The sequence below is a fragment of the Myotis myotis genome, unplaced genomic scaffold (assembly GCF_014108235.1).
Source record: "Myotis myotis isolate mMyoMyo1 unplaced genomic scaffold, mMyoMyo1.p scaffold_m19_p_4, whole genome shotgun sequence".
NCBI lineage: Eukaryota > Metazoa > Chordata > Mammalia > Chiroptera > Vespertilionidae > Myotis > Myotis myotis.
In genome coordinates, this window is record NW_023416346.1 from 47,755,403 (window position 1) to 47,899,581 (window position 144,179).

The following is a 144,179-nucleotide window of genomic DNA, read 5'->3' on the forward strand; positions in this document are numbered from 1 at the left end:
GTGCACTGGGGCACTAGTAATCAAATAAAAGAATGTGCAATTATGTAAATGAAATAAATCAGTACAATCAATATTAATATCAAAGCAGAATTCAAGGAAAAGAAGACACACTTGATCATTTTTTAAATTAAAATGTATAATTTACAATGAGGATATAACAGTAATGAATCATTACCAAATAAGTGTCTCCACCACTGAATGTACATATAAGCAAAATCCATTAGAAATTCAAGGGGAAATTGAGACAAACATAATTGCAGTGAGAGGTTGATGTATCATATCACTTAATCTTTGATAGAGGAAAGTAGAAAAAGCATAATATTAGAGAAAAATTGAAAATGGAATTCATGCATTTGAATTAGTAAGAATATGTCCAATAAAATATACTATATATATATTTTTTTCCAAAGCTCATGTGCATCTCCAAAAATTGATCTAGACCATAGGCTCTAACAAACTTTTTCTCTAAGGGGCCAGAGAGTAAATATTTTAGGCTGCATGAGTCTTATTGTCTCTTTCTCAAGTATGCAAATCTGCCATCATAATGTGAAAGCAAACATGAAAACAAATAAGTAGGCATAGTTCTATTCCAATGTAACTGTATTTACAAAAATAAGTGGTGGGCCAGATTTGACCCTCTGGATGTAGTTTGTTGACCCCTGATCCAAATTAATCAGAGGAACTGGAAGCTCTGAAGATTGCTTCAGTAGGAGGCTTTAAGATAGGTCAAATAACATAAATGACTCTTAAATCAGGTACAAATTCAAATATTTTCAAGTGTTTTTTAAAAAGATATTTTTGTTGATTTTAGAGAGGAAGGAAGAGAAAGATAGAAACATCAATAATGAGAGAGAATTATGGGTTGGCTGCCTCCTGCATACCCCACGTTGGGGATTGAGCTCACAACCAGGGCATGTGCCCTGACTGGAAATCAAATTGTGACCTCCTGGTTCATAGGTTGGTGTTCAACCATTGCGCCACACAGGCCCAGCTATTCTCAGGTGTTTTGACAGGCAGAATACAGCAGCCTTATATAAGAAGAGGCAAGGGTATTTGGATATTGATCATGAAGAAAGCAGAGAAGTCATGGCATTTTTAGGAAAATTATGTTACATCTGACTCTCAAGCTAAGAGATTCAGTGTGAGTTGAAAAATGTATTCTACTAGTTCCTAGGCAAAATTAAAGCTAAATTCAGCAATATTTACTAGTCCTTAAGATTCACTAAAGTAACTAATTGTGTTTATATTGATTCAGACTGGTTTTGATAGAAAGACACTGGACTAAGAATGGATTTCACTGGAGTTTCTGTCACTAATTAGCTGCATGTCTTTAGATTTGCCACTTAATCTCTTTTGGTCTCAGTTTCTTCAACAAGTAAGAAGGAACTTGTAGTAAATAACCACTTAAATGCCTTCTAGTTGAAAAATTCTATGATTTATTTACATTTTAGTCTGTTATCATTTTAAAATTTATTAGTAACACTTGTCAGTGTTTAATTGTGTACATAGCTATTTTTATGAATTACTTATCATCTTTAAAAATAATTATCTGAAAAAGTGATCTAACCATTAAACAACTTATCAACCAATTTACTTCAATGGCTTCTTGAGAACCTGACTTAAAATCCCTTGTCTATGAAAGATTGAGAAATACATACTGTAGTTACAAAACAGTAATGGGAATGTAAAGTACAGCACAGGAAATATAGTGAATAATCCTATGTAATAAAAGCTCAATATGCTAAATGTCTGGTCATTCAACCAATCAAAGTGTAATATGCTAATGATATACTAAGGCCACTCAACTGCTCGCTATGACGTGCACTGATCACCAGGGGGGCAAATAGTTGACTGGTCAACCAGTCATTATGGAGTGCACTGACCACCAGGGGGCAGATGCTCTGACTGATATGTTAGCTTGCTGCTGGGGTCCAGCTGATCAGGACTGAGTGAGATAGGCTGAACATGCCCTGGAGCCCACCCACAGCCCCTCTCTGGCTGGACAACTTCTAGCGTCCCTTCCTGGCTTTGACCATGTACCAGTGGGGTCCCTCGGCCTGGCCTGGGCCCTCTCACAATCTGGGACCCCTCAGGGGATGTTGGAGTGCCAGTTTCAGCCCGATCCCACAGGCCAGGCCTAGGGACCCCACTGGTGCATGAATTCATGCACCAGGCTTCTAGCATTGTAATAACTATGTATGGTGCCAGGTGGATGCTGGAAATATCAGGGGAAATACTTTGTAAAACACATGATTATGCTGTACACCTGGGACTTGTACAAAATAATATTGAATGTAAACTGTAATTGAAAAAAATTCAAATCCCATATCTAAAAAGTAATAGAAACTATCACGGAGCATAAAAGCAGACGACTGAAGAAGGTAATGGAAGAAAAATAAGAAAGCAGATATGGCCCTAACCGGTTTGGCTCAGTGGATCGAGTGTTGGCCTGCGGACTGAAAGGTCCCAGGTTCGATTCCAGTCAAGGGCATGTGCTTTGGTTGTGGGCACATCCCCAGTGGGGGGTGTGCAAGAGGTAGCTGATAAATGTTTCTCTCTAGTTGATGTTTCTGACTCTCTATCCCTCTCCCTTCCTCTCAGTAAAACATCAATAAAATATATTTTTAAGAAAGATTTTTAAAAAAAGAAAGCAGATATGATATGGCAAGCTATGATAATGAGAAAATATATCAGAAATTATTTATAGCACCAAAAGTTATCTAAAGAACTATGGAGTCCTGGTTGTGAATAGTGATTATATTGTTGAGGAATAAATCCACTGTGTGTGCAAAAATTAGATGCTGAATAATTTCTCTTAAAAGGATAAAATACATTTTATTCTCTCTGATGCTTTTTGCGTTTATTGTTTTCTCCATGCCAACTATTTATACACATCACTTTCAATTATTACACTACACTTATAAAATAGGTATTAACCTTTTCCCCCTTTTACAGAAGAAGAAATAGAGGCATACATGGAACAAGAAATTTGCCCAAATTTGCACAGCTAAATGCAAAGCATTGATTTGAACTCAGGTTTCTCTAACAACAAATGTTTTAAATATTTTACTATATTGCTTCTCAAGTCTGAGATTTTCCTCAAAATAATTGCATTAACAATTTAAGAACTTGCAGAGTACATTCTTTGTAACTCACAATACTGGATTCAGTGATAGATCTAAACATAAGTTTACAATCTATTGGGGTTAATAATGGGGTATTTTTTGGGGAAAAATCATTAAAATTCATTTCTTTGAGAAATATATAAGGATATTACAATTAATGCATTAGTTCTGGGTTTTTATATTTTAATTTCTTGCAAACTTTGCTAAGGTATAATTTATATACAATAAAATTCTGACATGTCAATAGCAAATGTATCCAGTTATATAACCACCAACATCGCAATTATTGTATAGAACATATCCATCACTCCAGCAGTTCTCTTCTGGCCCTTGGTACTCAATGTCTTTCACCAACCTCTGACCCTGGCAATCACTAATCTTCTTTCTGTCACTGTAGTTTTGCCTTTTATTGAATGTCATAAATTTAAGTATATAATATTCAGTCTTCAGTGTCTGGGTTCTTCCATGTAGCATAATACTTTTGAGAGTCATCCATGTTGTGTGTATCAATAGTTTGTTCATTTTTATTCCTAAGTAGTTTTCCATTTTATGAACATATTACAATTTGTTTATCCATTCACCTATGGAAGGACACTTAGGTTGAATCTAGGTTTTGACTATTGTGAATAAATGCCCACAAACATTCAAGTACAGATCTTTGTATGAGTAAAAAATTTCAATTCTCCATGCAAAAGTTGACATTATATAGTAGGGTTTAATTTAGGAAGACACGTAAAGGTAGGAGGAAGTCCATAATAGAAAAGTTCCTCCACATAAATAGAAAAGAACTTTAAAAATGATATGATAGTCAACATATGTACTTATGCCTTCACTACATATGCTTTAGTGGGTAATATGCATTAGAGTAGGCCTAAGAGGATGACAATTGGAAAAGTCATTATATAAAATTAGAGGCCTGGTGCACAGATTCATGCACCAGTGGGGTCCCTCGGCCTGGCCTGTGCCCTCTCACAATCCGGGACCCTTCGGGGGATGTCAGACTGCCAATTTTGGGATATAGTAGTGCGCAAAGTGACAGGCAGCTGGGGAGGAGCCTGAGCCCGGGCTGGACGCTGCGCCACTCCCACTCATCCTGGCGCACTGTGCCTACCCGCTGTGGCTTGGTAAGCTTGCTGAGTGGTGCTCCCACTGTGGGAGCGCAATGACCACCAGGGGGCAGCTCCTGCATTGAGCGCCTGGGCCCTGGTGGTTGCTTAGGCATATATATATATATATATATATATATATATATATATATATATAAATGAGAACGTCAGAACTTTGGAAATTTCATTACATTTGTGAGAATAGAAACCATATTTTAAAGAGTACAAATAAGCAATAAGGAATGACAACTGCAAGTATAACCCGCTCTTTTAAAATATTGGCAATAAAGACTGTGGGAGGGACATAAAATGGAAGTTCTAGGAGATAGTCAATTTCAAGGAAGATTGAGGAGGATTCTGGGGGAAACTTACTGTATTTGTGAGGAGAGAAGAGAAATTTACATTAAAGAAAGGGGATCATTGTGGCAGCAAAGTGCCAGAGGAATGTGGAAAAGATGGGCAGAAGAGGCCCTGTGTTGAAAAAGTGTCTATTACAGGATAAAGACAGGTTGTTAGATAATTTGATATTGGTGGTGAGGTGGGTGTGGCAATAAAACTCTACTTAGAAGGAAACCAGGGAAGGTCAGGGACCCATATTGAATGGCTTCAATCTTACTCAAGGATTTAAGTAACCATATTTAGAGCTGAGCTACTAGAGCCTGCATGTAAAGTTTGGGCATCTACCTTAGGGAATGATCAGAAAATGTCAAGAAGGGATAAAAAAATTATCATGTCAAGTATGAAATCCAGCTGAAATTCAGTAGCCCAAATTTATTGTGAATTTGGTCATAATTGTTTTGTGACTTTCTTCAGAAATCTTGGTCTTAGAAGTAAAATCAGAGAAATAGAATAACAAAAAGTTTCCTTCCTGAGTTGATAATGGGTTTTGCAGATTTAACAAGAGCTCAAAGAAATGAAGGGCTGGTTATTTAGGCTAATAAGAAAACATGTTAAAATAGTTGGTCATGGGTCACAGGATGGGTAGGCAGCAAATCAAAAAATAAATGAAATATTTATCAGGAGAGCTAAAAAGACTGGATATTATTTGTTGGGTGGGAGCAAAAGGAGAGAAGTCAGCAGATAAAATGGAGTAAAGGTAAGGAAATAAATATTGTACTCAGAGAATAGTGATGGCTGGTTCTTAGAATTGACTCACTGAAGAAACAGTTAAATAGGCTAAATAAATAACATGTTGGGGAGCAATTTACTGGAAATTGAATTGCTACTGATCCCTTCTTAAAGATAAACTACTGCAAGACACAATGAAAGAGGAACTGTGATGATAAACTAAAGATCTATTAAGATAGTTTTACCTTTTTTCTACAAGAGATTGCCTCCAGAAAGACTGAGGCACCACATCAAATCAGAGAACAGAGACAAGCAGTTACCAATTCTTTGATTGTGTACAGCTTTTCTCTACAATCCATTTATCAGTTTTAGTGCATATTGTGGCCATCCTTACCCTTTCAATTGCTACCACAGTCATAAAAAAGTTGCTGTATAGTGCATTTCAATTGTCTGTCACATTGGCCAAGTGTACACTGGCAATTTAAATAGAAAAGATGTAATTTTGGTAAACTCAGCTAGAGTAATACCCTTATTATAAACAATACCAATATACTTTTGTGCATTGTGGCAGAAACAAAAGCATAAGGATAAAATAATAAAAACACTCAGCTGCAAAATTGGGACTACATGATATGAGCTTGGAATCAAAGATAAAAAGACAAAACCCAGTTATATGAATTGGGGAGTTACAAGGTCCAACTCAGAACAGTTGTAAGATTTGCAAGATACAATGAAAACGACATAAATACACCAAATTACTGAATAGAATTATCTCTGGAGAGTGAAGAGGAAGGAGGAGGAGAAAGAGATTTCACTTTAACTCTTTATATTTTTGTAATGTGTAAGTTTTTAGTGCCAAGTATGTGTAACTTTTAAATAAATTTTAAGACTGGAGAAAGAAAGAGGAAGGGAAGAAGAAATTTACCACCTGTGTGACTCTAAACTATCTGAGTATCAATTTCTTCAATTATAAAATGGGAATACTAAAAACTATGTTGCCTATTTGTTCAATCAGGCAACAACTATTTATTGATTTTATTGTCTTCACTACTGTGAGTTGGCAAAAATTAGTGTTGTGAGAAATTGAATTAAATGATTCAGATAATGTGTCTGGCACAGAGAAAATGTTCAATAGATGTCATTATTTTCCATTCATTTCTCTAGTATAAAAACAGAATGTGTCTTAGAATTTGAGGCAAGTTAAAGCAGCATGAAGATGGGCATTGGGATTGGTAAATGAAGATGCAGAATACTGGGCAGATCTCATGTGAAATCCATCTAACTCCATGTTGCCTGGGTGAACAGACTCCTGAGAAGCCTGAAAAGTTCCAAATTTCTTTTTTTTAAAGTATATTTTTATTGATTTCAGAGAGGAAGGGAAAGGGAGATAGAGATAGAAACATCAATCATGAGAGAAACTCATTCATCAGCTGCCTCCTGCATGCCTCCTACTGGGGATCGAGCCCACAACCCAAGCATATGCCCTTGATGGGAATCAAACCTGGGACCCTTCTATCCCCTGAGCCAAACCAGCTAAAGCAAGTTCCAGAGTTCTTGCATCTACTCCAAGTGAGTCAGTTTATGCACCAACAAGGTTGAGCTGCAAGCCTGAGTTCTTTTTATCCTAAGAATTTGCCCTTTTGGAGCGAATTCATCTTTATTTCAGCCTATCAAAAACTGCAACGTAAAGGTAAGTTTACATTTTCTTGAAATATCTCACTTGTTGGATGAAGGCTCTACAAATCATGGCTGTTCAATTTTAATTTTCAAGATTAAGTGATAGTAAACAGCAAAATCATAATATTAAAGAACATAAATGACTCTAAAATGGAATGCTTGTGATGGAGAAAACACATGATTTTTCTTCAAGGTTGATCTCCTGTGAGATGTCTTTCAGGAGGAGAGGATGGAGCTGAGGGGAGCCAACTCATAATCTATCATTCACCTCATTAAATAAGGTTGTTGTGAGGAATCAAATGAAATCATTTGGCTTATGTGTCTGGTACAGAGTAATTATGTCTGGCACACTGATTATTGTTAAGCTGCCAGATTCAGTCAGCTAAATCCAGTCTCCTCATCAGTTAGTTACCTTATGATTCTGTAATAAAATATAACTAAAAAAACCATTTTTTGCAATTTTATAAAAGCATTTACTGGCTACATTTTGGGAAAGCAAACAACAACGCAATCACTTATACACATTACAATGAGAACCCATCATTCTGTTTTTCAGGGCATTGGCAAAGGCCAAACTCAGAGCTAAAAAATGTTATTTGTAGAAACAATAAAATATGAGAATTACATCTGAGCTCTAGATAAATGTGGTTGAGAGGAAAACTTTTATATAAAAATGTTATGAGAATCAATGTCATAGAGAGAAATTACATGTTCTTACTTATGAAAGAGTCCACATTGTACTGATGCTGTTGGAATCAGAATACATTGATTTCTGATTTGTGAGTTCTGGCTTTGCAATAGATCATATTAACTAGCCATATAATCTTGAACAACTCATGTATTCATGTTTTTAATTTGCAAAATTAGGATAATGCTAGCTGACTTGCCTAAATAATGCAGGTGCGATAAAGCTTAAATGACATAATATATGTAAACTAGCAGCCCGGTGCATGAAATCCATGCATAGGAGGGGGGGGTCCCTCAGCCCGGCCTACACCCTCACCAAGCCGGGACCCCTGTGGGATCTGGCCTAAACTGGCAGTTGAATATGCCTCTCGCAATCCGGGACCGCTGGCTCTTAACTGCTCACCTGCCTGCCTGATTGCCCCTAACATCTCTGTCTAGCTGCCTGATTCCCCCTAACCACCTCTGCCTGCCTGCCTAATTGCCCCTAATTGCTCCCCTGCCAGCCTGATCATTCCTAACTGCTCCCCTGCTGGCCTGATTGCCCCTCACTGTATCTGCCTCAGCCCTGCACCCAGGACCCAGGCTTCCCTCCCTCTGGTCAGCCACAGGCACTGGGGACCTGGGTTGGTTTCACTTGGGCCAGCTGCATACACAGGGGACTGTGGGTGGATGGCTTCACCCAGGCCACAGCCACAGGCACAAGCACCAAGGACTATGGGGCAGGTGGCTTCTCCATTTCCTGGGCCACAGCCACAGGCGCTGGCACCCAGGACCATGGGGTGGGTGGCTTCTCTGTCTCCCAGGCCACAGCTACAGGTGCAGGCACCCAGGACTGCAGGGTGGGCAGCTTCGCCCAGGCCTGACTTTGTTAGGAAGGATGTCAGATGGTAGTCCGGAAGATGTCCAGTATAATTAGCATATTACCCTTTTATTAGTGTAGATGCTTCTGAAAGTGTGTAAAATACTATATAAATATAAACAAATATTCATTTCTCCCCCCCCGCCCAGGAGTCTGTGTTTTGTTTTATTTATTAATCTTTTTAATCTTTATTTTTGAGAGTATAACAGAGGCCCCACTTTTTTCCCCTCACTGTCCCCTTCCACCTGGTTCCTGCCCCACCCCAGGTCTTCACTACCCTATTGTCTGTGTCCATAGACAATGCATATCCTATCTAATAAGAGACAAACATGGTAATTGACTGTACCTTCGCTACACCTTCCATTGGCTAATCAGCATGATATGCAAATTAACCACCAACAAAGATGGCGGCTAATTTGCATACTGAAGGCAGGGCGGGACAGTGCAGGCCGGCCCCAGAAGCCCCAGAAGCCGCCCAAAAGCCAGTGATCGGGGGGAGATGGGGGTCCCCTGCCCAGGCCTGATACCTCTAGCAGAGGCGTCAGGCCTGGGCAAGGGGCCGATCTGGCGATCAGAGGGTGATGGAGATCGACGCCTCTGGCCAAGGCATCAGGCCTGGGTGGGGGGTGGAGCCAGCAATCGGAGGGGTCTGGGGGTCCCCTGCCCAGGCCTGAAGCCTGGGCCAGAGGCATCAGGCCTGGGTGGGGGAGCAGAGCCAGTGATCAGGGGGATATGGAGGTCCCTTGCCCAGGCCTGAAGCCTGGGCCAGAGGCGTCAGGCCTGGGCAGGGAGCGGAGCTGGCAATTGGAGGGGTCTGGGGGTCCCCTGCACAGGCCTGATGCCTCAGTGAGAGGAGTCAGGCCTGGGTGGGGGGGCCGAGCCGGCGATCAAAGGGAGATGGGGGTCCCCTGCCCAGGCTTGATGCCTGGGCAAGAGGCATCAGGCCTGGGTGGGGGGGGAGCTGGTGATGGGGGGAGATGGGGGTCCCCTTCCCAGGCTTGACACCTCTGGTGGAGGTGTTAGGCCTGGGCAAGGGGCCAATCTGGTGATCGGAGGGTGATGGGGGTCGACGCCTCTGGCCAAGGCGTCAGGCCTGGGCGAGGGCGGAGCTGGTGATTGGGAGGAGATGGGGGTCCCCTGCCCAGGCATGATGCCTGGGCCAGAGGCAACAGGCCTGAGTGGGGGGCAGAGCTGGTGATGGGGGGGAGATGGGGGTCTCCTGCCCAGTCCTGAAGTTTGGGCCAGAGGCGTCAGGCCTGGGCAGGGGCAGAGCCAGCAATCGAAGGGGTCTGGGGGTTCCCTGCCCAGGCCTGGGCGAAGGGCTGATCCGGTGATCGAAGGGTTATGGGGGTCAATGCCTCTGGCTGAGGCATCAGGCCTGGGTGAGGGTGGAGCTGGCGATGAGAGGGAGATGGGGGTCCCCTGCCCAGGCCTGAAGCCTGGGCCAGAGGCATCAGGCCTGGTCCAGGGGGGCCAAGCCAGTGATTGGTGTGAACTACAGAGGAAACACCTTTTCTGACGGCTCATTGGCTAAGCTCCCTGTATTCCACTGGTAATATTCTTAGTAACTTGAGTAATAAGAATCCAAAACGGTGATCTAGGGTTTTTCACCACACTCCTGGCAAAAAAAAAAGGAAGGTCCACTGCTGGAGGGCTAAGAAACGTCATATCCTGGCCTAGCGGGTTTAGCTCAGTGGATAATGCCTTGTCCTGCCGATGGCAGGCTCTGGGTTCAATTCTGACCAAGGGCATGTACCTAGGTTGCAGGTTCCTCCCTGGCTGGGGCCCAGGTTAGGGCTCATGCAGGAGGCAACCAATCAAAGTGTTCCTCTCACTTTGATGTTTCTCTCTCTTTCCCTTTCTCTTACACATTCTCTAAAAATCAATGGAAACATATCCTCAGATGAGTATAAAAAAATAATAAAGAAATTATTATTATATGAAAGACACATCTTGAAAATGCCTAAAGAAAGTTGTCATTTTTTCATGGTGATGGGACTGGAGTCTGTGTTGATGAAAAAACCTTGCTGGCTGCGGTGACTGGCAGTGGCTGCACCAGCGGGGTGATGGGGCTGGTGCCTTCCCCTCAGCCCACAAAGGGAGGCCCGACTGAGGCTTAGGCCCACTCCCCAAGGGGAGCAGGGAGTAGGCCTAAGCAGTCAGTAGGATATCCCGTGAGGGCTCCCAGTATGTGAGAGGGGGAAGGCTGGGCTGAGGGACACCCTCCCTCAGTGCACAAATTTTGTGCACTGGTCCCCTAGTCTATATATAAAAAGCTAATATGCAAAGTGTCCCCTTGGGAGTTCCATCAGGAGACCAGAGTTCGATCACTCGCTATGATGTGCACTGACCACCCGTGGGTGGTGTGGAACAAAGGAAGGCCCCAGCCAGCAGCCAGAAGGCCCCAATCAGCCCTGATTGCCGGCCAAGCCTAGGGACCCTACCCGTTCACAAATTTTGTGCACCGGGCCTCTAGTATGCATATAAGAACTTTGGTCAATCTCTTCCCATCTCCCCCTCTCCCCTGAGGTTTTTCAGTCTGTTCTATGTTTCAATTTTATTTATCAGCCTCTGGTTCTATTTTATTCATCAGTTTATTTTGTTCATTGGATTCCTTGTTCATTTATTTCAATTTTTAGACTCAATTGTTGATAGATATGTATTTATTGACATATTATTGTTCATATCTTTTCTTCTTCTCCTTCTCCTCCTCCTACTTCTCCTCCACCTCCTCCTCTGCCTCCTCATCATCATTCTTCTCCTTCTTCTTCTTCTTCTCCTTCTTCTTCTTCTTCTTCTTCTTCTTCTTCTTCTTCTTCTTCTTCTTCTTCTTCTTCTTCTTCTTCTTCTTCCTCTTCTTCTTCTTCATTTCAGGTAATACTAGTTTGGTGGTGATGAGCTCCTTTAGCTTCCTCTTGTCTGTGAAGTTCTTTATCTGAACTTCAATTATAAATGAGAACTTTGCTGGATAGAGTAATCTTGGTTGTAGGTCCTTGCTATTCATCATGTTTAATATTTCTTGCCACTTTCTTATGGCCTGCAAAGTTTCTGTTGAAAAATCAGCTGACAGTCCTATGGGTGCTCCCTTGTAGGTAACTAACTGCTTTTCTCTTGCTGCTTTTAGGATTCTCTCTTTGTCTTTAATCCTTGGCATTTTAATTATGATGTGTCTTGGTGTGAGCCTCTTTGGAATCCTCCTGTTAGGGACTCTCTGTGCTTCCTGGACTTTGTAAGTATATTTGTTTCATCAGGTAGGGGAAGTTTTCTGTCATTATTTCTTCAAATAGGTTTTCAATATCTTGCTCTATCCTCCTTCTAACACCCCTATAATGCAAATGTTGGTATGCTTGCAGTTGTCCTAAAGGCTCCTTACACTATCTTCACATTTTTGAGTTCTTTTTTCTTTTTGCTCTTCTGATTGGGTAATTTTGCTTCCTCATATTATAAATCATTGGTTTGAGTCTCAGAATCCTCTATTCCACTGTTGAATCCATGTAAATTATTCTTTATTTCAGTTAGTGTATGCTTAATTTCTGACTGGTCTTTTCACATCTTTAAAATTCTCACTAAGATCTTTGAAAGTGTTACTAAGCCCCTTGAGGCTCTCACTAAGATTCTTGAACAACATTATAAGCATTGTTTTAAACTCTGTATCTAGTAGTTTGCTTGCTTATATTTCATTTAGGTATTTTTCTATAGATTTCTCTTTTCTTTCATTTGCGACATGTTTCTTTGTCTCCCCATTTTGGCTGCTTCCCTGTGTTTGTGTTTATTTATTATTTAGAACTGTTATGTGTCCTGGAATTGGTAGAGTGGCCTTGTGTAGTAAGTGTCCTGTAGGTCCCAGTGGCTCAGCCTCCCCAGTCACCTGAGCTGGGCACTCTAGGTGTGTTCTGGTGTGGGCTATGTGCACAGTCTTGTTGTAGTTGAGCCTTGATTGCTGTTGGCCTCACTTGGAGGAGTTGACCTCCAGGCTAATGGGCTGTGAGGACCAGCTGCATCTACAGTGGAAGAGCTGCTGTGCAGGAAATACCCCTATGGAGCAGGACTTGCTTCAGTGGGGCTTTGATCCTCACTCAGTCTTCCCCTTGAGTATGTCACTTGTGGATGTTTAGAGTTGTAATCTGCTATGGTCTGAAGCTGTCCATCAGGTACACTAGCTTTGGGGCCTCCAGGAGGTAAAAAGTCAGCCACTGCCTGGGGCCACCCAGCAGGAGCTACAGAGATATTTGCAGATGGCTGCTATTTATATTGGGCTTGGAAGTGCCCAGGCGAGGCCAACTTGTGAAACAAGGCAGGCTGGTGCTAGTGCTGGGTCTTGGGCCTCTTATCGATAGGTATGGGGCAGGTCACACCAGCTGCTGCTTGTTTGAGGGATTTTAGGAAAGTTTGAAGCCTCAGCCAGGACAGGCTATTCATATGTAAAAGCTACTACAAACAGCTTGGGTGGGGTTGCAAATTGGATGAGTAGGGGTCTCAGTGAATCAACAGGGTGGAGTGAACAGTGTGAGCCAAGCTGATGGAAACTCAGATATGGCTACCAGTCAGCTGTGATGGGGGAGGTCCAAGCATAGGAACAATGACCCATGTGAGCAACCCTGTCTGGGAGAAAGCTGCCCCTGAGTTCCTGCCCCAATTACAGACAACCCAGTTCTTCCCCACATGTCCCTAGATCCCCCAAAGCCACCGCCCAGCACTGGAACTCAGAGGAAGCGAGTCTGAGTAAATTTGTGGACCAGCCCTTTTAGAGGAGCTGTCTGGGTCTCCAGCAACATCCGTGTCACTCAGCCACAATTCCTCCTGGTTTTTACAGCCCAAAATTATGGGAACTTCTCTTCCCAGCTCTGGAACCCTGGGCTGGGGACCTGGTGTGGGGGTGTGGCCCCTTGCTTCTCACAGGAAACCTCTGCAGTGGAGATATCCCTCCCACTTAAAAAAAGCCACATGTGGGTGCTGGTCCAGCCCATTCTGTGCATCTTCCCCTCCTACGTGACTCAATATGCTTTCTTTTTTACTTATGTAGTTGTAGGACTTCCATTCAGCCAGATTTCAAGTGGTTCTGAATGACGGTTGTTCTGTATTTTAGTTGTAACGTTGATGTGGTTGTGGGAGGCTGCAGTTACCAGTATTTACCTACACCACCATCTTTATTCTTCTAAACAAATATTTAATTACCCTTTATCTATTCAATTCAAGCCTTCTACAATTCTATCACATGCCCTTCAACCCTTATTTGAACATTTTAAATAGTAGTTTTAAAATATTTGTTTATTTCTAATCAATAGAACATTTTGTAAATTGTAAAAAACATTTTCAATCACAGTTGACATTTAATATTATATTATTTTCAGGTGTACCCCATAGTTGTTAGACAATCATATACTTTACAAAATATCCTTCCCCCTCTCCTCGGTATTTCCAGTACCCACCTGGCATCATACATAGTTAGTATAATATTTGTACTTCTTATCCCTTCACCTTTTTTACCGAGTCCCCTGTTCCCCCTCCCATCTCGCAACCTCAATGTCAATCTTCATTCAAGTGAAATAATGAGAGAACCACGGAAATCCAACATGTAATGTAGGTAAAAGAAGAGATGCTCCATTTAGGCTGGAATATGAATTCCATTGACTATGCCCAAGCACCCTTCCCCACCCACAGTCTGAAGACCCCTGAGGCAGGCCCACCAAAGACAACCAGATAATTACTAATATAATGATTGTAAAATGATTACTGCCTGATTTAGTCCCAAATTATTCAAAATATTTGTGCACATTTTAACTACCACTTAGTTTGTCATCCTTTCAAAGGCAGGTACCATGTTCTCTAATTATTTTACGTCTGTACTGATAGGCAAATTGACAAGCTAGCTAATACTATGTTTCATCAAATCTTAGAGGCCATCAGTTATAAGATGCATGTTAAATTATGTACCACTAAGAACAAAGCTCCATCATGACCATTTTTTTTCTTTTAAATGTATTTTTATTGATTTCAGAGAGGAAGGGAGAGGGAGAGAGAGAAACATCAATGATGAGAGATACTCATTGATCAGCTGCCTCTTGGCATTCTCCACACTGGGGATCGAACCCACAACCTGAGCATGTGCCCTGACAGGGAATAGAACCGTGACCTCCTGTTTCATAGGTCGATGCTCAACCACTGAGCTACGCTGGCTGGGCATGACCATTTTTTTTCATAGTTTCTCACCATGATATATTATTTTATAACCCACAGATTACCAAAAATGAAAAATGTCCATGATATCCATTGTTGGCAAGGGTATAGGACAAGAGACTCTTTCAGATACTGCTGGTAGAAATAGAAATTATTACAAGCTTACTCAAAATCAGCCTTGTTAATTCATTTATTCACTGAATGTCTGCTATGTATAACAACAAAAAATATTTATAAAGGCCCTGCCCCCAGTAGAGTTTGCAAATAAACAAATTAACAAATGGTTATATATTGTGTCAGGTATTCATAAGTGTTATGACAAAAAGATTAATCAGGATAAGAAGGAAAATAATGGCAGGAAGTGATATCATAGCAATGATGGTCAGAGAGGTCCTCCCTGAAGAGAGAACAGTTAAGCAGAAAATTGAATGAAGTAAGAAAACAAAGATAACTGCAAGCATGAAGGGGGAATTTAAGGGGTAACAAAGAGCCCAGTGTATATGGAATAGAGAACTATGGATTTCGTAAGTGTACTGGAAAGCCATTGGAGGATTTTGAATAAGGCCTTGGCATAGTCTTGTATGCATTTTTAAAAGATAACATTCTATGGTGTTTAGAGAAGATCTTAGAGGGGCAAAGGAGAGAGTACTGAGAGTGTTGCAGTAGTTCAGCTGAGACATAGTGGTATCTTAGACTAGGATAGTTTAGGCAGAGATGTGAGAGCTTATCAGATATTTTGAAGGTAATTCTTTTTTTTATATATATTATTGATTTTTTACAGAGAGGAAGGGAGAGAGATAGAGAGTTAGAAACATCGATGAGAGAGAAACATCGATCAGCTGCTTCCTGCACATCTCCTACTGGAGATATGCCCACAACCCAGGTACATGCCCTTGACCGGAATCGAACCTGGGACCTTTCAGTCCGCAGGCCGACGCTCTATCCACTGAGCCAAACCAGTTTCGGCTAAAGGTAATTCTTAATGAATTTCCTGTAGGTTGTGGGAGAAATAGAAGAATCAATGATATTTCTCAGCATCTGGCTTGAGCAATTTGGGGTACAGGAAGATAATAAGTGATCGAGTCATGGAGTAGGAATAAATATTTGAGATATGCAAAACTTGAAATGACTATTAGTATCCAAGTGGATAATTAGGAATTCAGGAAAAATGTCAGGGCTAGAAATATAAATTTGCAAGTTCTGGGACAAGCTGAGATCACGTAGAAAGCCATTGCAGATAAAATGCTCCAAGGACTGAGCTTTGGGACATTCCAACATGTGGATATTAAAAAAAGGAAGAGACTCCAGCCAAGGAGACAGATGCAGCCAATGGGTTAAAAGGAAAACCAAGAGAATAATAAGATCTCAACGCTAAAGAAACAGTGTTGAAAGAAGGATTTACTGAATTGTCAACTATATATCCAAAGTCCAAAGATTGATTTTACCCATTGACCAATCTCTAGCAATTTGTCCTGCAGAAATATTCATGTATGTGTACAAATATGTAGCTACAAAAATATTCATTAGATTGTTGTCTAGAGTAGTGCAATTGTAAACTATAATAAAACGACAAAACTATATGAAAGGTAAAAATCAAAAGAATGTTCTTTTATGTATTGCCTTGAAAGGATGTCCAAGATAAAAATAAAATAAAAATACATGTTCCACATTCCTATCAAATCAGTATGTATGGCACCATACCACTTTAGAAAAATAAACTATTATCTATGGGAGTTTACATATGTGTAGAAAAATATCCTTAAAAATTGCATCAGATTAACAGTGATTTTCTTTGGGTGATTTTTATTTCTTTAAAGTTTCTATATTGTCTAAAGCTATTTCCATTTTAAGAAAAAAATATCATATACTCTATTGAGCCTTCATGAGTTGTTCTGAAACTGGGAAGACAACATCTTTCCTAGAATCAATTCACAGATGTCACTTTTCACCATTCTAGGAATTTGCATCTAAGTTTAAATGCAATCCCTATATTATGCACTTTCCTTGTACACATCCTCACTGGAAAAAATCAAATTAATATAGATGGAACCATATGAAATTTTGATATTCAATCACTTTGGGCTGATCAAAAGAGCAGTTTCAGGTAGCCCAACATATTATTTGAAGTGTGACCTAATAGTATGATTCAAGATCTGGGAGACCCTGACTATAAAGATCACCTCATAAAATTTGATTCTTTCTCTCTGCCCACCATCTTTAGAGGTTCAATCCCCAACTAGGAGAGGAACTGTAGTGTAATAAAAAGAACTCTAGATTGAGGGTCAATTTTTAAAACTTTATTCAGGCCTAATTGAAGTAAAACATATTGTGCATAATTAAAGTATAACATTTGATTAGTTTTGACACATCTATACAATGATGGAAATACACCATCATCAAGACAAAAAAGCCCAGCCAGCATGGCTCAGTGATTGAGCATTGACCTATGAACCAGGAGGTCACGGTTCGATTCCCGGTCAGGGCACATGCCCGGGTTGAGGGCTGGATCCCCAGTGTGGGGCATGCAGGAAGCAGCTGATCAATGATTTTCTCTCATTGGTGTTTCTATCTCTCTCTCCCTCTCCCTTCCTCTATGAAATCAATAATAATATATTAAAAATAAATTAAAGATCTTTTAAAAAATGAAATAAATAAAATAAAAAATTATTATATAAAGCAGTTCAGTCGTCCTAAAGAGACTACTCATGCACCTCTACTTCCTTCCTTCCACCTCCATTCCCAGGCAACTACTGACCTACTTTCTGTCACTATACACTGGTTTGCAATTTTATAATTTTATTTATATAGAATCATACAGTATGTACTTTTTGATGTCTAGCTTATTTCACTCACCAAAATTATTTTTAATTTATCCCTGTTGTTTTGAATATCAATACAAAAAATGTTAGGATCAGTAAGTTATTGCTCTTTATTGTTGATCATTTATAACAGCATAGACTCATGCATATTTATTTTATATTTTGGGTTATAATCTGAAACTATATGATTTATTTTGTTGCTTACATCGTTCCAGCTTTGGCCACTGGGGCCTCTTTCAGTTGGGTCTTGTGTCTCTTTGACATATTTGCATCATTGAGGGATTTTTGTTGTTTGCTTGTTTGCTTTCTTGTTTGCACATTTCCTTGCTTTCTGGCAGTAAAACAAAATGGTCCAGGTTCTTCTTGTATATTCCCTTCCCTAGCCCTATAATCAGCCATTTCTCCAGGAACCCTGGTTCCTTTTACTAGAGAATAGTATTAGTAACCAAGATACAGGCATTAGTAACCAAGACAAATCCCTCCCCGCCCCCCGCCCCCAAAAATCACATTTTTAAAACAAAACCAAAAAAAAAATGTTGCCTGATAATTTCAACATCTGGGTTTTCTCAAGGTTTGCATTTGCTGTCCTCTCCCTTGAGGAGGAGGAGGTCATATTTCCCTGGCTATTATATGTTCAGTTTAGATTGTCTCTCAGACATTATGACTATTAAGATGTTTAGACTCTGGGACCTTGGATTTCTGGGTATTTCTCCATCAGTCAACTCATGTGGGTTTAACAACACAACTCTATAGTTATTTTATGTATTAAAGATATATAAATGTAATCCATTTTAGATAATTCATCTCTTAGCTTGAAGACCTATATGCTTAGTATGCTACACAAAGTGCCAAGTTCTGAAAAATCTGTTAGGCTATTATTACATGAAAAAACTTCAAAAACTGATTCTCATTATGGAAATCTTCTCTTACACTATATATATTATCTGTATATTTGTTTATATATTGAAATGATTTCTATTTTCATTAAACATATAATCTAATAATTACATAGACTTGTTGCTTTTAAAAAAGGCATGGTAGGGGAAGATGTTTTTGAATAAGTAATTTTTATAAAATATATTAGGGGCCCAGTGCACGAATTCGTGCATCTTGAAAGGAACTGTGGGCCATGAGGCTGCAGTAGGCACAGGAGTGGGTCTCAGCCCAGCCTTCGTGCCCCCGCCTGGCCCCTCCCACTACCGCAGCCTCCCAGCGAGTGGTGGGTGGGACCACAGCACATGGGTGCAAAGAATTTTCAGTACCCACCAGAGGCTCACCCTGATAACAATGACAGGTGCCCCGCCTTGGTCTGGCTCCCCTGCTTACCTGCTCCACCATCCCACTGCAGCCAACACCCGCCATGTTCTGTACATGCCCCCTGGTGGTCAGTGCACGACATAATGACCAGTTGTTTGGTTGTTCTGGTTGTTCCACCATTTGGTCTATTTGCATATTAGCCTTTTATTATATAGGATTTTTATTGATTTCAGAGAGGAAGGAAGAGGGAGAGAGAGATACAAACATCAATGATGAGAGAGAATCAATGATTGGCTGCCTCTTGCAAGTCCCCCACTGGGGATCGAGCCTGCAATCTAGGCATGTGCCCTGACTGGGAATTGAACTGGAACCTCTTGGTTCATAGGTGGATGCTCAATGACTGAGCCACAACGGCCAGGTTGAATAAGCAATTTTTATTCATTCACTAGGAACAAATATTTTGATTAAACTAGACAAATAAGTATTGTCTGTCTTATAATTCTGGATTGGTATTTGGGGAATAAGTTTCTCAGTAGTCTCTCATGGTTCCTTAATCTCATTAACTTAGGACACTGCCAGATTTGCAAGTGATTTGGTACAAATTTATATGTTTTTCTACTTTCACATGTTAAAAATGTTATATGCTTTAAAAAATAAGCAAGTTTCTGTGCTTAAGAGCAGCATTTTTTTAATATTTTATTGATTTTTTACAGAGAGGAAAGGAGAGGGATAGAGAGTTAGAAACATCAATGAGAGAGAAACATTGATCAGCTGCCTCCTGCACACCTCCTACTGGGGATGTGCCCGCAACCAAGGTACATGCCCTTGACCAGAATCGAACCTGGGACCTTTCAGTCCGCAGGCCAACACTCTATCCACTGAGCCAAACTGGTTATGGCAAGAGCAGCATTTTTTTTATGATGACTTGAATCATGAATTAGATTTAATTATAAAGTCCTCTTTGGGAAGGATGGTTCCTTGGGATATAGGGAAGTGAATAAAGGGGAGAGAAAGAATGATAAAATATATCACTTTTGCCTATTTGTAAAGCAAATGCTGGCCCTATTTTATCTAAGTCCCAATCTACTACTGGATTAAAAACGCTTCAGATTCACTTTTCCTTATCATCCTTAGTCTGCTAGAAAATACTAAATCTATTTATCCTAGCTCTAAAACCACTTGGTTTCTCAGGTAATAGATCACAAATGTCTTCTACTTAAGGCAGAAGCAATATATATTTAATATATACTTAGGCACCCCCAAAAGGTACCAGTTTATTATTATTACTAAGATGTCACATACTCAGAAGTTGCATCACATATACACTGCCACACAACTTAGGTTGAAGTATGTGATCTAAAACAGTAAAATGATAGATCTAAGAGCACAGATAACATTTTTAAAACCCTCATTTATACCAGTATTATAGATGAGGAAACTGAGCAACTGAGAGGTTAATTGACATGACCAAGTAACATGGTTATGTTGTTTTAAATTGTATACTCATTCCGTGATAGAACCTTTTGTAATGTTTTATATGTTATGCTTACCACTAGAGGCCTGGTGCACAAAATTCCTGCAAGGTAGGGTCCCTAGGCCTGGCCAACAATCAGGGCTGATCTGTGGGGCAACCAGTGGGGTGATCGGGGCCTCCACTCGCATCCACCTTGTCCTGGCGCTGTCTGCTCGCCAGCCCTGCCTTGTGCCGCTGCCACCGGTCACCTCCCTCTGCAGGGCAACTGGTGGGGTGATCAGGTAGTCCCCGCTCACACCCGCCTTGGCTGGCCTGGCACCACCTGCTCACTGAACCCACCCCCTGCCACCGCCACTGGTTGGAGCCTGCGGTCTGGGAGCAGCTCCTGCATTGAGCATCTGCCTCCTGGTTGTCAGTGCGCATCATAGTAACTGGTCATTTTGCAGTTCGGTCTATTTACATATTAGGGTTTTATATAGATAGTCATTGCAGTCACAAAATGATGTGTTCTCCTTTTCCATTCTTATTTTATAAAATATAAAAATAATAACAAATATAAGTTCACTATCAGAACACCTGGCCGTTTGCTTTAGCTCACAAGCATAAAATTGTATCCATTTGATGTTTTGCTTTTCATATCTGCAAAATTCAATGTCATTAAATACCATTGATTCATTTTTTCAAGCATTTGAAACTATGTTCTTGAAGCTAGAGACCAAAGGTGATATGGGAAGGGTGTCACAAAGTGGAAGATGCATTCCTCACTGCCACCGATGTGCTTTGAATCTATACAGAAAATAACTTCAGAACAATGCAAAGCTATACTAGTATACCTGCAGATGCAGAGGATTGTGCAAACTGGTTATGTGAGTGTTGAGAAGATAAACCAGAATAATGGTGAGACCTAAGTTAAATGGGGAGAAAAATAGGCAATATCCTGGAAAAGGTGAGTTTTGCGCAAGATTATGAAAGTAAGTGAAAGGTTAGGGCATCAAAGAGTGAAGAGCACTCTGTGAAGTAATGACAATAGTGAAAGCATGGGACTGAGAAGCTGGGTGGTATACAAGGGCAGAAAGGAAATTAATTGGCTGCAATAAAAGGAACAGTGCTAACTAGTCTATACAAACTAAGAGTTTAGTGCTTGGAATAAATATGGGAGCAGATCTTAAATGGTAGACTGAACAATTCATGTGTTCTTTTCCAAGCACTAGATAGCTACCCATTCATTAAATCTATTTTTTAAAATATATTTTATTGATTTCTTACAGAGAGGAAGGAGAGGGACAGAGAGTCAGAAACGTCGATGAGAGAGAAACATCGATCAGTTGCCTCTATCCACTGAGCCAAACCAGCTAGGGCTAAATCCATTTTTATTGAATGCCTTGCATGTGCCAGGACTTACCTCATGCTAGGCACTATGTTAAGAGCTTCAAACATTGTCTCATTTATCCCTCACAATAATACTATCAGTTTTAATATAGTCCCCCATTTTGTTCATAAGGAAACTGAGCCTCCGAAGTCACACAGGTAGCAAAAGATATTCAGACCCAGAAGTTCTATCTCTGAAGCTCCCACTGATAACTACTACAGTTACAGGCATTCTCTATAGGTTTTTGAGCAAGAGAAGAACATAATTAAAATACTATTGATAAGAAATTACACAGTAGTTATATGAAAGATGAACATGAAAGCAAAGTCCATGTTTTTAAATGGCTCATATGAAATATTAACCATTAATTTAGTCACAATCAATATTAAAATGTATACAATTTCCCCACTGAATCTTTAAAAATCATGTATATTCTGATGTGAAAGGAGAAAGACTAAAACTTAATAGTACCTGCTTCCTATTCTCAGCTTTGCTGAGCAATAAGAACAATACACAAAATTTCTTTCTCTTCTCTGAGAGTCTAGCATTTGATGAGATTTTATGTACTTTTATGTATTTATTTAACTTTGCTATGTTATAAAATCTCAGACACAGAATTAATTTTTCTTTTTAATATCTAGTAAAATTATATAGAAGTCAAATATCCTTTTGCAGCAGTTTCATGATAAAAATTAAAACTATAAAAATGAAATGTTCATTTACTTTCTGCCTAAAAGAAGAGTTATAGGCTCATGTCAAAAAACATTTACTCTTGATGTCACATAGTCACTTCCACTGCCATTAAGTAGTGAAACATCTAGATTAGAAACTGGAAAAAAAAATATTTGGTGAGCATCACTGCCTGTGATTACCGAACATGTATATGTTAAATTGGTTTGCACATATACATATATATATATATATATATATACACACACACACACAAGATATGCTAGAATTTGTTTAAGATTAAAGAAAAAGATATGCTAGAAAATGTTATTTCTAGGATTTCAAGTACTAGAACAATTTTGCCCTATTTCTTTGAAATGCCATATAAATTGTTGCCAATTATTCATTATCTGAACTTATTCTGGTATTTTTATAGTCAACTCCCTTTGCTCTGGGAGATTGATCTACAGTAAATATAAACTTTGACCCTGGGACTCAGCTGCCTCATTTGACAAATGACTATGAAGGGTCTTGGAGATAACTAGCTTAACTCCCTAAGAGGGTAGGACAACTGCTAAGAAACTGCTAAAGTTTCCTCCAGCTCTAACACTCTAATCTACAGAATGTCAATGAAATTTTATGTTCTATTCTGTGATAAATCTTTTGGCTAATATGTAACCATCTCTATTTACTTTTGTGCTAAAAATGCAATTTGCAACCTGGAAGAAACTCCAAAAGAAGGAAGTTTGAAGTTACTTTCTTTTAACATGATACTCTTACCCCCGAAGAAGTTGAAACACAGAGCATTAACAAAGTTAGAAAGAAAATGAGCATCCTTTAGATTTATGTCTAGCCTATTTGTAAATTCAATCCAGGAAGGAGATTCTAAATTCCCCTGGGTAATCTTCTTGAGAAGCTTACAAAATAGTGCCAAATATTTACATTCTTGCTTGAGGCTGACTAAACTTTGGCTCCTTGAAAATGTTACCTCTTTTCATTATCCCTACAGAACCCCATGCTGTGCCAGGTTCATGGTGGTGAGTTCTTTCCACCTATTTTTATATGTTGATAAAAATTGTTATTCAGTTTAAGGCTCTGTGACCTGAGAAACAAAGAGCTCTTGTAAGAGAACTTGAAAATCTTTTATAGTTTGAATTATTGGAGGTGATTGAGCTAGTTCATTTTCATTCTTGAAAACATGTAGCTTCTCAAAAATATTCTTAGCATACAGGTCATGAACAAGAAAGATTAAACAGTCATTTCAAGTTTTAGCACAGGCAGAAACATTTTTAAGCTGCTCATTTCCCAAGGACTGGCTAGTATAGGGAACTGGATTATCAAAGCAATGACATCATTGTCTAGTTTTCAACCTTTCCCAGTTAAATTATTATTTTTTTTGTCTTTCATTTTTTTTTCTTTTCTTCTAGCTAAATTAGAATCTGCACTTTAAAATTTTGGTAAGTCTTTGGCATGAATTTACAAATTGTAAATTCAAATGTAAATTTTCATAAATGTAAAATGTAAATCTTTAAATTCTGCATGTAAAATAAACATATGTATATATTATAATACATATACTAATTACATATACATCTATACTTATAAATATACACACAGATACTAATAGAACAGGGCTTTAAGATTATATTTTTAAAATATGTTTGTTCCTCCAAAATATTAGTAAAATCTTGGTGGTTTGAAATTTCTTCTCTCACTTTCTTTCCACTTTCAAAAATTATATGAGATACTATTTATAATAACAGTGATTTCTAGAACAAATCGGATAAGTATTAGAATATTCATTTACATAGAATCATTATTTTACGTAGCAAGAGCAAAAAACATCTACAAGTCATTGACCAAGATCTAGCCAACCTATATCTACTCTGTGTTTTAAATGATTCAATTTTTTAAAAGCAGGAGATATAACTTTTTTAAAAATCCTGATTTCTGACTTTTCTTAAGAAAGCAAGAGATCTGCCAAAACCAGGCATAGATTCCAGTGTGACCAAAGTCAACAGCAACTGTGTAGCTGCCTCTCCCTTCTAGTAGGGCTGTGCTCTTTAGTACATCACAGCCAAATGGACCATCTCACTTATTTGTTATACGTTTGGCCTTTATACTCATTTGAGTTTGCAACCATTGATTAGTCCAACCTTCTCATATAACAGAAGTTGACTAACTCAGAAGTTAAATGACTATCCTAAAGTCATTCAAGGGGAGAACACAATGAGTATATATAGTCTTTGCACTCAAAGAGCTTCTAATCTACTTCAAGGAATACACATACTCATATAGAGTAGAGAATATGATACCATAATAGAAGCACATACAAAATTTAGAGAAAGTTGCAAGAAGTGGTCATATCTTGTTGTGCATGTTAAGAAAGGCTGCATTGCCCAATTGGTGTGACTCAGTGGTTGAGTGTCGACCTAAGAACCAGGAGGTCATGGTTCAATTCCCAGTCAGGGCTCATGTCTGGGTTTCAGGTTTGATCCCCAGTAGAGGATCAAGCAGGAGGCAGCCAATCAGTGATTCTCTCTCATCATTGATATTTCTATCTCTCTCTCCCTCTTCCTTCCCCTCTGAAGTCAATAAAAATATTTTTTTTTTAAAAAAAGAAAGGCTTCATGAAGAAAGTATCATTTCACAAAGCAGGATATATCATCAGAAACTAGTTTGTCAGCACAAACTCTAGTTCTAATACCAGCTTTGCGACTGATGTTAAGTTGTTTAACATCTCAGAACCTCAGTTGTCTTATCTGTCAAATAAAAATAATAATAGAGTGTATGGAACAGGATTGTTGTGAGAATTGATGGGAAAATACTAGTAGATGCGACAGACCTTGCACATAGTAAGCAACTAGCAAAATATTAGACATTTTTTATGGAGAAAGTAGAGGATTTACCGATGGAAAAGGAAACGGTTGTTCTACCTTGAAGAGGGAACATCTAGCTGGAAAATTTTAGGACATAGTTGAGAAACACCAAGTACTAAATAAGGTTGAATTATAAATGAAGATGGCAGCCTAGTGTCTCCTCAGAGACAGGGAACTCCCTCCCAGACACAGTTTGTGAGGAAACAAAGGGAAAACAAAAGCTAGCCAGTTCATCCAGCTGACACAGCACCTTCTACCTGCCACCTCTCTGGCTGACTGAGAGCTCCCACCCTCCTCAGTCATGTACTTATGTGATAAGCATAATAAAGATGTGCACAATGGAATCTGAGAGTTTAAATAGAAAGAGCTGATCAAATCAAGGAAGTCATAAATGTCTTAAAGAAAAATAAGTTCTGAATGATGAGTGTGAGTTGGCTAGAGAAAAGAAGGTAAGTACATTCCTAGCCAAAGACCCTGTGGAAAGAAGGAGTGTAGAAAGAATAAGAATTAAAGGAAGACCAATGTAGCCCGGCCCGTGTGTTTCAGTGGTTGAGCGTCAACCTATGAACCAGGAGGTCACGGTTTGATTCCCAGTTGGAGCACAAAGAGCTAAGGCAAGTTCAGGGTGAGATGACATTGGAGAGAATGAGAATGGTTCATATCATTCAAAGCTTTGTAGTTCTTGTTAAGACTTTTAAACTTTCCTCAAGATGAATGGCAAAGAGAATTACATGTTCATAGTTGTATTTTGAAATGGCTGCACTGTGGAAAATGGATTGAAATGGGGCAAAGGTTGATGCAGGAAGACAACTTAGAAGGTTGTTTAAGTAGTTTAGGTGAGCGAGAAAGTAAGTTGCACTAGATTAATGGTGGTGAAGCTAAAGAGAAACAGAACTGAGACATATTCAGGAGAAGAAGCTGGATTACTAATGGATTGAATGTGTCAAGGAAAGGAGAAAGAAGTACCAGAGAGACTTTGGCTTCCACACCAGAATAGATAGTATCACTTTTGGTAAAGACCATTATTTGGAGAGGTAAATTAGAGTTTTATTTTTTAACATGGTGAATTTGAGTGCCTTTAGGATAAAATATATATCATCTATGCAGTATTAAGAGTTTGGAACTAGAAGAATAAACTCTTCTAGAGATAAAAGTTGAGTCACCAGAATAAGGCGGTAATATGTTTTGAACATGGATGAGTTCTCCTAAGGAAAGAGTACAGTTTGAGAAGAGAAGAGGTCCTAACACTAGCTAGGTAGTATAAGATGAACCTGTACACAAGAGAAAAAAAGAAGGAAGCCAAAGATTTAGGTGGAAAACCACCTGAGTCTTGCATCAGGAAAATTAAGACTATAGAGAATCTCAAGGAATCAGTGATTTAAAATATAGAATGCTGGTAATCAGAGTAAAGAAAGGAAGCTGGCATAGATTTTTCTTTTTGCTGTTAATCATACAAGCTAATTTTTCAATGTTGCATTAAGTTCCTTTCTTGTGTCTTTACAACAGTGGAAGGTTTATTACGGGAACTCCTTTACTGCTCTTTTATTTTATAAAGAAGAGAATTCTGAGGTATAGGAGAAAAAGGTGGGAGCCAAGAGTATAATAAAAATGTCTGCATGTTCCTCCATGTACAATTGAACATAGGTTTCTATATTCAAGTTTGCTATGAAAAAAAATAAAACAAAAACACTTAAGTTCTTATTCAACTTGTTAGGAGCATTTTCACTTCTTTTATTTCCATAATTTTGATGGCCTCTACTCAAAATGGAGTCAATTAATAAAATGGTTGCATCTTAGAAAAATTAAAAGCTGCTGTGCACAGTATGATAATCACTAATTAATGCTAATATAAGTTTTGAGACTGGTTAATGTCTCCCTCTCCCTCTCTCCATACAGAATGAGATAACAATGTTAACTTAAAATCATCATCTATTTGCAAAGTCAGTCTGATTTCCAATTATATCATCAAATTCTAAAAGGAGAAAAGAAGAAATCCAAGAAACACCTTCTATCAGGTGGCTCTAGATTTTTCATTTGTTGTTAGATAAATTGAAAGTAACAATAATTTTTAAAAACTTCCAGGTTAGGCCAAAAATCCACATTTCACTCCTCTTCTTTTGTAGCCTATCAGTTTTAGCAAATATAACCATTAGCTCCCAGATCATGTCAGTCACAGCAAGTAATTAAGGGCCCAGATCACATTTCAGGTCATACTGGGCTCAAACTTCCCATTTAATTTTCATCCTACTTTTAAAAAGTATTAATTGAACACTTGCTATGTTCCAGGAACTCTTCTAGGTGGTAACAATAAAGCAGTGAAATAGATATAAATCGTTGTCTTGATGGAGTTTATCATTTGCTTTACTTTGATTTTGTAAGGCTAACTTCACCAATACCCCATTCTAACTACTTTACCTCTTTGCTTATATGATATTTTTATCAGTGGAAGTGAAGTTCTTGGGGGTACCATAAGGAAAAGAATTTCTTGAGGCCCTCATGTGAAAATGGGGTTTCGTGGGAAGCTTTATGGAGGATGTAAAATTAAGGGGGTTCCCCTCCAAGGTCCCATCTCTGTCCACCTCACTATGGAAGAAGTCCAATCTTGTCTTCAGCAGGGCCAGAAATAAAGCCATTGCCCAGAATTTCTGTGCCATGCTAAAGTCCACCCACTCCAGCATCTGGCTAGCTAAGCTTGTGTTTCCACCTGCAGTTAGTTCATTGTGTGTGGTGTCCAGATGGCTCATGGCCACGTGGCTGCTTAAGGCCAAATGGTTATGTAGAGAGAACAGGCAAGGGCATAAGCAAGTGCGGGTCATGGAGCAAGAGAGCAAGAGGGAACAAGGAAGAGGGAATCTATGTCTGGGGATTTTAACTTTCCAAGATTTCACGAGTTTCTGATAGGGTCCACCTCCTAGCCAATCCATTGTTACGCAAGCTATACTGACAGGCAAACATCTTCCCTACATCACCGCAACTTCACTGCGCCTGTGCCTATCTCCTACTTGGTTCCATCCCTTCCCCCAGTGATCTGCAGGGAATGGACTGGTCTGTTCCCTGGGGAGCATGAAGCAGTAGCTTCATGGTGAAGCTGCCCTGATGACCATGCTGATAATGTCTGGCCCCCCTTCTATTAATATTAATAACTAGCCAATTATGATAAGATTTTTTGAAATTTTATTGAACTTATTGAGGGTGACATTGGTTAATAAAATTATATAGGTTTCAGGTGTATAATTCTATAATACATCATCTGTTATTGCTTTGTGCATTCATCACCCAAAGGTTCCTTCTGAAGACAAGCTGAGTCTCTCTTAAATGGATGGGAATGCTCTTTGATTATTTTATTAAGCCTCTCCTAGATAAGTTTAAAATTTCTCTTAGGCACTCCCCAAAGAACTTTGCGCCTGTGTCAGTTGATACCAGCTAATGATGGAACCTGGAAAGCAAAGAAATCTCTGTGCCTGCATAAAGAACCCAACCATACATAAGCCAGGCCCTGTCAGCAGTTTTGGAAGCCATATTGTTCATTACTGTATGATCCCTTGATACATCAAAGCTCCCTCCCTCTTTCTTTTCTCTCCACCTTGTTTTAAAAAAAAAAAACCGAGAGAACCAAGATGGTGGCATAGGTTAACGCCAGAGTTTGCTGCCTCGAACAACTACTTCAAAAGTGAAACTAAAAAACGGAACGGACATCACCCAGAACCACAGGAACGCTGGCTGAGTGGAAGTCCTACAACTAGGAGGAAAGAGAAACGCATACGGACACTCAGAGGAGGCGCAGTGCTGAAGTCAAATTCTGAGGTGCGGAGTGCGCGGAGCGGGCTGGCGGCGGAGGGCGCGGTTGGCGTTTTCAATCGGGAGGGAGTCGCAGACTCTGAGCGCCAGATACAGGCGAGTCTTTAGGGACCCAGACTCAAACGGGAGAAACGGGACTGTCTGGCTTCGGTCAGAGCGAGTGCAGCTTTCTCTCCAAGCTTTGCAGCGGGTGCTGGGACTCAGAGAGGCAGAGCCCCTGGGGACAGGACTGAGAGCCGCCATAACTGCTCTCTCCGGCCCACCCTGTTGATCCTGTGCGACCCGCCCCGCCCAAGCCCTGCACACAGGCATTTGCCGGATAGCCTCAGGCAAAGGCTAGATTAGCACCTCCCTAGAGGACAGAAGTTCTCTCACTGCTGACACAGCTGATTCTCATAGCCACTTGGCCTGGAGGTCAAACCCTCCCTGGTATTAGCTACAACAATCAAGGTTTAACTATAAGACTGTGCACAAAGACCACTAGGGGGTGCACCAACGAAGCATAACAAAATGTGGAGACAAAGAAACAGGACAAAATTGTCAATGGAAGATATAGAGTTCAGAACCACACTTTTAAGGTCTCTCAAGAACTGTTTAGAAGCCGCCGATAAACTTAATGAGATCTACAAGAAAACTAATGAGACCCTCGATGCTATATTGGGGAACCAACTAGAAATTAAGCATACACGGACTGAAATAACGAATATTATACAGACTCCCGACAGCAGGCCAGAGGAGCGCAAGAATCAAGTCAATGATTTGAAATGCGAGGAAGCAAAAAACACCCAACCGGAAAAGCAAAATGAAAAAAGAATCCAAAAATGCGAGGATAGTGTAAGGAGCCTCTGGGACAGCTTCAAGTGTACCAACATCCGAATTATAGGGGTGCCAGAAGAAGAGAGAGAGCAAGATATTGAAAACCTATTTGAAGAAATAATGACAGAAAACTTCCCCCACCTGGTGAAAGAAATAGACTTACAGGTCCAAGAAGCGCGGAGAACCCCAAACAAAAGGAATCCAAAGAGGAACACACCAAGACACATCATAATTAAAATGCCAAGAGCAAAAGATAAAGAGAGAATCTTAGAAACAGCAAGAGAAAGAAACTCAGTTACCTACAAGGGAATACCCATACGACTGTCAGCTGATTTCTCAACAGAAACTTTGCAGGCCAGAAGGGAGTGGCAAGAAATATTCAAAGTGATGAATACCAAGAACCTACAACCAAGATTACTTTATCCAGCAAAGCTATCATTCAGAATTGAAGGTCAGATAAAGAGCTTCACAGATAAGGAAAAGCTAAAGGAGTTCATCACCACCAAGCCAGGATTATATGAAATGCTGAAAGGTATCCTTTAAGAAGAGGAAGAGGAAGAAAAAGGTAAAGATACAAATTATGAACAACAAATATGCATCTATCAACAAGTGAATCTAAGAATCAAGTGAATAAATAATCTGATGAACAGAATGAACTGGTGATTATAATAGAATCAGGGACATAGAAAGGGAATGGACTGACTATTCTTGTGGGGGAAAGGGGTGTGGGAGATGCGGGAAGAGACTGGACAAAAATTGTGCACCTATGGATGAGGACAGTGGGTGGGGAGTGAGGGCAGAGGGTGGGTCGGGAACTGGGAGGAGGGGAGTTATGGGGGGGGGGGGAAGAGGAACAAATGTAATAATCTGAACAATAAAGATTTAATTAAAAAAAAAATAAAATAAAAAAAAACCTCTTTTTTTGAATCTGTTTTGCCTCCTCTTTTGATTTCTATCTCAAGGGGCAGCAAGAACTCCTTTGCTGGTGACACTTCTGTCACCATATATTTAACCCTCCTTACCCTTTTCTGCTTCCCCCATCCTCTCTGGCAACCACCATACTGGTTTCTGTGTCTATGAGTTTTGATTTATCTTGTTTGTTCATTTGTTGCTTTCAGTTTTATATCCCACATACGAATAAAATCATATGGATCCTGACTTTTTCTATATGACTTATTTCACTTAGCATGATATTCTCAAGACCCTTCCATGTTGTCACAAATGGCAGTAGTTCATCTTTGATAACTGGAAGAAAAAATTCCTCAAGGACCCTCACTTTCTCTTCTCCTTTATTGCTTCTCTTGCCAGGAAATATATCTTGAGTCCCTTAGGAATTGTGGCAGAAAATTACTTGTGAGGCCCACTCTTTGTAGCACTTTTATCCTTCTTTCTCTATCTTTAGTTTATATTTTAGATCAGTCTTTAAGTCCTCATTATGAAAAGGTGAATGCCTCTACTTATCAAAGGGTTTTCTTTTGGTTTTGTGGGGGAAAAACAGACTTTATCTCCCCTTTTTTATTTGAAAGTTATCAACCTATCAGCCACGCTATTCTTCAGTCTTTCCTGAGCCTGCCGTAGCATGTCCTCTAGCAGATAGGACTTCCGATAACCCTACTTGACATCTAAGCATGCCCAAAATGAACATATTATTCCACTATGAAAACACAAAATAACAACAATAACAATAAAAATGCAGATTGAGAAAAATTTCCCCTATGGAACTCTTTTTGGTATTCTTAACTCCAAACAGCTGTTATGTGTTGATAGTAGAGAAAACAAAAAGGCTTAATGAGGAACATGTTATTCTCTCTTTGCCAAGGAGGAAACAAAATCTTGATATTAAAGGGTATGCACATGTTTTAAACTTTTGATATTGTCAATTGCCTTCAAAAATTGTTTCAAATTGCCCAGCTGGCGTAGCGCAGCGGTTGAGTGTCAACCTATGAATTAGGAGCTCACGGTTTGATTCCTGGTCAGGGCACATGCTTGGGTTGTGGGCTTGGTCCTTAGTGAGGGGCATGCTGGAGGCAACATCAATGATTCTCTCTCATCATTGATGGTTCTCTCTCTCTCCCTCTCCCTTCCTCTCTGAAATCAATAAAAAATATTTTAAAAACATATTTTATTGATTTTTTACAGAGAGGAAGGAAGAGGGATAGAGAGTTAGAAACATCGATGAAAGAGAAACATCAATCAGCTGCCTCCTGCACACCTCCTACTGGGGATGTGCCCGCAACCAAGGTACATGCCCCTGACCAGAATCGAATCTGGGAACTTTCAGTCCGCAGGCCGATGCTCTATCCACTGAGCCAAACCGGTTAGGGCATGAAATCAAAAAATATTTTAAAAATTGTATCAAATTACACTTCCACTAATAATATGTGGATGACGGTATATTAATTTTCTATATTTGACAACTTGACTGATTAAAGATAGGTATCTCATTTTGGATTTTTAATTACTAAGATAGAACTTCTTTGTGTTTCTAAACCCTTTGTGGTTCTTGTTTTGTGAATTGTGTGTTTATGTTCTTTTGTCTTATTTTTGCTATCATTTCACTTCCCACCCACAGTCAGACACCTTAGATGATGCCTTCAACACTTCACTCAAACTGCTCTCCAGAAGGCCATCATAAACATCCTTGTTACTAAATTTAATGGACACTCTTCAGTGCTATGTTGTACAACCACTCAGCAACATTTGATACAGTTAACCATTTCCTTTTTCTTTTCTTTCCTTTCCTTTGCTTTTCTTAATTATTGAATTTACAGAAAGAGGAAAGGAGACAGAGAGAGGGAGAGAGAGAGAGAGAGAGAGAGAGAGTTGTTGTTCCACTTATTTATGCATTCATTGGTTGCTTCTTCTATGTGCCCTGACTGGGGATCAAACCCATAACCTTGGTGTATCAGGACGATGCTATTATCAACTGAGCTGCCTAGTCAGGGCCTGTTTCCTTTTTCTTGAATACTATCTATCATTAGTTTCTATGGTACAACACTACCCTGGCTTTCCTCTTGCCTACCTCTCAAACATTCTTCCTCATCTTTTTTTTTTTTAAATTCTTCTTCATCTTGAGAACTTTTCTTCCTTTGTACATTCCTTAAATGGTGGAGTTCTATCTCAGGGTTCTATCCTCACCCTCCTCTCTTCTCCTTTTACAATACTGTTTTGGGCCACCTAATGACATATATTACCATTTATATACTGACTAGAGGCCTGATGCATGAAAATTCATGCACTGGATGGGGGGCCCTCAGCCGGGCCTGCCCCCTCTCATAGTCCAGGAGCCCTCAGGGGTGGGAGGTGGCCCGACAATCAAGGGGAGGCAATGATCCATCACACCTCTGTTGCTGCCACCTTGGCTGGGCTTGGTTACCTGAGTGTCAGGCGGCCCTGGGTGGCTGGGCAGCCACCATCTGAGGCTTGCCTGCACCTCAGGTCGGCCCTGGGAAGCTGGGAAGCCAACATCCAAGGCTTGCCTGAGCCTCGGGCTGGCCCTAGGCGGCTGGGGGACTGAGGGGACTGGGGGACTTGGGAGGCAGGCGCTCAGAGCAGCCCCGGCGGGGCTGATGGGACTGGGCGCCACCATCTGTGGCTGTGGGCACCGTCATCTTTGAGGGCAGGGCAGTCAATTAGCATATTCCCTCCTTATTGGCTGTGGGTGCCTCCATCTTTGTGATGGTGTGAGGGTCAATTAGCATATTCCCTGTTTATTAGGATGATTTCTAAATCTCTACCTTCACAAGCCTTTTCTCCTGAGTTCCAGACCCATATTTACTAAGTGCCTTCCAGAATTTTCCATTTTCATTTACTTTAGACATCTACAACTAAATGTCTAGAATATCATTCACATTCTTGTTTTCCAAAGCTGCTCCTACTTTTTTTCACCATCATTCCTGCTATGCTATTGATCACTAAGTTCTGCCATTTTTCCTTCTAAATAAATTTCAAATCCATACAATTTTCTCTTCCTACTGGTGACCTACTTATTCAGTCCTCCGTCATCTCTCTTCTAGGTTACAGAAAAATTCTTTTAAATGGACTCCTTGCCCACTCCAATCCATTCTCCCCACTACAGTTAGTCATTGGCTAAAGCCCAAACCTACTCAAAGTATTGCTTTTCTGCTTAGAACATTTCAGTGGCTTCCTTAAGAAAATCCAAATTTCTCAACCTAGTTTGCAAGGATTACATTATCTGACTTCTCTCCTTGTACCTTGTGCTTCAACCATACTTAAGTGTTTTCATTTGCCCCAAATATACCATGCTTTCTCTCAATTCCAGGCCTCCACATATGTTGTTCACTACTAGACTATTCATCTAGCTCTTGATCCCCAGCCCACTTTTATCTGTGTCTGTTTATGTTCCACCCATTTTTCACCTTTAAAAATTTAGAAGTAACTTTCTCAGGAAGCCTTCCATGGCTACCGAACTATGAATCAGGTATCTTTCCTACATGTTCTGATTATAGCTTCATCTCACTAAATTGTAATTACTCTATTTACTTACTTGCATCTCCCAGTAAATTGCAAGGTCCATAAGGGCAAGAAGTATATTTTTATTTTCATTGTTACTATTTTGTAAATATAGTAAGTGTCTAATAAATAATTATATTAATATTTGCCCATTTTTCTACTGAGATGTTAAACTTTTCCATTGAATTATAAAAGTTCATTAAATATGGAAGATTTCAATCCTCTGTCCTTCTTGTTGATATAGTTTCCTATCAAAGAAACTACTCTTCTCATGGTTCCCACATAAACCACATAAATTATTATTGTTACTAACTCATTCCATATATATATATATATATATATATATATATATATATATATATATGTAGTTTTCTCTGTTAGGAGTGTACTTACTTTTTTGTGTCATTTAATACCCACCGAAATGACATTTCCTTCATAAAGGCTCATCTGACTCCCTGGGAAAGAATTATTCACTCCTTACTCTGTACTCCCATACCACCTTATACATGTGTCAACTTCAAGAACTTAATATTTTTATTTCTAGTGTGATTATATTTTTGCATGACTTTATCCTCCATTAGACTTTCAACTCCTTAAAACCAAGGATTTTCTTATATATTTTTGTATTTCCAATGACTATCACTGTGCCTGAAACATAGCAGCATCTTTAAAATATTTTGCTAAAAGCATTCATTTGGACTCACAACCAAACAATATTTCATAATAAAAAATATTAAGATGAAATATTTTCTGTGAATAATCATAAATTAAGAACTTCAGTAAAGTCCTGCCTGACTATTAATATCTTAGTTAATAGAAGCCTTAACTATTATAAATTGGAAAATCATAGTTGGCAACTAAGGATAAGTCAAGGAAAGATCCTAAGTATACACATTCTCTGTAATTGTATGTGAGCGTCCAGATAAAAGAAAAAGTGTCAGGTATTAAGGACTATAATTCAGAAATTGATAAGTCATGTACATTAACTGTAAACCCAGGTTGCAGATTAAGCAATTATAATCCATATAACCAATAATTTTACCTATAACCTTCTAATAACTTCTAGAATTTACTGCTTTTACTCTGTGGTTTTTAATGAAGGGGAAGAACAATTGACAGAGATTTATCCTTGGTTACTAAGTTGTGCAAAGCAAAAACTTGAGATTTAAATGGTTTTGCTAATTACTTTTTAAATCACTTTGTGATTGTCCTTTTTTAAGAAATTGTTTTTGTGGGGTTTTTTTAAGAATCACCTCTAGCTTCTTACATTTCTAATTAGACTTGAATCTCCAAAACCTGCTATTTCTAATTGACTTTAGAAACTTTTTAGTTATGTAACTCCTAAGGAGACGAGTTTACTTTTTCTTTTGGCTCTAAGGTTGGTTTGTTTTTTCTACTTAGTTAAAGCCAAAGAGCATTTGAACTAGGCATTATAGAATTGGTATCTAAAGCTAGATGATTCAGAGGGGAAGTAGGAGTGGGGTTGTGAGGGTGGAAAGATTAACCAGGGAATTTATATGCTTATATGCATAGCCCATGGACACAGACAATAGTGTGGTGAGAACCTGGGAGGGGCGGGTGCAGGGTGGAAGGGGTCAATGGGAAAAAAAACTAAGGAGACATCTGTAATACTTCCTGCAAAAAAGATAAATTAAAAAAATAAAGCTAGATGAGACCAGTTACAATAAACCCTGTTCAATTACCTTATATTTCATGAGAAAAACAGACGTGGTGGAGGGGGGATGCAAATGCCAAGTAGCACAACCAGGGCTAGAACAGATTTCCTGCCTTGCCTTTTTCACTAAATAACAGTGTCTTTTTCAAAGTTTGGTTGGCTGTTTAACCATGAGTCAGTAATTCAGAAAAGACTGATTAATAATTCAACAAATATATATTGAATGCTTACAATGTGTCAGGTAGTGTGGTAAGAACATGCTTTTATTTTTTTAAACTTTGCAACTGCTCTTTGATGTATGCACGGGGGATACAGCGGATAAATAAGACAAGCAAGGTCCCTGGCCTAACCGTTGATGGAGGTGCAGATACATTTCTTTCCTCTCCCAACCCACCCCTGGCCGTCATTTTCACTAATCTCTGTCTTCACTAATACATTTAATTCTCTATAGGAGGAGGAATGACTAATCTACTTGGTTGGATTCAATCATTCCCTGAGCCATGATCTCCTAGTGATCCAAGTCCCTTTGCCTCCCAAAGTAGGAAAGAGACTCTGCTTTGTCTTTCCCACTGTCTGCCTTCCCAAAGAAAGGCAATACCATCACCACTCCTGGACTCTACTGTGTCAACAGACTCTGTTCTCTTTTTCTGCTTCTCCCAGAGTGGGTAGATTGCCTAGATTAGCACTAGGGCCCTAGGCAGTGGTTCTCAACCTTCTGGCCCTTTAAATACAGTTTCTCATGTTGTGACCCAACCATAAAATTATTTTCGTTGCTACTTCATAACTGTAATGTTGCTACTGTTATGAATCATAATGTAAATATCTGATATGCAGGATGGTCTTAGGCGACCCCTGTGAAAGGGTCGTTCGACTGCCAAAGGGGTTGTGACCCACATGTTGAGAACCGTTGGTCTAGGGGTGTTTAATCCAGGGGGTGAGGGAGTAGAAAGGCCCATTTTTGTCTCAGGCCCAATCTGGGTCCTCTACCAATTTTTTCTGTACTTCAGGGTTATTGACTACTATTCTCTAGCCTTTGTGTGTGTGTGTTCAGTTGGTTAGAACCTAGGAGGGGAGGCAGTGAATGATGAGCATCCCCCAAAGCCAGTCTAGTAGGAATCAACATAATAACTAAACAATAATTAACTGCACCTATACCAAGTGCTACAAAAGACAAATTCAGAATGCTACAAGGGCATATATACCAGAAAAGACTTCCTTAGGTAGTGTCATTTAGCTAGGACCTAAAAGATAATTGGGAGTTTAAGTAAGTAAAGGGAAGGGGCAGGGGGCAGAGTAGTCCAAGAAGGGGACCCAGCATGTGTGAAGACTCTGAGACATAAAAGAGCATGATACATTCCGGGAACTGAAAGGGGACCAATGAGTCTACATCAGACAGTGTAGGAAAGTGCTGTATCCTTCACTACAAAAAATAACACTTTATTATCACTATTTCTCAACAATACATAATCTGGAGTTATACTAATATAAGAGCACACACATGAATGAAATTGGAGACATTATTTTCGTAGGGGTACCCATATGTCAGTAGGCTTTGCTGTGTAAATGAGTTAATAACACTCAATTAAAACAATAAAAACAAATCCAGCTAACCAAAATGTCCTTATCTCCAACCAAACCAGCCAACTGAGGCATGAGCCTAAGATATTTGTAAAATGCCCATATAAGATCTATTGACTTCCCTATCAGAAAGCTAGACTTAATAAAGGCTCTTTCACTGCTCCCTATTTATCCAACCCCACTTCCAACATGAGAATCAATGTCCAATTTATTAACTTCTCAAGATTTTTTTGTCAGGCACTAGATTTTCTTTTTTTCAGCCAGACAAATAGAAATATCAAAAATAAGATCTCCCTGTTCTCATTTATTAACCCCATGGAAATATGCAATTCTTTTTTCCTAACATATGCTCCTCTCAGAGGCTTAGTGACATGTACCATTTTGACTGCACTGGGCACTCCTTAACCCTGAAGTGCTTGATGAATTTCAATCAGCAGCTTCTTTTTTTCACTCAGCTTTTATCTGAAATAACCTGTTTTATTTTTTTTTTCTAATTGCCTCAGCAAAAAGCCATTATGGTAGAATTTTAAATTAAGCTACAGCTCAGGCATCTACTTGTTTATCTGCATGGCTTGCCCCACACATAATTTCCTTTCTTCTATAAGTTTAAATTTTCACTCAAGACTCTCTTAATTTATCTTCAGTGTTCTGGTTAGTTGAAAAAGCTAGAGAAAGTTAAACTATACTTTCTTGCTTCATTCCCCAAAGCAACAAAGCACAGATTCATAGAATTTATTGCTGAATGGTATCTTGGTGACTAGACCTTCTCCTCTCATCCAAACCCCAATTCCCCCTACTACCCTTACATTCTTGCTCTCAGGAAATGATCTATTTTTTTAAAGAGAAATCCCCCTAAAATGGTCTCTCTGATCTATTCTTTAACATATCACATTTATTTCTATAATCACTCTTTCTTTCTTCCTATAAATCTCAAAGGAATAGGTACTTCATATTTTCTACTGCAAAAACATCTCTGATTCTAAATTTTATTTCTTTCTGTCTTCCTTTGGTTGTTAATTGCGATGATGATGATGACAGTGATCAGGAGGATTATAACTAACATTTATTAAACACTTTCTCTATGATCAGCACCATCTTATTTTATCCTGATACCAACCATATAATATGAGCACTATTATTATCTCCATTTTACAAATGCAGAGACTGTGATCCTCATAAATATCAGGATTCTAGATTATTAGTACTTTCTTTTTTTGTATTTACTCTATTATATGGATTGTTTACAAAGAATTGCATACAACTTTTAACATAAAACCAAACAGATATAATAGAGCTTTTTTCACAGAGAGGAGCAAATGGAGCCATCAGAGTACTTAACCGCCAGCCTTTGGTTCTTTCGTCATTACAATCACAGATGGGCAATTCCATCCATCAACGAAATGTCTGAATGCCTACCATGTCTAAACATTGTGAGGAAAACAAAGCAACATAAGTGGCAGTTGAGGACAGTTAATTGTTTCAAAATAAGTGGTGTTCATGCTACCAAGAACTTAGAGGAAGGGAAATTCACTGTGACTAGAATGTAAGTACCTCAATAGCTGGGCTTTAGATGTGAGGCATTATCAGATGTCAGGAAATAGAAAGCAGCTCTCAGAAAAAAAGGAAGGCAGCCTGACTGGTGTGGATCAGTGGTTGAGTGTCAACCTGTGAACCAGGAGGTCACGCTTCGATTCCCAGTCAGGGCGCATGCCTGGGTTGTGGGCTCAATCCCCCATGGGGGGGGGGGCATGCAGGAGGCAGCTGATCAATGATTCTCTCTCATCATTGGTGTTTCTCTCTCTCCCTCTCTGAAATCAATAAAAAATATATTTAAAAAAGAAAGAAAGGAAGGCATGCCCCTATATTGATTCTCATCAGGGTCTCGAGTCTCCCTCCCCCATAATACTTTTCTCTCCTGATTGAGAAAACAGTAACAAACGCTAACACTGGTGTATGATAATAATTAGGAGGATGTTTGAGTCCTGGCTTGATTATTTTTCCAATTACTGGCTTTCCTGATAGTTTCCAAGTCATGTAACCAAACCTTGTGTGATTTTATATTAAGCAAACTGGTAGCTCATTTCCAGATTTGCCTTTATTCACCTGCTTTAGGTTCAACTTAGAGTAGAAACTTTGAAGACATGTATGTGATAATATATAACAAAAGATCTAAGATAACATCTCCTTCGATCTTGTCTCCCTGGGAAAAATTGCAGATTGTATTTAGCACAACTGCAAGCACAGTGCTGGGCACATTAAAGACACTGGTAAGGTGATTGGTCACTTTAAGGTGATTGATCACTAACTTCTATACCTTTAATTACCTTTGTTCTAACATTTCACTGTAAATGAACAACTCCCCTAAGAGTAGGATTTCACAAACTAAGGCAATTTATCTCGGTTAAGATTAAAAAATAATGTTCTTCGAATTTAAGCTCTTTTCAGTACCAAAATAAACTTCAAATCATAAATAAAACCTTCAAGAAGCTGGGAACCTCACAATCTTGATCCCTTGATATATATCTCGACAAACTATAAATCAATTTAATAGATCAGAACATAAAAGTTTATTCTCTTCTTTCATCAACTATATAAATTCTATGGTGTTAGTTGCAAAGCAAAAAAAACAAAAACAAAAACCTCAGAAATCCTTAGAGTTAGAAGTTACTTCAATTCCATCATATCCAAAGTCTGAAAGGTAGCTTCTCTCTTTCTTCAGTATTGATCTTCTCTCTCATTTTTCCCCTCAAAATTGGCACTGTCATATCTAAAGTGAGACTTCCCAGAATGTCAACATCTTTCACATTAGGTAAGCTCATGTTCATCATAAGGACCATAAGGGGTCTTATCCCATCCAAGGGCAGAGGCAAATAGCTAGCTCTTTATTTGAGTGAATACAGTTATGTAGAGAGAGCAGTAAAATTTGTTCCCATTAGAAGACATTTATAAAAATAAAAAGTATGTCATTTATTATTATAAGAGCCATAGATTTATATTTATTTTTATTTCCTCACCCCCCCCAATTGGGTGCAAGTCTAAAAGAAAAAATGGTCTAGTTTTGACATAATTTATTTATTGAAGAATTTTGAAGGAAAGAGGCATCATGGATAAGCAGTATTAGGATCCTAATATTGCAAGATTATTAATTTGGACAAAGTCATTTTTCTACATTGGTAATAATGAAAGAGTGCTGTATAATGCTTTTCCAGATTGCATAATAGAGTTAATGAGTAGAGCAATGTACTGTGAAATTTAAAAGGCTCAAGGAAGGGCCTTATTCAAAGAAGATTAATCCACACTGACTGAAATTACCCTTTTCTCATTTCCTAGGGGTTTCAGCATTAGGCTTGATGAGATCATAGTAGCATGGGCCCAAGTGGTGTGTGAGGATTAAACATCAGAGTAGGCTGTGGGTATATCAAACCTGGCTCCAACTGGCCTCAATAGCCAGGACAGTAAATCTCCCCTGTGGAATATATCAACTGGAAGTTCCAAGCAGGCAATACTTGAAGCCAGGCAGGAATAGTCTAGGGCCGTGGTCGGCAAACTGTGGCTCATGAGCCACATGTGGCTCTTTGGCCCCTTGAGTGTGGCTCTTCCTAAGCCTTAGGAGTACCCTAATTAAGTTAATAACAATGTACCTACATATATAGTTTAAGTTTAAAAAATTTGGCTCTCACAAGAAATTTCAATCGTTGTACTGTTGATATTTGGCTCTGTTGACTAATGAGTTTGCCGACCACTGGTAGGGGAATGTCTCATTCAGAACAGACCTCTTGAGTCAGCAAATGGTGGGTCTGAGGAATAGGATTCAATGCTTTGCATGAAGAGACTAGCAATGACTGGCATAGCCAGGCAAAGTATCAGAGCTTCAAGATAATATAATTTGGATGTGGAGTCTAGTCCAAGGACTAGTAGAAATTGGTGCACCTTGACAGAAAGGCTCAATGCCACTGATTGAGGGAGGTTATAATTCAGCAGGAATACCAAATGACTTAGAATATGCCTCTCTGAGCTTCAGTTTTCCTTATCAGTAAAAGACAGATAATGAATTTTCCTACTTCATAGAGATAAGGGGTCTTACCCTGCCCAAGGGCAGAGGCAAATAGCTAACTCGCTATTTCAGGGCATACGTTATATAGACAGTTTTATAACTGAGAAGCAATGGGTTAAGGAGAGAGAATGTGAGAGCAATAAATTTTCAGTGATAATCAGAAGGAATGGGGATTCCCAGAAAAATAGGCAGCAGCTTTGGGATTTTAATTCAGATCCATATGATTCAGACATCTATAATTATATATACCTATATATCTATGTCTGTGTGACTACCATTTATTGTGAGTCAGACACTGTGCTAAGCACTGTACCTGGATTATCTAAATTAATTGCACTGATACCTTGTGAGTTAAGTACAGTAGTAATTTTTATTTTAGCAATGAGGAAACTAAGGCTAATGTAGAACAAACTAAAGTAAGGGGAAAATAGATCAAACTAGCAATATTCAATTCATTACTATTGAATGGCATTGGTGGAAAAAGTTTTCATTGACTATGTATTTGTTCCCTGAAAACTAAATTGATTGTGACATAAATTATGAATCAAATCTAACTCAAGATGGCACTACAATGGGAGACTGCTAAGTATCAAGCAACTCAACAAAACCAGTGGCCATTCGAGGGCAGCAAAATGTCAAGTACTGCCAAGGAATAGGTGTAAGTTTGCTAACTTGAGAGGAGCAAAACACTAGACTGGAAGAAAGAACCTCTTTTAAGAATCATACTCCAAGAAGAGTTATCATTTCCCCTACAAATAACACAAGGTTGGAGTAACATGAAAAGACTATAGCCCTCTCTGGTTTTTTGCTAAGCGGTTACAGCGTTGGCCTGTGGACTAAAGGATCCCGGGTTTGATTCCAGTCAAGTGCATGTACCTCGGTTACAGGCTCCATCCCCAATCCCGGTCAGGGCATTTGCAGCAGGCAAGCAATTGACATGACTCTTTCACATTGATGTTTCTCTCTCTCTGTCAGTTCATATACTCCTGAACTGTGAGAAAATAATTTTTTGGTTTTTAAGTCAAAAAAAGAAAAGAACAACTTAAGAACCAAAGAGTTTTCCATTAAAAATATTCTAGTATGGCAGTTCTTAATCTGGAATCCATGAACCAATGGATTTTATTTAAAATATGTGTATATACATATTTTTCCAGGACAATGCTCCATAGCTTTCATCATATTCTTAAAGGTGTGTCAGAAACCATGATATTGTCTGAGTTGGTTGGTTCTGGAGACCTGGTTCTTTCATGTTCTTTCATTTAGATGAAGAAAGAGAAATCTGATCTGTCATATTTGGAGATAGCAGATGATTGGAGAGATACATGATGCATTAGAAAGCATAACCAACATTTTGAAAAGGTCATGAAGGATAGTACTAGTATATAAGGAAATTTAAATGTGAGTTAGTCAATAGTAATTTGATACGAAATAACATTGTGCTGCAGCCACCAAAAGCAACTAATTAGTTTTTAAATTTTATTCTATTTTTCCCATCACCATTTATGTCTTTTATGCCCTCTTCCACCTCTACCTCCCCCCTCCCCACCCCCCACAATCGCCACGCTGTTGTCCATGTCCATGAGTTCTTTCTCTTTTTTGCTCAATCCCTTCACCCCAACCCCCCTTCCACCAGAGCTGTCTGCCTGCTCTCTATCTAAGAGTCTGTCTCTATTTCAAACGCAGCTAATTAATAGAACAATGCAGGTGATAGCAGAGACTACTCTGCAGCCTACTGTGAGTATACACGGCATTCTAGGTGCTGCCTTTAAGAAGTATATAGACAGCCCTAGCCAGTTTGGCTCAGTTGTTGGAGCACTGACCTGCGGACTGAAGGGTCTCGGGTTTGATTCTGCTCAAGGGCATGTACCTCGGCCGCAGGCTCAATATCCGGCCCAGGTTAGGGCATGTGAGGGTGGCAAAGAATCAATGCGTCTGCCGGAGCCGGTTTGGCTCAGTGGATGGAGCGTCGGCCTGCGGACTGGGGGGTCCCGGGTTCGATTCTGGTCAGGGGCATGTGCCTGGGTTGCGGGCACATCCCCAGTGGGAGATGTGCAGGAGGCAGCTGATCGATGTTTCTCTCTCATGGATGTTTCTGGCTCTCTGTCTCTCTCCCTTCCTCTCTGTGAAGAATCAATAAAATATATTTTAAAAGAAAAAAAAAAAAGAATCAATGCGTCTCTTTCACATCAATGTTTCTCTCTGTGAGTCTCCCTCCTCCTTTCCACTCAGTCTAAAAATCAATGGAAAAATATCCTCAGGTGAGGATTAACAATAATAAAAAAAAAGAAGTATGCATACAAATATATTCAGAAGAACTTGACAAGGATGGCAAAGGAACATGAAATTAGTCCATATAGGCAACCATTGATTGAAATAGAAATGTTACCCTAAGGGTTAAGATTCTGGTGGAGAAGAGACCTTGTCCAACATAACTTTGATCCAAATATTTGACAGGCCTAACAGTGAAAAAAGTAACCAGACTTACTCTGTATGGCTATAATCATAAAAAAGTAATTACAATTTAATATCAGGAAGCACCTTCTAAATGGTAAAAGCAGCCCATAGGGGAATGTGCTATCTTTAAGTGATAGAGGGTGCCCATCACATTACTGCATGTGGTAAAGCAGAGGCCCCCAAATTAATTGGCCACAATGTTATAGAAAGGACTCACATGTAAGACAGGAGGTTGCAAACTAGATGGCTATTCTACTTCCTTCTTACTCCAGGAACCAAGCACATTAGGTAATTGTGAAGAGAAATGCTCCAAAGTGGTCTATGTGAACTTCACCCTCAACCTATTGAGGAGCAGTGAGAATCTATCTGATAAGTCATTCCAGTTTAAAATATTATGGAAACTCTTTCTCTACAAGCCTGTTAGGCTTCTTAGCTGACTTAATATTTTTTTTTTTATTTTTTTTTTACCAAAACACGAGATGTTGGAAATGACTTTTTCATTTAAACATACCAAAAAAAAAATGTTCAGATATCTTCACAGCACAAGCAGAAGAATTGCACATGGTAACAGTGGGGGAAAAATAACAGCATAACAATATCTAGTTTTTTCCTAAAAGGAAGTCTGCTGATAATTTGACAGATTTGGGGAGAAGAGGAGTGCAAGAATAAATTCAATTGTACCACAGCTGCAACAATTTTTGTTAAGTAAAGTTCTGATTACAAATTGCAAAAGTGCTTCGTGTTTCATGTATATGACAGGATCATTTCAATATGTCACCTAGCAACAGCAAACAGACCCAATCAGTTGTGGCCATTGCAGTGGATTGGTACACTTAGTACTCTGAGGACAAAACTTGTGTAAAATTGTTTTCTAAATCTTACCCACTTAATAAACAAGTACATCAAGCCACAAGACAGCCATGATTTTGGTTAACCCACGGAATCTCCAGGGGAATAGAAGGAAGGAAGGAAGGAATAGTTAGGTTGCAAATGGAAGAAGGTGAGGAAGAAATGGAGGAAAGAGTATAAGATGAACTAATCTGTTAGTGCTAGGCTCAGGGATTTCACACATATTATTAACTTCCCCCACAAACACAGAGCAGAAATAATCACCCTCATTTTAAAAGGCAAAGTAGCATACTTAAAGCAGTTAAGTAGCTTGCCCAAGGTACACAGTTAAGAAATGTTTGAATTCTGATCTAGCAAGATATATTTTAAAATCTTTGTAAGATTTCTTTTTCTTCAGTTGAAGCCAATCCCAAGGTTTGAATAAAATATATCATATTCTTTAGAAAAAAAAAATGGTTCCACATGAATCTGTGTGACTCCAAAGACCATGATCTTTTATACTACAGCATACTACCCCCTACCATGTGCCATTTGTTGAGTTTAAGAATATTTAGAAGGTTTAAAATTTAGTAGCCTTCACTGACTTTCAACCATCTTCAGCATACCAAGCCCTGGATCCTGCTTACTTCTTTAGATTTTTCTTTCATTACCCACCCCTCAAACTCTACAGGCCAGACAAACTGAATACCTGTGGGTCCCCAGAGGCTATTTCCACCTCCTTGCCTTTGTACATTCTGTCTTACCTGATTTCTTTCTTCACCTACTGCCCAGCTCCTACTTTTCCTTCATGATTAACTGAAGCCTAACTTTTCCACAAAACTGTATACTGTATTCTCTCTCTCTCTCTCTCTCTCTCTCTCTCTCTCTCTCTCTCTCTCTCTCTCTCTCTCCACTAGACTGCAGCCTCTCCAAAGCAAGAATTTGAACTTCTTTTCACATTGTATCTCTAACATCTAGAGTACCAGCTTAAATGTACTAAGCACTTATAAGTGCTGAATGAATGAATGAATAACAACAACGGCCAATGAACAGATGAGGCAGGCAGGTACAATTTAGTAATAGATAAAGAGATTGCATGTGATCCTAAGTAAAAGACTGAAGATGAACAGTCTCCCAATAAATCAGGGAATGTTTCATTAAACCATGAGTCTACATTTTGTCTTTGTTAAAAGAAGAGCCATATCCTCTAACTATATTTGGATCACATACAAATTGACCTGCTACCTTGGTACTCTTTTAAAAAAGAGTGCACTTAATATAGAATGGTCCACTTCCTTTAGTATCAGTATCCACATCTTCTGGGTTCTGAGAATTTTAGAAACAGAGATCCTGACAGCTACAGGTTTGGGCTATATACTGAGAGAGACTGATTTAATTGCCTATTTACACTCTAACAATGAGCAAATGTGTGTTTGCTTTCCTTAATGTATGTGCCCTGGTGTTGGATTGCTTGTCTTGCTTCCAACTATTCTCTTAGCTTCCTTTGCCTCTTGATCCAGACACAAAACCAGAAAAAAACAACAACAAAGAAATAACCACATATAACTTTTTTCAATTTTCTTGTGCAAAACCCTGTGACTGCATTATTTCAATCAGAAGGACATTCATTCTTTGCCCTTTGAAGTGAGCTGAGTCACTCATAATTTAAAAAACAATGCAACTGTGGACAGACAGAGTAGTGCATAGAAAGGAATGCATGTAAGATGATCTGGATTCTTTCTAGTCCAAGCTGTACCACTAGTCAACTGTGACCTTGGACAAGCCACTTAACCCCTCCAGGCTCTGGTTTCTTCATCTGTGAAATTAGGAGATGAGGCTATATGATCGCTAAAGTACCTTTTTGTGCTTTAATACACAAACATGGATATAAAGTGGTTTAACTGTTGTATAGAACCCTACATTTTAAAAAATTACTGACTCACTCTAGGTACAGACCCATAAGCACATTCTTACTGTTCCATCTTTCTGTGTTTTTGGTTCAATGCATGTTTGAAACATGTGATTTACATTCAAATATTATACTATCTGCCTCCTGAAAGGACATTGCTGGAGATGCAGCCTTGCTACTCTGGTCTAAAGTCCCAGACTGGCTTCTGAAGACCCTGATTTCTTCTATAGATGACGTTGTACTGACCCTGTGGGACAGGCTACCTTCCTCATTCACCTGATCCATATCAACCTCTTAACTCATCTGACTGCTGTCATTTTTTGTTGTTGTTTGTTTGTTTTTTGTCAACATTGGGAAACTGTTCACTATGGAGAGAGGGAAGGGATCTGGAAATAAGGGTTTTCATAATCTGTGACATTCACTGTCTAAAAGAACTAATGAGTTACAGGTTGCAGGAGACAATGAGACATAAATAAGGGATTCATAGTTACCAGAGAGCAATGGGCCAAAACCTAGGTAGATATGGAAATAAAAATCTGGAAAGCATACGTACCAGGGTTAAAGAAACACAATGAAGAGACAAAGTCTGAGCAGTTAGAGAAGAAACTGATGGAGTCTAAATGACAAGATGATTGGTAAAGCCTTGAGCTAGTGGTTGGGGGTTAAGAGATCCTCCAGAATCTAAAACATAGGAAAAGGCAGACAGGAGAACAGATAGGAGTTTTCAACCATCAATGAGATATTAATTCTGATCTATGCAAACACTTGCTACCAGGAAAAGAAATATTCCATAGTATGCATAGGTACCTAGATGAGTGAGGCCATCTGACTAGTCTGAGCAGTTAAAAGTAACTGACAGTTAAAAGCAGAGACTGACTATCCACCTGGCTTATGAAAGACTGGCACCATGGTGTTAGGAGCCAGTCTCACAATACAGGGAGCCTTGGGAAAAAAGAGACAATGTGACCACATTCCCATCCAGCTTTCAAGGGGTGATCCCACTAATTAGCAGAAAAAGTAGGTACATGTTCTCAAAGGCCAGATTCAAAACCTCCCTAAATGTGATGGGGAATGTTTACCCAGGTCATAGCTTACTAAAGTGAGAGAATTTAGTTGAAATCAATGAGGAGCTGGCCACACCATGCAAGTTATGGCTGAGCTGATAGGACTGAACCTAAAAGATAGCAGCAACTCCAAGTCCAGGAATAGCAATCACTTGGCAAATTTGCCTAGTGGCAATCACTTCCTACTTTGAGGTTTATGGCACACATTGCTACCTAATCTCAACATACTTTCCAGAGGAACCTGTGAATAACTTCTCAACATAAAGCTCTTGACAGCCACTACTAATTGACAGATGAACATTGGCACATGAGGTTTAAGTGTATTTTACATCTATATTGCAATTGTTAGACCAACTACAGCCCCAGATTTCATGAGGTCTCAAAGAGAACTTTTCTGTGTTGACATTTCAACCTCAATCTCCAATGCCATTCTACGGTGTACAGATGCTGCCCTTGGTCCTGGAATTATGAACAAAATCATCTTACTGTGTAAGACTACTACATAAATTCACAGTGATTGACAGAGACTACTCAAACATGCTCGGACTTGCATTTTGTGGCTAACCCCTCATGACCCATAACGATGACCTTAAGGTAATGTAACACGTAGCCAGCACCACTGCCCTGCTGACCCAGACACAGTGAAGAGAGTCTTATGTTTTATTCTGTAGGACCATTCCACATGCCATTCATAATATTTGTTCATTTTTCTAAAGTGATCCAATTTCCTGGGGGACATCATTCTTTAAAGTTATTACCTTCTTAGTAATTCTTCATACAAAATAGTTCCAGAGGCTGGTTGCAATGGCACCTCTCCAATTGAATGTATAAATCAGAAGGTTCACCTTACTTTTAAAGATTTCCTCCTATCAAATAAAGCTCTTCTTTTGAAGAAGATTTGCTTCTAGTCTCCTGGCCTGATTTACAGGCAAGGTAAACAAACTGGAACATACCCCTTTCTGATTTGAGGATTCCCAAACAAATGAAAATAGCTTATTAAATAGAGCAGGGATAAGGGCCATTTTCCATGATTATGCTGAAGAAACTTCATTAGTAATAAAGCAGCCTATGCTTTCTAATAAGTTTAAGGCACAGGAAGCATTTATTTTTCCCACATTTAATTTACATGGACCTTGATAATATTTGTCAGTTTAAAACTAAACCGAAAGTAGATAGGTCCTCAGAAAGATATCATGTGATTTTTTTTTTTAATCAAGGAAAAAAGATTATGAATTTTAGTATTTGAAATCAAGGTTTAAAGGGAAGTGCTTTTATGAAGAAGTATTTACAACTATAAATGCAAGCAGTTTTACTTTTGGGGAAAAAATATTTTGTTTTAAAGAATCAGAGTTACTATTTCAATTTATCGTATTGCTTTTAAACAAAGCCTTAGTTCTGCTGATATAGAACATGAATGCTACAGGACTTTCCTCAAAAGCTAATGATCCGTATAGATTTAACTTGGTAGTATCTTGAGGAGGACTCAAATATTTTCTAAACAAGTATAGCAAACATTAACTGAAGCCCATTCAATTATAAAAGAACTGCTGTAAGCTTTGAGATACTTTTTAAAATATCTAGAGTAACTATAACAATTGAAAAAAAGATCTGATAATCAAAAACTGACATAATTTTTTATTTAAACTTTATGTAGGAGTTTATTTCTGGGCTCTGTGTTCTGTTCATTGCTTCATGTGTCTATTTTTATACCAGTACCAGGCCCTTTTGATTACTAGAACTTTGAAGTATAGTTTAAAATCAGGAAATGTAAGGTCTCCAGCTTTGTTCTTCTTTCTCAGAATTTCTCTGGCTCTTTGTGGTCTTTTGTGGTTTCATACACATTTTAGGATTGTTTATTTCTTCCTTTCTGTGAAAAATGTCATTGGAAATGTAAAAGGTATTTCCATTGAATCTATAGATGCAGTCAGCTATTATTTGACAGGGCACTAAAAATATTCAATGGGTAAGGGATAATCTCTTCAATAATGTTATTGAAAAAACTTAATATACACATTTAAAACAATTAAATTGGACCCATATCTTATACCACTTGCAAAATTTAACTCAAAATTGATTACAGATTTATATGTATGACCTGGAACCATAGAACTCTTAAAAGAAACAGGCAAAAATATCCATAACATTGGTCTTGGGAATGATTTTTTTTCATATGACACCACCAAGAATGTAAGTAACAAAAGTAAAAATAAACAAGTGGGAAACATCAAACTGAAAGGATTTGCAGAGCAAAAGAAAAAGTCAAGAAAACAAAAAGGTAGTCTGCAGAATGGGAGAAAATATTTGCAGACCATGTATCTGCTAGGGAGTCAATATCCAAAATATATTAAGAACTCATACAACCCAATAACAAAAAAAAAATCAAATTTAAAATTGGGCAGAGGAACAGAATAGATATTTCTCCAAAACAGAAATGCAAATGCCCAGCAGGTACATTAAAAATGCTCAACATCACTAATAATCAGGAAATGGAAATCAAAACCACAATAAGATATTGCTTTACACTATTAAAATGGCTATAATAAAATAAAATATATAGAGAGATAAGTAATGGTGAGGATGGGAGATAAAGGAACCCTTTTATACTATTGGTATGAATGTAAATCGGTGAAGCACTATGAAAAATAGTATGGAGGTTACTAAAAATCTTAAAAATATAACTACCTTATGATCCAGCAATCCTAGTTCTGGGTATATGTCCAAAGAAAATAAAATCAGTGTATCAAACAGATATTTGTATCCCCATGTTTACTGCAGCATTATTCACAATAGCCCAGATATAGAAATAATCTAAATCTAAGTGTTCAACATGGATGGACCTTGAGGGCAACATGTTAAGTGAGATAAGTGAGAAAGAGAAAGAAATACTGCATGGTCTCACTTCTATGTGGAATCTAAAAAAACCAAACTCATAGAAACAGACAGTAGGATGATGGTTACCCAGGGTTGAGGCTTGGGGAATTGGGAAGATATTAATAAAAGGGTACAAGCTTACAGTTAGATGATGAAGTTACAGATATGTAATGCACAGTATTATGATTACAGTCAACAATACAGTATTATAAACTTGTAGGTTGCTAAGAGACACAATCTTAAATGTTCTCACCAAAAAAACAAAATGATAATTATGTGACATGGTGTAGGTATTAGCTAATACTAAGGTAGTAATGATATTGCAATTATGTAAAGGTATAGAATCAACACATTGTACACCTTAAACTCATACAATGTTATATGTCAATTATATCTCAATTAAGAAAAGTTTATTGTTTTAGAACAGTTTTAGGTGCACAGCAAAACTGAGGGAAAGGTACAAAGATTCCCCATATACTTCATGCCTCCACACATTCATAGTCTCCCCATTACCAACATCCCCCCACTAGAGTAGGTACATTTGATACAACTGATGAATCTACATGGACACATCATTATCACTCAAAGTTCGTAGTTTACATTAGGGCTCACTCTTGGTGTTATACATTCTATGGGTTTGGACAAGTGTATAATGACATGTATCAATCATTAAGCTATCATACCAAGTATTTTAACTGCCCTAAAAAGTCCCTATGCTCCACCTATTCACCCCTCCTCCCCACCACCCAACCCCATGCAACCACTGATCTTTTTACTGTGTCCATAGTTTTGCCTTTTCCAGAATTTTATATAATTGGAATCATACAGTAAGTAGCCTTTTCAGATTGGATTATTTCACTTAGTAATATGCATTTAGTTTTCTTTCATGTCTTTTTATGGCTTGATAGCTCTTTTTTATTTAGCATTGAAAAATATCCCATTGTCTGAACCTACCACAGTTTATTTATCCATTCACCCACTAAAGGACCATCTTGCTTGATTTTGACATTTATGAACAAAGGTGCTCTAAATATCAATGTGCAGGTTTTTGTCTAGACACAAGTTTTCAGAATTTACATATTTTTAAAGTGGAAAATAATTGAAAGTCTAGAATACATCAGTTACATTGCTATTATATTTCTACTGAAATAATTTAATTTAAATATGTTTTTAATCTTAAAAAATACGTTTTTATTGACTTCAGAGAAGAGTGGAGAGGAAGAGAGAGGTAGAAACATCAATGATGAAGGGAATAATTGATCGGCTGCCTCCTGCATGCCCCACACTGGGGATTGAGCTCACAACCCATGCACGTGCCCTGACCAGGAATCAAACCCCTGGAATCAAACCATGATCTCCTGGTTCCTAAGTCGATGCTCAACCATTGAGCCATGTTGGCTGGACTGAAATAATTTAATTTAAAGGTAACACAACTTAGACCCTTTTTCTCTCTCTTCCTTTAATTTTTTAAAATTTCTTTATTGATTAAGGTATTACATGTGTCCTTATCCTCCCATTATCCCCCACCCCCCCACACATGCCCTCACCCCCCTGTTGTTTGTGTCCATTGGTTAGTCTTATATGCATGCATACAAGTCCTTTGGTTGATCTCTCCCCCTTACCCTCACCATCCCCTACCTTCCCTCTGAGGTTTGATGGTCTGATCAATGCTTCTCTGTCTCTGAATCTGTTTTTGTTCATCAGTTTATGTTGTTCGTTATATTCCATGAATGAGTAAGATCATGTGACATTTATCTTTCTCTGACTGGCTTATTTCGCTTAGCATAATGCTCTCCAGTTCCATCCATGCTGTTGCAAATGGTAAGAATTCCTTCTTTTTTACTGCAGAGTAGTATTCCATTGTGTAGACGCACCACAGTTTTTAAACCACTCATCTACTGATGGGCATTTAGGCTATTTCCAAATCTTAGCTATGGTGAATTGTGCCGCTATGAAGATAGGGATGCATATATCCTTTCTTACTGGTGTTTCTAGTTTCTTGGGATATATTCCTAGAAGTGGGATCACTGGGTCAAATGGGAGTTCCACTTTTAGTTTTTTGAGGAAACTCCATACTGTTCTCTACAGTGGCTGCACCAGTCTGCATTCCCACCAGCAGTGCATGGGGGTTCCTTTTTCTCCACATCTTCGCCAGCACTTGTCGTTTGTTGATTTGTTCATGATAGCCATTCTGACAGATGTGAGATGGTACCTCATTGTCATTTTGATTCGCATCTCTCAGATAATTAGTGACTTTGAGCATGTTTTTATAGTTTCTTGGCCTTCCTTATGTCTTCTTTCAAAAAGTATCTATTTAGGTCCGTTGCCCATTTTTTGATTGGGTTGTTTATCTTCCTTTTGTTAAGTTGTATGAGTTGCTGTAAATACAACTTAGACTCTTCAAAGTTAAATGCCTGAACTGACCTTTTTGTTATAGAAATAAAATAGAAGTGCGGTTTTCCAGATTCAAATGTCCAGTTACCTTAGCTATTCAAAGCAAACAAGAATCCTAAAATAAAAGAAATCGTGAAAATAGCTAAGAAGTAAAAGTGCATAATTTATAGGTTGTGTTGTTAATGGTTATTTCACTGGCCAGAGAAAAGCTGTAAAATTTCGTACAACTCTACACCCCCCACCTCCACCACCGATTACAGCAAAACTGAGAAGAGCAGGAAGGGAAGGAGAGAGACTGGAGGAAAACAATGGGAAGAGAAAAGGAAAGGGAAAAGGGGATGTATGTTATAAAATAAAAAAAAATAGTAGCAAGCAACAGATCCACTGGCATCTGTGCTCAAAGATAGATCACAAGAGAAGCACCTACTAGCGGTCCCAGGGCTTACAGTTAAAGGAGAAATGAATCCCTTACTAACAATTGAGAAGATCACTGAAATGTGGAATCAAAAGAAAAAAAAATGAAAGAAAGAAGCATGAAACCAAAGGTAGTCACTCAGTGTAGGTTCATACTGTTTTCCAAACTGCAATAGTTTCCAAAAGTTTAGTTTCCAATGCAAAATAATTGATACTTATAAATACCCTGAGTCAATTACATTTAAGGAAAGCTTTTCTTTATAAAGGCAGTGAAGCTTACAGTATATTTTAGTAATAGTTGCACTGTAAATAATATTTTTAAAAAATGCTTGAGAGATAGTTTCAGTTCTCTGGGGGTAAAATCATAAGTTCGAGACACTTAATACCCAGATAATATAAGACAAGAGAATAATTATTCTACATAGAAAATCCCAAAATTGTCAAATATTCTTTGAAGTAATGGTAATGGGTGAATATGGATGGAACTTTGGGGAGTTACTGGCTGATACATTAAAGATAGTGCAGCACAGTGTTTAAACATGAGGGTTCTGGAGTCAGGCTGTCAGGGTCAACTCCTGGTTCTGCCACTTACTTAGCTCTTCTTTGGTGACCTCATACTAAGTAACAGCTTAGATACATTTCTTAATATCTCTGTGTCTCAGTTTCTTCATTTGTAGAATGTAGACAACAAATGTTACCTACCTTATAGAGTGGCTGAAGGAATTAAAGGACAAAAGACAGAAAAAACGATTATTAGCACAGTACCCAGTTCATGATAAACAGTCAATGCAGGGTAACGATTATTATCATTACATGTCATTTGGATATGTTGAATAATTTGGCTGCTTTTAGTCTCTCCTATTCCAATCCTTGTTATCCTCTGCCATCATATCAATTTTCTTAAAACTAACCTGCTAAAAAAACAAAGTTTGATGACTATTGTGTAACAATTAAGTCTACATTTTTTGTATTAAAATTTAAGGCATGCATATAAGCATAAGTGATGGATGCAGACAACAGGGGGGAGGGCAAGACTGAGGGGATGAGGGGACAATGGGGGATAAAGACACATTTGTAATACCTTAATCAATAAAAAGTTTTAAAAAAATTTAAGGCAGTTAACATCCTTCCACAACTTGGTACCTTTCTCCCATAATTTATACTAATTATGTGTCAGTATTATCATCCCCATTTTACAGACAAGCAAACTGAGGCTCTTTCAGTTACAAAAATATTGCCCTGTGAAACAGTTTTACAGTTTTACCTCTACCTCAGCAGCCTGTAATAAATCTTGAAATTAAAGTGTAGACAGAAACTTTATTTCAGTCCCATATAATACTGCTTTCTCTCAGCCCACAAGAACTTCAAGCCCGGGAGATGTATCTGAAAAAAGTCTAAAAGCCCAAATGATTCTGTATTTTCCATTATTTCTGTATTCTTGTTGGGAGGTAGAAAGACTTGAAATTCTTTATGACCAACTTCATGCTTCTATATATTTAATAACATAAAACAGGAGGCGAATGATTTGAGGTAAAGAAGGGAGAGCACATGAAAAGGAGAGGAAATGGAAAGGTAAATCAAATAAAGACAAAAAGGGAAAGGAGGAAGGAGAAATGATGGATCAAAATCCTTTGGTTGCTGTCTGATACATATTTTCTTTTGTTTTCTGAGAAGATATAGGTAAAATGAATACAATTATGTACCCATAACAATATCTCTCACAAGAAGGCACTGGTACACAGGATGACGAAGTGAATATAAGTAAATGTACCTCAGAGCAACAGAAAGTTTTATCTCCCCATGGTTTGGTGCTTGCTATTGAGTCATTTTCTTTTGCATTTTCCATCCTCTGCTATGCCAAGTATGCTCTAGGGAATTTGATGAATAAAAAGCCTTATCTTTCATGATATCAAGATGAAGACTAAGCCCTTTTAGCCCCATATAGAAAATGAAACAGGTCCTGTCCAGGAAGTTTAGTTGATTATAGCATCCTCCATATACGCCAAGGTTGGGGGTTCAATCCCAGTCATAGCACATACTAAGTGTACCAGTTAATAATGTAGACTTTTTCTTTTTTAAATTTTTTATTGATTAAGTTATTACATATGTGTCCTTATCCCCACATTATCCCCCATTCCCCCCACTCATGCCCTCACCCCCTGTTGTCTGTGTCCATTGGTTAGGCCTAATGCAGATTTTTTTTCAATAGATGGATGGAGTTACACATACATTGATATATATGCAATTTGATATGTATGCTATTTTGTTGTATTGACAGCAAGCTTCAAAACTTCATGTCAGCTTTGCAGAAGGTGTTAACATCATAGATATTTTTACGCTTAAAAATGTTGAATTTCGTGCCAAAAAAAGAGCATTTGGGGAAGTTTTTTTGTTTGGTTCGTTTTTTCTTATCTTTATTGTTCAGATTTTTACAGATGTTCCTCTCCCCCCCCCCATAGCTCCCCTCCACCCGGTTCCCACCCCATCCCACTGTCCTCGCCCATAGGTGTAAGCTCTTTGTCCAACCTCTTCCTGCACCCCCCACACCCCCATCCCCCCAAGAATTGTCAGTCCACTCCCTTTCCATTCCCCTGATTCTATTACATTCCCCAGTTTGTTCTGTTCATCAGATTTTTTATTCATTTGATTTTTAGATTCACTTGTTGATAGATATGTATTTGTTATCACTTTGTTGTTCATAATTTTTTATCCATTACTTTTTTTTGAAGAAAAAGTTACCGTATACTTTAGGAAGCTTATGGTGAACATGGTCCATCTCAAGATACTTGTGAATTCTGGTTTAAATGCTTTAAAAGTGATGATTTCAATGTGAAAGACAAAGAACGTCCAGGTCAACTGAAAAAGTTTGAAGACCAACAATTACAAGCATTAGTGGATGAAGATGCATGTCAGACTCAAAACAACTTGTAGAAAGATTAAACATTGCTCAGCAAACAATTTCCGATTGTTTACAAGCAACGGGAAAGATTTTCAAGGAAGGAAAATGGGTGCCACATCCAGTGAACGAAAGACAAATGGAAAACCGAAAAGTCATCAGTAAAATGTTGCTTCAAAGGCACAAAAGAAAGTGTTTTTTACATTGAATTGTGTGTGACTGGCGATGAAAAGTGGATTTATTTTGAGAATCCCAAACGCACAAAATCATGGGTTGATCCAGGTCCATCATCAACATGGACAGCAAGACCAAATTGCTTCAGAAAGAAGACAATGCTCTGCGTTTGGTGGGATCAGGAAGGTGTGGTGTATTATGAGCTTCTAAAGCCAGGTGAAACCATTAATGCTGATTGCTACAGACAACAAATAATCAATTTGAACCATGCTTTGATCGTGAAATGACCAGAATGTGCCAGAAGTCATGGCAAAGGAATTTTGCTTCATGATAACACACCATCACACACTTCAAAACCATTAAAGACACGTTAAAAGATCTTGCCTGGGAAGTATTAACCCACCCGCCATATTCACCAGACCTTGCTCCTTCAGATAACCACTTGTTCCGATAGATGGCACGTGCACTTTATGAGCAGCACTTCAAAACATATGAAGAAGTGGAAAATTGGGTCTCTGAATGGTTTGCCTCAAAACAAGAAAAAGTTGAAAAAGGAGAAACCAAGATGGCGACATAGGTTAACGTCAGAGATTGCTGCCTCGAACAACCATTTCAAAAAACAACTAAAAGACGGAACGGACATCATCCAGAACCACAGGAAGGCTGGCTGAGTGGAAATTCTACAACTAGGAGGAAAGAGAATATCATACCCAGACTCAGAGGAGGCGCAGTACTGAAGTGAAATACTCAGGTGCGGAGTGCGCGCGCGGAGTGGGCTGGAGGCGGCGAGCGCGGTTGTTGTTTTCAATCGGGAGGGAGTTTCAGACTCTGAGCTCCAGATCCGGGCGAGTCTCTAGGGACCCAGACTCAAACAGGAGAAGCGGGACTGTCTGGCTTCAGTCGGAACTCGAAGGCAGCTTTCTCTCTGAGGTTTGCAGCAGTTGCTGGGACTCTGAGGCAGAGCCCCTAGGGAAGGAACTGAGAGCAGCCATAACTGCTTGCTCCAGCCCGCCCTGTAGATCCCCGGGGACCCGCCCTGTCCAAGCCCTGGGCAGAGCCATTTGCCGGATAGCCTCAGGCAAACGCTAGATTAGCACCGCCCTAGAGATCTAGCACAGAAGCTCTCCCACTGCAGACACAGCGGACTCTCATAGCCAGTTAGCCTGGAAGTCAAATCACCCCCGGTATTGCCGACAACAATCAAGGCTTAACTACAACAAGACTACGCACAAAGACCACTAGGGGGTGCACCAAGAAAGCATAAAAAATGCGGAGACAAAGAAATAGGACAAAACTGTCAATGGAGGATATTGAGTTCAGAACCACACTTTTAAGGTCTCTTAAGAACTGTCTAGAAGCCGCCGATAAATGTAGTGAGATCCTCAAGAAATCTAATGAGACCCTCGATGTTATGATAAAGAACCAACTAGAAATTAAGCATACACGGACTGAAACAATGAATACTATACAGACTCCCAACAGCAGACCAGAGGAGTGCAAGAATCAAGGCAAAGATTTGAAATGCGAAGAAGCAAAAAACACCCAACCAGAAAAGCAAAATGAAAAAAGAATCCGAAAATACGAAGATAGTGTAAGGAGCCTCTGGGACAGCTTCACGCGTACCAACATCAGAATTATAGGGGTGCCAGAAGATGAGAGAGAGCAAGATATTGAAAACCTATTTGAAGAAATAATGACAGAAAACTTCCCCCACCTGGTGAAAGAAATAGACTTACAGGTCCAGGAAGCACAGAGAACCCCAAACAAAAGGAATCCAAAGAGGAACACACCAAGACACATCATAATTAAAATGCCAAGAGCAAAAGACAAAGAGAGAATCTTAAAAGCAGCAAGAGAAAGAAACTCAGTTACCTACAAGGGAATACCCATACGACTGTCAGCTGATTTCTCAACAGAAACTTTGCAGGCCAGAAGGGAATGGCAAGAAATATTCAAAGTGATGAATACCAAGAACCTACAACCAAGATTACTTTATCCAGCAAAGCTATCATTCAGAACTGAAGGTCAGATAAAGAGCTTCACAGATAAGGAAAAGCTAAAGGAGTTCATCACCACCAAACCAGTATTATATGAAATGCTGAAAGGTATCCTTTAAGAAGAGGAAGAAGAAAAAGGTAAAGATACAAATTATGAACAACAAATATGCATCTATCAACAAGTGAATCTAAGAATCAAGTGAATAAATAATCTGGTGATCATAATAGAATCAGGGACATAGAAAGGGAATGGACTGACTATTCTTGGGGGGGAAAGGGGTGTGGGAAATGCGGGAAGAGACTGGACAAAAATCGTGCACCTATGGATGAGGACAGTGGGTGGGGAGTGAAGGCGGAGGGTGGGGCGGGAACTGGGAGGAGGGGAGTTATGGGGGGAAAAAGAGGAACAAATGTAATAATCTGAACAATAAAGACTTAATTAAAAAAACAAAAGGAAAAGTTCTATTGGGACAGTATCCACATCCACAAATTACCTGAAAGATGGGGGAATGTGTAACTAGCTATGGGCATTACTTTGAATAAAGAACTTTTGATGTTTCTCTTGAAATTATCATGTTTTCTTTGATTACAAAATCCGCCATTATTGACCAGTACACCTAGTATAAAAAACAAAGAAACAAGCGAACCAAGATGGTGGCATAAGTACCAGAAATGCTGGTATTCACCACCTCCCACAACCACATAAAAATTACAGCTAAAATGCAGAACAACCATCATTCAGAATCACCTGAAATCTGGCTGAATGGAAGTTCTATAACTAGAGAAGTGAAGAAGAAAGCACATTGGGACTGGTAAGAGGGGCAAAGGTGTGGATCAGGCTAGTCTGACACTCACGTGTGGCATTTATTTAATCAGGAGGGATATCTCCAAGGCCTCCTGTGAGAAGCAGACAGTCCCAGCCCAACACCAGACACCCAAACAAGGGTTTCAGAGCTGGTAAGAGAAGTCCCCATAATTTGGGGTTGTAAAAACCAGCAGGGATTGTGGCTGAGTGACCTGGAGGCTGCTGGAGTCCCAGGTATTCCTCTTAAAGGGCCCACACAAAACTTATATGGTCCCGATTCCTCTGATCTCCAGCACTAGGTTGGTTTGGGGGAAGCCAGGGAGATATGGGCAGGAACTGTACTGTCTGACATTGGGGCAGAAGCTTGTGGGTGGCTTTCTCCCAGACAGAGGTGCTCCCAGGGGTCATTGTTTCTGTGCTGGGACCTCCCCCATCACAGAGCTAACTGGTAGCCATATCTGAGTTCCCATCAGGGTGGCCCATACTGTTTGCTTCACCCAGGTGATTCCCTGAGACCCTGCCCCATCCAACTTGCAGCCCTACCCAAGCCATTTGCAGCAGATTTTCCATATGAATGGCCTGTCCTGCATATCTTAAACAGCAGCTGGCCTCAGCATGACCCATACCTACCAATAAGAGGCCCCAAACCCAGCACTAGCATCAACCTGCCTAGCTTCACAGCTTGGCCTCGTCTTGGCATTTCCAAGACCAATACAAATTGCAGCCATCTTCAGATTACTCGAAGCTACCAGGTAGTGGCTGACTTTGCACCTCCTTTAGGCCTCAGAGCCAGTGCATCTGGTGGACATCTTCAGACCATTCCAGATTACAACTTTACACATCCACAAGCAACACACTCAAGGGGAAGACTCAGTGAGAACCAAAGCCCCACTGAAGCAAGTCCTGTTCCCTATCGGTATAGTTGCAGCTGGTCCTCACAGCCAATTGGCCTGGGGGTCAATTTCTCCCAGTGAGGCCAACAGCAATCAAGACTCACCTACAAGACTGTGCACACAGCCCACAGAAAAACACACCTAGAGTGCCCAGCTCAGATGCCTCAGAAGGCGGAGCCACTGAGCCCTACAGGATACCTACTACACAAGGCCTCTTTTCTAATTCTAGGAGATATTGCATTTCTACCTAATACATAAAAACAAACACAGGAAAGCAGCCAAAATGCAAAGACAAAGAAACATGTCACAAATGAAAAAGCAGAAGAAATCTTCAGAAAAAAAATCTAAATGAAATGGAAGCAAGTGAAAAACTAGATACAGAATTCAAAACAATGATTATAAGGTTGCTCAGGGATCTTAATTAGAGCTTCAAGGGACTTAATGAGACTTTCAAGGATCTTAGTGAAATTTCAAGGAAATTCACAAGAACATTAGTGACATGAAAAAGGACCTATCAGAAATCAAGCATACATTAACTGAAATAAAGAATAATTTACAAGGATTCAACAGTAGAGTAGAGGATTCTGAGAATCAAATCAACAGTTTGGATTATGAAGAAGCAAAAAACAATCAGAAGAGAAAAATAAAATATAATAAAAAAATGAAGATAGTGTTAGGAGCCTCTGGGACAACTTCAAGCGTACCAACATTCGGAATTGGAGGATGCCAGAAGGAGAAGAGGGAAAGCAAAATATTAAAAACCTATTTGAAGAAATAATCACAGAAAATTTTCCCTACCTGGTGAAAGAAATAAACTTATAAGTCCAGGAAGTGCAGAGAGTCTCAAACAAGAGGAATCCAAAGAGGCCCACACAAGTCACATCATAATTAAAATGCCAAGGACTAAAGACAAAGATAGAATCTTAAAAACAGCAAGAGAAAAGCAGTTAGGGAATGCCCATATGACTGTCAGCTGATTTCTCAACAGAAACTTTGCAGACAAGAAGGGAGTGGCAAAAAATATTCAGTGATGAATAGCAAGTACCTACAACCAAGATTACCCAGCAAAGCTCTCATTTAGAATTGAAGGTCAGATAAAGAACTTCACAAACAAGAAAAAGCTAAAGGAGTTCAACACCAAATTAGTATTATATGAAATGTTGAAGGGTATTCTATAAGAAGAGGAAGAAAAAACGATAAAAAATATGATCCATAATATGGCAATAAATACATATCTATCAACAATTGAATCTAAAAATCAAAATAAATGAACAAGGAGTCTAATGAACAAAATAAAATGATGAATAAAATAGATCCAGAGGCATGGAAACATGGAACAGACAAATCTCAGAGGGAAGTGGGGTGGGAAGAGATTAACCAAAGATTTTATGTGCTTACTAGAGGCCCAGTGCACAAATTCGTGCTCGGGTGGGGTCTGGCCAGCCCAGCCCTAATCAGGGCAGATTGGGGCTGGGCCTGTCGGGAAGAGGAGCTGGCAGGAGGTTGGTTGGCTGGCCTGCCCCAATCAGGGCCTGATCAGGGCTGGACTGGCTGGGGAAAGGGGCCTCCGGTGATTGGCTAACAAGCCCCACCCCTGATTGGGGTTGAGGGGCCAGTTAGGGGTGGGGCCAGCAAGGGGGAGGGGCTGTGGGCAGTGGGCCGGCCAGCCCTGCCCCTGAATGGGGTAGGGGTGCTGATCGGGTGCCAGCAGCCTGGGGAAGTGACCATGGGTGGTTGGCCAGCCAGCCCTGTCCCTGATCAGAGTGAGAGAGTGATCAGGGGCAGGGCCAGCTGGGGGGAGAGGCTATGGGCCGATCAGGGTGGTGGGGGCCCATTGGGGATGTGACCAGACAGGGGACTCTCTCTAGTCAATAAATATTTTTTTTAAATGAAAGCAAAAATACTATAAATATTGCATTGCCAAAGAAAGCTGGACAAGAGGTTGGCTGGCCAGCCCCACCCCCTATTGGGGTGAGGGGGGCGTTCAGGGGTGGGGCTGGCTGGAGGGAGGGGCTTCAGGCCTATCGTGGTGGGGTGGGCTGATCCGGGGTGGGGCTGGCCAGGGGGAAGGAGGGGGCATATGGCAGGCTGGCCTGCTCTTGATCAGGGTGGGAGAGTCTGATCAGGGCAGGCCAGCACAGGGGAGGGTCCCGAGAGGTTGACCAGCCAGCTCTGCCCCCTGATCAGGCTGGTTCGCTGGCCACAGTGGGCGTCAGTTGCTGGAGATTATATATATATATATATATATATATATATATATATATATATATATATATATATCCTATGGACACAGACAAGAGGGTGGTGAAGGCCTGGGGCATGGCAGGAACTGGGTGGAGGGGGTGCAGCGGGGGCGGGGGCAGGAAGAAGTACAACTGTAATACTCTCAACAATAAAGATTTAAAGTAAAAATAAAAAAGAAACAATCAATGAATACAAAAATAAGTGGAACAACAAATCAATGTTTTTCTTTCTCTCTCTCTAGTCAATAAATATTTTTTTTAAAATGAAAGCAAAAAAAACTATAAATATTGCATTGCCAAAGAAAGCTGGACACCATAAACTATTATGTAAAGTGGCTGGCATTTTGGAACAATTTTACAAAACCCTTTCCTTTACCTTTATTTTTTAAGAGTTTCACAGTTATCTAACCAAGCCCATGAAAACTGTGCTCATGCTAAATCTATTTAAGGTCCTTTCTGAGCATTTTAACACATATCAATTCAATAGGCCTGTAAAAAACAATAACAGTGGTTGTTTTCTTAGTTCATCAATTAGGTGTGAGCGAGTTTCTAAATTGAAAATCAACAATGATAGGAAACAAATACCACACCTAAAGTGAGAAACTCTCAAAAAATGCAATATGGCTTTTGAAACTGCAAATGATCCTAATAGAAAGGAGTGCAGGTTCTGGTGCCTAAATAAACCAATGTCATTGCACAGGCAGTTTTCAGATGAATTATTTTAGGAGGGCATTTCTTTACAATGAGCAGGAAGGAGAGGCCACTAAGGTATATTTATGTATTTGAAGAATAAATAACATTCTGTAAAACATACCCCCACTCCTATGAGTACTGTCTGATTGCAGTATTCTAGTTAGCAGTGTGCATCCAGGGATTTGCTAAGCAAAGCAGAATGTGTTGTTTTTACAGGAGAAGTAGAAATAATAAACAATGTATATAGTATTTACAATATGCATAGTACTTTCATGTGCATTCTTTCATTCATTCCACATGAGAAGCCTTAAGTAAGAAATTACTAATTTCTCTGTTTTACAGAAGAGAAAATGAGAGGTCAGAAAAAATAATTGACCCGAGTCACACTGCTAATAGGTGGTGGCTCAGAGGCTGAAACCCATGGCTTCTTGCTCCAAAGTTCATCTTTGCCTCCTTTTATTTTTTTAAATTTCTTTATTGGTTAAGGTATTACAATGTGTCCTCATCCCCCCCATTAGTCCCCAACCTAGAGTGAATGTATTGCCATGCAGTTGATAAAAATGAGCCTGATTTTCACAGAAATTGACATTTAAAATATACAGCTATTAGAATTCTGTTGTGATAATTATAGATTCACATGGAGTTGCAAGAAATACTACAGAGAGGTCCCATATACCCTTTAACCAGTTTCACCCAATGGTAGCATCTTGCAAAACTATAATACACTATCACAACCAGGATGTTGTCATTGATACAGACGAGATATACTAGTAGAACAATTCCATCACCACAAGGATTCGCCATGTTGCCATTTTATAGCCAAACCCACTTCCCTCTTCTCTAACTCCCTCAAATATTGGCAATCACTACTGTGTTCCCCATTTCTACAATTTTATCATTTCAAAAATATTACACAAATGGAATCACATGGTATTTTGGAATCATTTATTGACTCAACATAATCTTTTGGAGATTCTTGCAGTTTATTTCATGCACCAATAATTTATTCATTTTTATTGCTGAGTAGTATTCCATGATATGAATGTACCACTGCTTGTTTAACCATTTGCTTGTTAAATGATTATTGTTTCCGGTATTTGGCTTTTAGATATAAAGTTGCTATAAATGTTTTTGTATGGACATAAGTGTTCATTCCTCGATAGAAATGCCAGGAGTGCATCTGCTGCATCCTGTTCTAGTTGCATATTTGTTTGTTTAGGGGGAAGTATCAATTTTCTTTCTTTATTGAATTTATTGGGGTGACACCTGTCAATAAAATTGTAGAGGTTCCAAGTTTACAATTCTGCAATACATCATCTGCACATTGAATTGTGAGCTTACCATCCAAAGTCTAGTCTCCTTCCGTCACTATTTATCTCCTGTTTACCCTCTTCTATCTGCCCCACGCTCCTCCCTTTCCTCTGGTAATCACCATACTGTTGTATGTGTCCAAGAGTTGTTGTTTTGTTTGTTTGTTTTTTTGCTTACTCCTTTCACCTATTTTACCCAGTCCTCCAGCCCTCCTCCTTCTGACATTTGTCAATCTGTTCTCTGTATCTATGAACCTATTTTTTTAAGAAACTGATATTTTCTACAGTAGCCATACTATTTTACATTCTGATTAGGAATATATGTGTGATCCATTTTTTTCTATGTCCTTACCAGGTTTTGACGTTGTTACTTTTTAAAATGCATTTCTGATGGGTGTTTCATGATATGTCATTGTGGTTTTATTTGCATTTCCTTAATGACTAATAATGTTTCTCTATGTGCCTGTTTGTCATCTGTATATCTTCTTCAGTGAAATGTCTCTTCATGTCTTTTGCCCATTTTCTTGTTGGATTTTTTTTATTGTTGAGGTTTGAGGGTTCTTTCTATATTGTAGGTACTAGTTCTTTACAAATATGTGTTTTGCAAATATTTCTTTATAGTATATAACTTTCTTTTTAAAAAATATGTACTTTATTGATTTTTTTACAGAGAGGAAGGGAGAGGGATAGAGAATTAGAAACATCAATGAGAGAGAAACATCGATCAGCTGCCTCCTGCACACTCCCTACTGGGTATGTGCCCACAACCAAGGTACATGCCCTTGACCAGAATCGAACCTGGGACCCATCCACAGGCCGACGCTCTAGCCACTGAGCCAAACTGGTTAGAGCCATAGTATATAACTTTCATTTTCACACTCTTAACATGGTCTTTTGCAAAGCAAAAGTCTCAATTTTTTTGAAGTCAAATTTATCAATCTTTCTTTTTATGGATTGTGCTTTGGATGTCAAGTCTAAGAACTGTTTACCCCTAGGTACCAAAGAGTTTCTCATTTATTTTTTCCAAAAGTTTTAAATTTTACATTTAAATTTATGGTCCATTTTTAGTTAATTTTTAAAATAAGGCATTAGACTTAGGTCAAGTTTCATTTTTTGTGCGCTTATGGATATCCAATTGCTCTAGCAGCATTTGTTGAAAAGGCCACCTTTCCTCCATTTAATTGTTTTCACATCTTTCTCAAACATCAGTTGGGAATATTTCTGTGTATCTATTTCTGGGTTCTCTATTCTGTTCCATTTATGTGTGTATCTCTCCACAAATACTGCAAAGCTTTAAATATGGTAGCTATATAGTAAGTCTTGAAATTGGGTCTACTAATTCCTGCCTATTTTATTTTTAAAATTGCTTTAGTTATTCTAGTTCCTTTTCCATGTAAATTTGTCTGTATCTATAAAAATCTTGTTGGGATTTTGATAAGAATTGAGTTAAACCTGAATATTAATTTAGAAAAAATGACACCTTTGTATACTGAGTCTTTCAAATCCATGACAAAAGTATATCTCTCTTATTGAGATCTTACTTAGATCTTCAATTTCTTTCATCATTGTTTTGTAGTTTTCAGCATATAAACCCCAAATATATTTTATTAGATTTTCACCTAAGTATTTCATTTTTTGAGCAATTGTAAATGTTAGATTTTAAATTTTCTTTTCTGTGTGTTCATCATTAGTGTATAAGAATACAATTAAATTTTGTATATTTATCTTGCATACAGAGACTTTACTGAACTTACTTATTAATTGTAGGAATTTCTTTGTTGATTTCCTGAGATTTTCAACATAGACAAACATATCATCATCAAGTAAAAGAAGTTTTATTTCTTCATTTATGATCCTTATGACTTTTATTTATTTGCCTAGCCTCATTGCACTGGCTAAAATTTACAGAACAATGTTGAATAAGCATGGTGAGAGTGACCATTCAAGCTTTGTTTCTGATCTTAGGAAAAAATAGTTCAGTCTTTCACCATCTACATTAATAAAAGAGAAAGATGCAAATTAACCATCACTCCATCATTCCGCCACTCTGCTATACCCACAAGCCACGCCCATCAGCCAATCTGGAGCAAGTATGCAAATTAACCCAACTAAAATGGCAGCAGCCATGGAGCTGGAGTGAGCAGGGGGCTTGGGTTGCCCCTGGCGATGGAGGAAGCCAAGCTTCCTGCCTGCCCTGGCCGGCCCTGGGCTCCACTCAAAGCTACAAAGTTTCAATTATAGAAGATAAATAAATCCCAGAAAAAAAAGAAAAAAAGGAGAGGCTGGGAACTTGGGTTGCCGGGGGGCATGGCCAGCCTGAAAATGGCCCTCAGCCTCTCACCAAGGCATCCCAGTGGGGACCCCTAACCCTGAAGGAGGTGTGGCCAGCCTGAAAACAGTCCTCAGCCCCTCACCTAGGCTGGCCAGGCACCCCAGCAGGACCCCCACCCTGATCCAGGACACCCTTTAGGGCAAACCAGCCAGCCCCCACCCATGCACCAGGACTCTATCCTATATAATAAAAGGGTAATATGCAAATTGACCCTAACAGCAGAAGGACTGGGAATGACTGGTCACTATGACACACACTGACCACCAGGGGGCAGACACTCAATGCAGGAGCTGCCCCCTGGTGGTCAGTGCGCTCCCACAGGGGGAGCTCTGCTCAGCCACAAGCCAGGCTGATGGCTGCCAGCACAGCGGTGGTGGCAGGAGCCTCTCCCGCTTCTTCAGCAGCACTAAGGATGTCTGATTGCATCTTAGGCCTGCTCCCTGCTAGCAAGTGGACATCCCCTGAGGGCTCCCGGGCTGCCAGAGGGATGTCTGACTGCCAGCTTAGGCCTGATCTCCCAGGGTGCAGGCCTAAGCCAGCAGGTTGTCATCCCCCGAGGGGTCCCAGACTGTGAGAGGGCACAGGACGGGCTGAGGGACCCCCCAAGTGCACAAATTTTTGTGCACCGGAGCTTTAGTTATGTATAATGTTAGGTGTAGGATGTGTGTAGATGCTCTTCATAAAGTTGGGAAAGTGCCCCTCTAATCCTGTTTTTCTGAGAGTTCTTATCATGAGTGGGTGTTGAATTTTAATAAATGCCTTTTCTATGTTTATTGAGGTATTTGTCCTTTATTCTATTAATATGGTATATCATGTTGACTGCTTTTATATATAGGACAAACTTGCAATCCTGTAATAAAAACCCATCCAGTTATGGTATATAATCCTTTTTTATATGTTGCTGGATTTGGTTACTAATATTTAAGGAGGATTTTTGCATCTATATTCATAGGAATACTGGTTTCTAATTTTCTTTATTTGTGATGTCTTTGCAAATTTCAGTATCAGGGAAGTACTAACTTCATAGCATTAATGGGAAAGTGTTCTGTCCTTCATTTTCTGAAAAGGATAGTGTAGAAGGTCTAAATTATTTAAATATTTAATGGAATTTTCCAGGGAAACCATCTAGAACTGGAAATTTCCATTTGGAGAGGGTTTTTTTTTTAAATCATAAATTTACTATATTTATTGGTTTTAGGACAATTTAGATTATGTTTTTTATCTTGATTGAGATTTTATTAGCTTGTGGTTTTTAAGGAACGGGTGGATCTTCTAACTTGTCAAATTTATGAGTACCAAGTTGTTTACAGTATTATTTTATTATCCTCTGAATGGCTGCAGGATCTTTAGTAATATCCCCAGCTTGCTTCTGATATTGATTATTTATATTTTTCCACTTTTATTTTTGTTATCTCGCTAAAGATTCAACAGCTGTTTTGATTTTTTTCAAAGAACCAACTTTTTGTTTTATTTCTTCAATTCTTCTCTATTGTTTTCTTATTTTCAATTTAATTGATTTCTGCTCTTATCTTTACTATTTCCTTCTTTTTCCTTGTTTTAGGTTTCTTTTGCTCTGCTAGTTTCTTGATGTAGAAACTTAGATTATTAATATGAAAACTTTCCTTTTTTATTCTGTTCTATATCCTTTTAAAAATTCAAATTGAGGCTTCCTTTATGATCCATAACTTATTTGTATTTTTGTTATTTAATTTTCAAGTATTTAATGATTTTTATTTTCCTTTATGTGTTATTGATTTCTCTTATTCAATTTGGCTGTGATCAGAGAACAGACTCTGTACAATTACAATTTTTTTTTACATTCCTTGAGTTTTGTTTTATGATCCAGGGTATAGTGTATCTTGGTGCATGTTCCATTGGTGATTGACAAGAATGTATATTCTACCATTTTGGGATGGAGTGTTCTAAATATGTCAATTAGATACTTCTGCTTGATTGTTTTGTTTAGACTTTTATAAAGTTGCTCATTTTTTGTTTGGTAGTTCTATTAGTTGCTGAGATTTGGGATTTCCAAACTACAATTGTGAATCTGTCTACATCTTCTTTCAGCTCTACCAGCATTGTGTCATGTGCTTTGAGGCACTGTTGTTCATATACATTTAGGATCATTGTATCTTCTTGGTTTTTTTTTATTGATTAAGGTATAACATATGTGTCCTTATAATTGTACCTTCTTGACATATCAATCTTTTTATTGTGATACAATGCCCCTTTTTGTTTTATCTATACTTTCCAGAGTTTTTATTTGTTCTTAACAAGAGCAGTAGGGAAAAGTATGTCTATTCATTGTCCATGAAACAAAAGTCTCAGAACTTACTTTTAAAGGTGGAACAGTTGAATTAACTTAAATTATAGGTTATCTTAAAAAAAATCAATGACTTTAACTTGCATTGGTTGTTTTCAAGGTAACTGATGAAGGAAATCTACTATTTTAAAAAAATCAATGCTACAGGAATATTCCCAAAGGTGCAGAAAAAGGTATGTCCAAGGCTGTCATGCACAGATCATTATAAATTTCAACAAAATGAACAATAATCTAAATATCCATCAGTAAATGATTGATTAGCTTATGGCACATACATAATTTATATTTATCCAGCATGCAAAAATGCAGATAGCTAGTTGGTAAAATATTAAAACAGCTTGTTAATAGTTTCTGCCTCGATTTCCACACCAATTATACTTCTCTAGCACCCTGGCCATCTTGGTCCTTTCCACAGGACACCTTGAATCTCCACATTGTCTAATAAGTAAATGCATAACACTTATATAGTGGAGACTTCAGGATCATGCTTTACCATTATGACAGTTGCCCATTCTGATTGGTTGGAGGTCATGTCTGGCCAGATATTAAATACTAGAGGCCCATTGCACAAAATTTGTGCACTGGGGGGCGGTGTCCCTCAGCCCGGCCTGTACCCTCTCCAATCTGCAACCCCTCAGGGGATCCTTGTGGGATTGGGCCTAAACTGGCAGTCAGACATCCCTCTCACAATCCAGGACTGCTGGCTCCCAACCGCTCGCCTGCCTGCCTGCCTGTCTGCCTGCCTGATTGCCCCTAACCGCTTCTGCCTGCCAGCCTGATCACCCCCTAACCACTCCCCTGCCAGCTCGATTGATGCCTAACTGCTCCCCTGCCAGCCCTATCACCCCCAACTGCCCTCCCCAGCAGGCATGGTCTCCCCCCAACTGCCTTCCCCTGCTCGCCTGGTTACCCCTAACTGCCCTCCCCTGCTGGCCTGATCGCCAGCAACTGCCCTCCCCTGATGGCCATCTTTTGGTGACTATCTTGTGACAACACAGAGGTGGCCATCTTGTGACAACATGGGTGAGACCATCTTGTGACCACATAGGGGCAACCATCTTGTGATGACATGAGAGCAGCCATCTTGTGATGTCAGGGGCATGGCCATCTTGTGTGAGGGCTTGATAGTCAATTTGCATATTACCTCTTTATTATATAGGATTTTGTATATAACTCATTGGCCCATACAGAGAATATCATACAGCTATTAAAAATCCATAAGGGGAGTTCAGGTAAGCATGGTATATTGAACTAATACATGTATCTTCACACCTAAAAACTTAACTAAATGACAACAAAGACTTTTTAAAGTCTTAAAATCCAAAAGGACAAAGAGAACATAAGAGGAGATGGCAGCAGAAGAGAAATGTCAACACAAGTTCTGTAGGCTTAAATGCAGATGGACAGGTGGTAACTGACTTAGTAGAGTAGATAACACTGAAACCTAAGCCTGAAACTGGGGAGAAGCCAAAAAAGCAAGGCCATCCATGCTGCAGAACCTCAAAAAGTCTTGGATTTGGAGGCACTACGAACCTCGGAAGGGGTGTGGGTGGGACTGAAAACAGAATGATAGATTGGCAGTTGGTAAGAGGAATTTATAGCCCCTCCCCCTAACTTTACTTGTGCATTCCATGAAATAATTTCCCTTTGACAATGCATGCAGAGCACTGGAAGATTTTTCTTGCTGAAAATGTTTATATGGCTAAGAACTGGAGTGAGTTGCCACATTGACAGTGAGGATTTAATATTTGCACACTAAATAATGCATCTTTCATCTCCACCCACTCCTTTTGTATATCCAGAAATACCAGCAACCAGGCTTATAGTACTTCATAGAAAATTGCTATATTCCTCTATGTGGAAACTAACTTGTCTAATAGAAAATACCTAAAAATACTGACATTTTGAAGAACCCTGATTTGCAGCCTTCTCAACTTACAGGGAAATGTACTACATAGAAGTGCCTATGCATATACAAAGAACTTCTAATAACCTTCTCAGTCTCTTACTTTTATATAAAAATGGACCATTAAAAACAACACATCAAGGAAAGAGAGATAAAAGCAATAGAATATAAAATGTGGCCTTGCAGGGAACAGAGAAAATGTAAAAAACAGAAGAAAAAATTTTAAAAATGTATATTTCAGAGAGACGAGAATATAGAGCATCCATTAACAATTGTCTATATAAAAAAAAATAACATTCAGAGAAGAAAATGTTTGGGAAGTTTAAAATAAGACAAAATAGAGATGTTTTGGAATATAAATTAGAAGAATACTTCTGTAAACTAGGATTAAAAAATACATGGGGAGAAGAGATGGCCTGAGGATCAATCCAGGATGCCCAAAATGTAGATATGGAAAAAAGAAAATTATCCAAGAAGTAAATTATCCAAGAAAATTGAAGTACATGAGTTTCCAAACTGCAAGGGCCTATCAAGTGCCTTGTATAATAAATAAAAATAGATCATACAAGGGCACACCATAGTGAAATTTCAGAGCACCATGGAATCAAAGTGGCCCTGTTGTCTCAACAGCATCACTGGAAGCTAGAAAGCAATGAATCATGCTTCAAAAGATTGACGAAATTATTTACAACCTAGAACTCTATGCCCAATCAAACTTAATGGTGGAATACAGGGATTTTCAGACATGAAAGGTCTTAATTAACATTTTGTCTCTCAAATACACTTGCACATGAAGTTCTTGGAGGTTGTGTTCAATCAAAACAAAGGAGTAAACCAAAAACAGAGATAGAATGTGTGGAAAATAGTATTGAGAGTTTTCAGGGCTTTCCCCAGGAAGTTTCAAGAACATAAAATGTGTTCAAGATTTTAAGCCTTGAATCCTATACAAGGTTCCCTCCCACTGGTAGTTTAACCAGGTATAATTATTTTACAGAGAAAAGTTGGTGGGAAAAGTTGAATAGGATTGCCTTGATTAAATAGTAAAGAACCAAGAACATTAGGCAACAAGAAGTTTTTCAAGGATAGCTTTTCCAAAAATGGCAAGAAAACACCTAAGGAAATTTAGTAAGGAGAAAAGTGTTAGAGAAATGTCTTTTCACCACCTACATAGAAAACACCCAATTCAAGGTAGTTTTGAAAGTTACTCTGGTGGGTGGATGGCAGTGGCAACCAGGTAGTCCAGTGATGGCGAACCTATGACACGCGTGTCAGAGGTGACACGCAAACTCATTTTTTTGATTGATTTTTCTTTGTTCAATGGCATTTAAATATATAAAATACATATCAAAAATATAAATCTTCGTTTTACTATGGTTGCAAATATCAAAAAATTTCTATATGTGACACGGCACCAGAGTTAAGTTAGGGTTTTTCAAAATGCTGACACACCGAGCTCAAAAGGTAGTCTAATCTTATCTAGAAGTCACAGGTATAGGCTGACTACATAAAAATGGGGACTTGGGTAAAATTGGTATAAGCATCTGCTATTTCTCTTTTCACTGCCTGCACTCAGATTCCTCATGCCAGTATGCTTCCCTTACATAGCTAAAAGTTACCATTACTTTAAGCAGACTTGTCCTCCAAATAAACCAATATCAAATCTTGCAAACCTGTGATCCACCTTAAGCAATATCAAATCTTGGTTTTGGCAACCCCTGTCAACTAATTTTCAGAGGTCTGTTAAATAAATCTGTGCCAATATGTTAATGGAAAATAATAGATTTATATACTACCCATCCAGAGGTGTTCGCATTTCAACTGGCTACTCACAGATACCAAAGAACTAATTTCAAATAAGCTAGTGAAGGGAATATTTTTTAAAAGGTAGGAGTCCTCAATTCTCATAACATACACAACCACCTAGTTCACCTATGGGCAAAACTAGTTGGAAATCTCTGTCTGAAATTATGTCAATGTATTTTCTGGGACCTTGTTATTCATATAGTCATGATGAGAGTAAATTGCCTCCCAAAATAATAAATAGATTTTAAAAAAGTAGAAATATTTTTCAGATTATCACATGGTTATTCTGGCTTGGGGTGAGGAAAACCTTGAAATAATTTTAAACATGATCCAAGAGATATTAGAGGTTAATAAATTTGCCACTAAAAAGTGCCCCAAATTTAAAATCCAATATGTTTAGAATTAAAACAATGGGAGATGATCAAGTTCACTTAAAACCACTTTATATCAAGATGGTATACTGTAATCTGATACAATGAAATGTATCAAAGTAATATGTTATTACAATAGAAGACACAAAGGAATTATGTACAGTCAACTGATTTATATTGGTAATCCAAATCACATTAAAACATGTAGGCCAACATAATTGGAAACAGAATCATGCCCAAAATAACACTTGAGTCATATCAGGTCATTCTGAGCACAAACATCCTGGACAATTCCATAACTTTGAAATCTAAGGAAAGTGATAGGGGACTGAGGGATTTCAGTAAACGCTGCTAGTACATATCTCATGTTTAGAGCTATCAAATTCACATTGTGAACTTTAGCACAAATCTCACTGTAACTCAGGGGGCATATTCTAATTCTGGTAATACCATTTACCAAAGTGTTTTTGAGGGCTTCAGTTAAATCATATCTAAGTCAAAGTATAAAATCTACCTTAAGGTATAAGGAAGAACATGAAAATAAATACATTTAGATATAGAAGATGAGGATATTGCTTCAATGCTTAGCAATGTATGATGGGGCCAGGAACTCACTTCGGTATGCTGGGTGCAGTGGCAAGAGCCCAATACTAAATGCCACAGTCTCTCAGGGGCAGGAGGCAACGATGCCATGACATTCCACAAATGTCCTTTCACACAGTAAAAATATTTCTGACAGTCGCTCTGCCCAAACCTTCCTATTCGTAACACTGTCAGCTGGTGTGTCACTCACAGTGACAGGAAAGGAGAGAGGGAAAGATGATTGTGGTGAAGAAGATGGTAGGAGTTAAAGCACTTCAGGGTGAACAAGCAAGATGCACCTGACCTACCCATTGTCAGACAGATGGCTGACAAATTCCTGTCTCAAAGTGCTAAGGGGGAAATATTCCATTGGGAAATGGGTAGTCCAAATATTCAAGTGATCACAATTCAAAAGAAAGTCATGGAATCCAGTTAAATCAGAATGTGAAAAAATGGTAACTCTTGAAGGGATCTTGGTGGTAGGGGCACTTCATCCAGTAACTTTTTGGGGGAGGAGCATGGTAGTCTAGCTTCATGGAACAGACTGACAGATCTTAGAGGTAAGGGGGGTAGGGTGGGAAGAAATTAATCAACTAATTTATATGCATACTAGAGGCCCAGTGCGTGAAATTCATGCGGGGGGGGGGAGTGGTTGTCCCTCAGCTTGGCCTGCACCCTCTCCAATCTGGGACCCCTTTGGGGATGTCCAACTGCCAGTTTAGGTCCCTCTCACAATCTGGGACCACTGGCTCCTAACCACTCGCCTGCCTGCCTGCCTGATTGCCCCTAACTGTTTCTGCCTGCCAGCCTGATTGTCTCCTAACCGCTCCCCTGCCAGCCTGATTGACGCCTAACTGCCTCCCTGCTGACCTGATCATCCCCAACTGCCCTCCCCTGCAGGCCTGGTTGCACCCAACTGCCCTCCCCTGCTGGCCTGTTCACCCCCAACTGCCCTCCTCTGCCAGCCTGATCGCCCACAACTGCCCTTCCCTGCCAGCCATCTTGTGGTGGCCATCTTGTGATGATGTCGTGTCGGGGCATGACACCACCTAGGCCAGTGATGGCGAACCTTTTGAGCTCGGTGTGTCAGCATTTTGAAAAACCCTAACTTAACTCTGGTGCCGTGTCACATATAGAATTTTTTTGATATTTGCAACCATAGTAAAACAAAGATTTATATTTTTGGTATTTATTTTATATATTTAAATGCCATTTAACAAAGAAAAATCAATCAAAAAAATGAGTTTGCGTGTCACCTCTGACACGCGTGTCATAGGTTCGCCATCACTGACCTAGGCTTTTATTATATGGAATATGAATAACCCATGGACACAGACAATAGTTCAGTGAAGGCCTGGGATGGGGCAGGAGCAAGTGGAAGGAGATAAAGGGGGGGCCATGGGGGAAAAAGGGGACATCTGTAATACTCTCAACAATAAAAACAAAAAAAAACACAGAAAAGTTCAGTATTTTAATCAACTTAAAAAGACCTATTTTGATTTAGGGGACCAGCTAGAATTCATTCACTATAAACACCACACCATTTCCTATACATCCCTAAGGAATTTCAGGACTCTTCATCACACCCTTGGATAATGACACCTTCAATCCCAAAATTATTCTGCCCAAGGACTCCTGTGATGAGTTAGTGCCAATCCAAATTTATTCCCAAGTATTCCAAATCTAGGCACAATTGCAAGCAATATATCATCTGCCTCATATCTATCATGTGTCCCTCCTTAGTCTCTTCAAATGAGCACTTAATGAGCATCTCTAATTCACTTAGCAGCTTCAGCAAATCAGAAAGACTTTACTGTAATGAAATAGGAATATAGAGTATGCATGAATGTTCTTAGGGTCACTGAAGAAGGAACGCATGAGGCCAAAGTAGTAAGAGATTATAAATTTATTAAGTCATCGGGAGACCAGATGTACTGAGCCCCCAAATGGCACCAGCACTCAGGGATAGGGAGTCAGACGTTTTAAAGGACTCTAGGTGGGCTTTGTCAGTGGGGAACTCTCTGAGCAGGTCTGGATCCTGGGAAAGTCCGGAGAGGAAAGATAATGGTCTCAGCAAATGGAATGTGTTCTAAGTGAAGTGAAAGGGAATGTTGGCTTTGAAGTGGTCTAAAGGTCAGTTCCCAGGGGAGGAGGTATAGATTCAATTATTGAATCAGACCTAATAAACGTAAGTTATGTTTATTTCAAAGAAGTGTTCACAAACATGGTAAGTCTTAAGTATAAGATATCTGCTACAGGATTTGCTCTTACATTCTGACAAAATTGGTTACCTGACTCAATGTAAGTGCTCAAAAAACAAAATATGTTTGCCTTTTTTTCTGATTAGCATGTAAATTGACATTCTGTGGCATTTTCAGAAATGATCCATGATGTGCAAACTACACATAGCCTTTTTCAGTATGTATAAAAATGATGATTTTTAGGACTTAATTGTCATTGTAGAAAAAATATTACCAAAATATCTGTTGCATATTTAGTCATACTAAGCTGTGAACTATATAAAAATATGTGTGGCAAGCTGTGAAGAAATATGTGTGACTAGCTGTGAAGTTTATAGTCTTTATTTACAATAAACCCCAGAGTCTTGCATTTAAGTACCTTTGTTTCAGGAGAAAAAAAATTTGAATAGGTTTCCCTTAAGGCATCTTAATGACCAAAACAATCTCATTGTTTCATTTCAAACTCTGTTCATAAAAGGTGGCAACAGATCAAACCCAGACAGATTTTTTTTCTCTTGCCATGAACATGTAATAATGGACTCTTAAGACAGAATTTATTTGATGGATTCTGCCTTTCCCTCTACTCTTGTGCGTGCCTTCTGAATGACCCTCACTTGGCCTGTGGTCAAGAACTTTATAACCGCTGGAATTACTTTTCTCTGGAAGCTGACCTTTCTTTGTTTGGGATGCTTTTTAAACAGCCTGAGAGGAGTTTGTGGTCCTTCTGCTCTGGGTCTTTCTTCCTTCCTTCCTTTCTTTCTTCCTTCCTTCCTTTCTTTCTTCCTTTCTTTCTTTCTTTCTTTCTTTCTTTCTTTCTTTCTTTCTTTCTTCTTCCTTCCTTTCTTTCTTTCTTTCTTTTTCTTTTTTTTTGAAGCAGAATTGATTTTTTTCATTAGGTCTGTTGTTTTTTGTTTTTTATTTTAAATAATTTTTATTTTTCAAATACAGTTGACATACAATATTATATTAGTTCAGGTGTACACCCCAGGAATTAGACATTATATAATATACTAAATGATCATCCCAATAAATCTTGTATCCAACACCATACATAGTTATTAGAATATTATTAACTATATTCCCTATACTGTACTTTACATCCCATGCTTATTCTGTTACTACCAATTTGTATTTCTTAATCCCTTCACTTTTTCACCCATCCCCCCAACCTCCCTCCCATCTAGCAACTGAAAAACTGTTCTCTGTATCTATTAGTCTGTTTATGTTCTGCTTGTTAACTTTGGTTTTTTACATTCAATTGTTGACAGGTATGTATTTATTGCCATTTTATTGTTAATATTTTTAACCCTTTTTTTCTTCTTCTTAAAGAAGACCCTTTAACATTTCTTGTAATACTGGTTTGGTGGTGATGAACTCCTTTAGTTTTTTCTTATCTGGGAATCTCTTTATCTGACCTTCACTTCTAAATGCTGGGCAGAATAATCTTGGTTGTAAGGCCTAGTTTTTCAGCACTTTGAATATTTCTTGCCAATTCTTTCTGCCCTTCAAGTTTCTATTGAGTTTCAGCTGACAGTCTTATGGGAAGTCCCTTGTAGATAACTAACTGCTTTTCTCTTGCTGTTTTAAAATACTCTTTTTTGTCTTTAACCTTTTGCATTTTAATTATGATGTGCCTTGGTGTGGACTTCTTTGGATTCATCTCGTTTGAGATTCTCTGTGCTTCCTGGATGGACTTGTATGTCTACTTCTTTCACTAGGTTAGGAAAGTTTTCACTCATTATTTTCTTAACTCTTTGTATGCCATAAGCATCTGCAGATGCAAGTAATGGACCTCCCCCACACACCACACGCATCTATAGCTGAAAGCCTCACATATAAACTCTGGTCACCCAATTTTAAAATCAGCCTTGTTAGTGACATCTCTGGGTTTGTAAAGAAAATTATAGTAACTTAAATTCAGAAATATTCCAGCACATATGGAAGAAATGGGGATGGTTTTCATTTTGGATGCATGGCAGTTAACTGGTTAAATAGGTTCTTAATCCCTTGCTCCCTCTCTTCTCTTTCTGGCACCTCCATAATGTGAATGTTCATATGCTCAGCGTTGTCCTAGAAACTCCTTATATTATCTTCATTTTTTTAAATTATTTTTTTCCTTTTACTATTTTAATTGGGTGCTTTTTGCTTCCTTATATCCAAATTGCTGTTTTGATTCTCAGCTTCATCTACTCTATTATTGATTCCCTGCAAATTATTCTTCATTTCAGGTAGTGTAGCTTTCATTTCTGACTGGTTCATTTTTTATGGTTTCCATGTCCCCTCTTCCCCTCCCCTTTTTTGTTTGTTTGTTTGTTTTGTTTTGTTTTGTTGTTAATCCTCACCTGAGGATATTTTTTTCCATTGATTTTTAGGGAGAGTGGAAGGAAGGGGGAGAGACACAGAGAGAGAATGATTGATGGGAGAGAGACACATTGATTGGTTGCCTCCTGTGTGCACCCCTGCAAGGACCAGGAATTGAGCCTGAAACCAAGGTACATGCCCTTGACCAGAATAAAACCCAGGACCCTTCAGTCCATGGGTTTACACTCTATCCACTGAGCCAAACCAGCCAGGGCTCTATGTCCTTTTTTATGCTGTTGAAGTTCTCTCTGAGTTCTCTCTATTCTTCCCCTATGTCATTAAACATCCTTATAACCAGTGTTTTGAACTCTGCATCTAGTAGATTGCTTGTCTCCATTTTGTTTAGTTCTTTGTATGGAGTTTTGGTCTGTTTTTTCATTTGGGACATATTTATTTGTCTCCCCATTTTGACAGCCTTCCTGTGTTTGTTTCTATGTATTAAGTAGAGCTGCTAACATCTCTCAGGCTTGGCAGAGTGGCCTAATAGAGTAGGTGTCCTGTAGGGCCCACTGGCACTCCAGATGCAGCCCCTTCCACTCTGTGTGGGGTGAGTATACCCTCCTATAATAGTTGAGCCTTTATTGCTATTGGCTTGTCAATGGGAGAGACATACTCCCAGGCCAATAAGCTGTTAGGATTGGTTGCAACCACCATGGAAGATAAGCTGTGCAGGGGCCCACTTTATGGAGCAGGACTTACTCCAGTGGGGCTCTGGTGACTGCTGAGTCTGCCCTTTAGCATGTCACTTGTGGAGGTAGTTGCATGGTGCTTCAATGTGGTATGAAGCTGACCACCAGATGTGCTATCTCTGGCACCTCCCAGGAGGAGCAGGTCAAGGTTAGCTACAGCCTGTGTTCTGCCTGGGCCACATGGCATGAGCTACAAATTGATCTGCAGCTGGATGCTATTTGTGTTGGGTTTAGAAGTGCCCAGGAGAGGCAAAGCTGTAAACCAAGGCTGGCTGTCACTAGTGCTAGGTCTGGGGCCACTTAGCAAGAGGTACAGGGCACACTGAGGCCAGATACTGCTTGTTTAAGAGATTTTACTAAAGTTCAAAGCATGAAGCAAGAGAAGCCCTTTGTATGGAAAAGCCACTGGAAAGGGCTTTGGTGGTCCCACAAGTTGGGTACAGTGGGTTTCAGGGAATCACCAGGGCATCCCAACAGTAAAAGCCAAGTTGATGGAGACTCAGATACAGCACCTACCTGATGACTCTTTAGGGTGAGAGGGCTCAGAAAAGGAACAATGTCTTCTGCCAGCACTTCTGACTGGGGAAAAGCTGCCTCTCCAGCTCTCACCCTGATGCCAGACACTTCAGTTCCTCCCCATATATCCCTGGTTCCCTTCAAGCTGCTGCCCCAGCACTGGAGCTTAGATGGAGTGAGTCTGAGTTAGTCCATGTGTGGGCCCTTTAAGAGGAACTGCCTGGGACTCTAGAAGCCTCTGTCTTTCTCAACCTCAATTGCTGCTGGGTTTTACAGCCAGAAGTTATGGGGAATTTTCTTCTTGGCACTGGAAGACTGGGCTTGGTGGCCTGGTTTGGGGCTGAGATCCCCCTGCTGCTCAAGTGGGCAGGGAGGGGGCCTTACAGCTGAGATATCCCTCCTGATTTTCATCTGCCACATATGGGTATCAGACCAGCCCGTTCAGTATCTTTGCCCCTCCTACCAGTTTCAACATGGGTTCTTTATGTCCTTAGTTAAAGGACTTCTGTTCTACTAGACTTTAGGTCAGTGGTTCTCAACCTTCCTAATGCCACGAACCTTTAATACAGTTCCTCATGTTGTGGTGACCCCCGATTTCATTGTTACAAATTGAACATAATTAAAGCATAGTGATAAGTCACAAAAACAATATGTAATTATATATGTGTTTTCCGATGGTCTTAGGCGACCCCTATGAAAGGGTTGTTCGATCCCCAAAGGGTTCTCACAGGTTGAGAACCACTGCTTTAGGTGGTTCTGAGTGATGGTTGTTGTGTAGTTTACTTGTATTTTTTTATGTGGTTGTGGGAGGTTCTGCATAGCACATTTACCTATGCCACCATTTTGACTAGAAGCAGGTTCATTTGGTTTTGAAACAAGGTGTCAAAATGTCTGAGGAAGGTAGGCATTTACATCTCCAGTTGTCTGAGAAATTTTGTTAGCTTTATGACCCCCATTGACTCCAATTCCACTACCCCATTCTGAACAGCTCCTGCTCCTTCTACAGGCCATGGAAGGTGTTTGTTCTCTACTCATATATCCTGCCTGATGACTGGAAAGTCCTTTTACTTTTGGTTCATTTACAATAAGGTTGACGCATAACCCATGCTTTTATAAAAGAAAATATAGCAAGAGGTAATCTCTCAGAACAAACTTAATATTCTAACAGGTCACTTTAGATGAGTTTGGCTAATGCAATTTTAAAAATCTGTTTCTTTCCCTCTTTTCACTCTTTCTAGGGGAAAAATAGTATACTTGAATGACCACTGGGACTTTTCATTTGAAGTAGATTTGAGTTGACACCATTTTCAGATGAGCATAATCCTTTGTTTATTTTAGAACTTATTTCTATTCCTTTCTGGATAGTGGTCCTCCATCTCATTCTCTCTGACTCTTGCTTATACTAAACTTCCACTTGGAATATGCCAGAATTCTTTTGAGTCCTAGATCACTTAGGCCTTCCCTAGTTCTTGGTGCTCTTCAAAGGAAGGTGAATTCTTATTAGGTCTCAAAGATTTCTTCTTCAGCTGTTGTTTGCAATCACTGATCTTTCAGTTATCTCTTTCATGGATAGCCTTAAAGATTTCTGTCTGTAGTTTCCTGACTCATTTGTCTCATTCTTTTTCACTTCATTTAAGATATTCACCAGCCACTTGATTTCCTCTTTTAATGTTCTAGTCATGGTAGCTCCTTCAAATTATTAGAGACTAATTACCTCTACCTTTTGGAAGGAGCTCCATGCTATTTTAAGGATACACACAGTTCCTTCTCAACTCTTTGAGCCATTCTTTCTTTGGATAGGCTGTACAGAATTGAATCCAGAGTAAATTGGTCAAAAAGTAATGGTGCCCCTCAATACCTATTCACAAATACACATGAACAAAATATAAATATGTAAACTTAGCCTTCAAAATAAAAGCTAGTTAAAAATGCAAGTTTCAGTAAAGTATTGTTTAACATATTTCATGGGCAAAGATAAAGAAGCATGTTATCACATTTTATTAGCTTGTGAAATATTATAAAAACACATACATAATTCTTTTTAAAATAAATCTTTATTGTTGAAAGTATTACATATGTTCCTTTTTTCCCCATTGCCCTCTCCCAGCCCTCTCCCCCCAAGCCTTCATGACCCACTGTCTGTGTCTATGGATTATGCATATACACATATAAGTTCATTGGTTGATCTTTTTCCCTCCTTCACCCTCCCCTGCCTTCCCTTTGAGGTTTGACAGTCCGTTAGATGTTTCTATATCTCTGGGTCTATTTTTGTTCATCAGTTTATATTACTCATTATAGTCCACATATGAGTGAGATCACTGGATATTTATCCTTCTCTGACTGGCTTATTTCATTTAGCATAATGCTCTCTAGGTCCATCCATGCTGTTGCAAATGGTAAGAGTTCTTTCTTTTTTACATCTACATAGTATTCCATTGTATAGATGTACCACAGCTTTTTAATCCACTCATCTGCTGATGGACACTTAGGCTGTTTCCAAATCTTAGCTATTGTAAATTGTGCTGCTATGAACATAGGGGTGCATTATATCATGTCTGATTGGTGTTTCTAGTTTCTTGGGATATATTCCTAGAAGTGGGATCATTGGATCAAACGGTAGTTCCATTTTTAGTTTTTTGAGTAAACTCCAAACTGTTTTCCACAGACTGCACCAGTTTGCATTCCCACCAGCAGTGCAAGAGGGTCCCTTTTTCTCTGCATCCTCACCAGCACTTGTCATATGTTGATTTGTTGATGATAGCCATTTTGACAGGTGTGAGGTGGTACCTCATTGTCATTTTGATTTGCATTTCTCAAATGATTAGTGACTTTGAGCACTTTTTTCATAAGCCTTTTAGCCTTCTAGTATGTCCATTTTTGGAGAAGTGTCTATTGAGGTCCTTTGTCCATTTTTCAATTGGATTGTTTAGCTTCCTTTTGTAAATTTGTATGAGTTCCCTGTAAATTTTGGAGGTTAACCCCTTATCAGATGTATCATTGGCAAATATGTTCTCCCATGGAGTTGGCACTCTTGTTATTTTATTGATGGTTTATTTTGCTATGCAGAAACTCTTTATTTTTATGTAGTCCCATTTGTTTATTTTCTCCTTAATTTCTACTGTCCTAGGATATGTACCCATAAACATATTGCTATGAGGGATGTCTGAGATTTTTCTGTCAATGGTTATACATAATTCTTTACAGAGAACTACCATGGGTATAGTGTGGGTACAACAAAACATGGTAGTTTGAGATAATCTTTTTTCTTTCAAGGGTTAATTTGGTTATTTGGAAAAATCTCTCACTAGCCAGAAATTATTATCCAACTTCTTCCATTATCAATATCTGTAATTATATATATACTAGAGGCTTAGTGCACAAAAATTTGTGCACTTAGGGGGGTCCCTCAGACCAGCCTGTGCCCTCTTGCAGTCCGGGAGTTCTCAGGGGATGTCCAACTGACAGCTTAAGCCAGCTCTTCATGGGGAGTGGGCCTAAGCCACAGTCTGGCCTCCCTCTGTGGCAGGCAACTGTCAGGCCGCCGCCACCGGTGGCCTCCCTCTGCAGGAGGCAACCAGTGGGGCGATCAGGGGACAGCGCCACTGGTCACTACTGCCCCCTGATCACTGTCCCCTCCCTCTGCCCGCTGGCACCCACCTTGGCTGGCCTGGCACTGCCCACTCACTGGCTCCACCCCCTGCTGACCAGTCATTCCACTGTTTGGTCGATTTGCATAGTAGGCTTTTATTATATAGGATTTGTCCATTTAAATATCTATTGTCTGTGTTTCCCAGACTGAAAGCTTCATGAGGGCAGATAATGTGTTTGTTTTGTTATAACAATGGAATATCTAGTATGGAATCTGGCACATGGTAGGCAATCAACAAATAGTTCTCCATTAAATAAATGATAAGCAGGTAATTTTTGCCAAATTTTATTGTTTTTATTAAATAGGAAAAATAACACAAAATTAGTCATCATAAATTAAGGACTTGAATTTATCCATAGTTATAAACTTGAGTGCAACTGCAGAATGTTTTTGAAAGAAATAGATAAAATTTTAGATAGAATCAACATCAACTATTTCTTGATACATTTCATTTACAGAAAGAGATATAATGCAAGTCTTTAAAAAATCTTTATCTTCAATATAGTGCTTATTATTTAAGAATAATTGCCTTTTCCTATTCAGACCTAATTTAATATATTCTAAATCAATATTTTTCAAAGGCACATATTTGGTCCTGTATACATTTCAGATTAAAGCAAAGTATTACTTTACTTTTAAAATGAAGCTTGCCAGTCCTACCTGGTTTGGCTCAGTGGATAGAGTGTCGGCCTGTGGACTGAAGTGGCCTGGGTTTGATTTTGGTCAAGGGCATGTACCTCCATTGCAGGCTCCTCCCGGGTCTGGTCCCTGGCTGGGGTGCATGCAGGAGGCAACCAATTGTTGTGTAAACACATCGATATTTCTCTCTGTCTTTCCCTCTCTCTTCCACTCTCTCTAAAAATCAATGAAAAAATATCCCTGGATGAGGATTTTTAAAAAAATAATAAAAAATCAAATAAATAAAATGAAGCTTGCCAAAAGATGACTGTGATGCTATATTAATAATGTGCTAATTGTAGTAACTACTCCAAAGAATTGAAATCACATTTTTAAAGATTCTTTAGATCAGGGGGCAGAAATGGTGAAATACCTTCATTATAACCTGAAACCTACAGAAGGAAATCCAGTGTAGTGCTAACCTTTTAAATATTTAAGGCTATCTGCCAAAATAAGCAATTCAACCCTTGTTGCATATACGTTCACAGATGAAGGAAGCATTAGAAGAAATCCTTGCCTATGAAAACTATGCCCACTAACTTTTCCTAGGAGCCCACATATTATCAAGGACTCTGACTTTCTGGCAGTGTTCCCTTCAAAACAATCCAGGAGCCCAGCAGGAAAGCAACAGCTGCCACAACACAAATACTTTTATCACCGTGCTAACACAGATCCAAATCGCACATACCTGAACTTGTGTTGTAACATACTAAGCTCTATATTATTATGTGGTTCTCTATAGTTTCTTACATTTATTTGTTTTGTTCAAAAAAATCTGTGTACCAGTACCATACTATTTTAGCTATTGTAGTTTTAGAAGCAGTTTCTATTATTTTTTAGAGTACCTTCTTTTCATTAGTCATCCTTTTCAGAATATATGTTACTCCTGGCTATCTTTTCTTTAGGATGGAGTTTAGAATCACTTCATCGAAGTATGAAAATAATCTCTGGGATTTTTTTGGTAAATGTTATTAAAACTATCCATTAATTTCAGAGGACTTAACAATTTGAAAAGTTTTGTATTCTTATCCATTTATCAAGTGTATTTGGGGGTAAAGTTTTATGTTTTTTTCCCAATATAGGTCCTGCATATTTATTGTTGAAATTATTCTTAAATATTCTCCATATTTTGGTGGTACAGCCAATGGACTCTCCACTGTGTTTTATAGCTGGTTACTGAAATGTTTAGGAAAACTGGTAGATACTTAAACTCTCATTCTAAATGTATTTAATTTAGATTCTCTTGTGTTAGGGAATCATCAATTTTGCAGATACTGTGTCTCATGGTTTCCAGTAGTGACATGTCTTATTTCTGTTACTCGCTTTATTGCACTGGTTAGGAAATGAAAAAAAAAATCATTAATGATGATAGTTCTTTTTACCTATTTTCTGTTTTAAATAGGAATTTATTCATGGTATTTTACTAAGACATATGATGTTAGCTGTTGATTTAGGATAGATATTTACTACCCCAGTAAGGAAAATATACCCTTTGTGAATTAACATGTCATCTTTCCTCTTCTAATCTCCATATTGTTGCAAATTTAACACATGTACTGTGGAAGAGAGGGCTACATTGCTCTTTAAAACTGGCCGGTCATATTTAAATGTCTTTTGAAACATTTTGAAGGTAAAGGTCAAAAGCAGTTCGCATTTGACTTTGGGTAGAGGGCACACAATGCAATATACAGATGATGTAGCATAGACTTATGCACTTGAAACATATATAATTTTATTTAACCAATGTCACCCCAATACATTTAATTTTTTAAAAAATTAAAGTAGGGCTAGTGAAGGTCTCTAGATTGGAAAATATTAAACCTGAAGCATTATGATAATGATCTCTCTTTCTATGAATCTGAGCCATTCATCTGGAAGAAGAGGAAGTAAAATGCATGAGTTGGTAACTTGGTTTCTAATAAGGAGCTCTTCCCTGATTAGAAGCAGGGTACTTATGAGGAAAATAAACACAAAAATGAGAGAACCAGGAAGCCTTTTTTTGGTAAATATTAAAGAAAAGAAGGCAAAGAATTGCCACTGACCTCTAAATCTAATTAGCAGCACAAAGAAAGTGAGTTGTTTCCAGAAAGTATAGAAAGATTATTAACAACTTGTTACATCTGTAGGAGAGAAAGGGCAACAGAACGTGGAGATTTAGCCATTGTTAGTTTGAGAATTGTTAGTTAAAGTAATGGCTTAAGTAAACTGCCAGCCCTTGTCAAAATGCTGTGAAAATACCCAGTGCCAGATCTTTTCAATACCTGGAAGAATTGTGGTGGAGAATGGTAAATATTTTCTTGAGCGTGGTAAGAAACACCAAGTTTTACTTAAGGTGATTAATAACAGGTGAGCTTGGTGAAGACAAAGCCAGCCTAACTAGTGGTAGTATTTATTTTTATTTCATGCATATTATATATCCAGGTTTATACCTACTTGCTATAATGGTATTTATGTACTTTATCTACTTTTTTCCCGCTGTGTACAGATGTTTATTCATTCTGATTTAATATATGACATTTCCATAACACAGTTGGTATTTAGAAGCATTCTCTCACTCTACATATGAAATAATGTTGCTTATATAAGAAATAAGCATTTTTAAATATTTAACTTCATAATGGTAATAAACGGCATGCTACTGATTTATGTATTCAGTATACTATACTTTATATAGTGATTTAAGAGTGTATTCTTTCCACTTATAAAAATAAAGTGTACAGTTAAACAGAAAAAAATTGTTTAAGAATGTTCATTAACATTGCCTATCCCTTGGTACTATTTGAATTATCATGTGCATATTATTTTTCAATTTTAAAAAACTGGTCCATTAAAAAATATATTTCACGGAGAATCAAGATGGTAGTGTAGGTAAATGTTGGTACTCACCATCTCCCACAACTACATCAAAATTACAACTAAAATACAGAACAGCCGTCATTCAGAAGCACCTGAAAGCGGGTTGAATGGAAGTTCTACAACTAGAGAAGTAAAGAAAACACATCAAGACTGGTAGGAGGGGCGGAGGCGGAGCAGGCTGGTCTAACACCCACTTGTGTTGAGTTTTTAATCAGGAGGGAGATCTCCACTGTGGAGGCCTCCTTTAAGAAGCAAGAGATCCCAGCCCCACACCAGACCCCCCAGCCCAGGGTTCCAGAGCTGGGAAGAAAAGTCCCCATAACTCTGGGCTATAAAAACCAGCAGGGATTGTACCTGAGGGACAAGGAGGCTGCTAGAGACCCAGACAGTTCCTTTTTTATTTTTTAAATACATTTTTTATTGATTTCAGAGAGGAAGGGAGAGGGAGAGATAGAAACATCAGTGATGACAGAGAATCATTAATTGGCTGCCTCCTGCACACCCCACGCTGGGCCTCAAGCCTGCAGCCCAGGCATGTGCCCTGACCAGGAATCGAACTGTGACCTCCTGGTTCATGGGCTGATGCTCAACCACTGAGTCATGCTGGCCAGGCTGGGCTATTTTATGCCAACACTGACAGTCTTTGTCTTTCATTTAGCATATTTAGATCGTTTACACTTAAAATGATAATTGATATTTTAGATTAATATCCACTATATTTGTTACTCTTCCCATTTGTTGATTTTTTTCTATCTTTTTATTCAATTCTTTTTCTGCATTTGTGGTTTTAATTGGACATTATAAATGATTTCATTTTTTTCTCCTTTCTTATCAGTTACATTTTTTTTTCTAATATTTTTAGTGGTTACCCTGGAATTTCTAAAATATGTTTAACACTAATCCAAGACCACTTTGAAACAACACTATGCCACTTCACAGATAGTTTGAGTACCTTATAACAAAATATTCTTAATTCCTCCATTCTTTGTATCATTTCTGTAATTTTTTCACTTATGTATAAGCATACATAACAATATATTAATACATAATTATACATAATCAAATATATTATTGTTATTCTTTTGAATTAACTGTTATCTCTCAGATCAATTAAGAATACAAACATTAAAAGTTTTTATTTTACCTTAACTTATTCCTTCTCCAACACACTTCCTTTCTTTTTGTATATCTGAGTTTCTGACCCATATCATTTTTCATCTCTGTCTAAATAACTTCTTTTATCATTTCTTGCAAGGCAAGTCAACTGACAAGAAACTCCCTCAATTTTATTCCCACTCCCCCAGCCCCTGGATTTTTTTCTTTATCTTTGATTTTCTGCAGTTTGAATATCATATGTCTAGGTGTAGTCCTGTTGTTGTTGTTATTTATCCTGCTTAAAGTTCTTGAGCTTCCTGAATCTGGTTTGATATCCCTCATAAATCTGTGGAAATTCTCAGTCATTATTGCTTCAAATTTATTTATTTTGTGTGTGTGTGTGTGTGTGTGTGTGTGTGTGTGTGTGTGTTCTTTCTTCTGTTTCTGGTATTCGCATTACACCTTTTGTAGTTTTCCCACAGTTCTTGGATATCCTGTTCTGAGCTCTTTGGTCTTTTGTTTCTTTGCTTTTCCATTTTGAAAGTTTCCATTGAAATATGTTTAAGCTCAGTGATTCATCATCAGCTGTCTCTGGTCTACTAATGTGCCTATTAAAGGCATTCTTCATTTCTGTTATTGCATTTTTTATCTACAGCATTTCTGTTTTATTATTTCTTCATATTTCACATTTCTGCTTACACTGTCCATCTGTTTGTGCATGCTATCTACTTTATCCACTAGGACCATTAGCATATTAATCATAGTTCTTTGAAATCCCCAGTCTGACAAATCCAACATCCCTGCCATATCTGTCTTGTTCTGCTACCTTGTCATTTTCCTTGATAGCTATCTCTTATGTATTGAGTAAAAGACACTGCCGTAAATAGGCCTTTAGCAATGTAGTGGTAAGTGGTGAGGAGAGTGCAAGTGTTCTATAGTTCTATAAATAGATCACCTCCTTTTTAAAATATATTTCTTTATTGATTTCAGAGAGGAAGGAAGAGGGAGAGAGAGATAGAAACATCAATGATAAGAGAGAATCATTGATTGGCTGCCTCCTGCATGCCCCCTTGGGGATCGAGCCCACAACCCAGGCATATGCCCTTGGCCAGAATCGAACCTGGGACCCTTCAGTCCGCAGGCCGATGCTCTATCCACTGAGCCAAACCAGCTATGGCAGATCACCCCTTTCTTAGTAAGACTTTGCCTCTGTAGTATGAATTTCACAAGTGTTTCTCCACTGTTTTCACACCATCAGTGGCACAAAGTGAATATAGAGGGCTGGAGTTGGGTACTTCCATTTTCCCATAGGGAAGGCCAGAGGAGGCTGGAGTTGCATATTTCCCTTCCCTCTGGCTGGTTAGTCTCTGAAAATAATAAACCAATAATTTGGGCTCTGAGTAAATAATTTCTTTTGAGGGCAGGCCTTTTTAAGAAAAATAGAATTTTCTGTCATATATCTAAATGGTGACTTTTTCCCTCCCCCTGCCAAAAACACAGGGGGATTTTTCTCTGATATTCACTGTTAGAAGCAGTTTAACCTTCTAACATTCACAAAAGTATGGAGCCCTCCCCAAATATATACAATGAGGCAAAGACAGTCTCTTCAATAAATGATGTTGAAGAAACCGGACAGAAACATGCAAAAAGAATGAAACTGGACCACTACCTCCCACCATATACAAAAATAAACTCAAAATTAATTAAAGACTTAAATATAAGATACAAAACCATAACACTCCTAGAAGAAAAGAGGCAGTAAACTTTTTGACATCGCTCTTAGTAATATTTTTTTAGATATGTCTCCTCAGGCAAGGGAAACAAGAGAAAAAATAAACAAATATGACTACATCAAACTAAAAAGTTTTTGCACAGTGAAAAAAAACCATCAACAAAATGAAAAGACAACCTACTGAATGGGAGAAAATATTTGTTAATGATACATCCTATAATGGGTTAATATATAACAAAATCATACAACTTAACCCCAGTTGGTAAAGGACCTGAATAGACATTACTCCAAAGAGGACATATAGCTGGCCAATAAAGATATGAAGAGATGCTCAACATCACCAATTGTCAGAGAAATGCAAATTAAAATCAAAATGAGATATCACCTCACACTTGTCTGAATGGCTACCTTTAACAAATCAACAAAAAACAAGTGCTGGTGAGGGTGTGAAGAAAAGGGAACACTTGCGCACTGTTGGTAGATTGTAAATTGATGCAGCCACTATGGAAAACAGTTGTGAAAGTTCTTCAAATAATTAAAAATATAACTATCATATGACCTAGTAGTTTCACTTCTGGGTATTTATCCAGAAAATAAAGAAATCCAAAGCACCAATTTGAAAAGACATATGCACTCCTATGTTCATTGCAGCATTATTTACAATAGCCAAGATATGGAAGCAACCTGAGTGTCCATGGATAGTCGAATGGCTAAACAAGTTATATATATATATATATATATATATATATATATATATATATATATATATATATCGGAATATTAATCAGCCATGAAAAGAATGAAATACTGCCATTTGCAACAACATGGAAGGACCTAGAGGGTATTATGCTAAGTGAAATAAATCAAACAGAGAAAGACACATACCATGTGATTTTACTTATATGTGGAACCTAAAAAAACAAAATAAGTGAACCAAAAGCAGAAACGAACTCATAGATACAGACAACAAATTGATAGTTGCCAGATGGGAGGGGGTTTGGGGGACTGAGTGAAAAAGGGAAAAGGATTAAAAAATATAAATTACCAGTTATAAAAACAGACACATGGATGTAAAGAATAGCATAGGGGTATAGATAATATTGTCAATATAGTCAATACATTAATATTGTAATAACTATTACAATAGAAATATTGTAATAACTATGTATGGTCAGATGTATACTAAACTTATTGGGGTAATCACTTTGTAAGTTATATTAATCACTATGTTGTATACCTGAAACTGGTATAATATTGTATGTTAATTGTAATTGAAAAAATAAAGTATGGAGCCTTCCCTATAACTGGGTCCCCCCTGGACTTACAATTTATGTTTTCCTATCCCATCACTAGTTCTTTTTTTAAAAAAATATATTTTATTGATTTTTCTACAGAGAGAAGGGGAGAGGGATAGAGAGTTAACATCGATGAGAGAGAAACATCGATCAGCTGCCTCCTGCACGCCCTCCACTGGGATTGTGCCCGCAACCAAGGTACATGCCCTTGACCGGAATCGAACCTGGGACCCTTGAGTCCGCAGACTATCCGCTGAGCCAAACCGGTTAGGGCCCATCACTAGTTCTTGCAGAGGTTTCCGCTTATGGTTTTCTGCTCTGGTAAGTTGTTATTGTGTTGTTGTTGTTGTTGTTGTTGTTTTTGTATTCTCCTGCCTGTTTCTCTGATTTTGGGGGAGGTGGTTTGCCCTGTAACCCCACTTCTCTAATAGACCTCAGAAGAGTTGATTTTTCAGTTTGTTCTGCATTTTACTTGTTAGGATATAGTGGGAACTTCCAAGGTCCTTACATACAGGATGGGCAACCACATGTCTGAGTCCTTTTGGGTTGCTATAACAAAAGTACCATAGACTAGCTACCTTATCACAGTTATGGAGGCTAGGAAGTCCAAACTTAAGGTGTCTACAGATTTGATGATTGCCCACTTCCTGGTTCATAGATGGCCATCTTCTAGCTGTGTCCTCACATTGGAAGGGGCACGGGAGCTCTCTGGGACTTTTCATAAGGGTACTAGCCCCATTCACAAGGGCTCTTTTCTCATCATCTGATCACATCCCAATGACCCCATCTCCAAATACTATCACACTGGGAATTCAGTTATCACATGTTAATTTGGGGGAAAACAAACATTCCGTCTCTAGAACCTGATGTCCTGAATTTTTCATCACACTTGTAAATAGACCTTAAAATTAATAATATTGCAATCTAGAGAGCATGCTACTCTCCTCACACTATTGCTGAGAGATCAATTGTTTGGCAAAGGCTATGTCCACACATAACATCAACATCCACAAGAAAACCATGTCATCCCTGATTATAGCAGTCAGGAAAGACAAAAGGCAGCATGCCTTAAAGGTGATATATCCTACAATTCCATGGCACACTTAGCATTCATCATGTATAGGTTTTCAAACACACTTTCCCTGAAGCAGAGAGACTTTCTGTTCATTGCTTTGTTTTGTTTTTGTTTTTTTGCTTATAGGCAACATTGCTAAAGTGTTTCCATTGCCAGTCAGATCATGTATGAAACTTCCCAGATCCAGAGGCAGAGGGGCTGGTCTCATGAGCCTTTCCCCAATGTTGAGCACTGAGATAGGTCTCTTCACAAAATTCAAAATACTATTTCTGAATGGGCCCATTTGAACTGGTAAAGGATCCAACAACTTCTTATGTCTGAATGCTTACAGAAACCATTTTACTTTCTATTCTTTACTTGCTTAGTTTCCATTAAACTGCCATACCAGGAGAAATTATTGCCCTTAGAGGCAGTTTCAGATAATAGGTAACCTCCATATCATGCTACCTCCATCCCCAGAACTGCTTCAGATGCCTCCAGCAGACATGTCTTTCTCCCAACTAACTGATGGGAGCACTTCCTTTTGAGCCAGATGCTGTATTATTAATTTGTTGAAAGACATACTATTATTAGCAAGATTGGCCTTACACAGAAATGGAGTGGGCAGCCTCTTAGTCTTATTTCAGGGACAACAGGAAGGTGCCCTTTGCCAAAAATATCTCTCCAGCCTGTTCTCTGAAGCTTGAAATCATTTAATGAGGACTTTGCATTCTCTTTCAAAATTAGAGATAAAGATGATAAATCAGATACTCTTGGGAGGGAGAACTGGACTCCCACAGCATTTGGCTCATATCTCTGTAATAGCGCTTAACTATGTTGCTTTGTAATTTATCTGCTTGCTTGTCTGTCTAATCCCACGAGGTTGTGAATTCCTTGCAGGCAGTAACTACGCCTCCACTCGCTCATCTGTGACTCCTCAGGATTTTTTTTTTTTTACCAGCTCCTGGCAGAAAGCAAACACTCAGTAAACAAAATTACAAAAGAACAAATGAATGCATGAACAATTTTATATTTACCATGGTGTTTAAAGGACTGAGAAGAAACCCTTTCCTTGGAATAGGGGTGGGGAAGAAAAAAAAACTATCAGGTCCCCAAAAGAGGTGTAAGGAGAGAATAATGACACTCACAACATTACAATGCCCATTGTTAAGGATTGTCACCTTTTCCTAATTCTGGGTTACTTCTTCTATTTACTTTCTAAGGCACTACACTTGTGCTGTTTGATTTAAGAAAAAAGTTAAAACCTTGACTAAATGTTTCATTTCTCAAGAAGCCAGAAGGACCTAGCTGAGTGTGCCTCCCAGGATTGATGTTTGCTGCTCCTTTAGAGAATTAACTCTCACTGCAGGAAGTGATTGGTGAGCAGTTTGAAGGAAGACTAATATTAAAGTCAAACCCTGTATGAAATGAAAACTTGTCCAAAATCCAGGTCTCTTTGGGGAAAATTAAAAACCCCAGCCTGGCTGGTTTATTCTATGTTCTCTCTTTAGAACAAGAAGTGTGTTGCTCAAATGATTCGACTGTAAAAATCAGGCAGGTTCATGATATTTTTTATACAAACCAAAAAGATAAAGAAAAGAAAGCCCTAACTATTATGTTTTCAGCTCTTATAAATTAACTACCAAATAATTCACTAATTTTACAAGTATTTATTGAGCGCCTACCATGTGATAGGCTCTGTGCTAACTGCTGGGCATATAATGGTGAACAAGACAAACAAGGTTGTGTCCTTCCACAGACTATCTTGCCACACATCTGGCTCCCAATCCACGTGTGAACTTGATCCGTCCTAAGCCTAAGTAATAATGATGAGGTGGTGGATGAAATAAGTTTCAGAAGTGTCTGCAGCATACATTGCTTGTTAAATTTTTTAAGCTGCATTTTGAACCCTGTTCTTTTATCAAAAGAGTTGCCACTGCCCTGGCCTGTGTGGCTCAATGATTAGAGCATAGGCCAGTAGATTCGATTCCCAGTCAAGGGCACATACCTGGGTTGCAGGTTCCATCCCCAGCCCTGGTCGGGGCCCGTGTTTGGTGGGGAGCAACCATTTGGTGTGTATCTCTCACATCAATGTTTCTCTCTGTGTGTGAATATTTTAGCATACTTAACATTGTCAGACATATGCTCTTTTATACAGTCTCATTTAATGCTTCTAACTCTATGAAATTATTGCTCAATTAGTTTCAGGTGGATAATCCAGCCCAGACAGTCTAAGTAAGTTGCTCACAATCACATACCAAGTGAGAGACAGGATTCAAGCTAAAATCTGTCTGGTTCCAGAATCTAGGTATGAAAGTCCACATATGACTAGGCTATTTAATACATTAGATTGGAGTTAGATATTATCACCTTACTATGATCTAATTTATTATATCCTGAGCTCTGGAACATGAAGGAAAAATTTAGTTAATTATAATATATTTGGTGTTCTAGTCTTATTCATTGTCCTTTAACTTACTCCAGTCTAAGTTATCATTAGAAATGATCTGGTCACAAAATTTGCACTAAGACACAACTGCCTGATGAATGGTTTAATGAGCTATCCTTCTAAGAGTCACTGAATTATAACAGGAGACATGAGCCACAGGAATTGTGAAAAAGGCATCTTTAGAATTGGGAGTCCCTTTTAACACTTCGTATATTACAATCATAGGTGATTGCTTACTAGGCCTATACATGGAATCAACAAGGCAAAGTTTTACTATATAAATATTTGCATAAGCTGGGACCATGACTACAGATTAGAATCTAGGAGCTTGACTAGAGGTCCGCTATTCTAGAGCCATGACTCATCTGTTTATATAGGAACCATTTCCCAAGCATCTACTATGTGTGGGGCATTATTACAATCAGAATTTCATTTGATGTCCTTAGCCACTCTGTGAGATAGATATTACTATGCCCAATTTTGCAGATGTATTAGATGAGAATTAGAAAGGTTAGATAATTTGTCCAAGGTAACATAGCAAATAAATGCACAAGTCAAAATCATAAACATTCTAGCATATGTGGTTGGCTTCCTAGACAACAGTCATCTTTCACTCTTTCTCTAACAAATCCCCAATATTGTTCTGGTATCAATAAGGGATAGACCATAAATGATTTAAGCCAGCAATGGCAATCCCATACCCCTTTGCCAGTGACTAAACATTGTTTGGGGCTTCTGAAGAAGGCATGGAAGGAGGAGACTCTTTGATGCCACTGTTGCCCTCTTGCATCCTACTTTCGACACTGCAGTATAACGATGTGCTACTTGGCGCTACAGCAGCAATCTTCTAACCATGAAGGAAGACATCACCAACTCACTGAAAAAGGCAGAGTGGAAAGATCAAAGCAGCCTGGCTCCTAATGACATTGTTAAGGTGCCAGATCTACTCTGGGGCCACCCCCTTCTTGACTGTCTTGTGTTTCAGCTGCTAGTAACTAGGTATTCTATTATTTGCAGCCTGAAGCATTTTTAACAACTACTATAAAATGGAATATATGATAAGAGATAAGAGTGAAATGAATGGTGTACCAATTAGATGCTAGTTGAGAGCAAGAAGAGGTCCTGTGGGTTGGATTTATTTTTTCGGAGAGAAGTACATATAATAGGATGACTTGGGACTGGGTATTGAAGGATGGTGGATATTTTTAAAGATAGAGAGGACAAAAAAGTATTTCAAACCAAGACCACATGGCTTATTCACTGCCATAACTCTGATTCCTAGCACAGTCCATAGCACATAGCAGGTGCTCCAGTGCATGTTTGTGAAATGACTTAATAAATGAGCAATGACACAGGAGCAAGAAAGCATAGGGCATTTTAGACAGGCAAGGGACAAGAATAAGAGTATGTATGTAAGATAGGGTATGGTGGGAACTAATGTGGGACGCAGGCAGAGGTAGAGAGTTGAGGTTGTGTCTTGGGAGATCTTCCTCTTCCCTTAACCATTCCCTACCTCCCTAATCATAACAAAATTAAACAGGGACTTGACATGCTAACTTATAATATATCAAGAATACACTTGAGTGACAAAACAAACAAATTAGAAGTCATGAGTCAGAAGCACTGCTGGGTGGCCTGAGAAACCCAAATACCACAGTTAACATAAAAATAAAGAATTCAACACCTGGAAAGTGCCAAATTCTCTCAGCCTAGATATTAAACCCCAAGCCCCCACACCAACAACTTTTCCTGGAGACAAGAAATGTGCCTGCCTTAAGAAAGGCTTTTTATCTGCTAAGTGATTGCTTCTCTTCTGATAACAATGTTTTGGAAAATGAACTCTGACACCCTTAAAAGTATTATTTTGAAGTTGCCATATTGAGTGCTCCAGTCTAACAGACAAAGTAATTTATCAGAAGCCATTACATTAAAAAAAAATAGAATTAGCATAGCACACCGGCCAAGTCAGACAATATTCTTAAATCATGACCTACAGGTTGAAAAGCCTACCCTATGTGATAAACTATTTTCTTCTCCAATGCAGTCAAGAGAACTAATTTTATGATGTATAATGGCATATAGCTGTAGTATATATAACATCATCTGGATTGAGATTTATCCTACCTGCAGAAAAGGAAAAGTGAAGATTGAGCTGAAATGCCTCAAGGCAGGTCTAGTCCCCAGCAAGTAAATTTTGTCCCTCACCATTTTCAAACCCTCAACTCTACTCCCCACACCACATTGTCCTACCCTCTCCCTAGAATGCTGGCTCATTTCTCGTCCATGACAAGAAATCAATGACTGATAATAGTAGCTGCCATTTATTGAGTGGTTTTCATGTGCCAAGAACTGTTCTGAGTGCTTTACATATATGATATCATTTAAAACTCACAACCCTTTATGATTGGTTTAATTGTAATCCCAACTTTTACACTTGAGGAAAGAGAAGCTAAGAGAGGCAAAGTAACTTATCTAATAACATTAAGTGGTAGGGTGTATGAACCCAGGCATTCTAGTTGGGGCACCTATTAGCTTGTCTACCATCCTATACTATTCCTGTCCTGCATTTGTTGTGCTTTTTTTTAAGTGATAGATATAACCTTAGAATAAAGTAATAAAATCCCTTGTGTTGAATTTCAAGTATCAGTTAAGGAAGACGGTATAATTGGCTTGGTATTCTAGCACCTTTAAATGATGTTGAGTATGCATTAACTCTAAGTCCCCAGATTGAGGCCTCCATTTTAGTTTTTGTTGAGTTAGTCTTTCAAAAAGATTATTTGGCACATTAATTTGATTGGTTTTGCTAAGATCCATCTTCTCATACAACCTATTAAATTGCTTATATGTTGATTTGGTTTGAGTTCATACTGATTTAACAAGAGACCTTGCAGCCTAAGGTTATTTTTATACTATTCTCATATTTTCTTGTTTCTTTTTATTCTTCTTGAGTTTCTTTTTCTACAACTTTATTCCATGACTCTCCTTTCCTGTTTTTGTCTTACTTAGCCCAGAATTAAATAGGTCTGGCTATAGTACCAACGCACAAGCGGTACTTTAGCTTGTCTGCTCACTCTGTGGACAAGAATACTGATCACGGTTCTCAAAAGAGAAAAAATACATTAATAATAACAGACAAAAATATTTTTTTTCAAAATTCCTTTGTAAAAATATATTTTTATTTATTTCAGAGAAGAAGGGAGAGAGAGAAACATCATTGATGAGAGAAAATCATTGATCGGCTGCCTCCTGCAGGCCCCCCATTGGGGATCGAGCCCACAACCCGAGCATGTGCCCTAACCAGGAATCAAACCATGATCTCCTGGTTCATAGGTTGATGCTCAACCACTGAGCCACACCAGCCAAGCCAGACAATATTCTTAAATCATGACGTACAGATTGAAAAGCCTACCCTATGTGATAAACTATTTTTGTAATTTTTAGGCAGCTAACTTTAGCATGACCATCTTACATATACAAATGTACTAATAATTCAAAGCATCACTAACAGGGATTTGGTTATTGACTCAATTCCAGTACTTTCATAGGAATTCATGAAACAGCCAAAAGGCCCTGTCCTGGTTTTAGTCCAAGTCATCGTTATCTTTTGTTATCCTGTCTTCATCCATCATCTGTATCCTACTTTCCTTATATCAGGGTGAATATGCAAATTTCCAATGATTCTCAATCTCTCTGCAAGCAATTATTCAAAATTCAAACTTCTAAAGCCTCGGTTCCCAAACCTGGCTGATCTTCCAATCTATTAAATCAGAATCTTTGGGTAGTGAAGCCTACACTGTATTTTTAAAGTGATGCTGAATATTCAACCAGGTTGGGAACCACTGAACTAAGTACAGTTTTCATCAAATGTAAGTTCTATAGAGCTTACTTTTATCTATAGCTCTTGCTTTTTATCTACTACTGCAGTGATTTTTATAAATGTTCAAAGAACTAAATGTGTAGAGGCTCTTCCAGCATGTTCTCCATTAAATGTTATCTCCAAAACTGAATCTATTACAGCTTTCTGGATAAACTTTATTCTCTCTGTGCTGTTGTGAGGTAAGATCTCTGTAGGGAAGCATTTCCCAAACTATAGTCCACACAACACTAATGTCCTTTCGAATGTTAATAAATATTCCTTGCTAACAACCAAAAAAAGTTCTGTTGTCAAATGAGCTTGGGAAATGAGTTAAAGAAAGGTAAACAAGTTTCCTTATTAGAGTGATTCTCAACACTAATAATATGCTAATATTCAAGGCAAATGCCCCAAAAGAAGATTCAGTGTACAGTATTTCCCAAAATTAACTTTTTACTCTGGAAAAAAAAACCCATAAATTTTATCATTTTAACTATTTTTATTTTTTTAATCTTCACCTGAGGATATATTTTTCCATTGCCTTTTTTAGAGAGAGTGGAAGGGAGGGAAGGTGTGGGAAGAAGAAGAAGAAGAAGAAGAAGAAGAAGAAGAAGAAGAAGAAGAAGAAGAAGAAGAAGAAGAAGAAGAAGAAGAAGAAGAGGAGAAGAAGAAGAAGAAGAAGAAGAAGAAGAAGAAGAAGAAGAAGAAGAAGAAGAAGAAGAAGAAGAAGGAGGAGGAGGAGGAGGAGGAGAGGAGGAGGAGGAGGAGGAGGAGGAGGAGGAGGAGGAGGAGGAGAGGAGGAGGAGGGAGAAAGAGAGAGAGAAATATTGATGTGAGAAAGACACATCCATCAGTGGACTCCCAAATGGGCCCCAACCAGAGCTGGGGGATTGAACCTGCAACCGAGGTACATGCTCTTGAGTGGGAATCCAACGCGCTACCCTTCAGGCCAATGCTCTAAGCACTTAGCCACCCTGGCCAGGGTTCATTTTAACTATTTTTAAATGTATAGTACAGTAGTCTTAACATTGTTGTGCAACAGATCTCTAGAACTTCTTCATCTTGCGAAACTAAAACTCTATACCTGTTGAACAAAAATTCTCCTTTTCCTCCTTCCTTCAGCCCCTGGCAACTACCATTCTATTTTCTGTTTCTAAGAGGTTGACTACTTTACTAGTAGATGCCTCATGTAAGTGGAATCATACAGTATTTGACTTTTTGTGACTGGCTTATTTCAGCTTAGCACAATGTTCTCAAGGTTTGTTCATGTGTATCATATAACAAGATTTCTTTCTTTTTCAAAGGTTGAATAATATTCAATTGTATGTATATACCACATTTTCTTTATTCATCATCCTTTCATAGACATTTAGGTTGTTTCCCTATCTTGTTCTGAACATAAGAGTGAACATAAGAGTGCAGGTACCTTTTTGAGATCCTGATTTCAATTCTTTTTGATAAATGTCTAGTAGTGGATTGCAAGATCAGATGATAGACCTATTTTGAATTTTTTGAGAAATCTCTATACTGTTTATTGTTTTTCATAGTGGCTGATTCATTTTACATTCCTTTCCTAAATTAATTTTAAACATGGAAATGTTTTCTCTTGGATCCTTTATTAACTTCTCATGGAAAATCAGAATACCAAAGGATGTATTTGGGAGACACTATTATAAGCCACCTTGGAATTGACAAGAAAAAAGAACAACTTCTAGGGCGAGTGCTACCTCAAAAAGTATTATTCCATCATGTAAGATATATTCTGTGTTTCGTTACCAGACATCCTACTCATGGGAAGCTCGGGATCACTTGGGGGAGGCAGAATTCATTAACATTGAACAATTAGGACAATAAAAATATATACTCAAGGCAAATTTAAAAGATAAGTACATCCTATTTAATAATGAAATATTACAGAAAAGATTTGCATTTAGGACACTTTAGCAATACTGATCTCATTTAAAGGCTCTGAATTTGCTTTGGTTTGCAGGAAACACAAGGTCTTCATTATGTACATATCTTATTATCCAAGTCCGCCAAATTAAGAGGGTATGAAGGGAAGCTAAAGTATAATAACACAAATTATTTTCTAATGAGCTGACCACCTATAAAATTAGTCTCTACTCAAGCATCTCTTTCTGCTTAGTGTGAGCTTATGTTGATCATTGTCCAATAGATGTTCTGATATTGCAAGACAATACAATGCAAACCAATTTCAAAGTGAAATTGCAAATCTTGCAAAACACTTAAGATTGCATTCAGTTGATGAATGTAATGCTGAAGAACTACTCAGATCACATGCAACACCATTGACAACTCTGGTAGAGTAAGACCAGTTAACATGATGCATGGTAGACACATCAAAAGACAATGATCTGAATATCAAAGGTTTAAGACAAGCATGTCAAACTAAAAGGCTAACACGGGCCAAATAAACAAGGTTTAAGTTATGTGGGCCACATAAAAATAAAAGCTTCAATTTTCATAGAAACATAGGTTTATTTTGATAGAGACATGCTGAATACAAAGGGCTGAAATAAATGAGTAATCATTAACATAAAATAATAGAACATTTTAATAAAAATTAATATTTTTTCTTGAACATTAACTTACCAGACACTGAATAACTGCACAAATTAATAAACGTAACACAAATAAACCTATTTTTCTTGTTCTCCAAAAGTGAAATATTTCCTGTTGTGCACACCAAACAAGTCAGTCCAAGACTAATGATGCGGCAATTGGCTGCTACAATATTCGCTGCTAGTATTAGTGGAGAGAAATGGTGCGCCTGCACGTAAGGTGCATAAAGGAAATGATTGTAACATAATTATAATAATCACTCATTAGCTAACATTGTAGTTCGTTATTTTTTTTAATATATTTTATTGACTTTTTTACAGAGAGGAAGGGAGAGAGATAGAAACATCGATGAGAGAGAAACATCGATCAGCCGCCTCCTGCACATCTCCCACTGGGGATGTGCCCGCAACCAAGGTGCATGCCCTTGACAGGAATCGAACCTGGGACCCTTCAGTCCACAGGCTGACGCTCGAGCCACTGAGCCAAACTTGTCAGGGCAAGTGATGAAATTTTTATTAAAATGTTTTTTACATACCATTATTTTGGGTGGGCCATAAAAATATTCATTGTGGGCTGCATGTGGCCCACGGGCCGTGAATTTGACATGATTAGTTTAAGAGAAATCCTTGGAAAATTAATAAAGTCCCTGACTGTTTCAGACTTTTAAGTATTTCTCTCTAAAAAGAATACAGCCAAGCCAGGGGGGCTCAGTTGGTTGAGCATTGTCCTGAGCGCGGAAAGGTTGCAGGTTCGATTCCGGTCAGGGCATATGCCTGGGTTTCAGGTTTGACCCCCAGTTGGGGCAAATTTGGGAGACAACTGATCTAATCGAGGTTTCTCTCTCACATGAATGTTTCTTTATCTCTTTCTCCTTCTCTCTCTCTCTCCTTCTCTAAGAATGTCCTCGGATGAAGATTAAAAATAAATAAAAATAGTACAAAATTACAGGTTTTGCCCAAGTTTTGGTACATTTTAGTGAAAATATTTTTGTTTTCATATTTTTGTTTCCTTTTTATGAAAATTGTAATACATTGTCACTCTCACGGTTTGAGTTATGTAGCCATTGTCACTAGTCAAACAGAACAGTCCTTTATTCTGCTTGGAAAATTATCGAAACACATTGCATCTTCTCAGCTATTTTGGGAAAGAACGGTTGCATTTGGAGGTTTCTTTATTTATTTCAGTTTGCAAATACTCTAGACATTTGCAGGTGCCAAATATCTGAGCTCTAAATAAACAGGGCAGTATTCTACTTAATTTATCTCGCTTTCCAGATGCAGTACCTGGCATAGTACTGAGCATTTAGTTGGGGGTAGAAAAACAAACAAACAAACAAAAAACCCCCACCAAGCCCTAACTGGTTTGGCTCCGTGTATAGAGCGTTGGCCTGCAAACTCAAGGGTCGCAGGTTCGATTCTGGTCAAGGGCATGTACCTGGGTTGCGGGCACATACCCAGTGGGGAGTGTGCAGGAAGCAGCTGATCGATGTTTCTAACTCTCTGTCCCTCTCCCTTTATCTCTGTAAAAAATAAAAAAAATACATTTAAAAAACACACACACCAAAACTGCAAACATAAACAAAATCAACAACAACAACAACAAAAGGTTAAATACTTTGAACTCCTTCCCTGATTCTCAAAGGGAAGGCAGGAGTGGATGGGTGAGAAGAGGTTAGCCAAAGTGTATATATATATACATATATATATTCAATGGATACAGACAATGGTGTGGTGAAGGCCGGGGAGGCGGGGGGAACAGGCTAGAAGGGGTCAATGGGGAAAAAGGGGGAGAAATAAAATAAAATAAAAAAGATTCACAGTCAAGAAAGTTTAGCCACTTTGATTTCCTAAGCTTGAAAAACAAGTCCTAAAACACTTACAACTGGATGCTTGTTCAACAAAGAACAGCTAGGCTCTCTCTCAAGTCATTATGAGAACTTTATGGATGCTACAACCTATAAGGACAATAAATAATTTATTACTTCATTCATTAAATGTATGAAAACTTAAAGGATGTTGCTATCTATGCTAGAAAGTTTTATTAAATATAGCAGTTCTTAAGTTTTTTCATTCCCCAAGAAATAACAAGCAAAAACAAAGTTGCATTATCCCTATCCATTCCCATGTAGTTCTGCATCTCCTTCAGTCCATCTATATATCCACTCATGCAACCAGCATCATTATTGAGCAGCTGACTGTTTACTTGCCATTTTAAACTGGAATTTTTAGATGGTTTAAAAAATAAATCAGTGACCAGAAAGTGTCAGGTTCTCTAAGATATTTAAAACCCTCATGATATCCAGACAGTTCTTACAGGTATTTCTTTCTCGGGAATTTCTTAATGCCTGATATTTAAGTTTCACTTATTCATAAGACATCCAAAGTAAATGCTAATTTGAAAACAAAAGCATTAAACTCATGCCTCTTTTTGGCTTTGCTGTAAAAATATAATCCTGGGAGGAATATGTGCTCAGTAGGCCACATGTTGAAGAAATGGAACATTTATCAAGTTAATTTCCTGCAGAACAAACCCTCCCACATCATTCAGTTCAGCCACAACATCTGGATAATTGGCCCCAGCCTGGTGGGAACTCCCCATACATACAGGATTTCTGGATAATTTTTGATCATTAGGCATGCAAACTCTCCTCAGGGCTCACCTTGGATGTCTTGTTTCCCTTCTGTCTTGTCTACTGTCTATAGCTTCAGCTGCTTACCAACTATCAAAGCATCTGAAGAAATTCAAGATAATGTTGTTTGAAATAGCTCTTTTTAATTTAAGAAAACTACATAAGTTTGTATTGAAAGTTTCTTTTCCATGTGGTAATACAGATGATAGTCTCTCTTCTCCTATGCATTACTCTTAAGAATTTAATTAACTCAACTCTTTCAGTACAGTTCTTTGGGGCTTAAGAATGCATTAAAAAAATCCTAGATCCTTCTATTGACCTTATAAAAATGAAAATCCAATGCTTATCATTTTTATTTTATTTATTTTCTGCACTGAAATTTTTGAGGTAACAGGTTAATAACATTAAATAAGTTTCAGGTGTACAACATTATAATTCAATTTCTGAATACACTATGGTATTCTCACAATTAAAAGTCTAATTTCCATGAGTCAACCATAGATTTGACCCCCTTTATCCATTTTTCCCCCTTCCCTTCTGGCAAACCACTAATCTGTTGTCTGTATCTATGAGTTGGTTTTATTTTGTTTTGTTTTTGTTTTATATTCCACATAGGAGTAAAATAATACGTTTGTTGTCCTTTTCTTTCTAACATATTTCACTCAGCATAATGCCCCCAAGGTCCAACCATGTGTAATATCCTATATAATAAAGAGATAATATGCAAATTAACCCTCATGCCCTCACAAGATGGCTGCCTACCATCAGGCCAGCAGGAGGGTTAGTGAGGGATAGCCAAACGACTGAACAAGCAGGCTGCGTGGGGCATCCAGGCTGGCAGGGGGTTTAGTGAGGGACGACCAAATGACTGAACAGCAGGGTGCATGGGGTGACCAGGCCAGCAGGGAACCATGAGGGGTGACCAGGCTGGCAGAGGGGGGCCAGTTGGGGGCGACCAGGCCAGTGGGGGTCATGCAGTTGAGGGTGACCAGGCTGGCAGGGGTGGCAGTTGGGGTGATTAGGCTGGTGGGAGGGGCAGTGAGGAATGACTAGGCTGGTGGGGGGGCAGTTTGGGGTGACCAGGCCAGTGGGGGGGCAGTTAGGGGTGACCAGGCAGGTGGGGGGGCAGATAGGAGCGACCAGGCTGGCAGGGAGGGTGAAGTTGGGGGCAACCAGGCCAGCAGGAAGGGGGCAGTTAGGGGCAACCAGGCAGGCAGGCAAGTGAGCAATTAGGAGCCAGCGGTCCAGGATTGTGAGAGGGATGTCCGACTGCCGGTTTAGGCCCAATATTAGGATTGGGCCTAAACCGGCAGTCAGACATCCCCCAAGGGGTCCCGGATTAGAGAGGGTGCAGGCTGGGCTGAGGGGAACTCCCTGTGCACAAATTTCATGCACTGGGGTCTCTAGTATATATATAATCTCTATCTTTATCCATTCATCCATTAATAGATACTTAGGTTGTTTCCATATCTTGGCTATTGTAAATAATATTGCAATAAAATTGGGGTACATATATCCTTTCAAATTAGTGTTTTCATATTCTTCAGATAAATACCCAGAAGAGGAATTGCTGAATCACATGGTAGTACTATTCTTAATCTTTTGAGAAAACTCCATACTGTTTTTCATAGTGGCTGCACCAATTTACAATCCCAACAATGTTTAAATCATTAGGATCAGAGTTTCCCAACAGCTCAGAGTATTCATCTTTCTAGTTTTTGGAGGAAATTCAAGGTAATTTCCAACACATATAATGCTAAGACTTATAAATTCCTTTAGGTCATGGGCCTTAATATAACTAGTACTTTACACAGTGTATGGCATATACTAGTAGCAGGTTTGCAGTAAATATTTATTGAGTGAACTATTGAATGAAAGAATGATTCTATTTTTGTAAAATGCTTTAGGATTCATCTGGTGAAAATGTTAACAGCCAAGGCCGATATTCACCTGATATGCACTATTAGAGTCTTAAAAGTTTTCAGGGCTTACAGAATCACCTTTGACTGTTTTCATTGTGTTCTGGTTGTTAAATATTTTGAATATTCTCTTAGCAACAGGATGTCATAGCACAAGAGAATTACAGGTGTGTTGTTGTTGTTTTACTTTAAACATGTTTTCATAGACTGTTTAGGACCCAGGCTCTTCCTTCTGAGTAAGAGTGATTGGGCCTATTGAGTTTGGAAGGGTAAGAGATCAAGTAAAGAAGTGAAACCATCAGGATAAAAAAGGGCAAGTGATGGTGGTGATGGAGGGTGAAATTATTGTATCATGCCTGGGTTTTAGAAATGGAGATTAGTATGTAAAGTTATAGTTTTCCAGAGGTGAAAATGTCAGGGACACAGGAAGTCAGAGTTAGACTGCTATTTATAGGTAAAGAACAAGAGCGGTCAGATAGCTCTTTGAAATCCTGATTTCATTTCCTTTGGCATATACCCAGAAGTGGAATTGCTGGATCATATGGTAGATCTATTTCTTTAATATATTTTTATTGATTTTAGAGAGGAAGGAAGAGTGAGTGATAGAAACATCAAAGATGAGAGAGAATCATCACTCAGCTGCCTCCTGCATGCCCCCTACTGGAGATCGAGCCCACAACCTGGGCGTGTGCCCTGACCAGGAATCAAACCAGCGACCTCTTGGTTCACAGGTCAATGCTCAACCACTGAGCCATGCCAGCAGGGCTATGGTAGAGCTATTTTTAATTTTTAAAAATTTATTGATGAGAGAGAGAAACATCAGTTTGTTGTTCCACTTAGTTGTGCACTCATTGGTGTCTTCCTGTATGTGCCCTGACTGGTGTCTAAACCCATAACCCTGGCACATAGAGATGACGCTCCAAAAACTGAACTACCTGGCCAAGGCCCCCTTTTTAATTTTTTGAGGAGCCTCCATCTTGTTTTCCCTTTTTAATTTTTTTGAGAAGCCTCCATATTGTTTTCCCTAGTTGTTGGACCAATTTCAATTCTCACAACAGTGTATAAGTATTGCCTTTTCATCACATGTTCACCAGCACCTGTTGTCTATTGTCTTCTCACAGGTTGAGGTGATTCTTATTGTGGTTTTGATTTGCATTTTCTTTATGATTAGTACTGTTGAGCATCTGTCATGTGCTTGTTGGCCATTTTGATGTTATTTTTGAGAAAAAATATATTTAGTTCTGCTATTTTAAATTTAATTTTTGTATGCCCATCATTAGATGAATGGATTAAAAATGTGGTAAATATACATAATGGAATATTATTTAGCCATGAAAAAGAGACTACCCTACCATTTGCAAGAATGTGGATGGACTTTCAGCACATTATGCTAAGTGTGATAAGTCAGGCAGAGAAAGATAAGTCCTGTATAATATCATTTACATGTGAAATCTAAAAAAGTCAAACCTGTAAAAACAGTGAAATAGTGGTTACCAGGGGATGGGGGCAGAGGTAATGGTATTGTTTAAGGGTACACATTTGCAATGAGTAGTTCATAGCCATAGAGATCTAATGCACAGTATGATGACTATAGGGAACAATACTGTACTATAATTATGTAATGTGATAAATATAAATCAACAGCAATCATATTACAATATATAAAGGTATCAAAGCAACATGTTGTATGCCTTCAATTTACACAATGATAACAAATTTATTTTAACACAATGCTAAATTTATTAATTAAAAAAAACAAGTGTGGTCATAAGCACAGGCTAAAAGAGTATAGATCAGTAGAGGCTCACCCTATCCTCAAGAGAAAGGTTAGCTATGCTGACACACAGCACCCACTCTCTACCAGACTAAGTCAGGCTAACCATTTGTTGCCTCATGCCTACTCCACAACTTGGACCTTAATACCATCTCAAATCTAGACTGCAAATAAATAGATTTTAGTTTGTGACCTTCAGAGGCTATTATATTTTCCTCTTGCAGGAAGCAAGAATATGTTTTGTATAATGTGTGTGTGTGTGTTAGGGAGATAAGATGGCATTCTGGTGCTAGGTTAGTGTTGTTTCTTTGTATGCTAAGTGAAGTCAAATGTGCCAAGATATTCCATTTTAACTTGAAATAGACACTTAAATACTAGAAAGATTCATGCTTTATTCTTGACCATTTGTAGGCACCAAACATATGCCAATTTAATGTCTCTTACCTTATTAACTTCACTTGAGGTCAATATATTGTGCAAAACTGTTAAAGTAATAAAGAAGCAAGTTTCCACCTTTAGTTAAAAGAAGTGAATATAAAAATCCTAATCAACAGCCCTCAGTACTTACAACCCTGAAGATTCAATATTGCTTGATGAGTTCTTAATATTCTACAGAATAATCACCTTGTATATGGAGGACATGGTGAAACTCTTGACTGGATTCAATTTAACATTTTTAATGGCCCAGAAAAAAAGTTCTAGACGATGAAACAGCATTGCTAAATGTGTCCTAAGTCACAAGGTCATTTAACAATATTAATCCTGCTCAAAATATGCAGACAGAGTGTTCTGACCAACTGAGTCAACACTACACAGGTGGTCCCTGCCCCCCCCCCAAATCTATAGGTCATTTCAGATATAGCAACCTCAGTTCTGGCTCTGGAGAATTATATTAACACTGTGCTTGCTTACTCAAGTTTATAGACTGCAGATTCTCAAAGAGGAAAGGCCATTCTTGGAGTTTGCTATTCAAAATCTATTTTTAAAATACCCTGGTGGTATCACATAATCGCACATTACCTTACTTCAAGTAAGCATTTATACTTTGAGGTAACAAAAGGCAGATTTTCTAGAGTATTCAGAGAGTAGAGAGCAAGACACCTCAGAATACTGCAATACTTACAGCAGTACTAAGCAGTGGCCACAAGTGTGAGATGGTGTATCCCTTACCTTGTTTGGACACTTGCCACAACTCTGTTTCAAACAATCACTCTCCAAGGTTATTGATCCTTCCAAAGTAAAATAATAACAGAGTCAACATGGCTGGGAGCTTTCTCAGACATATGTAGTGTAGCTGCTCCACAGAGATGCCTGCACTTATAACAGGAAGAAGGTGATACAGAAGCCTCTTAGGAAGTGACTAGGAAAACATTCATATTCTTAGATGTGCTGGTTATAGGAGGAAATAACAAATTTCCTAAAGAGTCCTCCAGAAAACTGAGAGGTTACAGGAAGTCTGTGCTATAGATAGGACAGCATTTATATGTATTTGCTTGTCACTCACCTCTTTCTGCCATGGACTTGAAGTCATAAGCATACTTAAAAAATAGTTTAAAGAAACAGGACAAATGGAAAACAATAATAACCAGGGGGAAGATAAGCCACCAGAAAAGTAGACCTGTTGTCATATGAAAGTACTGAAAGAGGGCTGCAAATTTGATTTTAAGCTATCTACTTGCCGAGGTGAAAAAGGTATCTTGATCAATTTTAACACTTATTGTGGGCAGGAAATAACTATCCGAATTCAGCTTTTGCATCTATGTGGTTTAAAGTTAAAATTGTAACTTTACATGAATAAAATATTGTAGAATCTGAGCCTCAGGAGCTCATACCCAGAGAGTTATAATAATAGTGTCTGAGGAGAAAAAAAAATGGCGGCCTAATAGGGTGACATGTCCCAAGACTTATCCTGGAGCAGATACTAGTAGAAGGATCAAGTAACATCCACCTGGAATTGGCAAAGTAGACACAGCTGGTGAGACAATTCACAGCCAGGAAGGGCAGAAGACAACTGGAGAATGGTAGGATAGGGGATCTGGACTGGAGAGTCATAAGACCACCAAGCCAAGAGGGTCAAAAGGAAGCTGCACAGCACCAAGTCTGCATCCCTTGGGGACAAGTGTAACATCCAACTGTGGAAAGGAAATCCACAGGGCTGCTGGCAGCAGAAGATTCTAGATCTAAGTCCACAGCTGTAAGGGGCTGAACCTTTAGTGGCTGCCTAAAGAACTGCCTGAGCTAGATGATGCCGGGGGGAGAGAAACTCACAGTCGTGCATTTGTTTTAACTCTGTTTGGTCTTTGCTTTTATTCGCTAAACCCAGTACATAGGACCTTTCAAATACAAACACTCACCGTGACTGAGGTGCAGGTGGAGGTGTGGACTTGTGGAGTCTGGGAAGAGGCTGTGGAGCAAAGCGGGTTGGGGAGAGGTGACCAGGAGTCTGGCCCTGGGACATTCCTGACTCTCTGGACCTAAGCAGCCATTTCTCTCCTGAAGAGCCAGCTCCTCCCAGCAGCATTAAGGCAGCTAATATGGCCACACCCAAACTACACCCTGAGTGGTACAAAGAACACAAAAAAATCTGAATAGTCCCAAAGAGCCCTCAGGGACTGCATTGAAGATAGGCCATTTAGTCCCAGAAAGCAATACAGCACCCTCCCTACCTATAGCCCTGTCAGAAACAGCCACTTGAGAGATTAAGCTTGACAGCAAGCAGACAGGCTAAGTGGGCAGATTGGTCCCACCTGCTTGCAGTCAAGTCTGTGGAGATAGTCATAAACAGAGAAACGGTGGATCACTTGGGACTTCAACACCATGCTAACTACCTAACAGGACACTGAGAAGTGGCAGACAAAAAAGTGGGATCTTCAACTAGCCCCCATGGGATATTAACATTCAACTGAAATGAATCACACTTCACTTTTTAATTTAATTTTATTATCTTTTATTTAAAAATATTTTTCTTTATTTTCTTTGTGTTTTTTTTGTTGTTTTTTCACATTATTTTCTTCATTCTATTTTTATTTTTTTGTTATTTTATTGTTCTATTTATTTTTTATTTATTTTTTTGTTCTTTTCTTCTTATCCACTCATTCTCTTGCAACTTCCTCTATACTGAACCAAGGTCTTCCCCCATTCATTCAATTCCTTAACTTTACTATCTGTATATAAGCTCTGCCTCTACAGATTGTTCCCCCTCCCCCCTTTTTCTGGATGCTTGATACTTGCATTCTTTGGTTTATCTGTTTGTTCTGTGTTGTTTTCTCACCAAATATTTTTTCTTCCCTTTTCCTCTTTTTCTTTTCTTGATATCATTTTTACTCTCTTTTCTTTCCCCTAATTCTCTTTTCTCTGGTGGTCACTTATATTGGGGTTATCGGTGTTGTGAGTATGTGTGTGTTTTGTTCCCTTTGTGTTGTGTCTTGTTGAGTCATATTTTGGGCTGTTTGGTCAACGTGGTAGATAGTGAGCCACATAACCAGACAACCTGAGAGGAGACTCCATCCACATAACACTCAAAACCCAACTACACCAAGAGAACCCAAATATCCCAAGTAGGGGGCATCCCTAGATTACCCAGACCAGAAGACCAGAGAGTTTGCACCACTGAGTCCCACAAAATATCTACCATATAAGACAAACTCAAAAAATCTGGGTGGCATAGCAGTTTGATCTAATAGATAGAAATAATCACAAAGGAACAACAAAATGGGGAAACAAAGAAAAAACCCCATTCAAAAAAAGGAGTAAGCACCAGAAAAGGAAATAAACAAAATGGAGGCAAGCAATTTGTCAGAGAAAAATTCAGTGCAATGCTTATAAGGATGCTGAAAAGGTCGAAAGATAAATTTAACAACGTGTATAAGAATCAAGAGTAAATGAAAAAGAATAAAGCAGAAATGAAGAATGACATAGTTGCAATAAAGAACACAATGGAGCCCTATCTGGTTTGGCTCAGTGTATAGAGCATTGGCCTGAGGACTGAAGGGTCCCAGGTTCAATTCCGGTCAAGGGCACATGCCTGGGTTGTGGGCTTGATTCCCAGTAGGGGATGTGCAAGAGGCAGCCAATCAGTAATTCTCTCTCATCCTTGATGTTTCTATCTCTCTCTCCCTCTCCCTTTCTCTCTGATATCAATAAAAATATATTTAAAAATAACACAATGTGAATTTTCAACAGTAGATTAGAAGAAGCTGAGGACTGCATCAGCGAGTTAGAAGACAAAGTTGAAAAAACACCCAAGCACAGCAACAACTGGAAAGAAAACTTAAAAAGCAAGAGGAATGCATAAGGGAGCTGTGGGACAACATGAAACAAAACAGAATCTGCATAATAGGGGTGCCTAAGGATAGGAAGAGAAATAAGGAATGGAAAGACTGTTCAAAGAAATAATGACAGAAAACTTCCCTGATGTTGGGAAGGAAAAAGCCACACAAGTCCAAGAAGCACACATAGTCCCAAACAAGAAGAACCCAAAAGGACCAAAACCAAGACACATCATAATTAAATTGGCAAATATCGATGAACAAAGTAAGAATCTTAAAGGCTGCAAGAGAGAGACAGAAATGGATCTCCCATCAGATCAGACTATCAACTGATTTCTCAACATCATGCCAGAAGGTAATGGAATGAAATGTACTGAGTGATGCAAAGGAAGGGATTGAATCCAAGAATACTATACCCAGCAAGGCTATCATTCAAAATTGAAGAAGAAATCAGGAGCTTCACAGACAAAGAAGGGCTAATGGAGTTTATTACCACCAAGCCAGCAATGCGAAAAAATGCTAAAGGGACTGCTGTAAAAAGGAGAAATAAAAAGGGAAGAAGGAACATAGGCATAAAGAATAAAAATGGCAACAAACAAATACCTATTTGTAACCTTAAATGTAAATGGATTAAATTCTCCAATCAAAATACATAGGGTAGCGGAATGGATAAGAAAACATGACCCATATATTTGCTGACTACAAGAGACCCACCTCAGAACAAAGGACTCACATAGACTGATAGTGAAGGGATGAAAAAAAAATTTTCAGGCAAATGGAAATGAGAAAAAACCCGAGGTACCAATACTTATATCTGACAAAATAAACCTCAAATTGAAGGTCATTACAAGAGATAAAGAGGGCCACTTCAAAATACTAAAGGGAGCAATTCAACAAGAGCATATAACTCTGGTAAACATATATGTAGCAAATGCAGGAGCACTCAAATACATAAAAAAAACTCTTGGAAGATATCAAGGGAGAGACTGACAGAAATACAATCATAGGAGGAGACTTTAATACCCCATGGACACAACTGAATAAATCCTCTAACCAAAAATTCAGCCAAGAAACAGCAATCCTAAATGACTCACTAGGTCAGATGGAATAAATTGACTTCTTTAGAACATTTCACCCCAAAGCTATAGAATGTTCATTCTTTTCAAGTGCACATGGGGCATTTTCAAAAATAGACCACATATTAAGACATAGGCAAAGTCTCTTCAAATTCAATAAAATAGAAATCATAACAAGCGTCTTCTCAGATCACAATGGCATAAAATTAGAAGTCAACTATAATAAAAAAACGAAAAAAATGAAACACTTGGAAACTAAATAGCATGGTATTAAACAATGATTGAGTTACCAAAGAGATCAAAGAAAAAATAAAAAGCATAATAGTAACAAACGACAATGAAAACATAACAATCCAAAATCTATGGGACATAGCAAAAGCAGTCTTGAGAGGGAAGTTCATAGCTCTACAGGCCTACCTCAAAAAACAGTAAGAAATGGTAAGTTGTCTAATCCTACAACTCAAATAATTAGAAAGAGAGGAACAAGAAAAGCCCAGAGTGAGCAGAAAGAAGGAAATAATAAAGATCAGAGTGAAAATAAGTGACATAGAGACCAAAAACACAATACAGAAGATCAATAAAACCAAGAGCTGGTTCATTGAAAGGATAAACAAGATTGATGAACCTCTAACCAGGCCATCAAGAAGCAAAGAGAGAGGACCCAAATAAACAAAATCAGAAATGAAAGAGGTGAAGAAACAACAGACCCACATAAATACAAAGGATTATGAAAAAATACTATGAACAACTCTATTCCAACAAACTGGACAACCTAGACAAAATGGGCATATTCTTAGACAAATACAAGATTCCAAAACTCAATCAGGAAGAATAAAAAAAAACCCTGAATAAGCTGATAACTACTGAAGAAATTGAAGCAATAATCAAAAATATTCCAGCAAACAATAGCCCTATATCAAATGGCTTCACAGAAGAGTTTTACCAAACATTCAAAGAAGAACTAAAACTAATGCTTCTCAGACTATTCCAAAAAATTCAAGAGGAAGGCACACTCCCAGCATTACCCTAATCCCAAAACCAGACAAAGACAATACAAAGAAAGAGAATTACAGGCCAATATCCCTGATGAACATAGATGCTAAAATCCTCAACAAAATTCTAGCAAATCAGATTCAGCATTACATTAGAAAGATCATACACCATGACCAAGTGGGATGTACTACAGGGATGCAAGAATGGTACAATATCCACAAATCAATAAATGTTATACATCCCATAAACAAAGTGAGATACAAAAATCACATAATCATATCAATTGATTCAGAAAAAAAAGCATTTGATAAAATACAACACCCTTTCCTGATAAAAACTCTCAGCAAAGTGGGAATAGAGGGATCATACTTCAAAATAATAAGAGCCTTATATGACAAACCTACAGCCAACATCATACTCAATGGGCAAAAACTGAAACCATTTCCCTTAAGAACAAGAAAAAGACAGGGATGTCCACTTTCATCATTCCTGTTTGACAGAGTACTGGAAGTGCTATCCACAGTGGTCAGACAAAAAGAAGAAATAAAAGGCATCCAAATTGGAAAAGATGTAAAAATGCCCTTATTGGCAGATGACATGACACTGTACATAGAAAATCCTAAGGACTCCATCAAAAAACTACTAGACTTAAAAAATGAATTTGGTAATGTAGCAGGATACAAAATTAACACCCAGAAATCTATGGCTTTCTTATGCAATAATAAACTCACAGAAGAGAAACTAAAAAACAAAAAAAACAAAAAACAAAAAACAATCCCATGTACCATTGCAACAAAAAATTAAAATACCTAGGAATAAATTTAACTAAGGAGGTAAAAGACCTGTCCTTGGAAAACTAAAGGACACTGAAAAAAGAAATAGAGGAAGACATAAACAAATGGAAGAATATATGGTGTCCATGGATTGGTAGAATCAACATCATTAAAATGTCCATATTACCCAAAGCAATCTATAGATTCAATGCAATCCCATTAAAGTACCAATGGCATATTTCACAGACCTAGAACAAACTCTCCAAAAATTCATCTGGAATATAAAAAACACCACGAATAGCCACAGCAATCTTGAGAAAGAAGAACAAAGTTGGAAGGATCACAATACCAGACATTAGCTATGTTACAATCCACTATTCCCAAAACAGCCTGGTACTGGCACAAGAACAGACATATAGGCCAATGGAACAGAACAAAGAACTCAGAAATCAAACGATGCCATTATGCTCAATTAATATTTGACAAAGGAGGCAAGAGCATACAATGGATTCAAGACAGTCTCTTCAATAAATGGTGTTGGGGAAATTGGACAGATACATGCAAAAAAAAAATGAAACTAGACCACCAACTTACACCATACACAAAAATAAACTCAAAATGGATAAAGGACTTAAATGTAAGATGGGAAATCATAAAAATCTTAGAAGACTCCATAGGCAGCAAAATATCATATATACGTCATAGCAATAGCTTTACCAATACAGCTCCTAGAACAATGGAAACTAAGGAGAAAATAAACAAATGGGACTACATCAAAATAAAAGGCTTCTGTACAGCAAACAAAACTATCAACAAAACAACGAGAAAGCCCACTGCATGTGAGTATATATTTACCAATGTTGTTTCTGATATGGGTTTAATCTCATACAATTTAAGAAAAGGAAGATAATCTGATCAAAAAATGGGCTAAGGACCTAAATAGACACTTTTCTAAAGAGGACATACAGAAAGCCAAGAGACATATGAAAACATGCTCAACATTGCTAATCATCCAGAGATGCAAATTAAAATGACAATGAGGTACCATTTAATACCTGTCAGAATGGCTATCATCAACAAATCAACAAATGGCAAGTGCTGGCGAGGATGTGGAGAAAAAGGAACACTTGTGCACTGCTGGTGGGAATGCAGACTGGTGCAGCCACTATGGAAGACAGTATGGAGTTTCCTTAAAAAACTGAAAATGGAACTCCCATTTGACCCTGTGATCCCACTTCTAGGAATATATCCCAAGAAACCAGAAACACCAATCAGAAAGGATATATGCATCCCTATGTTCATAGCAGCACAATTCACCATAGCTAAGATTTGGAAACAGCCTAAGTGCCCATCAGCAGATGAGTGGATTAAAAACGAGTGATACATCTACACAATGATATATTATGCTGCTGTTAAAGTGAAGGAACTCTTACTATTTGCAATGGATCGACCTGGAGAGCATTATGCTAAGTGAAATAAGCCAGTTGGAGAAAGATAAATATCACATGATCTCACTCATTTGTGGAATATAATGAACAACATAAACTGATGAACCAAAATAGAGCCAGAGTCATAGAAGCATTGATCAGACCATCAAACCTCAGAGGGAAGGCACAAGAAAGGGGTGAGCGCTAAGAGAACAACCAAAGGACTTGTATGCATGCATATGAGCATAACCAATGGACACAGACTATGGGGGTGGGGGTGAGGGCATGTGCTGGAGGGTGGGAGCGGCTGGGGAGAGGTCAATGGGGGGGGGGGAAGGAGACTTATGTAATACTTTAAACAATAAAGAATTTAAATAAAAAAATATTATCCATCCTAAATGCACTGAATACAAAAGACAAAAAATAATCTAAAATCTATGAAAAATAAACTTGATAGTTGAATGAATTCTCAAATATCAAAACATCTTGTCTAGAGGATTTATCCAGTGATGTCAGTCGTGTATTAAAGTCCCCTACTATGATTGTATTGTTGTCGATCTCTCCCTTGATATCTTCCAGGAGTTCTTTTATGTATTTAGGTGCTCCTGCATTGGGTGCATATATATTTATCAGGGTTATATCCTCTTGTTATATCGATCCCTTTAGTATTATGAAGTGGCCTTCCTTATCTCTTGTTATGGCCTTCACTTTGATGTCTATTTTGTCCTATATAAGTATTGCTACCCCAACTTTTTTTTCATTTCCATTTGCCTGAAAAATATTTTTCCATCCCTTCACTTTCAGTCTGTTTGAGTCCCTCATTCCGAGGTGGGTCTCTTGTAGACAGCAAATGTATGGGTCATGTTTTTTATCCATTCAGCCACTGATTTCTTTTGATTGGAGCATTTAGTCCATTTATGTTTAAAGTTATTATTGAAAGGTACTTGTTTGTGGCCATTTCTTTTTTTGTGTGGCTGTTTTCTTTCTGAGCTTTTTTTTCTTTTTCATCCTTGAAAAGTCAAAGTTTTGTTGTGTTGTAATACTGTGAAGTTTTTTTTTTATATATTTTTTATTGATTAAGATATTACATATGTGTCCTTGTCCCCACGTTACCCTCTACCCCCCCCCCCCCCCGCTCATGCCCTCACCCCCCCGTTGTCCATGTCCATTGATTAGGCCTATATGCTTGCATATAAGTCCTTTGGTTGATCTTTCCCCCTTACCCCCACCCTCCCCTACCTTCCCTCCAAGGCCCGACAGTCCAATCAATGCCTCTCCATCTCTGGATCAGTCCTTGTTCATCAGCTTATGTTGTTCATTATATTCCACAAATGAGTGAGATCATGTGGTATTTATCCGCTCTCCAGTTCCATCCATGCTGTGGCAAATGGTAAGAGTTCCTTTTTCTTCTTCCTCTTCTTAAAGAATACCTTTCAGCATTTCATATAATGCTGGTTTGGTGGTGATGAACTCCTTTAGCTTTTTCTTATCCGTGAAGCTCTTTATCTGACCTTCTATTCTGAATGATAGCTTTGCTGGATAAAGTAATCTTGGTTGCAGGTTCTTGCTATTCATCACTTTGAATATTTCTTGCCAGTCTCTTCTGGCCTGCATGGTTTCTGTTGAGAAATCAGCTGACAGTCGTATGGGTACTCCCTTGTAGGTAACTGACTGTCTTTCTCTTGCTGCTTTTAAGATTCTCTCTTTATCTTTTGCTCTTGGCATTTTAATTATGATGTGTCTTGGTGTGGTCCTCCTTGGATTCCTTTTGTTTGGGGTTCTCTGTGCTTCCTGGACTTGTAAGTCCATTTCTTTCACCAGGTAGGGGAAGTTTTCTGTCATTATTTCTTCAAAAAGGTTTTCAATATCTTGCCCTCTCTCTCCTTCTGGTACCCCTATAATTCTGATGTTGGTACGCTTGAAGTTGTCCCAGAGGTTCCTTACACTATCTTCATATTTTTGGAATCTCTTTTCTTTTTTCTTTTTCGGTTGGGTATTTTTTGTTTCTTTGTATTTCAAATCTTTGACTTGATTCTTGGGATCCTCTTGTCTGCTGCTGGATCTCTGTAAATTATTCTTTATTTCAGTCAGTGTATGCTTAATTTCTAGTTGGTCCTTTTTCATGTCCTCCATGGTCTCACTATACTTATTGAGGGATTCATTAAATTTATCGGCGGTTTCCATAAAATTCTTGAAAAACCTTATAAACGTGGCCTTGAACTCTATATCCAATCATTTGCTTTCCTCCATTTCTGCCATTTGTGACCTGTTTCTTTGTCTCCGCATTTTGGCAGCTTCCCTGTGTTGATAGAGTGGCCCTGTGCGCCAGGTGTCCTGTAGGGCCCAGAAGCTCAGCCTCCCCAGTTAACCTGGGGTGGACACTCTTGGTGCACTCTTGGTGCCTTGGTTGTTGTAGAATCACTGGGAGGAATTGACCTCCAGGCCAATTGGCTGTGAGAATCAGCTGTGTCTAAAGTGGGAGAACTTCTGTGCTGAAGACACCCTTCTGGGGCAAGACTTGCTTCAGTGGGGCTTTGGTGCTCACTGAGTCTGCTCCCTGAGTGTGTCCCTTATGGATCTGAGGAGTTGCAATCTGGGTGGTCCCCCTCTGACCACTGGGTACAGTGGCTCCTGGATCTAAGGAGGTGCTAATTCAGCCTCTGCCTGAGGCCACACAGCAGGAGCCACGAAGAGGCTCAGCTGTGAAGCAATGCAAGCCCCTGCGGGGCCTTGAGCCTTCTCTTGGAAGTTCCGGGTCTGCCTGGTTCGGCTGCAGTTAGGTACATTCACATGCAAAAGCCTCTGCCACAGCCTGGGTGGGGCGGGGTCTCAGGGAGTCAAAGGGCGGAGAAAGCAGCTATGGCCGATTCTCCGCCCGGAGTCGCGCGTCTCAGTGTCCCGGTAACGGGCTGCAAGCACCTCTGAGGGAAAGCCGCCCTCAAGTTCGCCCGCTGCCGGACAGACCAGCCTCTCCCCATATGAGTCCTGGGTCCCCAGAGACTTCCCGGAACCGGAGTTCAGAGCCCTCGGGAGCTTGTGATTCAAAAAGACAGCCGCGTCCTCAGGCGCCACCCCCTTTCCTCTCGCGCGAGCCGCCGTACCTCTGCACTTCACCTCCGCAGCGCCTCTGGCTCTCAGCGTGCTTTTCTTTCCTTCTAGTTGTAGAATTTACACTCAGCCAGCCTTTCTGTTGTTCTGGATGATATTTGCTCAGTCCTTTGCGGTAATTTTCAATTGTTGTGTGAGGCGACAATTTCCTGGTGTTTACCTATGCCGCCATCTTAGTTTTCCTACTCTTTCTGAGCTTTTTATTTCTTCTATTTACACCAGTCCCTTTAGCATTTCTTGCATTGCTGGCTTGGTGGTGATAAACTCCCTTAGCCTTTTTTTGTCTGTGAAGCTTCTTATTTCCCCTTCAATTTTGAATGATAACCTTGCTGGATAGAGTATCCTTGGATTCAGTCCCTTGCTTTGCATCACTTTGTAAATTTCCGTCCATTCTTTTCTGGCCTGATGTGTTTCTGTTGAGAAATCATTTGATAATCTAATGGGAGATCCCTTGTATGTAACTTTCCGTCTCTCTCTTGCAGCCTTTAAGATTCTCTCTTTGTCCTGAACATTTGCCATGGTAATTATGATGTGTCTTGGTGTGGGTCTTTTCGGGTTTATTTTGTTTGGGACTCTCTGTGCTTGTGTGACTTTTTTCTTTCCCACCTCAGGGAAGTTTTCTGACATTATTTCTTCAAATAGGTTTTCTAATCCTTGTTCCTCTTCTTGTTGTTCTGGCACTCCTATTATTCATATGTTTCTTCATTTCATGCTGTCCCATAGCTCCCTTAGGCTCTCCTCCTGTCTTTTTTTTTTTCTCTCCAATTGCAGTTCAGTTTGGGTGTGTTTTGCTTCCATGTCTTCTAATTCCCTAATTTGGTCCTCCGCTTCTCCTAGTCTACTATTGAAACTTTCCATAGTGTTTTTTATTGCAGCTATATCACTCTTCATTTCTTCTTGATTCTTACATAAGATATTGACTTTTTCATCAATTTCTTCTTGATTCTTACATAAGTTGTTGATTTTTTTTCCTCCATCTGGTTTACGCACTCTAGGACCCTTATTCTGAATTCTTCTTCTGACAGCCACTATGGAAGACAGTATGGAGTTAACTCAAAAAGTTAAAAATGGAACTCCCATTTGACCCAGTGATCCCACTTCTAAGAATATATCCCAAGAAACCAGAAACATCAATCAGAAAGGATATATGCATCCCTATGTTCATAGCAGCACAATTTACCATAGCTAAGATCTGGAAACAGCCTAAGTGCCCATCAGCAGATGAATGGATTAGAAAACTGTGGTACATCTACACAATGGAATACCATGTTGCTGTAAGGAAGAAGGAATCCTTACCATTTACAACAGCATGGATGGAACTGGAGAGCATTATGCTAAGTGAAATAAGCCAGTCAATGAAAGAATAATACCACATGATCTCACTCATTTATGGATAATGAAGCCCATTATAAACTGATGAACAAAAATAGATACAGAGACAGAGCAACATCGAACAGACTATCAAACTACAGCAGGAAGGCCGGGGAAGGTTGGGGGTGGGGCGTGGGGGTACGAGATCAACTGAAGGACTTGTATGCATCCATATAAGCATAACCAATGGACACAAGACACTGGGGGGTAGGGGAGGCCGGGGAAATGTCAAGGGGGGAAAAGAAAAAGGAGACATGTATAATACTCTTTATAATACTTTAAGCAATAAAACAAAATTAAAAAAAAAAACACAACAAAACATCTTGCCTTGCCCTTACCGGTTTGGCTCAGTGGATAGAGCGTCAGCCTGCTCACTCAAGGGTCCCAGGTTCAATTCCAGTCAAGGGCATGTACCTTGGTTGTGGGCACATCCGCAGTAGCGGGTGTGCAGGAGGCAGCTGATTGATGTTTCTCTCTCATCGATGTTTCTAACTCTCTATCCCTCTCCCTTCCTCTCTGTAAAAAAATCAGTAAAATATATTAAGAAAAACAAAACATCTTGCCCTACAAAAAAACAAAAGAAAAATGTTTGGAAATAAAAATTCAGGTTTTAAGCCATACATGGAAATTTTTAACATTTCTTTTGCTGCCAAAGAGCAGGATGTAAGGTAAAAATCATTAACAACTGCAAAGGGAAAAAATAGCTTTTGTTATAAACTGGTCAATACAAAAGTTACAGGTATCGCAGAATTGAACGAACCACCAATATTAAATTTGATCTAGGCCTAAATGGACAGGATTCACAAAAATTGCTCCACCGAAACAATAGGAAAGAGATCCTGAGGATAAAATCTAGGTGTAAAAATCCATTTAACTCTCCATTATACTTGCTAACAATTTTCCAATGCCACAAATAAAACAAAGTGCTACTACAGCTGCAGAAGTAGAAACACCTAGAAATTCAAAGCAACCTCTTCTAACAGAAACATTCTTACAATAGGATACCCCTTTCCCTCCCCCCCCCCACATACACACTCTTGCTTATTATAGAAGAGTGTTGTCAGGATGGAATGAGTGTTGTGTATTTTAGAAACCTAGTATAGTTTGTATGCTACAGGAGATGGGGACTGCATGATTGTGCAGTTCTTAGCTATAGTAGAATCTTTGCTGAAGCCAGCTCAGCTTCTTCCTACTAAAAGAATCCCAAAAGTCTAAGGAAAATGGATCAAATAAAGCTGGAGTTTTGGGGCTCAGATTCATACAGTTGCTCCCGTGCAGACATATAGTTAATCCTCTTCTGGGGAAACAAATGACGAGGCATAAAATTTAAATACACACACAAAGAAAACTTTTTAAAAGGCTGATTAAATAAAAACCTTGGAATCCACAGGGCTACAAATGTGATAGTGATATTTGCAAGGTGTGTGCCTATAAAACAGTAATTTACACATTTGAATTATTGTCATGAAAACACTAAACCATCTTTTCTCCTAGATTTAAAATGTTATTTCCTTAATGTCGAAAGAGTAAATTAAATAAAATTAATTACACTCTGCCAAAGTGACTAATGGTAATAATGCACATTCTTAGAACTTGACATGATTTTACACCATTTTTACAAAGTGCTGCTTGGTTCTTAAAATACTTATTTATATTTCCTCCAGCTTTAGCATTAATAAATTAAATTCTTATAAGTATGTAAAACATTCTTAAGAAATAATTTCAGAACCCAAGGAATATATGATACCCTTAGTCTACTCCTCCATCCCATAGATCAGAGATAGAGGATTCTGTAGAGTAGCTACCATTATTTTTCTGTTCAAATTTCTAGTACTACCCATAATTTCCAACACCAAAGATACTTAGACCACTTGAAGTGAAATATCTCATGTTCACTTTCTTATTATCTCCAAACTGCACCTTTGACATACTCCTTTTCTAAATGACAATATTTTAATATTGCCACCCATCTTCTTCCTCTCTCTCAGAGGATGAGGCAATCCAATTATATTATCTTCTTGACATCATATTTCTCCATCCATCCTTCTTGCATCATTCATTCCTTGTCTTGAGGCATCTTCAATCTCTCTCTCTCTGCAGGTCTCTTCTCTCTACATTAAAATATCCCCAGTTCCCCCATTACCTTCACATTTTATTTATTCTGTGACTTCTTCAAGCTACCATTCTAATTCTCCCATCTGTTTTAGAATCATTTTCTCAAACAGTGCCTCTCATCTTCTCATCATCGAATTTATTTTACTTTTTGCAATCTGATTTCTGCCATAAAACCTCCATGGAAATTTCTCTTTCCAACATCCTTTGATTCATTCATTTAATAAATATACACTGACCGCTTACCATGAGCAAGGTGCTATGCTAAGAAAATGAATGTAAACATTGATAAAACTCACTATCAAGAAGCAATAGAACAAAAATGAAGACTTCTCAACCTAATCATCCTTGATTTCCCTGCATAAGTATTTGAAACTCTTGACTATCCCTCCTAAAATATATCTTCTCCCTTGCGTTTTATGGAGGTATTATAGTTCAACTGCTCTAACCCTTTCCCCCTTGTTGGCTTTGCCAGCTCCTTTTCTGACTCCATAATTGTAAAGGGTGTCCCAAAATTCACGCAAGAAGTAATTTTGACAGAAAACACAGGTTTGTAATTTAAAATTTTAAATTTATTATTGATTCATAAAATATATAGTATAGGGTTATGTATAGAATAGCATATCGGGTAAATGGCCTCCACGGCTTTGCTGGCACATACACACTCTTTTGTTGAAATTTTCCATGACCGATTTGCATAAATGTGGCTGAATTTTGATGAGGCTCATTTTCATCTTGATGGCTTGGTTAATCGACAAAATTGTCACATTTGGGGTTCAGAAAATCCATGAGTGATTGTTGAGAAACAAATGCATCCACAACGTGTCACTGTTTGGTGCGGATTTTGGGCTGGAGGCGTCATCGGACCATTCTTCTTCGAAAATGCGGCTGCTCAGGCAATAACAAAAGAGTGCATGTGTGCCAGCAAAGCCGTGGAGGCCATTTACCCAATATGCTATTCTATTCCATACATAACCCTATGCTGTGTACTTTATGAATCAATAAAAAATTACAATTTTTAATTATGAACCTGTGTTTTGTATTAAAATTATTTCTTGCGTGAATTTTGGGACACCCTTTGGGTTTTAACCAGGGTTCAGGCCTGTTGTCCTTTTCTCTTTCTACGCTCTCTCCCAAGGTATTCTCTTTCCTCTTTTAGCCTCAGCTCTCACCACTATGCAGCTTTCTCCTTAGTCTCCTTCTCTACAATCAATTACTATCCTAAGACATTATTGTACTTTTAAAACAAATTGTAGGATAGCATTACAGAATATTTACCAGCACATTAAACTCAATGTGTAAAAAAAAAATCCCATCATCTTTCCTAGCAAACTAGCAGCTCTTCTTCCAGGCTTCTATCTGCTAATAAAAATTTTTAAAAGTTATAATAATGAAAAAATAATAACAGAAAAACATTTATTGGGTACATTTAAGTGTCAAGCACTATTATAAAATCATCTGCATTTAACATCATACATACCTCATAATAACCTTACAGAATATACATTATCATAATTTTACAGAAAAAAAAGTGAGATGCTAAAGGTTAAATAATTTGCACAAAGTTAATAGCAAGTAAGTGAGGACAGCAGAATTTAAACTCAAACATACTAGGCTAAACTATTAAGGACCAGTAATCCAAACAGCAGGAATGCGGATTTTTTTAAAAAATAATCTTCTGAAATGATTCATTTTCAAATAGTCCATTTTGCTCAATGCCAAGGACATCATGACCCAGCAGTTAGGGTTATAAGAAGCTGACTGAAGAAAGGAAGGTTATAATACTGTTTTCTTTTTTAATGGGCACCGATGAGACATTTAAACATCTCCTTTATTGTACAATATAATTACCTCTGAGTTCATTCAGGCATCCATTTCTTTATTGCAGATTTGTTAGGTAGCTCCTATGAGCATAAATTGAACTAGAATTTAAGGGCAATCTGCAATTTGCCATGAAAATAGAGAGAAACGAACAACTAAAGGGATGGGAGACTCTTTTATGAACAGAATCCTTTTGAATTTTCATGACCAATAAATACTTGGCAGGGTAACTCAGTGACTCTGCTTGTACCTTTTGATCATAAGGGCAGTAAAGACTCCCTTTTTATGTCAATACACGTAGTAATATATGAGCCTAACAAGAAACCTCTTCACATTAGTCCTTTTCATATGGGGAATAAAAGAAATACATTGAGATTTATCCAATCTATGCATATCCCACACCCATTCTATATTCACACAAGCCCCAAGGGAACGGATTGGGAAGAACAAACATAGTTTGACTCAAGGTACACAATGATGATAATAATTCATGTTTACATTGACACTCCAAACTTCAAAGTATGCTCACAAAGAGACATCATCTTATTTTATATAAAAGGAAACACAAAGTTTGCCTTCAGCAAAATAAGAAACTATAGTAAGTCTACCTTTTAGGCATCTGTCCAGGCCCCACAAGTTATACCCTTAAGCTCTACCCCCACACCCTTCTCCCACGTTCTTCTCATTCTACATATCTTCTGGATTTTTTTTTTCTATCACTATGGCCAATCACCCAGCTCAGAAAAATAGGTCTTTAAGAGAGAACACATTTCAATAATTCATTAACTCAACAAACATGTATAAAACTCCTACTATGTGCTAGAAGTTGGAAATGAAATTGTTTACAGAATCACATAGTGCCTTCCTTAATTGGGGCTTGCTCCATGGCTAACAAAGAACACTACAAATTGGCTAGGAGATAAGTGTCATAGATCCACATTAATAGTTTTTATAGTAGATTTGTCCCTTTCAATTCTGATTTTTGTTTGCTCTTGCTCAAATTTGGAAACAGTTTTTTAACTTGGGTATCAGAATTTGGTTCATCATTAACTCTACTTTTATTTGCCATCCAGTCTTTGACATCCTGTATCTTGTCTATAATAGTCACAGAACCTGCCAATCTGGCTGTGCTATTTCTATCTCAGCAGTAGGAGCCTGACTGGTCTGCAAGCCCATTATGGAAACTAAGAAAAGATCCCTGCTTCCTTTTACCTAATTCCTGCTCTTACATCTGTCTTTTGTTCTATTATCTTCTAATCCATATTGATCTCATTTTCCCCTTCCATCCCTTTGGCTTCACCCTCTTCGTCCTCTGGCCTTCACCCTTTAAAATCCTAGTAATTTATACTGGTAATCTCCCAAATCACTCTATGATAAGGTTTGAAAATCCATAACACATTCTCTAATGGACTGTGCATATTTTTCAGACTTCCTAGATCACAAGGCTGACATAGCTATCATGGAATCCAGCTTGCCCAACCAAAGAAACTACTTCAGTGAAGTCGTCATAGTCTCTCAAAGCCAACTGATCTACTTTGGAATGTGGGAATCTTCTGCAGTAGTCAACCTTCTTAAAAATACCATCATCTGATACTGCCTGAGTTCACTGAAGTAGCTTCTATTCATGGCAAATAGTCCTCCCGCCTTTGTAGGTGGTACGGTAGCTCCTTCTGGTCCTCTGAGCTCAGAAAGGAGAACAAGATCCCATTTGAAGTGCAGTCCCCAGTTGAACCCTCCACGTACCTACCACAGGGGACAAGCTGTAGGCCAGCGTGTCTGCACTGATGATATCGATCACCAGACACACGACCGTCCTCCGTCCTCCGGATGGCAGCCAGCAAGGGCTGCAGCCATGTTACATTCACTTCAGAGTGGCTGTCCAGGAACACCAGGACTTCTGCTGCATGAGCTGCTCCTAACATTCTTCCTTGAATTAATCCCTCACGCTTTGTATTTCTTATTTTATTTTATTTTTTAATTAAATCTTTATTGTTCAGATTAAAAAAAAAATACCATCATCTGAGCCACTTGATTTTCATGGTTACATTATTGTTTGGCAAATGTTTAAACCTCCTTCTTTGGTAAAGGTAAGGCTTTGGATTCTGGTCCTCTCTAAGAGGTTTTAGAAACCTCCCAAATTTCAGGGCATAAAAAATCCCTATATTGTCTATAGATGGCTGTACCCTGTCCTCAAACATCCTGTGAAACCAATGTAATATAGTAGAATGAACACTAGATTGGATGTCAGAAAATCTGGGATTTCCCCTTTGCTATGCTACTGATTTACTTAGAGATTGAAAAGCCCTTTGCATGGGCTTCTTTCTGGTAATTCAAATGTAGACTGTAGAAGCCATTCTAGGTCATATTATGGTTGCTTCCAGATAATTATATCCACAAATCTATTCCTGTAGCCACTGTGACCAATAAGAATGATTTCTGTAGCTTACTCTATTTGAAGAGCCAGATAATGTTTGTAGTTTCCTAGATCATTGTGAATAGAACTTTATGAAAACAAACTAATAAAAAAAGGTAAGGATTAAACCCTGGCTGCAGATACTTTGGTTTTACATTCAGACACAACCAAATTCCAGAATAGCAGAGTTTGCAGTAGTCAGTGTCATGGAAACTGCCACCTGGGAATGTTATAAGAATCACCAGGAAACTGAAACTACCACGGCAGGTTGAGGAGATAGGAATGGAGAGATCTCTGTATAGAGGAGTTTCTCCTTTTAATTAAACCACTCCAGTAGCAGGAACCAAACTGAAATTCTCTTAGACATTTAAATGACGATCATATTTTAGCACTTGAACATCAGCTCTGTGAATACCTAAAATGGGGCTCAGTGAAAATTGGATAACATTTGCCTGACATTGTCACTGGCCTTTCTCTAATGTCAAAGATGGATTTGCATAATTATGCTGAAAGCTAGAAAAATGCACACAGCAGGAGGCTTCCTGGCTGGTGTTAGGTTTAGTCATGCTCCAACTGTGACTCTCAAGATGAAGAAAATCTCTTTTCAGAAATGAGCGCACCGTTAGAGCGCACACATTCTAAGACAGTATAGTAACAGCTTAACAACAATTTAACTTGCATACTGATTTCCAAGGTATAATTAAGATAGGCCTGATCAGCAACTGATTGACTGAACAACCTTTTACTTGGTATCAAAAGGGCTTCAGAGAGGGGAGTCCAAGTGATGTTACCTCATAAACCTCTTGTTGATTAAAATTCTTTTAAGCTGGCCAGATGCCTGATAGCAGCAAACTTCTAAAAACTGCCAATGTAACAGGTGTGTGTAATTGTGCAATTTATCTTCCAAGGTCACTGCAGTCATAAAATGTCTCTTTTGAATATGTCTACAAGAGGAAAATGCTAAAGTAGGTGAGGCCCCTTTAGATGAACTTTTACCCCTTCCACAGGACACGTGATAACCTCAGACTCTCTTTCCCCAAATGATTTTTCATGATCCATCCCTGCTCTCACATAAGGATTTGAAGCCCCTTAGTCGAAGGGGTAACTGTCAAGAGACCATCTTTTTTAAAAAAAAAAAAAAATTTCAATTTTAAATAATAGGGCTGTTTTCTATAATTTTAAATAAAACACAAATATTTGCGAGACATTCGTAAGACAAATTATAAAAGTAAAACTTTAAGGTCCTGGAATGAAGCGCCAGCTGAATTGCAGTCAAGTAGTGGACAGACACATTTCTTAGGGAAGCAGTTTCAAATGGCACCTGGGGAGTTAGAGCATTTGGATGAGCTGTTAGACCAGCTTTCCAAAGGAATGTTCTCATGCAGACCTGACACTATATTGCACATCAAGGCTTCATGGATTACAAAGCCTTATATGCTTTTTTATATAACACAAGAGGCCCACTGCACAAATTCATGCACAGGTGGGGTCCGGCAGGTCCTTCCCCAAATCAGGGTGTGGGGGGCTGATAGGGGTCCGGATCAGGCCCATTGGCTGCTGCAGTGCACATCATAGTCACTGGTTGTTCTGGTCATTCTGCCATTCAGGTTGCTGGGCTTTTATATATATAGATAGCATATTCTATGTTTTTAATTCTTCTATTAATTAAAAGGATTTTTATACAACATCTGGATTTCACTACAGAATCTAGAAATATCTAGGATTATTTCAAGGGAAAATGAAAAATAACCATTTTCATTCACTCAAGCTACTTATTAGACTCAAAACGTGATTGTTTCTTTGTTTGGTTTTCCTGCTTACATAGCACAATTATGCAGAATCCACATGTGCAGTTCTGCTTTCACCGTGTTCCCCTGTCCTGTATAGAAAGAACTCTTAATCAGACTTCAAATGCCACAAAGCATACCTTCGAGCTTATTTCTGATTGAACTGTGTGCAATTCGCTGAAAGGCAATTCGCCTTGGAACAAGCTCATAAACACAGAGTAGGCAGATAAATTGATTCAGAATGTCTGAATTTTTTAAAGGGCAAGAGAGCAGGCAAATGTCTAGCTTCTCTAAGGCAAAAAAGGCAGCAACAGAAACAAACGCCACATCCATTTTTAATAAATGATGATGATGATGATGATGATTATTAAAACATTGCACTTGTACAGCACTTGATGATATACAAAGCTTTTTACACTCCATTATCTCATTTGATACCCACACCAATACTGTGGGACAGGTGTTCATTATTATAGGCATTTGACAGATGAAAAAATTCAGGCACTGAAAGGTTAAGGCACTGAAAGGTTGCACTGTGAGTTGGTATGTGTAAGGATCTGTTGTTTTTTGTTCTAGATAAATTAGGAATGGAGGTATCTGAAGAACTCACAATTCTGTCCCTTGTAAATGCTGATTGAGATAAAAATCTCACAGCAGTGTGTGGCATGCTCATCTTTACTTCAATTAATGTTTTCAGTATGTTTAAAAGCTGTGCCGAAGCGGCAGGCATACAGGTTGCTCAGTGAAAGTGGCATGATGCAGGTGTGATAGCTAATGTTCAATAAGGAGCTAATGCTCCACATTATGTGCCAAATAATCAATGTGCAGTGTGACCTGAACACCATAAAACACCCTGATTAAGGTGTGAATTTGTTTGGATTTCATGATTGTTTATTTCCCAATAAACCTGGAAAATTAAAATATATCCCTCAAGCAAGTGAAGGAGTAATTTTCTTATGGCTTGATTTTTATTACCCATCAGCCAGCCCACCTAACAAATGTCAAACATTAACCTGTTGAATATGCACTGTGAGAGTCACATCTCAAAACTGAGGTATTCTCGAGACCTATTGGGGTTAATTTCCAAGACCTAAAATAGCCATGATCCCCCATCTCTCTGGCTTCTCTTAACAAATACCACATAACGAGAACACGGGGATACTTTTGCTTCTCTTCCTGCCCAATTTTTTTCCAAAAAGAAAAACAATGAAATGGAGGTTCTAGTATATTTCACAAAGGCAGGTCTTTAAAAATAAGATATGGGAAGTTTGCAGTATTTGTAGCAAACTGCTTTACTTACAGATGTTTTTTACGTATCTTGATAGTCTGTATTTTAAAGGCGATTTCTACAAGGGAAAATGAGGTTTGTTCACCAAATTTTATTGTTGAAAATAGCTACTAGCCCTCCTAGCTGAAATATGTTTATGTGAAAAGCTGCATCTTGAAGAAACTAATTACTACTGTTATGTTTCCATTGCCACTGTTCAATTCTCATTTTCATAGTTTAAGAAGAAAAACAGGTTTAAATAATGCAGTGCTTATTAGCGTATGAATATGGATCTAATTGTCCCTTTTTGAATCTCAGAAGTAATTGTCAATGTCTTCTATGTAAGTGGGTTAAGGAATGTGCCATGCATACAATTATAACTAAAAACTTTCATTTGGAAAATTGCAACCTTATCTTCATTGTCTTTTAAGTAGCACAATAGCTGCCTGTCACTCTGCACTTTGCTTAGGAGATCTGTTATAAGAATATGTGTAGAGCAGTAAGAAATAAAAAGTATACCCAGTATATTGAATTATAGCAGTCAATCAGTGCCCCGGGGCAATCTGTAATACTGCAAGTACTCAGATTGCATCAAACAAAGCTAAAAGGATAGTTGAAAAATAAAAGCAAAATGGTTATTTGACATGAAGTAGACCTTGAGATAATCCCTAGGTTTTTTGGGTTGTTTTATTTTTTTTATTCAGTTTCCTTTTCAACTGGACAAACCTATCCAGGAAGTAGCATAGCCTGAATGTTCTAGAAGTTTCTCAGAAATCCTTTCAATGACCTTTTTTAAGAAAAAATGTTTCCACCAAACACTGCAAGTATCTTTTTTCCTAAAAGCTTTAAAAAAAAAATGCCTGCCACATTTAAAAACATGTGCTAGAGATTCATGATATTTTACTTATATTTGCTTGATGATTATAAGCACTCATTTTAAAAACACTAGGCTTATTTCTATATACGATTGCTCAACCTGTGAAAGTGAAAAATTCTTTCAATCAGATTTCCTTTTGGTTGTGTATTGCCAAATACCAGCTTGGCTAATTGTGTTTGCTCGGTTGGTTGGATTTTCATGCAGAATGATTCAACAAAATGCCATTTCATAGACCCTATAGACATGAATTTCAAAATATCCTTGCTACACACACTTTATATCCCATGAAGCCAGTTTTCAGTATATTTGTTTTATGTTATACTGACATCTATGGACTCCATAAGAGAAATTCAGCTTTTCAGAAAAATTCTGTTGGCTGCTTATAAGCAACTTAAAATGTGACTTGACTATATAGTGTAGACTAAGGGTCTCAAATCTACTGTGAGTGAGCCACTGGTTGATCTTTGAATATTATCACTTAGATCAAAAACATTACAAGGCTTTTCTATCTAGTTACAATCAATACTTGAGAGGCACTGAGTTTCTGTTAGTGAAGAATTACCATCTCTTTAATGAAGAGTGATTCTTAGTAGTGAGACAATAGGGGGGCAAGGGGATTCTGTCAGTGCATAGGCCTTCATTTATCGTTTTCTTACAATAATACCCATTATTGTACCAAACACTGTACTAAACACTAGATACAATGACGAATAAATTGATACTGGCTCTTCCCTCCAGGATCTCACAGTCTAATGAAGGAGACAGAAAAATAAAAGAGGCAATTTACAATAGAGTACGATCAGAACTATGATAGGATGTATTTGTCAGGATAGGCTAAATACTATACAAAAAACAATTCATAACTCAAGATATCAGTGGCTTAACTCAATAAAGGTGTTTTTACTAGTCAAGGTCCAATGGAGTCAGAAAGAGGCAGAGGGGTCTTTTCATTCACTCAGACATCTTCAATCTTATAATACCACCATCTTCAACATATGGCCTTTAAGGTCATGATGGAGAGTAAAAAAAGAGAATGTGTAGAAAACACACCCACTGTTACCTATCTCAGCTCAGAAGAGACACATCACTTCTGCTCACATTGCGTAGGCAAGAACAACTCAGATGGCTCTACAAAGACAAAGGAGAGCTGGGAAAAGTAGTTCAACTGTGTTCCTAAAAAAACGAAAGAAGCTTTGTGAGCACCTATTGATAAGTTGATGTAATAAGAGGTAACTAGGTAACTCGTTTGCTATAAGTTAACTAGAGATAAATAGAGAAAGTCAAGAAACTAAGAAAAAATTCCTCTAAAATATAACTTCTTATTTCTTGTTAGAATAAATGAGAATGATAGAAAATTAGAAAAAAATAGAGAAGAAAGTTAAGTATAAGTAACTAAGTAATAAATAGATAGATAACCGGAATAACTGGAGTAAGCCAAGAGAATCAGAAAGATATTTTCAATTCTAAGTTCTCATTTTTTTCTTGAATAACTATTGATAACTAGATCTAACTGGTGCTGATCATGAAACTAGCTAACTATAGATAATTAGAATAACTAAACTAAAAAGATAAAAAAATTAATTCCTTTCAAATCTAACTTATTAGAATAGTGAGTGAGAACTATAGAAAACTAGAGACAGAGAAATTATATAATTACTTAACTGGTAACTAATACTTACATACTATAGACAAATAACTGGAGTAAGCCAAGAGGATCAGAAAAACACATTCCACTCAATTCTAATGTCCAGTTTCTTATTTGAATAACTAGGGGTTACTAGATATAACTACTGGTAACCAGATAAATAGTTAACTAGATATAAGTAGAATAACTACCAGTGGTTCTCAACCTTCCTAATGCCCCGACCCTTTAATACAGTTCCTCATGTTCTGGTGACCCCCAACTATAAAATTATTTTCGTTGCTAGTTCATAACTGTAATTTTGCTACTGCTATGAATTGTAATGTAAATATCTGATATGCAGGATGTATTTTCAGGGGTCTCAACCCACAGGTTGAGAACCAACAAAGTAAAAATCACATACCTCTTATCTTTAACTTATTTTTTTCTCTTTCTCTCTTTCTAATTTTATTTTATTGTTGGCAGTATTACAGATGTCTCTCATTTTCTCTTTTTTTGCCCCCTCCACCTAATACCCATCCCAGGCCTTTCCCATGCTATTACTGTCTGTATCCATGGGTTATGCATATATGAATATATGTTATTTGGTTAATTTCTTCCTGTCCCCTCATCCCCAATATTCCCCTCCTTTCCACTGAGATCTGTTATTCCATTCCATGCAGCCACACCTCTAGACCAGGGGTGGGCAAACTTTTTGACTCGAGGACCACAATGGGTTCTTAAACTGGACTGGAGGGCCGGAACAAAAGCATGGATGGAGTGTTTGTGTGAACTAATATAAATTTAAAGTAAACATCATTACAGAAAAGGGTACGGTCTTTTTTTTTTTTTTTTTTTTTTTTTTTTTTTAGTTTTATTCATTTCAAACGGGCCGGATCCGGCCCGAGGGCCGTAGTTTGCCCATGGCTGCTCTAGACCTATTTTGTTCATCAGTTTATTTTGCTTTTTAGATTCCACTTATAAATGAGATCATGTGATATTTGTCTTTCTCTAACAGGCTTATTTAGCTTAGCATAATAGTCCCCAGGTCCCTACATGCTGTCTCAAAGTGTAAGAGAATCTTCTTTTTTATAGCTGCATAGTATTCTATTGTGTAAATGTACCACAGATTTTTTTATCCACTCATCTACTGATGAGCACCTGGGCTGTTTCCAGATCTTAGCTATTATAAATAATGCTGCTATGAACATCAGGGTGCATATATTCTTTATGATTGGTGTTCTGGGATTCTTAGTATATATTTTTAGAAGTGGAATCACTGGGTCAAATGGCAGTTCCATTTTTGATTTTTTTTTTTTTTGAGGAAACTTCATACTGTTTTCACAGTGGCTATACCAGTTTACATTCCCACTAGCAGTTTACCAGGGGTCCCTTTTCTCCACATCCTTGCCAACACTTGTTTGTAGATTTATTGATGGTAGCCATTCTGGCAGGTGTGAGGTGATATCTCATTGTACTATTAATTTGCATCTCTCTCAGGATTAGTGACTTGGAGTATTTTTTCATGTGTCTATTGGCTATCTGCATATTCCTCTTTGGAGAATTGTCTATTCATGTCCTTTCCCATTTGTTAAATTGAATTGTTTGCTTTCCCAGTGTTGAGTTATATGAGTTCTTTATATGTTTTGGAAATTAAACCCTTATCAGGAGTATCATTGGTGAATATGTTTTCCCACACAGTAAGTCCCATTTTCATTTTGTTGGTAATTTTTTTTGCTGTGCAGAAGATTTTTAGTGTGATGTAATTCGACTTGGTAATATTTTCCTTTGTTTCCCTTACCCTAAGCAATGTATCAGTGAAACTACTGCTACGTGAGGAGTCTCAGATTTTACTGCCTATATTTTCTTCTAGGATTTTTATGGTTTCATGACTTACATTTAAGTATTTTATCAATTTTGAGTTTATGGTGTAAATTGGGGGTCTAGTTTCATATTGGGAGTCTTGTATATGGTGCAAATTGGGAGTCTAGTTTCATATTTTTGCATGTACCTGTCTAATTTTCCCAACACAATTTATTGTAGAGATTATTTTTACTCCATTGTATGCTCTTACCTTCTTTGTCAAATATTAATTGGTCATAATGGCATGGGTTGGTTTCTGGGGTCTCTGTTCTATTCCATTGGTCTATATTCCTGTTCTTGTCCCAGTACCAGGCTGTTTTGATTACAATGATTTTGTATTATAGTTTGATATCTGGTATTGTGATCCCTCCAACTTTGTTTTTCTTTTTCAAGTTTGCTATGGCTATTCAGCATCTTTTTTGGTTCTATATATATTTTTGAAATGTTTTTTCTAGGTCTGTGAAATATGTGGTTAGTATTTTAATAAGGATTGCATTGAATCTATAGATTGCTCTGGGTAGTATGGATATTTTAATTATGTTAATTCTTCCAATCCATGAACATAGTATATGCATCCACTTTTCATCTGTAACTTCTTATTCTCATGTTCTGAGTGTTATCCACCTCTGGATTTCTTCATTATTATAACATGTCCCCTACTAGGATACCCCATTGTTTCACTGTAAACTCTATGTGCTACTACTTCATACTACCTGATGTTGATGACCAAATTCTTGACTGGATGCCTATGTCTTAAAAGTTTGCTCCATTTTCAGTTGGAATCTAATATTGCTGGATTGGTGCTCAATGGTAGTGGGTTACAAAGAGCCAGGTATGGAGTGGGGTCCTGTTTACACAGAAGGAGAAGGAGTTGCTGGGACACAATATATATGAGATGTAGAGAGAGTCAAGAAACCAGATAAACAATGGCAGGTATTAGAAAGTATATTTGCAAATGACATAATCCCAAATCAAAGTCACTTCAAGGATAAAAAGACATTATTTGTCCATATAACTGGGAAATATGATGTATATCTGGAATATCTGGACCAGACACTGAGATAATATCATCAGGAATATCTCTGTCCATCATTTGTCTTTGCTTTCCTTCATTTTTGGTCTCATTCTCGTCTAATAAGACTGGTTTTTCCTAATGGCAAGAATAGGATTGCTTTTAGCTCTTTTTCTTCTTCTATATTTATGACCTAAAAAACAAGGTCTTTTTTTTTCCCTCTAGCTCAAAATTGGAAACCTCAAGGAAGAACACGGATTGGCTAAGTTCTGCCACATGCTCAACCAAGAACAGTGTGGTTAGAGGAATGGAGTTTTATGTTTGGAGGGGGCTGAGTCAGAAGCCCACCTTTGTGGCCAGTGAGGTAGGGCATTATGATCAGCAGCTTTCTCACAAGAATCATATGGTTGGCCAGGAGGAGAAACAGTTCCCCAAAGGAAATAGGGGTACTAGACAGAAAAACCAAGATATAACCACTACAGGATGTAAGCACTTGTAATCTAATTTTCTGATAGAAGAGTCCAGATTCAAAACATTATTTACATGTTCTCCAGGGGTTTGACACAGATTAGAATTAAGTTTTTTTTTCTAGGATGTTGCTGTGCTGAAGAATATTTGTGATGTTATAATATTTATCAAGTAGTTATGTCTACTGAAGACAGCAGTGGACATGGTTAGAATTGGAAGATATAATGGTGAAAACAGCATGTGATGTATAATGGAATATCCTTGGTAAATACGTCATCTGCAAAATATGTGATCTTATCAGAAGTCCTGTGAGGGCAGTTATGCAACCTGCATATTTTGCTATAACATGTGTAGAAATGGAGTCATTGCTGAAAGATCTGAAGATGGTGTACAGAAGAGGAGTATGATACAATGAGTAAGGTGTCAAAGATGAACCCTCCAGATCCAGAAGGTGAATTTGAGCCCCAGTTGGAGATTTAATAGTCAAGGAAAGATAGGAAGCAAAACATTTGCCTATGGATGCATTGATTCATGCATATTTTTGAGAGAATCCAGTTTCAAAAGAATGGATCGTATCATAGCTCCAAAGTTAAGAGACATCTGTGATCAAATCCAGAATGATAAAGGTCCATGCATAAAACAGTATTGGGTATATTAAATTATATAATGCACATAAAGTACTTAGCACAATGAACACATATTACAGTTAATGTTTCTATAATTATTTTTACTATGTTCATGGAATTATGCTGGGTATTTTTATACATTATGTGACAATAACCCTACTTAGATAGGTATTGCTAGTCTATTTAAAATAATTTGCTAAGATAACATAAATATTCATTTGAAGATTTGGAATTTAAACTTATTCTATCTGACTCCAGTGTTAAGATTTGTGTTCTTAACACTATATCACAGGCTTCCCATGGAATGTTAGTGATAGCCCTGAAACCTAGAAATACCAGGCAATTTAGAGTATTACTGATGTGTAAAGAACAATGTGGACGTTATAGTTAGCATCTTTATTTCTCACTGGACAAAAAACTTGGTGTTTAGAAGACTGAATTGACATTTCTGGAGGTTGTTGTTTTTTTTATAGAATTGATATTGTTGCCAAATCTGTCCAGAATGAGGTGTTCTAGTCACACAAGCAAGGACATTAGAGTACATCACATAACTGCAGAAGTAGGCTGATAATACCATTCTGTGCTAGTCCGCATTGAAATCTAATGTTCATAAATCTCTGGGAGACTTCAGAGCTATTACTCAGAGAAACATGAACTAGTAATCACATTGTTTGTATTCAGTTGGAAGGTGGTTTTCTTTACATCTTCCTTCCAAATTCACATCAATGTGTATGTATGTCAGAGACCTAGATAAGAGAAAATGTAGCCTAGGAAGTCATGAATAAGAAGGTTCAGTCATCAATCTTGGACAGTGATGTCACTAAGCCTCAATAATAGTTATAGAACTGGAGTGGGAACTAGGAAGTGGTAGGCTGGCTCTGTATAAAGCAGTATTAAAGAATTTGAACTTATGGGTTTAAAATTTAGCTAAACCATTTGGCAGAAATCATCACCCAATGCATTTTGGAGATAGTCTAATCTCACTTGAAGTTGAGGATATGTCCTTGATTTCTTGTTTATTGAGCCCAGTTCTGAATCTTGCATATCTGGGATGCTACCTCAGAGCAGCCTTTGTCAATTCATGGATAACTGATACAGCCTAGCCAAGATGGATGCTACCTACCACTTTGCTTCTGGGCTCTGTAGAACACTAGGGTCCCACCACATATATATTGATGTTGATAGGGAGAAAAGAAAAAAAGTATAGTATTCAAAATATTTGGGAAATAGTGATTTAAATGTTCAACAGGTTTATTATTTATTACACACTTCTCAGAGGTCTTAATAGCTCATTTGTGCTATAAATCTTTAGGAGAAGCACCTAGTGTGAACTGTTGTACAAATGTATTTGACCGGGGAATTTTGTTTGTTTCTTTATATTGTATTACTACACTAGAGGCCTGCTGCATGAAAATTCGTGCAAGAGTAGGCCTTCCTTCCCCGGCTGCTGGCATTGGCTACCCTCCAGCACCCAGGACCCAGGCTGCTTCTCTCCTCCGGCTGCCCGCAGGTGCCTGGGTCCCCGCTGGTTTCCCTCTGTCCCAGCTTCGTCAGGAAGGATGTCTGGAATGACGTCCAAAAGACATTTGGTCTAATTAGCACATTACCCTTTCATTATTATTACTACATACTAACATTGTATAGAAAACTAGTATGTTTCTATGAAATACAGTTTAAGAAATCCTAGGTTAGGCTAGTGTAGCAATAGCTATGACATATATCAATTGATATCTATACCTGAGGGCCAAAGCACTGTCAGAAGTTTGAGGCAGGCAACCTAAAAGTTCTTAAGTCAACCCAAACAAAGCTTGATAAGAGTGATATCCCCATGTCTGACTACTCTTTCAAGCTCAAGAACCAGTGTGTCTGAGGAGGATCCTGTGAACTCCAGGCCCATCTCTGCTATAGACACTCTCCCTGCCTTGGTCTACTCTGTTCAGTGTTGAAGGCTGGGCTTCCATGATTTCCAGAGTATATTCTACTTTCTTCACTGGAACAGACACTCTTCTCTGCATTGCAGTTTTTATGGCATGAACCTTGGTTGCTTGCCTAGTTCTTGTCAGACCCCTTTCCCTGGAAACTGTAAATAATGAAATGACAAAGTATGATGAGTAAATGAAATGGCATATGTCTTCAGAGATAAATTAAATCACACATATAAACCACCCAGCACAGTGTTATATGGCATACACCCAGCACATGTTAGTTCCTGAGTGGGTACTGAACATCTCTAACAAAATCTGACATCCATTCCAGGCTTTTACTTTTGGTTTTGTACATTTTGATATTATTTGTACTTTTTAAAAACCACAACATGAATTTCCCTTATTTTAAAGAAATAAAGTAATGAAATTAGCAGCCAGAAAATGATAAGTATATATGATTACACTTATGTGAGGTACCTTGAGTAGTCAAATTCATAGAGACAGAAAGTCAAAAGTTGGTTGCCAGGGGTTTGAGGTAAGGGGGAAACGGGGAGTTATTATTTTTTTTGTAAGAGAACATTTATTTGGTAGATTAAAGAGGTGGAAGAAGTAATTCCTAGAAGAAATGGGCTTAGGAAACAAGTTATGGAGGTAAAGGAAGGGCCCTTGGAGCTTGGCAGTGGAGAAGCTAATGTGCCTGAGGAGGGGGAGGAGAAAGGGAAAGGCACTTCAGCAGTGGGGGGGGGGGGAGGGTGCTCTAGGGAGGGAGAGCACCGGGAGTTATTTTTTTAATGGGTAAGGAGTTCCATTTTGGGAAGAGGAAAAATTTATGAAGAGTGATGGTGCTGATAGTTGCACACAATATGAATGTGCTTAATATCACTGAGTTGTATACTTAAAACTGGTTAAGATGGTACATTTTGTGTTGGCTGTATCTTACCACAACTTAATTTTTTAATTAAAATAACTAAATGAAAATATTTCTCTGCCTTCTTGTGTCCTTCTTAGAAGATTTCTGCTTCCCTTTTGTCTTCCATTCAACTTATTTTCCATAATGCCACTAAAATGTTGAATCTGACCACAACACTCCCTATTAACTAATATAGGATAAAATGCAGTGTTCAGTTTGACATGAAAGGCTCTTCATCTAAAGTCCCTGCTTAGCCCCATCTCCCAATACTGCCCTATTTTGTATCTCTGGTCAAGCCATACCAAATTTCTCTTATTTTTCCAAATATGTGGTATTTAATAACTTCTTGTCTCTGTCTAAAATGCCTTCTCAGAGTCCCTTATCTACCTGATGAACATCTCATTATTCAAGACTAGGTTCAGTGTCTGCTTTATGGAGCCTTCCTTGACACACCCTACCTAAGGCCAAACAGAACACTGCCTCTTTTGTACTCACACTCTACCTCATACAGCACTCTATCACTACAGGTAGCACGCTACATTGCAACTGTTTGTTTATATGTCTGTATCCCTCACTAGACTGGGAGGACCTCAAGGGTTCATTAGTGTTGCATCTTCAGCATTTAGAGCACAGTGCCTGCTACAGAGGAATTGATTAATACATTGTTGAGTGAGTGAATGAATATAGAAAATTGGAAGCATAGATTTGTTTATTTTTATCCCCATTTCCACCACTGCTATCAATTAAAATCCTTTTTAAAAAATCCTTAAAGCGATTCTGTATTGTTAGGGCAGCAGGCAGACCAAAACCTAATGATGAAAAAGAAAAGGGGTAGCCAGCCTCAAAGGCCTAAAGTCTACGCCATACTTCTTTCCTGCCCCTAAAGAAACCACATCAGTCTTGGAGCCAAGGCTGCTTCCCTTTCACACTGCCTGACTGATAGAGGGATTAAAAGTTGGGGAAGGGGGCAGCGATAGAGAGGAGTCACTGAGGAAAGGAAACTTTATTCTGGTCTTTCAATGTTGGAAGTGACTTTTTTTTTTTTTTTAGAAATGCTACTGTAAGTATTGTACACACTACTTTACTTCAGGCACATTATGGGTTAAGTAACCTTGGGTGGACTGTTTTGGGAATATGCCCATAATTTATAACATTGTTTATATGGGAAAAATTGTTTCTGAGTTCAAAAAAACAAACCTTTGGAACTTGGAGACTTCCTGAATTCTTTTTGGAAGTACAGTGAGTATCTCAATAGGAATCTAGAGATATGTGAAAATGAAGAGTTTTAATCAGGGGAAAAGTGATCATGGCTATATTTAAGTGACAGATTAAGTATTATGACTATATTATACCAATCTTATCCTGTAGTTTTCAAAGTATACATTATTGCAACTAGTATATTTGATAAGGTAATTAAAATAAGGTTGAAAAATGCAGGTGTCCATTTAACCCACACACAATGCCTGCAACCTTGCTTCAGGACACAAACAGCCTGTAAAAGTGACACACCCTCTCTCAAGCACTTTCACAGCAAAATGTCAGACCATGAAAATGACTCACTGACTTACAGTTCATCATTAGGGTAAAATATTCCCTGAAATAAAAGTATTCTAGGTAGGGACCCTCTGTGCATAAACAGATGCATTTGAAAGCCTATGTGACCTAAATGGTTATTTCTGGCCATCCCCCTTCCCACATTCAAATGTCTATGCAGTTGAAGTCTGCAAGGCACTATGCATGATTTGAGAGGAAACAGTTCATTTACTGACACTACACAGAAGAGTTGAAGAAAGAGGCTTTCTTCTTAAAAAAAAAAAATAGAAGCAGGAGTCTAAAACTGCTTTAAAGAATCACCATTTTCTTGTTAGAAAAAACAATCATGGATATCTGTCAAATACTAATGACAGTCTGTCAATCACACCCCAACTCCGCCCCTCCCTGTTTTCAAGAGCTTGCCTCCTTATTGTAAAACTAGCTTTTAACTATTCCAAAGCAACAGAATTATATTGCTGCTATGTGTGAATGAAATGTGTGACAGGTTGTTTGGATTGTAATTCCAAGGCCCCAGTTATGTATGACCCTACCAGTGAACACACTCTCCTCATTCAATAGAGCTTTGTGTCTACATAATGTCAAACAAATGGTAGAGCACTAAACAAATAATGAGCTGATTCAGTAACCTGTGGAGTGTCTCAGGTCGTGCCTGCACCATAGGTTGGCAACTTGAAATAATTCTGAGAAGCACCGTCAAGCCTGCCCCATAGCAACACTGAAGTTGTGAAATTGTCTGGGCCACCCTCTCACAGCCCCTCTGGATACACAGTACTGAACATGTAGAACACATTCATTCGCTAAATATTTAAGTGAATGAACCTTAAGAAAAGGCTCTCAGGTCTTTGTAAGATGGACTAAAGTCACATTTTTTTTTTCCTATTTTAACCACCTGATTCATACTTATTTAAAGGAATCACCTACTGAGACATACAATATTATGTGTTCTCCCAGAGACATTTTAGGCAAATTAAGGGGATTTCTCTGGATTCAAAGGAACACATAGATTAAGGGTGGGGCCTGTGGAGGGTGGAAGGGGTAGGCAATAGGCTTATGTGTTCAGGGAAGGCGACAGAAGATATGGGCTTCGGGTCCTGCTTTTTAATTGGAGTAAACTCAGCCTCTTTACCTTTGTTTCTCTCTATCTCTGAATCCATGTTTCATCATTCCCTCCAATTTCAAAACAATACGTGCATCTTGTCATTGTCCAAGCTCAACCTTCCTGCCTTCCTATGAACATTTCTTGCACTTACTGTCACATTTAGTATGGACAGCTCTACTGACTAACACAGCCAGTACTGTGACTTGTCCACATATAAGAATTATAATCTATGAGAAGACAGGGATCTTGATGTCTACTTCTTAAAATAGCTGTATAATGCTTGTCTTACACCTCTTACTAGATGTTTTAACTTGCTTTTTTCTTTGTTTACCAGCAACCACAGGACCTTCTGACTGGCAAAACAATAACAATGAAAACATGACTCTGCCTTTCTTAAGATTTTATCGTCAACCTGTTTCTCTTCATACTATGTTCTTGTCCTTAGGTGATATTATCCAACCTCAGGATTTCAACTACCAATTATGAAGGCTGTCTTCAGCTCTTATTTTACCCCAGAATACCTGTCCTACCTCTCAAAAGTGACTGATGACTTAGATAACCTGCTGCTGTCTCATACTTGGCCTAGGAACCAAATCCCCCTATACTTCCCAAATTTACTTTTGCTCTCTGATATACAGATTTCTGCTAATGGGTCAATGGGTCATAAGTCTCCAAATAGTTCCATTAAATGTAGTTTATTTAAACAAATATTAATTGGGTGCTCACCATGAACAATATAATGAGCTCAGAAAGCATGCTGGCATCTTTAAAACTTCCTTCTAAATATCCCCTCTCCTTCTCTGTCTTTAGTCTATTTTGAAGCTCAATAAGTTCTTCCTTTGAAATGTAACCCATATGCAAACCTTCTTCTCTATGCCCTTTGCCATCCACTCCAGAGTCCCAGAACTCAAGATTATAAGCTTGCTTTGTAATAGTCTTCTAGCTTTTCTCCATGGTAGTATCTCCTTTCTGCATTGCAGTGTTTCTCAAACTTTGAGGCATATTAGGAATAACTAGGGATCTTTTTAAAATCCTAAGGCACAGGTAATATCCCATTCATTAAATCAGAACCTCTGGGGTTATAACCAATGTATCAGTATTTTGTAAAGCCCCAGTTGGTTTTATTGTGCATCCAAGTTGAGAACTAGTACTTATTCCATTTTACTCACAACTGCAGGACTTCTACAAACACTGCTTTGATTATGTAAAATATTGGTTCAAAACATTTTTTTTTAGTTTGAAAACTACTGGTAGGCCTTTCTTTTTTAAAAAATTTATCTTTATTGTTGAAAGTATTGCAGATATCCCCTTCCTCCCCCTCCTCCATTGACCCCTTCCAGCCCACACCCACCCTCCACCCACCCCCACCCCAGGCCTTCACCACACTATTGTCTGTGCCCATGTGTTATACATATATGCATACAAGTTCTTTGGTTAATCTCTTCCCACCCACCCCCTTTACTCTTGTATTCAACAGTCTGTTTCATGCTTCCATGTCTCTGGATCTATTTTGTTCATCAATTTATTTTGTTTTTTTAATCAACGAATTCAGCAATGTAGCAGGATACAGAATTAACAGTCAGAAATCATGGCATTTTTATACATCAATAATGAATTCTCAGAAAGAGAAACTAGCCCTAGCCAGTCTGGCTCAGTGGATAGAGCATCAGCCTGTGGCCTGAAGGGTCCTGGGGTTCAATTCCAGTCAAGGGCACATACCTCGGTTGCAGGCTCAATCCCCAGTGTGGGTCATGCAGGAGGCAGCTGATCAATGATTCTCTATCATCATTGATGTTTCCATCTCTCTCTCCCTCTCCCTTTCTCTCTATAATCAATAAAAACATATTAAAAAAAGAAAGAGAAACAAAAAAATCCCATTTACCATTACATCCAAAAAATTAAGATATGTAGGAATAAACTTAACCAATTCTTTTTTTTTTAAATATATTTTATTGATTTTTTTATAGAGAGGAAGGGAGAGGGATAGAGAGTTAGAAACATCGATGAGAGAGAAACATCAATCAGCTGCTCCTGCACAACTCCCCAGTGGGGATGTGCCCGCAACCAAGGTACATGCCCTTGACTGGAATCGAACCCGGGACCCTTCAGTCCGTAGGCTGACGCTCTATCCACTGAGCCAAACCGGTCAGGGCAACTTAACCAATTCTTAACTCAGAATTGATATACATACACTACACTGAGTAGCACTTAGTATATGATAACTGCTCAGTAATGTTAGATATATCAATTTTCCTATGATTCCAATGCCAAATCAAATGTATTTAAATTCACTGAGTACCTTTGACTTGCAAGATATTTTACTAAGATCAAGTCACATTTACTTTACCATTTACAGAATTATAAAATATTGCACTCCAAAAATCCTTAAAGATCATTGATTCTTTAAAAAAATATGTTTTTATTGACTTTTAGAGAGAAAGGAAGAGAGAGGGAGAAAGAGAGAGAAACATCCCTGTATCACAGACCCTTGAGAATCTGGTAAATTCTAAGTAACTACCTTCCCCCAGGGGAAAACAACAACAACACTGTAGTGATTTGAAATGTGGCTCCCCGAGATTAAAAATGGCAGCAGAGTAAGTGGATGCTGCATGGA